Source organism: Gymnoscopelus microlampas (assembly GCF_963454915.1).
Source record: "Gymnoscopelus microlampas genome assembly, chromosome: 13".
Taxonomy (NCBI): Eukaryota; Metazoa; Chordata; class Actinopteri; order Myctophiformes; family Myctophidae; genus Gymnoscopelus; species Gymnoscopelus microlampas.
In genome coordinates, this window is record NC_139950.1 from 7755183 (window position 1) to 7899361 (window position 144179).

The 144179-nt window shown below is 40.2% G+C and overlaps 2 protein-coding genes and 1 long non-coding RNA gene across 3 annotated transcripts; all 3 read right to left on the minus strand.

Annotated features, from left to right (window-relative positions):
- Nucleotides 1-4294: 4294 nt before the first annotated feature.
- LOC311058425 (myoferlin-like) lies at nt 4295-51802 on the minus strand. Its single transcript, XM_084075861.1, has 49 exons — nt 51779-51802; nt 51573-51669; nt 50207-50373; nt 36340-36468; nt 35783-35845; nt 35555-35605; nt 35403-35433; nt 35182-35297; nt 34390-34516; nt 34183-34289; nt 34007-34075; nt 33772-33815; nt 33603-33685; nt 30711-30749; nt 27181-27302; nt 26809-26922; nt 24803-24980; nt 23666-23790; nt 22926-23035; nt 21841-22045; nt 20769-20927; nt 19603-19734; nt 19274-19440; nt 17826-17943; nt 16478-16583; nt 15833-15972; nt 15568-15723; nt 14352-14439; nt 13732-13809; nt 13405-13586; nt 12779-12961; nt 12125-12253; nt 11582-11743; nt 11143-11472; nt 10848-10946; nt 10458-10586; nt 10097-10249; nt 9552-9643; nt 9253-9423; nt 8518-8669; nt 7980-8119; nt 7735-7823; nt 7549-7644; nt 7301-7442; nt 6711-6810; nt 6224-6420; nt 5717-5826; nt 4865-5012; nt 4295-4400 (listed from the first exon to the last, which is right to left on the minus strand). The coding sequence occupies exons 2-49, from the start codon at nt 51589-51591 to the stop codon at nt 4362-4364; spliced, it is 5886 nt and encodes a 1961-aa protein (XP_083931987.1). The 5' UTR covers nt 51592-51669; nt 51779-51802; the 3' UTR covers nt 4295-4361.
- Nucleotides 51803-54364: 2562 nt separating this feature from the next.
- LOC311059011 lies at nt 54365-56660 on the minus strand. Its single transcript, XR_014602116.1, has 3 exons — nt 56578-56660; nt 55799-55854; nt 54365-54460 (listed from the first exon to the last, which is right to left on the minus strand). It is a non-coding gene; the product is annotated as an uncharacterized lncRNA (long non-coding RNA).
- Nucleotides 56661-59780: 3120 nt separating this feature from the next.
- On the minus strand, nt 59781-97587 carry LOC311058507 (myoferlin-like; the record flags this gene model as incomplete). The annotated part of the gene is made up of 48 exons (XM_084075968.1): nt 59781-60042; nt 60665-60812; nt 61960-62069; nt 62548-62741; nt 63045-63144; nt 63726-63867; nt 63974-64069; nt 64158-64246; nt 64446-64585; nt 64807-64949; nt 65147-65317; nt 65448-65539; nt 66565-66717; nt 66950-67078; nt 67265-67378; nt 67579-67803; nt 67912-68073; nt 68525-68623; nt 69095-69250; nt 69517-69698; nt 69837-69914; nt 70446-70515; nt 70737-70901; nt 71011-71150; nt 71533-71629; nt 72555-72669; nt 73267-73436; nt 73669-73800; nt 74854-75006; nt 76070-76274; nt 78393-78502; nt 79191-79315; nt 80345-80522; nt 82950-83066; nt 83251-83372; nt 85666-85704; nt 88747-88829; nt 88916-88959; nt 89142-89210; nt 89311-89414; nt 89506-89632; nt 90368-90483; nt 90596-90626; nt 90750-90800; nt 90981-91043; nt 91914-92042; nt 92317-92462; nt 97518-97587. The coding sequence occupies 48 exons, from the start codon at nt 97585-97587 to the stop codon at nt 60004-60006; spliced, it is 5733 nt and encodes a 1910-aa protein (XP_083932094.1). The 3' UTR covers nt 59781-60003.
- Between the last annotated feature and the right edge of the window lie 46592 nt (nt 97588-144179).

Consider the following 144179-nt stretch of genomic DNA (forward strand, 5'->3'; position numbering starts at 1 on the left):
CATGCTTTTAAAAATACTTAAGTACAAGTAAAAGTAAATTATTGTTTTATATATCAATGCATTGCTGTAATGTATTCACAATGCATTCATAGAACCTGTAAGCAGAGATGTAGTTTGTCTTTGGTAAACACAGTAAGCATTTGAAAATGGATGTTTTTTTTAATGTCTGTGTGTACGTTTTACATAACGTGGACTCCAGATAAGGTGTAAATTTACAACGTTACTGTCCACTACTGCCCATTGTGAGCCGATAAAGTTGTTAAACTGGTTTTGATGCTATATTAATTCATTTAGCTGGGGACTTCCTGGAACCCCCTCAAGGACCCCACTTTGAGCACCACCACTCTAGATGGCGACTGAGCAGAATTTGACCAGGATGGGCTGTGAGATGTTGAGCTTCCTCAAGCTGACGTGAAGAAGAATAACTGTCTCTGCTGGCCTTTGATGAAGGCAAAATGCCATTCTTGTCCCACTTCAGGGTGAAGGTGAGCCTCAGGACAGGTGTATTACAGGGTGTCTGAGAAACGTTTCAGTCAGAATCAGATGACGTACGCAGCCAAAAATAACAACCACGACTACTGTTACAATAGATATCTCTGCAAACTACGGCATTCTCATCGACTAAAAACACATGCACACGGTGTAAAATAATACAACGAAACCAATACAGAATTAAAATCTTTACTTAAAATGATCATGTCATGATAATTATTGACCTTGTTCAAAAGCAAGAAAGCGAGTGTAAGTAATGCAAAGAGTGCAAAAAAATACATAAGACAGCAATGATTATCTGAGAGAAAATACCAGCCAATGAACACTGGAGGCTGAGAAAACATTGTTGCATACAGTGGTTGTACCTTCAGAATGTCAGGGGTGGCACCCCTCTGGTGCCTCTCTGGTACCACCTACTTTTGCGGTACCGCTTTTTTCTCTGTGGTGCCACTAGATGGCGGTAGAGAGCAACTAATGCCCAGACACAGGCATGTTGTGTCTATTTGAGACAGGGCTGCTTCCAGTCAACAGAGGCTGCAATTGAAGCTGAACTTGTTGAGAAGTGAAACAAATAATTGTATGGGTTATATTATCAAGAAGTATTTTGGTAAATTGCACTCAGTGGGTTTTGAAAGTAGCAATTATTTCTTTAAACACAACTGTGTTTCATGGTGGAAGAAGTGCACAGACATTTTACTTAAGTAAAAGTAGCAATACCACAATATAAAAATACTCTATTTTATATTTACTTATTTTTAAATATACTTACCAAAAGCTAATGTTCTACAATGTTTGAAAGTAGCCGATCTAGCTTGTAGATCGGCTATTTTCAAATGGCTGTGGTATAACATAGGGCTAAAGTGGTTAATATGTATGTTTTATTATATAACAATTTGTATCTGCAAAGTAACTAAAGTTTTCAAATAATTGTAGTAGTGGAGTAAAAGTACACTATTTGCCTTTGCAGGTGTAGTTACACTTCCAGCTGTAACAGTGCAATGTTACTTGAGTAAAAGTACAACGGTATTGGCATCAAAATATACTTAAAGTACCAAAAGTACTAAAATGTTTTAAAGTAGCCGATCTACCTTGTAGAACGGCTATTTTCAAATGGCTGTGGTATAAAATAGGGCTAAAGTGGTTAATATGTATGTTTTATAATATAAAATTTATATCTGCAAAGTAACTAAAGCTTTCAAATAATTGTAGTGGAGTGAAAGTACAATATTTGCCTCTGCAGTTGTAGTGGAGTAGAAGTAAAAGTACAGTAATACTCCAGTAAAGTAAAAAAAACACCTCAACATTATGCAAATGTAAGTTCTAGGCGCCCTAACCTGGAATCAAACCCTACTCTGTAACTTGTAAGACCACTCTCTACTCCACTACACTACTGGTACAGTGATAAGTCTGTGGAGTCAGGACGTGTCTCGTTCTCTATGTTCTGTGCACTACTCCTTGGAAAGTCAGATAAAAAGCTGGCAGCTCCCAAAGCTGCTACTTTCTGAGAGTAATAATAATAATAATAATGGATTTTATTTATAACGCACTTTACATTTTGTTACCAAACCAGAGTAACTTTACTAGTGGATACATACATTTTTAGGCTACCCTCTCAGAGATAAATCAACAGAGATTTTATCCTCACACATGCACACATTTGTATTTTTGTTTGACTACATGTTTTCAATTGCACTTTGTTTTCATTACATTTTTAGAGTTTTTCTCTCTGTCTTCAGTACTATGGGCATCGACTGCATTTTTAAGGTCAACCCCAAATGCATCAAATTCTCTCTGATGGGATGTTTGTAAGTCTGATGAATCTTTCTGATGCTTCTCTGTCAACGTCAGTTGAGTCCCGTTCCTTCATTAGAGCTTTCATAACTTTTGATGAATGATTAAGCAAAGCTGATTCAGAATGATTAAGCAAAAAATCTGAATCAGTTTTCATTTCTGTCTCCACACAGCCGATGACAACAGCAGTTGTAGCAATGCAACGTGTTGTGAGCTTGTAGATCTGCCATTTTCACTATTCTGAGCTTGTTGAATATTGCCCCTGACTACCCTTACAATAATACAACTAAAATTAACACTGAAACTAATTTAAAAACTCAACTAAAACTAAGCCTTTTCACAAGCTAAAAACGAAACTAGCAAATCCACTTAAAATCAAATGAAAACAAACTGCAATTGAAAAAGTGTGCTTGTGTGTGTGTGTGGGGGGAGGGCAAACTCCTGGGCTCTAAGTCCATTGTGATGACAATGAAGTGTGGCTCGAGAGAAACAAAAGACCCTGGCCAAGGTGCTAAACCAGTTAATTTGCATGTCGTTGACAGACAGACTGATAGCAATGATTTTCTGTGGATCCCAGCAATTCTTCAGATGAAAACACTCATTCTCTCTCTGTTTTTCCAACCATGAAAAGTTTTTTGATTGATTGAATACTTTATTTAGAAGTTTGCAGACAAAGAGCACATGAAAGTACAGTTCAAATCCAAGGTTGACTAAATAGGAAGCCGGCTGCTAAATAGGAATAAGAAAGCCATATGGCTTGTTTAAATTGGGGTCCTTAGTTAGTTAGTACAATATACTCTCCTGTGTTCATTTAACTCTGTTTCACATTCTAAAACAATATAATTGTGCCGGACAGTAGTTTATATTATGCTTTTAGTTGACTACTATAGTTACTAGTTACTGCTCTCAGACAGTAGCAGCTTTGGGAGCTGCATGCTTTTTATCTCTGACTTTCCAAGGAGTAGTGCACAGAACATAGAGAACGAGACACGTCCTGACCCCACAGACTTATCACTGTACCAGTAGTGTAGTGGAGTAGAGGATGGCCTTACAATTTGCAGAGCAGGGTTTGATTCCAGTCTGGGGCGCCTAGAAATTATTGAATAATGTTGAGGTGTTTTTTACTTCACTGGAGTATTACTGTACTTTTACTTCTACTCCACTACATCTGCAGAGGCAAATATTGTACTTTTACTCCACTACAATTATTTGAAAACTTTAGTTACTAGTTAGGCTACTTAGGCTAAGTAACATTTTGAACACAGGCCTTTTAGTTGTAATAGAGTATTTTATTTGGGTTCCATAGAACCTTGGGGAAAATGATGAAGTGTTTTCTTTTTACTGTACTGGAGTATTAGTGTACTTTCACTTCTACTCCACAACGCCTGCAAAGGCAAATAGTGTACTTTTACTCCACTACTACAATTATTTGAAAACTTTAGTTACTCTGCAGATATAAATTGTTATATAATAAAACATACATATTAACCACTTTAGCCCTATGTTATACCACAGCCATTTGAAAATAGCCGATCTACAAGCTAGATCGGCTACTTTCAAACATTGTAGAACATTAGCTTTTGGTAAGTATATTTAAAAATAAGTAAATATAAAATAGAGTATTTTTATATTGTGGTATTGCTACTTTTACTTAAGTAAAATGTCTGTGCACTTCTTCCACCATGAAACACAGTTGTGTTTAAAGAAATAATTGCTACTTTCAATTCCTCCTAAGGACTCATTCCCTTATTTTCTATGTTTACAAAAAATAAAAATAACATTAACTTTAAATGCATTCACCCTTCCCCTGTTGCTAATACTGTACTGTAGAGTTCATGGACTCACATGTGCCACATGGTGGCCGTTCAGCCACACTACACCTTAAAAAAAAGGTGTCAAATGCGGCACCACCAAGTAGTGGTGGTACCACAGTGGCACCACAGAGGCACTCAGATGGTATTACTGCCATTCTCAAGTGCTAACCACTGTATTTCCACGGGGGACTTCATTCAGACAGTGGGAGTCTAATGAAGACTCATGATCCCACAGGAAAAAAAACACCTTCTCTGTTCTGCTCTTCATGAATATGGTTTCACAATCTTCATTGAGATGTAGTTCTGGGGATCAAAGAATTCATTTTACAAAATTATTTCACACTGTAGGGCTGTCCGTGCCCAAATAGATTCTTTAGTAGTTGACTTATAGTCATGGGAATTTGTAGACGAATCGATTTGTTGATTTGATCGTCGACTAAGACCAACACGATCGATTAATGGATTATTGGACTATGAGGGGACAGCTTTTATTTCACAGCCTTCATTTGAGTGCACAAAAAACATACATTTGTGAGAGTGATGATGTGAAAGGTCTGAACAGAAAAAACATGATTTACAGAGGCCAATTCGGATTACATCGCATAATGGCATAAATTCAAACATGTGTCACAGAATATATTATATATATACACACACACACACACACACACACACACACACACACACACACACACACACACACACACACACACACACACACACACACAATATAAATATATACTGTAATAATATATAAATGCTCTTACAGGAAGAGAGTAGAACATGATCCCAAGGAACAAGAGAACCAGCAGGAGGATAATCCCAATGATGAAGGTCCACTTGAATCTTCTCCAGATTATGAATCTCATGGTCTTGTAAGGACTCGCGAACCAGAAGAATGACGCCTCAGAGCGTCTGGTGAACAGAAACAAAGTGGAGAGAAATTGTTGACGTACTATTGTAAACAATTACTAGTATCGTCCCCTCTTAACAACAGTTTGAACACCGAACGAGTGGCCCCGCTGCCCGCAGCTGTGCAGCGAGGGGAGCCGGGGAGGGTGAAGTGACAGGCAGACGGCTAGTGTGAGAGTAGAACAAGTCGGATCATGAACTTTTCACATAAAGTAATGAGTAACTAAAATGTCAGTAACTATATTGCGTTTACTATCTGGGAAAAAATAGCTAGTTACGTTCAGTGGTGGAAAGTAACTAAGTACATTTACTTAAGTACAATTTATACATGCTTTAATGACTTAATTGCCTTAAGGGTCACCCACACCAACCACCATAACTACTGTATAACTATAATTATAACTATAAATATAATGATATTGTTAACCACTGTCGCTGTTTCACTTGTGGTGTGGACTCTGCCATCCACTTGAATTAGATCCATTTTAAAAACAATATAATTAAGCACAAACCATTATACTTAGTTGACCGGCCCATACACCGTTTTCGCTCTACACTAAATATCTTGGCCGAAAATAGCAGATTCACAAACGCAACACGTTGTGAGCTTGAGAATCGGCTATTTTCACCGAACGTTTGCCCCCAGAATAGGGACGCCAGGGTTCATGTGGTTTATTGTTACTGTTTTAATGCGTTAATAGTCTTACTTGGGAGGGTCCAGTCTGGGGTTCATGTTGGGCTCATCTCTGCCTTTTCCAGCAGGCTTTTCTTCCAACTCCTTCTCCTCCACTATTTCCAAGGTCATCTCCACTTTTCCCTGTGAAACACAAACACTGTCACATCCTGTACAGAAACTAAATGAAGACTGTAAAAGAGCTGTAAGTGATTTTTTGTTTGTTCAGTAACAGGGGTCTACCCATCTCTTTAGTCAACAGAAAATACATTTTCATGTGGCATACCAATTTCATCCAATCAAGAGAGAGAACCCCACAAAGATAATTTATCAGCTTAAAATATAGTGTCACAGTTCCAAAAGAGAAAAAGAAAAAAATGTACATGTGTATGTACATTTATGAGTGCATATGTGTGTGCAATCTTAACAAGCAAAGTGTCTGCGCCTGTGTGTATGTTATGTTTTTAAATGTTATAGAAGCTGTGGGAGGGGAGTGTTACATTTGCAATGAACGCCCGGACTATAGTGAATTTAAACGTACACCAAGCACAGGTTTCCCATCCTGCTGGATCACACACGGCCACCAGCCTCGTACAGACTTCTGGGAGAACAGAGAGTTGGACTGTGGTACTTTGCTGACAGCTGAGCTTGATGCCATTCCTGGTAACATCTTCAGGCTGCACTTCTTTGGGCTTTTGGCAGGAGGAATGAGATGGAGAAGGTCCAACTCAACTGCTCCTGTATCAGAGATATGGGCAGATGTTTCATATTTTATATTAAAAGCGGTCATAAGTTGGCTATTTCGACGGGTGCTAGATCAGAATAAATAACATTGTAGAGAGGGAGAAGGTCCGCACACCGTCTTAATGCTCCCAGAAAAATATGTATTTATGCAGCAGTATAAAAACACGTTTCGGCCTCTGTGGCCTTCGTCAGGTGTCACATTTTATATTAAACATCATGTACTCGGATACAATAGTTATGGTATCCCCCTTTGTCCACTTTATAATTTTGATGATGAACCTTACCTAAGTGGTCATCCAGGGAGAATTTGTCATTGTCCCATATCTGGATGAACAATTTAGGAGGTATCCTGGATTCAGTTTTATCCAGATTCCAAAAGTGTTCCTGTAAAAAAAAAGTTCAAATTTTCTCCAGAAAATACGTATAGTAGTTGTTAATTCACAGAGCTACAAAAAGATAGACCATTTTTCCAATAATGGGTTTAAAAGTTTAAATAGTTAAAATAATAATTTAAAAAAAAATGCTACCAAACTCTTGATAGGTCATGCATGTTTTAATTTTATTTGTGAATCACATTTTATCCAGAGACTATTTTCAATTAATCTATTTCAAATTCAATAACATAACTATGTCCAAAACAAAAAATGTGTATTTGATTAACTATCTTTCTGCAAGTTCATGTCAAACCAATGGTTTCCACAAAAAACTACCAAATGACATAAATACCTAAGTTTTTCCAAAGCATAAGGCAAGGTAGGCATTAATGTCAAGTATACCATGAGTTGTAGTCAATGGACTGAACATGCCAGACCACTGGTATTGTCCTTTAAAATCTTCACTCAGCACTGAGCTCCTGCTCTATGATCATACTTACTTTCTGTGAGAAAAGACAGAGCTGTTCAGTAGGCAGGTAGTCAAACTCAAAGACGAATCTCCAGTTGAAGTTTCCATCACCGTCCAGGGACCTGTAGTGAACATCCGTCTTCTGCTGTTCATCTTCCTTGCCATCCATCCATCTGGTAAACACAGCACAGCCATCTTTTATTCAGTGTGACTGTGTATGAAATTGAAAAAGGTGTATGAACAGAATTTGTGTAAAAAGTCACACAAGTCACCAAGTACCCTTTCACATAGATGTCACTCATTTCTTCTCCGGTTATACTTATGTCATCAAGTATGACATCAGTGGTGTTCCACACGATGGCCCGCAAGCTGTACCTGTTTCAAACATGCAATCATGTTTAAATCCTCGACACGTCACAGAACCTCATTTCTGTTTTAAATTTGATTGTGTCATTGGAATCCTACTTCTTGGCTTTGCGTGGGGTGATGACAACTGCAGGTCCTGGTGAGCCCATGCTCTTTGGGAAGACGTCCACCCACATCTGAATTCTGCCCTGTGACACAAGCCATTATCATCAATAAATCATATCTACCAACAGTACCTATATCCATATCTAACCTGCATATGTACAGCTGAACATGCATGTGTAGGGTTACTTTTCTGCCACTAAAAAATAAGTAATGCAGTTTAACCCCAGTGTGTTGTTAACCTGGGACAGTGTTGGCTGGTATGAGCTGGTCAGGGTCCTAGTTTCCACATGTTCTGGTACCAAGCGCTGAGTTCTGAGAACATGCAGGGCCAGCCTTTCTCTGGCTGGGCCTAAATGATGGTGGATCACTGTGGTAGCTTCTGTACACAGAACAGGGGGTCACACACAAAAACAACACACTGTATAAGTTAATGGTCTCTCTGCCTTTGTCAAAGACATTAGTTTCCGTTTCAAAAATGAAATTTCTTCCAATTCATGTACCTTTTATTATTTGTTACATATACTATTTGGTCGGATCTCCATTTTGAATGTGAACCACTTTTTATCAGTGCCACACACACACACACACACACACACACACACACACACACACACACACACACACACACACACACACACACACACACACACACACACACACACACACACACACACACACACACACAGTAGATAGCAACAGATCCACAGGAGGTTTATATGAATGCAATTTTGAGAAGTGGAGAAAATCTAAGATCATTGCATTAGTGAATGAAAGTACCAAAGTCCTTAAGGCTGTATTGTTTTCCTGCAAAGGACAGTGAGCTGCCGTCTGCCTCTATGCGTGGAGCTCGTCGGATGCCCTTAATTTTGGCCAAGATCTGGAGGATCTGAAAAGGCTTCAGCTGGTCTCTCCATCGGTTGATCCCTGAGCTGAAACAAATGAATACGGATTTGAAATTTTAAAACCTCTGACTTTTATTATAAGAACTGTAGTGTATTCCATATAGGAAATAGATCGGCAGTATCAGTCAGAGTACTAGGATAGAGTGGAGATCATAGAAGATCATGTTTGTGAGACTACACACATACACATGCACATAAAATTGGATTAAAATTGGCTTCTTTGATCCCCCTAGTGAGTTTTAAGAGGATTGCCATGGGCACATTCTCCAGCCATTGCTCCTGCTTTGACGAGTAGCAAATGCTGTGATCTTAGTTTTGTATTAGTTTAGTAGTTTTATGATGTATTGTTGTTATTAGCCTTTTAATAATTAGTCTGTATTTGGTGCTATTGGTAGTAGATTTTTGGTATTATGGATGACATGTTTGTCTTTGTTATGTCTTGTTATGTTGTTACTGGCAGAGCTGTGTAACATTTATTTGCCTCTTCTCTTGGCCAGTGCGCACTCGTAAAAGAGACATTGGTCTCAATGTGATTTTACTGGTTAAATAAAGGTTAAATAAAAAATAAAATAAAAAAATAAATAAAGATACACCAACAGTATCTACTCACATGCAGTAAGACTGTGGCAGGCCACAATAAGAGTTGAACCGAGAAAAAAGTCTATTCTCCAGGTCGATGACAGTCTCACCGATTTTGTCATCACGGCTCAGTAAGTCATAGTCATACACAGCGACCTTTAGATCCTTGTCTTGAGGCAGGAAGCAGGACAGCTCAAACACCCTGGACAAAAAAGGAAGACATAAAATGCAATGTGTATTCGTTTCTAAACAAAGAAAATGGCAATCGGAAAATAAAATCACTCAAAATCAATGTAGAATTTATGTAACGTTTAAACATCATTGTCTCACCTCCCAAACTCTGGATTGAGGGTCTTTGGTTTGTAGTTATCTCTGTTATCCACTGTTTTCTTTCCCAAAGTAATCTTAATGTAGGGGTCACTCTGAAATTAGCACAAAGAAAAGGGACATACTGTAGCTTTTCATAATCACATCCCGGGCACCGCCAACTCAGCATATGAGTAGCACGACTTGGGTGCGGCAAGTCATGCAGTAAGTACTGGTAGCTGATAGTAGGTGTTGCGCTCCACCTCAGCCATCTCCCAGGGGTCTAGCGCATTATGAAATGGGGATAGACTCCCACTTCTCTGGCTGATACCGACAATAATTAACGGGTACTCTGACAAAGCCCCCGACACTATGACTGGTCGGATTGGCGGTGCGACGTATGTGTTTGGGCCCAAACCGCTAGTATTTGTATATTTGCTGTCTTTGTAATTATTCCTACAGGTGCATCCCTATTTGAAAACACATCTAATGTAGTAGTATAGTTTGAATCAAGAAAAGGGGTAGATGGTTGTTTTAATTTCAGCTACTTAACTTTATATAAGTCTTACCTTTCCGTTGTCGTCTTTGGACTGCAGGTCAATGCAGCGCACCACATATATTCTGACTACACACTCCTGAGCACTGTCAGGCAGTTCTCTGAACTGACGGGGAGGAGCACGCACAGCCGGGTCATCAGACAGGGGGTAGATCTTGAATGAGCCCTGGAATAAAAAGAGAAGAGTGGTATGCAACAACAGTAAGAAAATACCACCAGATTGAAGTTCATAAGAAGCACCACCAGAGGGCAGACCATTGCCAGGAACAGCAGCTGTACACAGATGATAAGCACTTTATAATGTGCATTACAATCACCCATTCATTTACATTCACCCATTCAGTCAGTTTCCTACTAAATGCATCATTCGTCACCTTAAACTCTCCAACCACTGAGGGGTCATTCCCATCATCTTCAGTCTTTCCTCGCTGGAGTTTAAAGGTGCTGCAGAAATCAGTCAAACCCTGGAAGTCTGGGACCTCCTCTAGCTCACGGTCATACACCTGAGGCGCGCGCACACACACACACACACACACACACACACACACACACACACACACACACACACACACACACACACACACACACACACACACACACACACACACACACACACACACACACACACACACACACACACACACACACACACACACACACACACACACACACACAAAGAGATGTGGATTTCATGGGAACACAGCACAGTAGTCTGGTGTTATGGTGTTGTCTTGACTACATTTGGAGAACTATGATGTCTTCACCTTTAAGGTATCGTATCCTTTTCTGAGGTAAGGTCCACACTTCTCCTGCTCTCTAATGGAGGCGTAGAATTTACTCCACCAGTCTACATCCTCCTCCTCCTCCTATAAGATGGAAATGTACCGTATATATTTTGTTTTCTTAGTTGCTTTATCTGTATATATTTTCACATATATTTTCTGCCTGCAGATGCACAGGGGAGAGATAATATCCCCCTGTTCATCCCTTAATAAGGGATTAAGTACAATATGAACCTTTGTTTTTGATCTGCCTCTATGTGACAGGTGCATTATTTACCTCTCGTTTCAGAACGGCTCTGTCCTCAATGGCGATGACGAAATCTCCCTGGGAACGGGCTCTGTCCTCAATGTCGATGACGAAACCTCCCTGGGAACGGGCTCTGTCCTCAATGTCGATGACGAAATCTCCCTGGGGACGTGCCTTGAGAGATTCCAGTCTACGTCTAGCAGACATGCCAGCATTGCTGTTGCTCACTGTTGGGTCACAGCGGTACTTTTCCAGGGAGTCGATGGTGCACTGACCCACAATGGGTTTCCTGCCGAAGGGTCGATGGTCGATTACCTTCAGCACAATGGGAGGGGTGTACATCTCCTCTTTAGGCAGGTCCTAATTGCAGAGGAAAGACTCTGTGAGGGGATACACTGAATATCTAGATGGGTAAACCAGTAAATACAACTGTACGACAGGTTCAACACATGCTGAGGGCCAGTAGTACCACTTCGAGGAGCAGCACAGATCCAGGGAAGTTGGGGTTCTTCTTGAAGTTCCTGATGACAGCGGTTTGAACAATCTTACCGCCGCATTCCACTATCAAACTGGGGGAAGAAACCGTGGCCAGTTGGTAGGTCTTCATGTTCCTCAAACCCCAGGCCAAGATCTGGACACACACACACACACACACACACACACACACACACACACACACACACACACACACACACACACACACACACACACACACACACACACACACACACACACACACACACACAATAGGCTACAAAAGGAAACCCAGAATCTTCCATAACCTGAAACTTTCCAGAACCTGTGAGGGCTTTCTGTTTGTTTCCATTATAACCACAACCACCCCTGAAGGGTTAGTTATGCCATAAGAAATACAAAATAAAAAACCTCACCTTCAAAAAAGTTAAAATATGTACAACCTCACGCAATTGTGACGTGAAAAATACAGTGAGGTTGAGTTCAAGTTGAAGATAAGAGAGACCGGCACAAAGCAAGGGGGGGGGGGGGGCAGTACCTCTATAGCAGTACGCTGCACCACAGGTTTGATGCCCGGAGGTACCCGGTACAGATCTTCCCGCCTGGGAGGGACCAGGGGCAGGTCTTCCCGCCTGGGAGGGACCAGGGGCAGGTCTTCTTCAGTGCCCTGGAGGTCAAGCAGCCTAACGTTAGCGTTTGTTTTAGATTCAAAATGGTATAATTTTAGACTCTGATGCTTACATACCCATTCAATCCGGGAACGCGTCTTGTCATTTTAGATTTCTTTGGGCTATTCAAATATTGCAGGTATACAAAAATATCAGTGGTTCTCAAACTTTTTCATGTCAGTGGCCCCCAAAATTACATGTATTTGGTCGTGGACCAATATCTCAAAATATTTTGTTCCAGGGACCACTAGAAGCAAAGATCTGAGTTAAAATGTTTGCTTTAAAAAAATATATATATATATTCAAAGATTTGCACACATTTTCAAGATTAAAAAAAAATAGCAGATCTACAAGCTCATAGTGCAGCACTCGGTGAGCTTGTATATCTGCTTGTTTGAATAGCCAAAGTACAGTACAAAATAATGGTTAAAGTGGTTACACAGATGCGTTCCCGGTTTTAATGGGTTAAATTACATTTGGAAGAAGTATCATTCAGTCTTGGGTATAAATGTGTTCTTCTCTACCTTGTCCTTTAGTAGGAGCTCGGCGGCCACAAGAACTTCCCCGGCGCCACGGCCTTTCCTGGTGACGGGCAACCACTGCAGCTTGGTGACGGGCAACCACTGCAACTGCGGCGTGGCGGCCCCACCTGGGTTCAGCTTCACTACAGGAGGGCAGATACAGCGACCCATGGGATCATCCTTACCCTGGATAAGATAAGATAAGCATTGAGCACAAAGTCCAGACACAGGCAATAATACCCAAAGACTGATAAAAGTGGAAATCATATTGACAGTAAACTATGACTCTTACAATGCAATAGAACATATTTTATATAGTTTTCTGGAAGCATGAAAGTAATAATAATAATAATGCATCCAATGTGTATAGCGCATTTCTAGGTACTCAAAGTCGCTAAGGTAAAACTAAAAAACACCCTATTAAGAAATAACTAGTTAAAAAGGTGAAACACTAAGCAAACACAAACATTACAGTTAAAAGTCAAAGGGGGGGGGGGGGGTAGAATTAGGTGGGGAATGTAAGTCTGAAAAGGGAGGGGGCGTCTTGTAGGTGTTGATCAGTATTTTGACTGGGAGCCAGTGAAGGTCGTGGAGATCAGGTGTGATGTGGTCTGGTTGAACTCGCATACCACTTGATCTTTGTCATACAGCTCCAGGACCACGTCAGGAGGATTGTGGGCGATGGCCTGTGGCTCTCCATAGATTTGAACGTCCTCAAAGATCAGTGTCTGATCCCAGGTGGGGTTCAGATTAGCTTTTATGGTCTCAGTGGTCTTACTGACATGCAGGAATGACACATGGGCGTAGGGATCTGGGGAAGACCAACATGGTTAAATGTGTGAGCTTGGATGTGTGTGAGAAAAATACTTGAATTATGACAAATTGTTATAATGTTTTGCTTCTTTGCACTGGAAGATTGACAGACTGACAGTTGTCAGTTGTCGCTCTTCTTTTACCTGAGAAACTGTCATGGTCCATGGCACAGAGATTCTTGGCCTGATACACATAGACTCTAAGATGATACATGTATGACCCTGAAGGGAGATGATTTGTATCAGCATATTAAACCATAATAACAACTTACCCATAGAAAAAACAACAAATGTAATCTTACATCAGGCTTGATACACTGCTAATTAGCAAGGTCAGCCTATTTTAACATATTTTCCCCAAAATGTAATTACTCCGCCAGGCCTTGTCCTATAGCTCTTGAACTAGAGGTCAATACAACATTCCTCGGCTCATAACTACATTTTCCACACTTTTTGCTACTCCAGTAGGAACTCTCACAAATCGCTACACAATCTCTAAAAACACTTGCCATAGAGCAGCACTAATGTGAATGAAATGAAAAGTTCAACCATATGTCGTAGAAACTCTATTTACTCCCTGTGTCTTCTTCGGGTCCTGATGGCTACACCCTATATGGACCCCACCCTGCCTAGGCCAACAAGCCTGGCGGAGGTATGCGCTCTGCAGAGTGCCACTTTCTAGTCTTCCTGGAAAGAAGTGGAGTGAGGCCAGACATGTTTAATCAGGGCCAGTGAAATAGCATGGAACTAGTAGGAACACTTACGGTCAAAGTGACAGGAAACCGTGGGCGTGTTGGCACCAGATAGCTTGTCTGCATCTTTTTTACTGGCATTCTCATCAACATCAACCCCCTTAGAATGCAAAAATAATAGCGCTTTAATAAAACACTTTATCAAACTTTTCTTCAAAATGACTCAAGACATAGTTCTTAATTTCAGCAAAACAGAAGCGATCTTGCCAAGTTATTATGCCATTCACCACCAAAGAGTGGTCAGATAAAAGTATAATGATAGAATATCATTATTCATTATTGTTCTCTCAATAGAACATTTCAGAATGGCACTGGGGACTGAGGCAGCAGTGGTGCACCACATGCAGGGTTGCATTGCTCATGGGACGGCCTTGCATGCCGTGCAGGAACCTGTTTGACCAGGAGCACGCGCAAGCACATGTATAGATCTAAAACAACTTTAAATATTAACATAGGAATGAGCCTAGATGCATATCAATTGTTCATTGTGTGACATGTAGTGTAGGTGTTAAGTGGCGTGCGCGTCACGTCATTAAAATAGAGTGCAACCACGTTCCAATTCAGCATTGCAACACTGCTCACATGTACAGTACTGCACACCACAGATAACAGTTAAAGGAGACATCCGGTCATTTTAAGTGTTATGTTTGATGTGCGTCAAATCACTTACCGACGTAGAAATGAAAATCGCGTGACTCCACAAATCCCCCTATCGACCCCCACCGTTGGCATGATAGTAGGATGCTGGATAGCCCAAATTCGCCTATTTTAACAAATGCAAAGTCTGTTTTTTTGCTTCTAGTACTCATTGTTGAGTCCCATGATAATGTAACAGGCGCTAAAACTCCGAGAAGCTAACGGCTAATAACAGAACGAGCTAATGCTGGGGCTGCTTATCTCTCTGCATGGCAGCCCCAGGTTGCCAGGTCGGGAGAGAAACAGGCAACCAGCATTAGCTCGTTCTGTTATTAGCCGTTAGCTTCTCGGAGTTTTAGCGCCTGTTACATTATCATGGGACTCAACAATGAGTACTAGAAGCAAAAAAACAGACTTTGCATTTGTTAAAATAGGCGAATTTGGGCTATCCAGCATCCTACTATCATGCCAACGGTGGGGGTCGATAGGGGGATTTGTGGAGTCATGCGATTTTCATTTCTACGTCGGTAAGTGATTTGACGCACATCAAACATAACACTTAAAATGACCGGATGTCTCCTTTAATACCAACCAGCGCCCCCTCCAGTCTGAAGATGGCCGTGCAGTCTGAAGGCGCCATCTTTCTTCGCTTGCGCCGACGGCGGAACATGTCACACTTGCGCTCCTTCCTGTATGACTTCCAGCCAATAAAAGAGGAGTATTCCCAGCCTTCACATGGATCCAGCTTCTGTAGAAAAAAGAAAATGTTAGAATTGCAAAACACTAGTCATGAAAAATCTTCCTCAGTGTCTACGCTCTGCCTATATGTTCCTTCCACTTCTCATCTTCCTCTTCACCTCGATAAGAGCTGTAGAGTCAGATGTCTTCTTCCTTGGTCTTATGAGTCTCTTCCTGCGATGGACATGGTACGTCTTCTCAGTTGGCACCCAGGATTTGGGTTTATCATCTGGGGGAATGGTGACTCCGTACTCCCAGCCTGGTGGCGAGAAATACACATAAATGGTGCATTTATATAGCGCCTTTATCCAAGGCGCTTTACAATGATTGTGCATTACATTCACCCATTCACACACACATACTCAAACACCGATGGCGGAGGAAACCATGCAAGGCACCAACCTGCTCATCGGGAGCAATTAGGGGTTCAATGTCTTGCTCAAGGACGCTTCGACATTAACTCTGGGGGAGCCCCGGATCGAACTGGGAATCTTCTGGTTCCCAAGCGGCCGCTCTACCTCGTGAGCCACTGCCGCCCCAATGAAACCACACCAAAATCTTCCCACGCGGATCAATAAAGTTTTATATTATATTATTTGATCTTACGTTTATCTTATCTTACCTTACATGCACATACTGCACATATGCAAAACATAACAATATATGTATCTTAATGTGACACATAATAGGAAAACATACAATATCATTATAATATCAGATTCAGATAAGTTGTTGTTTCAGCTGTGTCCTGACTACTATCATACCTCCCTCATCTACAGCTCTGTTGAGGTCAAAGCTCCACTCCACATCCTTCCAACTCCATCCTGGGGGACATTCAAACTCTCCTGGGCTCTGGGCCTTTTCTCCATTCTACAAAATGCAAAAAGAAAAAAAAAGAAAAAAAAATCAAAGTATTGTCTCTGTCAGGGAGATGTGTGGGGGGATAATTATTTTCACCCCGTTGGTCTGTGTGTTTGTGTCTGTTTGTGAGCAGCTATTCTCATTAACTACTGCACACATCAGTGTCATATTTTGTGTGCACTCTGCCAACAGGCCAACGAATCAATCCCCAAATCACATCGGCCATGTAGACAACAGTATGTTACCTTTGTGAATTCATAATCCCAGACGGACGGGTTTTGATACGTGTCAGCTAGGCTATGGAGTCAGGTAAGTGTCACACTCATAGCCAAGCAGCCGTGTTCAGTTATTTACATAACAAGAATAACTAGAAAAAGTGCTCCTCGGAGCACAGGTCTCCGCCAGGTCAGGTATGTTATGGTGGCCTCTTGGTGGCGCTATAATAGGCCACTGTGAAAAGGGTGCCATTTCTTCTTAGGCCTTTCACGGCAATTGGACACTGCATTCATGATTTGAGGCATTGTGTTCCAAAAATGTGCTTTGCAAAATTAGACCTGCTGGTGGCGCTATAACAGGCCAATGTGAAAAGGGTGGCATTTCCTCCTCGGCCTAGTGGGAATGTGTGTGTGAAATGTCATGGAAATCGCAAGCTGCGTTCATGATTTGAGGCATTTTGTTCAAAACGGACCAAGCCTGCAAACTTTGGAAACCAACCTTAGCCAATGAGGATGGAATCTGGGAAATCGGACAGATCCGGGTTGATCACATGACTATAGAAATACTCCTCCTCGGCCTCAAGCTCTGCTAAGTCGGCGCGCCTCCGTCATGGACAATAACTATTATCACGTGTGCGTGTGAACGCGTGTTCAGCGTTCCCCTAGCGTAGCTTCCTGGTTGCTATGTGGGGGGAACAACAAAAGCCTTGCGGCGCCGTCTCCTCCTCATCATCATCACGTCGCCTCATATCAAAGCCCCGCTTCGCAGCACCGCGTCTTCCTTCTCCTCCTCCTCCTCGCGAGCCTCGCGAAAAAAAACCTGTCTCGAAAAGCCCCGCCTCGCCCCGAAGCCCCGCGCCGAAAAACAAGAGCTCCGTTTTCAATTTCCCTGGTTCTCCAATTTCCCTGTGACATATACAGTACTGTAATAAGGCAGGTTAATATATGAAAGGGAAATATATTGTCTATTTCTACACAGGGTGGCGCTGTGTGTGTGTGTTGTTTGTTTATGTACAGTAAATACCAAAGATCTCACCACATCAGTGTCGTAGGGCTCTGCTGCAGAATTCCACTTCTCACCAGGTAAACGTGTCTCGTTCTCGAAAATTTCATCAGTAAACTGAGTGTGGCCGGTGTCAGCCTCTGTGAGCAGGCTGGATGAATGGAGAAGCGCACGCGCGCGCACACACACACACACACACACACACACACACACACACACACACACACACACACACACACACACACACACACACACACACACACACACACACACACACACACACACACACACACACACACACACACACACACACACACACACACACACACACAATTTTGTATTCATCAATCATTTTTTGTGAATTTTGACGCATTCCAGCATCATCTTTTTATCTCTGCAAAAGTGAGTGAGCAATAATTGCTCAGTAGAAAGGGCTTATATAATATCCATTCCAAGTTCTGTTGAATTAGCCTTGTATTAACTTTTTAAATTAACTTCTTATTCTCATTACACGTGAGAGTAGTCTATTTACTTTAATAACGTTCAGCATTAGGGACTCGCTTAAGCTGATTTATAAGTTGTCAAGTGGGTGCGCACCGCCCTGTCCATTTTGAAGCGTGATGACATTTATGGTCTGACGTTAAGAGTTTCCAGTTGCCTTTTATGGTGTGGATGATCTACACACGCTTGTGACTGTCAGGCAAAAATTGTTACACTTGCAACACACACAAATCAAGGCTGTACACACCGTTTGGTGAATCACACGTGAGCTTATTGAAAATACGGCAGCACTAATTCTACAGCGCTGCCACCCAAGTGTGGAATGCCCTGACCCCATCCCTTAAAAAATGTGGTTCACTGGCTTCTTTTAAAACAGCCCTGAAAATTCACCTTTCAGGAGGCCAAAGGGGGGGGGGTAGTAATCACTTCTCCCCTAGGCAGGCGACCCCCCCTCCCCCTTTGTTTTCTTTACCCCCCATTCCCCCCCACCTCCCTTTTTTCTACTGTGTACATATAGTGTTTTATATTTGTGATGATATTGAATGTTTTGTGCCATTTTAATATGTTGATGAATACCTAAGAACCCAATAGAAACAAAACCGCAAGGACCTTTTTGGTGTTTGTCCTTTTGGACAAAGTGTTTGACTGTACTCATGCTGTTTTACATTTCTGTCTAATAAAGATATTAAATTAATCAAACACAAGACGCTAAAATACAAAAAGCCTACATAGGGTATGTCAAAAGGGAGAGAGCTCAAGGACACTTTGACACTAACCAGGGGAGCAGGGGATCGAACCGGCTGCTTTACCACCTGAGCTACCCGCTCTTAGTTAATATTGGAAAACTTCTGAATGTGAACAAGTGAACATATGACACCGCCATGTACACTGAATGACACAGACAACAGAATGCATGTACTTGAATATCTAGAAGCCCTAAAGCTCGGGCAGCAGTGTATATGTGTGTAATGTATACTTACCATCTCTCAGGGTCAACAAACCAGTCATTCTCCCATTGCCATCCGCTTGGGGGAACGAAACATTCCTCTTTGAGTTTCACCTTCCCCGTCACGTCTGAGAATGCATGCTGGTTACTCAGACATGGGGTTCCCCACTTGCCACGAGGCATACGAGCCTGGTTCTCATACTGGGGGTGGGGGGGGGGGGGAAGAGAGAGAGAGAGAGAGAGAGAGAGAGAGAGCGAGAGAGAGAGAGAGAGACAATGTTTGTGGATTGCTTTCAATAAAATAGATATACACAATCTATTACTTTGCAACTCAAAAACAACAGTGTTGTATAGATACTGTACCATTTCAGCAAAAACACTGAAGGCTCCCTCAGAGAAGCTGTTGAACTTCTTCTCATGGACAGATAGACCCAGCCACATGTTGACACGAAGCTGGACAGGGATCTTAACACCTTTGTTCTTATCCATGGGGTACTAACAAACACAAGTTTGCATTAGTATTTTATTTACATGGGACCAAAGCTTGCTTATGTCATTAGAATGCCCTATTCTTCATGAAAAATGTGCCCAACATTTGTCAACACATAAAAAAGAAAGAAAAAAAATATGTCAAACGATCTACTACTTTTATGCAAATTGTAGACCTGATGCAAATTCAACAGATTTGTTTTAATTTTCAGTTGACATTTAGAGCTGAATTATTAGTTCCCTCGGCGTGTTTGCCGTTTTTGCAAGTGTGGCTACAGTTTCGCCTGTTTTTTCACCTGGCTTTCATGCCAACTCCAATGTTGCGCTATTCATTTATAATATTGACCACATCACATGAACGCAGTAATGGATACAGTATGGATGAAATCTATCTGTGTCCATTACTCCATTTCCGATGTAGGACAGGGTTCGTCCAAAGGACAGAATCCCCTCAGTAATCAATAAACCTCTGATAAAATTGAATATTGGCGGATTCCAGCATCATCTTTTTACCTCGGCAAAGGGGAGTGAGCAATTAATTGTACAGAAAGGGCTTATATAATATCCATTCCAAGTTGTATTAGCCTTTGGTTGTGAGGTTAAACTTTGGAAACCAACTTCCTTTTCTCATTACACTTGAGAGTTGGCGATTTACTTTATTAACGTTTGCTTGCGCTGATCTACAAGTTGTAAAGTGGGTGCGTCCTGCCGCGCTGTAAGCTTGTAGATCTGTCCATTTTCACGAGTGGTGACGTTTTACTTCTGATAGACGTTTCCGGTTGCCTTTTATGGTCTTAAATGGAGCGTGGAGCAATGCAAATGATTCTCCACGTGAACCCGCCTCTGACTGTCAGACAAAAATGAGGAGGACCTGCGATAAACACATATCAAGGCTGTACACACCGTTTGGTGAATCGCATGTCAGTTTGTGCAATACAGTTTGTATCAAAAAAACGCACCCCTTTAGTCACTTTATTTAGGCACTATTTAATCAGGCCCAATAAGGTTTTAGAAAAGCTGTTTCAGGACTGGACTGGTACCTGCATGAAGATGGTCTGAGTCTTTCCACAGTACTTCCCACAGGCCTGCTCATTGAGCGACTCCGAGTATAGAATCTGGTTGGCTGGTACGCGGGTGTACGCCACCCGTGTCTCTCCTTTCAACATCCATATGATAATATCTGGCATGCTGTTCTGAGGCTGAAGGAGCGAGAGAGAGACAGACAGGGAAAGAGAGAAAGAATAATCTTGGTTTTAAGTATTTTTTTCATGGCGTTTCTCTGTAGGATAGCCATCTGTGTGTGCCTGTGCGCATAGCCACTGGAAGCAGTTTTTTTCTATGGGCTTTGGAGCATATAGAGCACAAGCACCTGGAGGACAAAATAAAACACTTGTCTCCCTTCAGCACCATGGACAGCAACGCTGTCACAAAGCACATCCAATCCTAGTTTTAAACCATGATAAATACAGTACTAGGCTGTTTTATTCAAAGAGGAACCAGTCATAGACATACAGTGCATTCACAATAATATAAAAAAGTATAGAGCTGTGGTTCCCAAACTGTTTAGCTCAAGACCCAAAAGAGAAATGATATGTTTGCCCAGGACCCAAACTAGTGAAAACAGGAGATCTACAAGCTTGTAGATCTGCTATTCTCTGCTACTTCTTTTTATGTACTACTTAGTTTATTTATTTATATAAATTATTTTATTTTATTTATGTACTTCTGAAAAATGTTGGAATGGTTGGAAACGTTTTTTTGTTTAAACTTTTGAAATAGCATGCAAGCATACATACATGCATGCATTACGCACATACATGCATGCATGCATGCATGCATGTACAGTATGTGCTGGTTCCTCATGCATGTATATGCATACATACATACATACATACATACATACATACATACATACATACATACATACATACATACATACATACATACATACATACATACATACATACATACATACATACATACATACATACATACATACATACATACATACATATATTTGTGTACATTTACAAGCGACCCATAAACATTGGTCCGCGACCCAAACATGGGTCACAACCCAATGTTATAGTCATGGATGGTTTCTCTCCTGACCTCCTCTGCCAGTTGCTTGAGTCTGTCCAACCAGTCTTCGATGTCGCCGATAGTGGCTTTAACGCCTTCTCCTTGCGTTCTTGCGTTCTTCTTGCTTTCGGCCATTTGCTTCATGTTGGCCACCGCAGAATCACGTAACTTCTTTATCTGCAGGTCCAGTTCAGTCAGGTTTGGGCGGCCCTCCAACTTCGGAAGCTCCTGGAAACTGTCAAATGGAAGTCAATTATTAATAACTTAACACGATTCCAAGAATCAATTCCATGAAAGACAGTTACACAATTTGTTTCTTTAAAGCAAAATACAAAGAAAATGCTCATATCCAAAAAGCAGTAGATAAGTAGGTCTATGTATGCATGCATTTGGTTATGTGGGTATGTAGGCAGGTTTGTAAGCAGGTGGGTAGGTGGTTCTTCTGTATGCAGTATATATGCGTGTATGCATGTTTGTATTTACGCATATCTCTTGAATGTATTACTGGTATTTTTTTTATAATATGTAGGGATTTGTATGTCTGATTCTGTAAAATAGGGGAAGTTCTCCATAAGACTCCAGGCTTCTAAACTTCTTCACAATATGGTTATATGTATCTTTTCCTTCTGTTTTTAACAGAACAGCACTTTATGTGCTAATAAATAAAAATTTAACTGAAAACTGTACTACAGTGTGTTTGTCTGGATCAGGCTGAAGCCTTGCCCATGATGTTGTAAACTGGCCAAATAAGGTCTGAGATCCACATGGAAGCCAAACTGTTATTAGAACACGTCTTGTTCTTTTCTCATATCGTCTCTGTCGGGTGGAAACCGCATAAACCAAAACCGTTACTTTTCAGGATTCAAATTCAAAAGTAGCAAAAGCATCAAAAGTAGCAGATCTGCAAGCTAAGTGCGTGTGGCTTCACGCCACGTTTCAAGCTTGTGGATCTGCTACTTTTGATGCTTTTGTGTGACGCTGTAGTACGATCAAGAAGGTTAGAATATGGAGATAGGTGGTTTCTGACCGAAAGCAACGACATCTTTATTTAGTTTCAGCTGTGACATAATGCCACACAGTCCTGATATAAGGCCATGAGCTCACGTCAGTCTCACCTGCTAAGATCTTCAATCAACTGGTTGATGAGTTTCAGCCAGACCTCTACCACATGGTTCTCAGGCATCTTAGCTAAGGCGGCTGTTTTTAAAGAGGTGAGGTGGGACTCCTGGAAGAAAATGACAGATGCACATGTATGGAACAACAGCCATAGAATATGAACACTGACTCTACCATGGTGACTAGTTTACTACTCACCAGCAGTGGTGTAAAGTAACTAAGTACATTTACTCAAGTACTGTTTTACTTAAGTCAAATTTTGAGGTATTTTTACTAGTATTTCCAATTTTCAGTACTTTTACTTCTACTCTAGCTCAGAGGCAAATATTATACTTTTACTCCAATACAATTATTTGAAAACTTTAGTTACTAGTTACTTTGTAGATTTTGATTATTATTACAAAACATACATTAACCACTTCAGCCCTATATACATTTCGGCCATTTAAAAATAGACAAGCTCAGAGGGCAGGATGAGTCACCAGAACCAAGGACGGGTGTTTTTGATGAATCTAACATGTTAAAAATGGAGTTTGAAGTTATAATGGGTTTGTATAGGAAGGGGGCGTGTCTGATAAAATGAATATCAAATATCTAAATACTGAATCAAGCAACTTATAAACGGTCTGGGGGGCTCACAAAAGCCTGAGTAGACGATAAAATGACCCAAAGTTGTTTTGAAAGTGAAATATCCCCTTAAGTAAAACATGATGTGAGTACTTTTTCCACCACTACTCACCAGTCTCTCTGCGATGAAGAGGAGGATGTTGACTGAATCCAGACGGTGGCTGATGTCTTCCCAGAACGAGGTGAGGATCACAACAGGCTTAGTGTCAGCCCAGGGAAGGTAATAATACTGATTACCTGTTGGGCATAAATACACCCAGGCATATCAAACACCAGTGGTTATAATTGTGTGTTTTCTAAAACTGTTTTAAGACCAGAGGCCGATTCTACAAATGCCTTCTAAATCAGTACTTCTCAAACTTTTTCATGCCAAGGACCCCCAAACTGATATATATTTGGCTGCGGACCCCCATCTGAAAATGTTTTGTGCCCTAAGAGAAGATTTGTGTTAAAAAAATAAAAATGATTCAAACATTTTCAAGATTTTAAAAAAATGTTCAAAATAGCAGATGTACAATTAAGCTCGCAGCGCGGCACAAAATGACCGGTCAGGAGCGGAAATAACTTTACGTCATCAGGCGCATCATCAGGCGGCCGAAACCAAGGGTGCCGGTATCACTCAAAATAATTTTAGGGCCTACCCAATAAAACCCTTGATGCGGCGTAGTTTAGCTTATAGGAATAGTTTGTTTGGTATATCCATCTTTTATTCCAACTCGTAGCGACTGGCGAGACTAAACTAGTAGTTATAATCGATTCATCATTTAAATGGGGATTGGGGATACTAACAACTTTTTTTTCAGTAGGCGTGGTCTAGACAGGATCACACGGGCCAGTTTGGAACGAATACCAGGTTTTCCCCCCGAGGTGGAAAGTCTGGTGACGCGAGGTTAGCCAAAATCTAAATGACACAGATTTACATGGGTTAACCCATTAAGACCGGGAACACATATCTATGCGTCATTTTCGATTTCTTTGGCTATTCAAAAATAGCAGATCTACGCGGCATCGAGTGCTGCGCTACGAGCTTGTAGATCTGCTATATAGATCTGCTAAAAATCGTGAAATTTTGTGCAAATCTTTGAACATATATATTTTTAAAGCTAACATTTGTAACTCAAATCTTTGCTTCTGAGGGTCCCTGGAACTAAATATTTTGAGATATCTTTAATTTTTTATATTCTTTAAAAAAACTGTTGGCCTCAGGTCTTAAACAATAGTTGTTTACTCATTGTGCTCATCTTCTTACCGTCAAACACAGCAAAGCTGTACTGGGTGGTGGATGCCAGGGGCTTGCAGGTGGTGTCCAATTTGTTACCATAGTTGCCGATGCTGACCTCAAACTGGATGGGTTCTCCTCTCTCCTGAAGCATGCAGGCACTGTGGAACACAGCACACAGGGAGAACCTCTTCCTCCGCTGGTATTTCTGCTCTCCAGGAAGAGGGTCATGGTAATGTCAGTGGTGTCAGTAGATGAATGGTGTAGTAATGTATTCATGTCAAGAACATTGATTGATTTATTGAATACATAATTAGTCAGAAATGTAAACAGCACGTGGTACAGTCAGACATTAAGGCTAAAAGGATAACACAAAAAGTCCTGGGGACATGTTTCCATTTTGGTCCTACGTATTCAATTCATCAACATAGCATAAAAATATGCTATACAATACTTATATGTACAAAGGAGAAAAAGGCGACAGCAAATGACACCTCCTTTCAATGGGAATTTGCATTACCTCCCCTTGTGGTTTTTGATTTAGATTCACATCTTTTAAGGATGGTGTCAGGGTATTCCACATTTTGGTGGCAGAGTAGTAGAATGAGAATTTGCCCATGTTTGTCCTAAATTTGGGTAGTACCAGATCATAATTGCTCCCTCTAGTGTTGTGGCTGTGGGTGTCAGGTTAGACAGGTATGAGGGTTTTGAGGGCACTGTCCCTTTGACTATTTTTTATTTATTTATTTTATTTTTATTTAGAGTAGCCAAAAAAATGTTTACCCCTTTTTCTCCCCAATTTAGTCGTTATGCCAATTAATTCCTCCCCACACACATTTCTGTGTTGTCACTGCTGTCGTATCCTACTGACTCACCTGCCAGTGAGGAGTCCCCACCAGGAGGACGTAGAGCCTTCGTCCTACTCCTCCCACCCAACACTCCCCGCTGACAGGTGCCTCCCCAGCGGTAGGAGTATGTGCAATGATCAGTATCACCCTCCCGGCTTCCCTCCCCCGAACACGGGCCAATTGTGTTTGTGTAGACGCTCGACAAAGCCGGTTGCACCACGTGGATTCCTACCCACAACCTCCGTGGTGGTGGGCAGTGACTTTACCACTGCGCCACCCGAGCGCCAGTCCCTTCGACTATCTTAAATACCAATCACATTTTTATTTGCTTAACCCTGTCTTCTACCCAGAGACATCATACAGGACAAAGGGAGGAATGCACTCCAGTATCAAAGAAGTGCCGACCGTGGTGAAGAAATCAAGTTTGAATGACAGCAGTCACAAACTCGAAGCCACGATGCAAAACTAATTTATTACAACTTAAACTGTATTACCTCTTGGGTATTGAGGGTCTAATCGTAAGACTTTTTAAAAATGCATTGATTACTTCTGTAATCAATTTGCTTTGCATCGTGGCTACGAGCGCTACCACTTTCCTTCAAACTTATCATGTAAAGCACAGCATCTTGTCTATAAGACATTGTGAGGGAGAGAGCTAGGCTTCTTAACCCATTCAATCCGGGAACGCATCTGTGTCATTTAAGATTTCTTTGGCTATTCCAAAATAACAAGCTCATAGCGAGGCACAGAGCTTGTAGATCTGCTATTTTTGAAAAATAATTGTGAAAATGTGTGCAAATCTTTGAATACATATACACATTTTTAACTCAAATCTTTGCTTCTTGGAACAAAATATTTTGAGATGGGGGTGCTCCACGGACGAATACATATAATTTTGGGGGTCCTTGGCTTGACATGAAAAAGGTTTGAGAACCACTGATATTATAGCAGCATATGTTCTTTTTCATCAATTTTTTGGCGGGGGATTTAGAAGACATTTGTAGAATCCCCAGAAGCAAAGATTTGAGTTAAAGATGTTCGCTTTAAAAAATATATTTTTTATTTTTTTCTGCTATTTAATAATAGACCAAAAGTATAAAATAATGGTTATAGCTAAAGAAAAAAAAATGTGCGTGGACTCATTTACTTTTTGATATTCATAAGGTCTAGTTGGTCTATTCTCTGTACCTGAGCCACCACGATGTCGTCACTGGAGATATCATCCACATTCTTCTCAGGCTTTCCTTCCAGCTGAGTGGATAATTCAATGAGGACCCTCCCCCTATAGGCCACCCCTTCACCCTGGAATAAACAATAGGAAAGAGAAAATCAGATGGCCTGTTTTGAGACCAATTTACATAAAACCCCAGATATGCTGTGAAAGCCTGAGTGCTCAAACTGGGGTATTTTTTGGGATAGAAGAGAGGTAGGGGAAACTAAAAACACACAAAAAAGAAGGAAAAGATCAAAATCATGGTGCAGTCCCTTTGATCATCCTACAGCATCACACAATAGCTGTAGTACTCAGTGGTCAGCGTTAACTTGAGTTTGTGGACTTACCTTGCCCATGTTGAGCTCGTCATATGGATCATATGCAGTGAATTCTCTGGTACTCCCATACAGGTTAACGTAACAAGGCCCAAAGGCTGGGAGAAAACCAACTTCAGGCTCGGCAGTGCTGTCTGGAACACAAATTAAGATGTGTATTATTACAGGACTGTAATTCATAAGTATATAGTAAATGCACATGGAGTGATTGGGAGAGCAGGAAACATGCCTGCAAATGGACCCTTACAGGTACATAAACATGAAATGAAGCCTTCAGGGTTTTTACACTGTCTAATAGTGGAGCGGCTAAATGCTTTTTTCTGGCAGAATCTTTCAGTTGATGATAAAAGCGTGAAAATTGGCATGAGCAGTCTCCATGGGTCACTTGACAAGAATATTGTCTGAGCCATTTGTAATTTCAAGATGGCGGCCATTTTTCAAGATGGCCGATACCTTAGTGGGCAGTTAAGTGATATGATGGTTTATTTGGTGATACAAGCATGAAAATAGGCATGAGCAGTCTCTGTGGGTCACTTGACAATAAGCCACCCACAGCTACTTGAAATTTCAAGATGGTGGCCATTTTTCAAGATGGCCGACACTTTAGTGGAGCATTTAAGTTATATGATGGTTCATTTGGTGATACAAGTATGAAAATTGGCATGAGCAGTCTCTGTGGGTCATTTGACAATAAGTCACCCACAGCTACTTGAAATTTCAAAATGGCGGCCATTTTTCAAGATGGCCACCACCTTAGTGGAGCAGTTAAGCTTAAGAAATTATTTAGTTGGTGATACAAGCATGAAAATTGCCATGAGCCGTCTCAAAAGGTCATTTGACAAGAAACCGCCCACAGCCACTTGAAATTTCAAGATGTCTGCCGTGCGCCATGTGGATCCTTAAATGATACCTTTTCTCATAGAAATGTATTGGTTTCCTCAAAAAGCTCTGTCAAGAGAGGTTGTTTGACTGTGTTTTGTCTGACTCCTCGCCCACAAGCTGTCCAGTTTGGTAAAACCTGTCAGGAGTTGCCTCCCACCGGCATAGCTCTCAGTGTTCACTGAGGTAGGCTTACACAAGCTCCCTTACCACGACAAGGTAACAGTCACAAGGGAGGATAATATATATCTTTTTTTTTTTTTTAACTAACAGCCATTACATGTGTCAAATAGATACTAAGGGGTGGGGAAACAAAAAATAAGATGAATAAATTAACACAGTTGTGGTGCTGATAAACACAGTTGTGGTGCTGAACGGACAGTGCTCCAAAATTATGAGCAATGGCTAACACTGAATGGCAATAGCCACGGAACCATGACAAACTATACTAAGGAACTAAACTGAAAATGTGCTTCACTGTTAGATATGGCAGTGGAAGGTAGTGGAAGCAATGTTACAAAGTAACAACTGAAAATTACACAGTAATAGACTAGATACAAAGTAAAACATGATGCGCCGATGTGGCGAGGGGAAGCCGAGCCATAGGCCTACCCTTGAAAACACAGAGGACAACGGGGAATAACTCTGACAAAATAAACATGCAAATATAGGTTCTAGCAGGGGCAATTACATAGGCATGTGAAACTGGGTCCATATCTGAAGCACTTACACCTTCCAGTACATGCCTTGGTGCACCCACAATTGGTCAACTCCCAACAACTCTCCGCAATAGGTGGAAGTGGAGTCCAGAAGACTTTCCACTTCTCGTCCTGTTCCACCCATCCCCAGTCAGATGGGCTCGGCATTTGTGGAGGTCGCTTCAATGCCTGTCCCCACACGTATCCAGCCTCATAAGAAGCACGTTTGGCATGCTCTTTGAGTGCTGCTTGAGTTGGCAGGATCAAGTCATATCGTCTTTGCTTTCTGGCAAAGAGATCAAGCCTGGCCTCGTTCACAGTTGTGACATCACTGGACCGGTCATACATTAGATCTTCTTAGTCTCTTGACATGGATATCTTTGGTATCTTCAGTGTCTTCAGCAGATGTAGATGCTCTCTTTTGGGCCCTTTCCAGCTCTGTGTTGTTGAACAGCTTGAATGATATGTTGCTCTGTTTCTTGTCAATGTGCTTTCTATGCCATCACCTTCATCTAGTCGGGTTGGACTAAGTAAGATAGGCAGAGCATTGATCTTATGAAATAATGGAACATTTCTTGCAATGGTATCATGACCAGTACGATCGTGCTCTCTGTTGAATAAACTTGGCTGAATGAGTTTTTCCTTGGTGACCTGCTGACAAATGAAACATCTGTCCCAGTTAGTTTTCACAACTGTTATGATGGCTTCTGCCATGTCTGCAGCATAGGCAGAGGCAGAGGGTTTATCCTTTTACCACCTTTTACCAAGCACTTTGATGTATGGGATACAACTAAGTTTGTGCCTTAACCCAACACTTAGTCCGATCGTTCATCCAATGCCATTTAAATCCCATGCGATCTGTACACCATCCGGTTAATTAAAACCCCATTAACCTTGGCTAGGCTGGCACAACCTGTCAATTCAGGTGCGGCTATCTAACTGTTTTGGGGTAAATTAGACAGCATTTGGGATACTAACTTTCAATTAGCTGACATTGAACCCCACTCTGAGGTTTAACAGCAGTGATATATCACCAGTGTGCCCTGGTAGTGCAGATATTCACTCTTATCTAATCTATCTATGATCAACAAATCAACACAACTGTTTTAGCATAATAATAATAATAATAATCGTCCTTAATGAAAAAAAAAACGTACATTTCTATGAGAAAATGTCTTTTGAGGATCCAGGGGGTGACCATCTTGAAAATAGAAATTTCAAGTGGCTGGGAGTGTTTTCTTGTCAAGCAACCCTTAGAGACTGCTCATGCCAAATGTAATGCTTGTATCACCTAATAAACCATTATATAACTTAATTGCTCCCCTAAAGTGTTGGCCATCTTGAAAAATGGCCGCCATCTTCAAATTTGAAGTAGCTGTGGGTGGCCTATTGTCAAGTGACCCAGAGAGACTGCTCATGCCAATGTTCATGCTTGTATCACCAAATAAACCATTATATAACTTAATTGCTCCACTAAAGTGTTTGCCATCTTGAAAAATGGCCGCCATCTTGAAATTTCAAATAGCTGTGGGTGGCCTATTGTCAAGTGACCCACAGAGACTGCTCATGCCAATTTTCATGCTTGTATCACCAAATAAACCATCATATCACTTAACTGCCCACTAAGGTGTCGGCCATCTTGAAAAATGGCCGCCATCTTGAAATTACAAATGGCTCAGACAATATTCTTGTCAAGTGACCCATGGAGACTGCTCACGCCAATTTTCACGCTTTTATCATAAATTGAAAGATCGTAGCACTTAGCTGCTCCGCTATAAGGGGTGAATTCACAAAGAACGGAATGTGCCCACAAATAACACCATGAATTGTGCACCCACCTGCGTCGGGCCATGTTAAGTGGTCAGATGGGTGGGCCGCGAACGTTTTAAAGTGGGCCCTGATCCAAAAACAGATTGGGAAACGCTGCTTCAAGACAATGGCTGTATGCAAAGTTACATCACTTACTTTCAGCGAACACTGTACTTCCACTTTCAGCAGGTGTATCTGTTAATACATTTTTTTTAAAGGAAAAAAAAAAAAAAAGTTTGAAAGGTTAATTCAGTGATATAGGATGTGATATACAGTATGCAATACTGCAAATTAAGTGATTTGATAATAATCCAGCAGAAAAGGTTGTCACTAGATGGCCGCCCTAGAAAGGACAGAAGACCCACACATAACACCCTCCTAGGATTCTTACACAGCGTAAACAACTGCACTGGCTTCCTGTTCAATTCCGCATCCATTACAAACTACTACAAATGTCAAAATGCCCTTGCTCCACAGTACCTCTCAAGCCTACTCCATAAACCGAGCCGGTCACGGACCCTGCGGTCCACAGACTTGGACCTCCTTGCTGTCCCCAGGGATTCGCCATGCTCCAACACTGGACTCTTTTAAAGCTGCCTTGAAAAGTCACCTATTCTCTCAGGCTTATGGCATATAGTTGTTTGTTGTTTGTTTGTTCATTTGTCTGTTAGTTGTTCATTGTTCTGATGTAAAGCGTCCTTGGGTTTATGAAAGGCGCTATGTACATTCAAGCTATTATTATTATTATTATTATTATTTAGCGTAACCACAACAGACCCATGCCTAAACTTTACCATACTAACAGTAGACAACTGTAACTAAATTTAAATAATGAAACCCATGGCCATCATAGGCAACTGTATGCAAAGCAAGATCCATTATACACATCTGGGTCCTTGAATACATATAAGCACATCTGATCTGAGTCTGTTCCAATATAGTCTGGATAGGGCATGGTTGAGAATGGCTCCAAATGGATTTCCATGTTTGGCTTGGTTCAGGCTGGCATGGTCTAAATGGGCCGGGCCAGCCCAGCATTTCTAACCGTGATGGGCATACAATAGAGTATGATGGGTGGCAAGTCTGCCGACCCATAAGGCACAAAAATAGAAAAATAGCGGATGAAGTCGTCAGCACTTGTATCTAAGTATGTAACACTTGTAATAATGTACAGCAGCAGAAAAAACAGTGCTTCATCAGCACTGTGAATGAGTTGGGGCTTTTACATGTGGGCAATGGTGTTGGTGTGTGTGCACGTGCGGGATTGTTTTCTTCACTTTTCAACTAGGCAAACTCAAAAGGGTCAAATTATTGATAATGCAGCATCATCAGTATCTAAAAAAACTGTGCTTCATCAGCATTTCAGAGACGTGGGAGGGAAGTCTGGTTTTAGCACATGACTAACACGTCAACTCACACACATTCATGCCCAAAAGTGTGAAGTACAGCTATAGAACAGTAGGCAGACAGAGAGACAGATACATTGATCTGCATATTATGGGCATAAAAGGGACACAGACGGGTACAATGGGTATTGTTACAGGTTGTAACGGGTGGGAAAAAGTGTCAGGTGTGATAGCAAGTATCAGCAACAATGAAAGGGAAGGTGTACAAGACGGTGGTGAGAGACCAGCTATGTTGTATGGTTTAGAGACAGTCGCACTGAGGAAAAGACAGGAAGCAGAGCTGCAGGTAGCAGAGACTAAAATGTTGAGGTTCTCTCTGAGTAACAAGGATGGATAGGATCAGGAATTAGTACATCAGAGGTACGGCGCATGTTAGATGTTTTGGAGATAAAGCCGGAGAGGCCAGACTGAGATGGTTTGGGCATGTACAGAGAGGGATAGTGAGTATATCGGTAGAAGGTTGGAACTGACTAGAGGAAGGAGGCCTAGAGGAAGACCAAAGAGGAGATGTATGGATGTAGTGAAATAGGACATGAAGTTAGTTGGTGTGAAAGAAGAGGAGGCAGAGGACACGGTGAGATGGAGGCAGATGATTCGCTGTGGCGACCCCTAAAGGGAACAGCCAAAAGGAAAAGAAGACCGTACTGGTTATCATCATCATCGTCATAATTATCATCATCATACTGATCATGTACTCATGATTAAAGTCAAAGTAATGTATATGTTATGTTAACACAGCGTGCGTTAGGGAGAGATAGAAAGAGGAAGTGCAATCTTTTGACTATTGTCCAGAGCACCTATTATTTGTCACTCAAATCCATTTCACAGAGGCTCTGCAGTGCACACTCTTCATCTTTAGCAAGTTACTGTAACACTCGCATAAGTGTTTGAGTTGCCAGACGCTCTCACTTAAAAACAGGAAACGCTTCTAACACCCGCAAACTATATACACAGTGACAACTGTTTTCAACTGCAGCAAAGAGAGTGGGTGCAACACTGTGAATGAGGTGGGGCTTTTACATGTGGGCAATGGTGTTGGTGTGTGCACGTGCGGGATTGTTTTCTTCACTTTTCAACTGAAGAAAATAACTAGAGGTTTGGTCCGCTTTGCGGCCCTCACATCTAGGCCCGATAAAAAAAAGATGCTGCGACCAAAGAGAAGGAAAGCTGCTGTGGCTAAAATGTTAAGATGACAGTAGGAAATGTAGTTTTATATTAACCGTACAATATGTAAATACATTGAAGGCGGGGAAAGAAGCCTAAATAATAGCCAGAGCTCTGATCAACAGTCTGTGGAAAGTTTCGGGGCAAGTGGAGTGTTCGTGTGTTGACCAACAGCGGACAGATTTTGGAGGTCATTTCAATTAAAGTAGTAGGATAGGATAATATAATAATAATAATAACTTGAATTTATATAACCCCAAGGACACTGTACATCAACAAAAAATAAACAAAACAAACTATTTGCCAAAAGCCAGTGTGCACAAGTGTCTCGTCAGTGCGCACTTGAAAGAGGATTAACATAACGTATAATATGGGCCTTCTGTCTTTTCTAATTTTACTACATGTAATGAATTAATCTGTCATTTCTAAGCTGGACATCTAGTGACAATAAACAGACAAACATTCTGTTACCTATTACCTTCAACCTCACCCCCAGATGATGCTATTTGGCTCAGATTCAAAAAAGTGGTACCCACGGTGTCATTCGTGGTCATACGATCCCTGAAAGGAGTGAACTGGTATGGTAAACTGGTTTGTCAATGGTTTGTTACCTGTGATGCCATCCACTGTATGTTTCTGGAGCTTACCAGTCGTAAACTGTCAGCTTGATACGCTCACACATCGAGGGGAACTGCACAACACAAAGGAGGAGAGTTAAAGTGAATTCATACTCCATCACATGCAGTGTTTCTTGCCTAAAAGAAAGAGCAGGGCTCTTAAAAGTATGAAATAAGCTCTGAAAACCTTTTTAAGGATGAAGTGTTGCTCAATACCAAATAAAATTGATCAGTACATCATAATCATAATCCTCATCTTTCATACCTTGACCTGGAGGTTGATTATTTGGTTCCACTGCGGATTTGCATTTTTCTCTATAATTTTTGTGTACAGCTAAAACAAAAAAACATTGAACATTTGTAACTGAATCTGAATTAAATAAAAACATATGAGCAGTGTTTGTTTTTGTTTGTACAGTACTTGGATATGCTGTAAAATACCTTTTTGCCAGCAAAGCTCATTTCCACAAAGGGATCCACTAAGTTTTTCTTGTCTCCTTCGACTCCAAAAACATGTTGTTTGACTGTCTGGATAAAGGCATCATCCACTGCAATACAAGATATGTATTTTAGTTGTATTTTTACAGAGAATCCTGATATTGTACTGAAAGAGTCTTTCAGGTGTGTGATCAAATCAGAGATAGTTACTTTGGGGCATATCTTCAGCGCGGTAGACTTTGAGGTTCAGAGTGACCCATCGTAATGTGACACCGGCCGGTACCAGCAGGTTGCTCTCTATGTCATCCTGTTCATCATTACTGTCCCTCCTCTCACTCTGCATGGACAAGAAGACACTCAATGACACAATGTTTAACATGAGGGGAGGGGCTTTAAGATGATGTTCTGTAAGAAATATGGGACATTAAAGAAAGACAACTTTTGCCAAGGAAAGATTTAAATGCCAATAGCTTAATGTATGTAGCCTACTATGCACACACACACACACACACACACACACACACACACACACACACACACACACACACACACACACACACACACACACACACACACACACACACACACACACACAATGAGGAGAGGGGCTTTAAGATAATGTTCTGTAAGATGGGACATTAAAAAGTGTAATTTTGTCACGGAAAGATTTAAATTTATGCCAACATGCCAATAGTTTAATGCATGAGACAGACAGACAGACAGACAGACAGACAGACAGACAGACAGACAGACAGACACACACACACAAACGTGACGGCTCCACCACATTTCACTTCTGCCCACACACACACATGCACAAAGATGCCCCGTGTACAGTATATATTGTAGAAATGCTCCGCCCACTTCCTCAGGTCCTAATGGCTGCAACGCACAACTTGCACAGCCCTGCCTAGGCTACCCAGCCTGGTGGGGTTTTCCATAGGCTACTCATCTGTACTCAACAGAGACAAGACGACAGTGAGTGTGAGGTGACATTCGTACCGGTGGTTCATCTCCAGTTCCAACAATCACCACGCTGACCTTCAGGTAACCTCTGCCTGCTGAGCTGGAGTCATCAGGATCACTGAGGAGAAGCCATCTCCTCATTACAGCATGAGCTGCAAATGACACAACACAGTCACACTCACCGTGAACACAAGGAATTCTGACTGAGAGAAACACTCATCCAATACTGAGTGAGCGTTCTATGAGAAAAGACTAACCAGGCTCATCGTAGATGTAGCCAACATCCACCTAGATAAACAAAGAGAGAACGTCAAGTTAGTGGAACAAATCTTCATTCTGTTGCACTGTAAAGAGAACACTGCACTGAGTTAGATCATAAAGAAGCATTTGAAAGCTGTTCATACTTTACCTTGAACTCCCCCATTAGTCTGTCTGGTATGAGTGAGTAGGAGTCATAGACCTGCATAAGAGAAACCAGAGACAATGCTGTCAACAATACATCACAAGACCACTGCAAACTCTAGAATCATCTTAAAAAGTAAATGCCTGAGACATCTATCTGTAAAAACTTTTACATAAACAACAACTTACACAGATTGAGATGGAGCGCAAATAATGTGCAACAATCTGTACTCACCTGAAAAGTGACGTACTCCTCAAACAGCTCTGAGGGGAGCATGTTCACATTGCAGAAGAATATCTGGGGAACCAGGGAATAAGTATAATAAATACATATTTCTACATTTCTGGGTATTTCTGTTACTTAACACATTTTATATGCGACAGAGTAAAAATACTGTAGTTGTCATTATGTCATCAAACGTCACAGGACTTGCAACATATTAAGGTGAGATGCTTATGCTTTGGTATGGACTGCGATAGAGAAGATACAGATGAGAGGATTAGATACAAGAGAACAAAGGGAGATCAATTGCAGTAGTAAAGACAGAAGGTGAAAGGAAGTAAAACTAAAAAGCTGCAACAAACTATAACAGCTATACAAGTGAAAATCTGATGTAACTCTTCCACCAGTCTAAATAATACAACATGTTTCGAAACGCTGGTAAGCGGAGGTTTTCCAGCTCTCGGCATACAGAATGCATCAGGAGGTTTTGTTTCAGTTTTTCATGAATGAGTGAGGTTCCCCAGTGCATTTGTGAGAATGGTGTTACAGTAAGATAACCGACTTGTTACCTCATCAAAGAATGGATTATTGCCTCTTCTAATTCTGGTCCTGTGCGTCTGTCCACATACGTTCACCTTAACCACCGGCTTGATGTTGTTGCCAGGCAGCTGTCGACTCTCAATAACTCGAACACGAATCTGGACGGACACACACACACACACACACACACACACACACACACACACACACACACACACACACACACACACACACACACACACACACACACACACACACACACAATGAGGGGAGGGGCTTTAAGGTGTTGTTCTGTAAGAAAGATGGGACATTAAAGAAAGAGTGTACTTTTGTGAAGGAAAGATTTTAATGTATGCCAACATGCCAATAGTTTAAAGACATACAGACAGACAGATACAAATACAGATACAAATACCTCCAAAAAGTTAGCGACACCCACAGTCACAAAACTACAGGAAGCGTTAACAACGATCTGGTACCACTCACCCATAAAACAAGCATGGCAAACTTCTACAGCACTGCCACCCAGGTTTGGAATAGTCTAACGCCCAGAGGTGGACAGAGTACTCGACCCCAGTACTTGAGTAAGAGTACAGAGTACTCCTGGTTAAATGTACTCCACTACAAGTAAAAGTAGCTAATTCACAAGTCACAAGTAAGAGTAAAAAAAGTACTTGCTTTTAAATGTACTTAAGTACAAGTAAAAGTAAAAGTAAAAGTACATTTCTTATTTTTCACATCAATGAATTGCTGTAATTTTTTATATGGCTTTTTAAGTCAAATTAGAGCAGCATTGGTTCAAAACGAGTAAACTAAATTAATATCTTTATAGCCTAGTGGTGCAGCACAAAATAACCAAATAACCACAACATATTACATTTAAATATACTGCATAATATACCGTCTTGAACAAACTAAAATATGTCTAAAACCTCAGCAATTCCAATGCAACAAAATAACTCATTTAAGCAGTAGCAGTGATGTTAGGTTTTCAATGTAGTTAGTGGGTGCCAGGACCTTCACATGATCAGGATCACATTTTGTGATTCTATGGGTCCTAATAAAATAAAAACGTTTCCCCAATCAGACAGTATACCATACTGTCTGATTGCATTGTTTTCAAGGCACTCTTTGCCTTTCAAGAATATTCAAGGCAAAAGAGTAACATATGTCACTGCTACTACTGCGCTAAATACTAGTAAATGCTAGCTCCATTAAGAACCTCTCACTCCGCTATACAGCTCCGAGATGAGCTGTATAGGGGAGTGAGAGGTTCTTAATGGAGCTAGGTAAATGCAAGCTTCAGCCATACACCATTGTGTATGTATGTATGTATGTTTTGCAGTTTGACATTGGCAGTTTTGATTGATTGATTGATTGAATTTTTTATTAGGCAAAAGAATGTAAAACAACACAGTTACATTTATAATGCTTTTGTCTAAAAGGTCCGGCCAAAAAAGTTCTTGTGGGCTTGTTTCCAGGAACAAGCCCGTTATAGTTATACAACTAAAAAAGGGACTGGTCTTCAAAATTGTAAATGCAGATATGCCCGAAATGCCCCCTATACCCGCATATCTGTATAAGTACCTCGAAAAAGTTAGTGACACCCACAGTCACAAAACTAGAGGGAGCGTAAACAACAATCTGGTAACACCCACCCATAAAACAAACATGGGCAAATTCTCCTTCTATAGCACTGCCACCAAGGAATGGAATAGTCTAACCCCATCCCTCAAAAAATGCAGTTCGCTGGGCTCATTCAAAACAGCCATAAAAACTCATCTTTCTGGAGGCCTAAAGAGGAGCTAGTACCAGTTTCCCTGTAGACAGACGACCCCCCCCCCCCTCCCCCTTTTTTTTGTACATACTTTTTATTTTATTTTATAAATGTTTTTTTTTTGTATATATTTTATTATTTTCTCATGCCTTTTTTGTACATAATGGTATATTTTTTTCCCTCTGTATTCTTATGTTGATTTTTGAACTGTTTGGTTGCTACTATATATGTCTATGAAATTAATTCAAGGACCCCAGTTGTTTGCAAAATGTGAAAAAAAAGTAAATAATAAAAGTATGCTTTGGAAAAGGGTATGAAATAAGTAGGCTGTACATGATTTGAACCACCAAAATGTACCCAATGTATTGTTTATGCCATAATGACATCCACAGGTTTTATAGCAATTGTTCAAATGAGGCCTTAAATGTTCAAATCGGATACAGGATAGGTGGGCACTAGGGACATCTGGGCACCTCGAATTGGCTATTTTGTTGGCTATAATGGCCATAATGTTAAAACATAAAATATTTGAAAATGGTCTTAGGTAATGTAAAGTATACATGATGTGAACATGCACGATACATCATTATTAGACTTACTGTTGTCTTTCAACCAACCATTTTCCCAGCGCTATTTTCCCATCAATCAGCTCACACGCGCGCGCGCGCACGCACGCACGCACGCACGCACGCACGCACGCACGCACGCACGCACGCACGCACACACACACACACACACACACACACACACACACACACACACACACACACACACACACACACACACACACACACACACACACACACACACAGCTGACAGTCCATGCTGTTGCAGCTCAGTCCGTGTCTAACTATAAGCTATATACTAACGTAACCTCACATGCAGCAACTTATTTTCGGTAGAGCAATTGATGGGTCTGATTTTGTACCATTTTCTTATGGATTTAAAGTGTACCATTTTCCATTTGTATGTGTTAATATGGTTAAAAGTGTCAGGCCTCACGAGCGGCCTGCAACATTGTTTTGGTCTGATGGGCTCCTTCTGGTATGTCAACAATATTAGATAGCAGGTTAACCTCGATACCCCAACCTTGGTTGCCCAGGAAACTGAGCCATTCAAGCCATAACTTACGGCTGACGTGATGATGAAAGGCGTAACACCACGCTATGTGTATAATTACTCTGTATCTCTGTTTGAACGTCAGAAGAATATATCTGGAACTATGCATGTCCAACGCTTGTAAGATAACTTCTCTGGAATAAACCCAAATACTATTATAACACGTTTCCTTCCTCCGTTTATTGATGTAATTAATTATTATCTGACCGATATGGATATGGACCGGTATTTACAAGGAAAAATAAAGCTATCAGCAATGTTAGATGCACCTTTATTTCATGTCGCCAACATGTTATGAAAACTCCCTCTGACATACAGTAGCTCTGGTTCAGAGCGTTGCAGGGAGTTCTAACGTGTTACAGACCGTCTGACACAAGGTGCAGATTCAGAAGACTGACACATCTCCACTCATGGGCTTAACACAATTAATCTTCCCACTGTTTGTTTTAAGAACAGTATAAGAACAGTATTTTCTTTTTAGGGCAGGGGCCTATCTCTCTCTCTTCCACCCAGGGACGTGCTGGGCCCCTAATTCAGACTGGGAATCTCAGATAGAGAGGCCCGGATTTTTTGCAGTTTAACATGTAACCTGTGTAGCATGCAGTTCAAGCTGTAACCTGTGTAGCATGCAGTTTAACATGTAACCTGTGTAGCATGCAGTTTAACATGTAACCTGTGTAGCATGCAGTTTAACATGTAACCTGTGTAGCATACAGTTTAACCTGTGACCTGTGTAGCATACAGTTTAACCTGTGACCTGTGTAGCATACAGTTTAACCTGTAACCTGTGCACACATATCCAACCAGTGCGTGAGCACCTGCCTGTTTGCTTTCACAGGAGCAATTGCCCTTCTCTTTTTTAAATATCGGTCTTGCTGAACCACAGTTGTTCTCCACCCTGCTCTCATTATCGTCGCCTTGCTAAACTAATGGCCTAAGTCATTTTTTTTTCAGTCAAGTCAAGTTTTTCAGGAAAAATAAAAAACTGATCCAAAACAAAACTATATGATATTTCTTAATCATTTCACCCAAAACGTTTATAACAAATTATGACTATTTAAATAGAAATAACACTGTCTGTCAGTTATGTAACATAAGAGATTTAAATAGGTTTAAATAGGATTAAATCTGACTTAGGCCAAACAAAAAAAGCAAAAGAAATCAAAAATGGCCTAAATCAGTAAATAATTTGGCTTAAGTCACAAAACCATGTGACTTAGGCCCAAAAAAAGGCCTATTTTGGCCTAAGTCTCTCTAGGGAGTTAGGCCATTATACTAAAAGGGGAGTGAACAGCATGATCCCTTTCAATTAGGAGATGGGCGATTTTACCAGAGGTGGCCAGTGTCATGAGGAGCTGACTTAGGCAAAAATATAATTTTCCTCAAAAAATGACTTAGGCCATTAGTTTAGCAAGGCGACGCCATACAATGTAGGTTAGGTTGCTTTGTTTGAAAACGCTGAAAACGCATGGCAGTCTCCAAGTATAAAAGGCACGAAAATAGCAAATTAAGTTGTCAGCACTCGCTATGCAACACTTTTAAAAACACGCAGCAGAAGAAGAAAATGTAAACGTTTCTCAGACATATGTGGGTGTTAAGTGTGGTTTACATTTAGACTATGCAAGTAACACTCAAAAGTGTGAACTTGCTACAGTAGGTTCTGTTGACAGGCTTTTTATTGGGGCTTATCTATGAATTGTTATCGTTCATATTTGTAATTATATGAAGTATGTACACTTTTGCTAGACTGGTTTAACTTATGTTGCCTAAATTGCTACTGTCCTTCACACCAACACGGTCTCACAGGGTTGGGGGTATAGTTGGGTAGGTTTGTGCGCTTGGATGACATATTTCCGCTTTTATGTAGATGGGTCTTCAACGTTTTTCAGGTCAAGGACCCCCCAGCTGATAGAGAGATGAAGAAGGACCCCATACTGTGTATTCTTATTTTTAGGACGGCTCAAGCGAAGCGAGCCGTCCTCTATACAGAGAGATGAAAGGCATATGAGTTTGTGGGAGTTAACCTCTCGAGGTATATAAAGAGGGGAGGTGGCTTAGGCGAAAAAGGGGCGTAACGGGGCGTGATTTGGTCAGGGACTCTCTGTTTGTGGGAAAAAGGGGGCGGCCTTGCTAAAAAAGGCTCTGGAACGCGTCGTCATTGCTTCGTTGCCACCGATTGGTTGCTGCAACTTGGCTTCATGCAGGGAGACGCCCCCTCTCAGGTCTGAACATGCCCCCTCTCAGATCTGAACATTCTTGGCATTCCTGCACCGCGGCCATTGCTCCCTGGCTTGATCCTGTGGCTTGATCCTGTGTCCATTTAACAGCATTGAAATGTCACCTTATAACTTCCCATCCATTACAGAATGTACCTAAAACATTTAAGTGTCCAATAAATATAAGGTACTTACGATAAACCCCCAAAAATTATCAAACATAAAGTCGGACCTTTATTTAGCATAGTTTTAGCTGATCTTGTGCGCACATTTTGTTCATAAAAGCAGCAGGTCCGTGAAGTGTCCACGCAGCCTAAAGCCCCGCCCACCCCTCGACACACTGAGCTCTTCATGCCGTCACACTCTGCAGAGAGGTAGACAGACTATGGAGGCATCAGCATTTTGTATTAAATTATAGAATGCACCAAAACATTAATAAGTGTCGAGTTGAATCTATTTACGCCACAATGAAGCCCCGATTTCATTTTTGGTTACAACCACATACGGAGATTTTGAAAACATGACCAATGTCAAAAAACTCCCATAATATCTGCTGGGCGAAGTACAACAATGTGCAAACACAGCAGCAAGATTCGTGAGTTGGTGTGATAAGAGAAGGATATCAAACGGAACACAACCACCCTAAAGACTAAGCATTGTGTATATTCCTGCACAGTGATCTTAGTACATAGAAATTGATCTATTGAAGATTCTGACTTTCACATGTACATATTTTTTGTTTTGGTTGTATTGTTGTATTGTGCTTTCTGCTTTGGGCAGCAGCGTGGTTCTGAAAAATGTTTTCATAGTACCCTTTTGCGTAGTAAAAGCAGACATGAGGTGATGCTCTGTAGATACATTATCTGTTCCCTTTTTATGTACATATTAACCTGTACATGTTTTCAAATAAAATACATAGTCTTTCTACATAAAATGATTACATGCAAATAGAACCGCATTGTTTCACATGGCTAAAATGCATAGGCCATTCTATCATTATGCAGTGTGCTTTCATTCAATGCAAATATAACCGAATCCTGATGATGGCTCAGGTCACCAGTTGCCTCACATGTTAATGATCACATTACAATATGGATGGGCAGCGATCATTGTACTCCTCTTTGAGCCTGATGAGTTTCCTTTTTCATACACATAGTAACCTGTAAATGTACCTTGTTTTTAAAAACACACATCTTCATGTGACGTTGACAGTGGTTACTTTGTAGATTTTCATTACAAAACATACAGTAACCACTTCAGCCCCATACATTTCGGCCATTTGAAAATAGCCGATCTACAAGCATTGTGAGCTTGTACATCTGCTATTTTCAAATGATTATACATTTTACACATTTGGAAGTTTGTTTTTGCAGTTGCCTTTTAACATTGTTGCTGTAATTCATTACTGACTCACCTTTTTCAGACACATGTACACATTACTTTTCAAATAGTGCGTCATTTATTTTAAACATTGCCACACATAATTAATCTAAATAAAACAGATACATGTTTGTTAGCTTGTTGTACTAATTTAGTCATTGGTCATGGCAGCGTTAGGAGAACTCCTAAACGCGATAGATCAGAGCTTGTAAATTGGCTTTAGGATATGGAATGTGGGCAATGAAAACAGTCATAATACGAATCAAATTTACATGGAGCAAAACATATGACAAACATAACAATGTCATCTAATAACTCAAACCAACGACGCAGTACCCCCACACAACTACTGTATAGCGTGTAGCCATGCTATAAGAGCTGAGCTAATTTGTACATTTCAGTGTGAGCCACGCACTCTTATGAAATCATGGTCAATATTGCTAAATGTATGCCCAATGTTGAACTGAAGTGAAGGTCTGGGGCGCAGGTCCTGGGTAATGTTGACAGTGGGCCACGAGATGTGGTTCCTGTAGATCACTGGGCCGATTTGCAGACTGGAGTTGAAGGCTGTATATAGCTCGAGCATGGTAAATAACAATAACCTTCGTGTGAGTGAATCACTCTGTCTCAGCACAATTACAATTACATACAAGCTGACATTCTTCAATGTAAATGCACAATATTTGAGCGCCATCATGTTCACACATTACAACAACAATAACGCATCAATGAAGTCAATAATATGCGATTCAATCTGTCGCATCATACACATATGGACATAGTTAATGCATCTGTATGCTTAAACATGTAGGCTACATTTGTTGTTTTATAGCAATAGTATATAAATTAATTTCTTGTCCTATGTATTCCTTTTTACGTTACTGTATATGTGTTGTTTAGCATAGCATAAGCATAGGACAACCACAACGTTCAGGTCAGCTGCTTGTAACATCGCATCTGGGGTACTAGAGTCAACGTCATTGTCAAGACAACATAGAGAGTGTGTGAATGGCCCCTGCTGGACTGGCTGCTTTCCCAGTTAGCAGTACAATAGTTAGCAGTACTCTATAAAACGTCACACAGGTTTATACACCTTTAGCTATGAATTGCATTGCAAACTGAGGTGATTCAAATAGAAATTAAATGGCATGGTGTGGACTGACTGCTTTCCCAGTTAGCAGTACTCTAGTTAGAAGTACTCTATAACATCACTATATCACACAGGTTTATACATCTTTAGCTATGAATTGCATTGCAAACTGACGTGATTCAAATATAAATGAAATGGCATGGTGGAAAGAAGTGATCGAATGTTTTACTTAAGTAAAAGTATCAATACTGCGATGTAGAAGTACTGTATTATGAGAAAGGATCCGGAATGAATGTGCTTCAGTAAAACTATTAGTATTAAAATGTGCTTACAGTACCCAAAGTACAAAAATGTTTGCAAATAGCAGACGTGCAGCTCACAACGCAAATCTAAACTACGACAAACGAAGCGTTATTCTCTGCCAGGCCTTGAAATACCAGTACACACATTAGCTTAGCTTTGGGTCTCCACATTAGATGTAGATGAACTGCATAATACACAGAAACACTCGAAAAGAAAATAACGTCAATCATACGACAACATACATAGATATATAAGCAACATATACGAATACAATAAAAGAGTTTATCCCATTGAGTAATAACCATTATTCATGCATATTCATCATACCAACCATCTACGCTAACTGTTGCGTTGTCTGTCGTCGACGAAAACAACTATGTACGCACGCGCAAGATCAAATGTGACGTAAAGTGTTCTGGCTTGAGGACCACAGCAATCGATCACAGACTCAACAAATGACACTAGTCAATCCAAGACCTATACATGACTATATCGTGTAAACGTATATTGTAACATTGTGTTAAACGGACTGACAATAAGGAACTGACAAAAAAATATTGAAGGCCAAATGCATGTCGCAGTTACAACTACACCGGAACTAAACCGGAAGTCGTCACACAGACGCATGCGCAGTCCACATCAAATCACACAGTCCTGCGCTCAATACGAACACCCACTGGGTGGCGCTAGAAGCCCTACATAAGCAGGTAATAGTCATACAACAATTGTAATAATGACAATAATACTTTTACTTACAGATCTAGTATTTATATGTTGTGGACTGGTGTTGATACTACTCCCTATTGTCTTGAGGTGATACTGACCACTGGCCATTAGTTTCAAAGTAATTCACACATTAACTACTTAACAATAGAGCCGTTATTTCATTCGACGCCCCTGCATAATAAGCAGAGGTGGAAAGAGTAGAGTCTTTCCCAGTACTTGAGTAAAAGTACAGATACTTCCTGCTTAAATTTACTCCACTACAAGTAAAAGTAGCTCAGTCAAAATGTTACTCAAGTAAGAGTAAAAAAGTACTTGCTTTTAAATATACTTAAGTAATCAAGAGTAAATACTTTTAAAAATACTTAAGTACACGTAAAAGTACATTACTTATTTTTCACACCAATGAATTGCTGTATTTTTTTTATATGGCTTTTTTTTTTAAGTCAAATTAGTGCAGGTTTGATTCAAAACGAGTAAACTAAATGGATATCTTTATAGCCTATAGTGGTGCAGCACAAAATAACCACTAAAACACTAAAAACATGTATATATAATATATATGAGTCCTAATACAATAAAAACGTTTCCCCTTTGAGACTGTATTCATGCCATACTGTCTGAATGGGGAAACGTGGATGAAAGACATACAATTTAGGCATACTGACGACTATAGCAACATTGGATGCCTTTCATTGTTTTCAAGGCGAAAAACAAACCATGTCACTCTGCCTTTCATGAATATTCAAGGCAAAAAGGCACCATATGTCACTGCTATGCGCTAACTAAAAGGGACCTGAAGTGTTATGTTTGCATCGACAACTAGTGTTGTCCCTATCTACAAATTACACACACACAACAAATTACACACACACACACACACACACACACACACACACACACACACACACACACACACACACACACACACACACACACACACACACACACACACACACACACACACACACACAGTAGGCTACTCAAGTAAATTTACAAATTCATCAGTTACTGTCCACATCTGATAATAAGCCATAATAACAATGATAAATGCAAACGAAATAAAACAAAACAAACTAAAATAAATAACTTTCTACCACTTACTTTTCAGATATGAATTATGACATTATATAAAATACATTAGCCACTAATGGTCCTATTTTACACATTTCAAAGCCCTATTTTATATGTAGGCTATTTGAACATAGCCGATCTAAGCTCACAACTACTTTCAAACATTTTTGTACTTTTACTTTTGGTACTTAAAGTACATTTTGATACCAATGCTTTTGTACTTTTCATGAATTTATAATACCAGACTTTTACTAGTAACAGAGTACTTCTACCATGTAGTACTGATACTTTTACACATGTGAGTACATTTTCCACCACTGAAGTATGCTAAAATACAGTGGTGGAATTGGAAAGTAACTAAATACATTTACTGTACAAGTACAATTTTCAGGTTGTTGTACTTTACTTGAGTATTTCCCACTTCCAATAATACTACTCCACTACAACTACTTGAAAGCTTTCTTACTAGTTACTTTTCAGATAGAAATTATGATATTATGAAACATGTATCTAATTTTCATTTTATACATAGGCTATTTGAAAATAACTGTGAGCTTGTTAATCTGATAATTGCAGAAATTGTAGTAGGCCTGTACTTTTGATACTTTAAAGGACTACTTTGTTTTTTTTTCACAACAAGGGTTATTTTATTAGTTTGTAATGATAATAATTAAAATATGAGTGTTAAAAAAAAATCACACCCTGTGTGAAGGAAGCGGTGCCTTTGGGGCGGGCCTTAACTCATTTCAGTTCGTCCCTATTGGTGGTCTGAGTCCACTTACCAAATTTGTACTTGGTAGCATGCTGCAAACTGGAATGATGGCTGTTTAAAGCCCAGCCAATGGGCAGACAGAGGGGGCGGGGTTTAAGTAATGACAGTTAGTCCCTATTGCTGGCTTTAGTCCATGTACAAAATTTGTACTCCATAGCATGCTGCGAACTTGAGTTATGGCTGTTTGAAGGCCAGCCAATGGGAAGACAGAGGGGGCGGGGCTTCAGCAATTCATGCTGGTCCCTATTGGTGGTCTAAGTCCACATACCAAATGTGGACTTGGTGGCATGCTGCACACTGGAGTTATAGCTGTTTAAAATCCCGTGCTCATCCCGTGCTCATACGGGCGCTGGGGGTCCCTGGACCCCTCTTTGATAGCTTCATCAATTCATGCTGGTCCCTATTGGTGGTCTAAGTCCACATACCAAATGTGGACTTGGTGGCATGCTGCAAACTGGAGTTATAGCTGTTTAAAATCCCGTGCTCATCCCGTGCTCATACGGGCGCCGGGGGTCCCTGGACCCCTCTTTGATAACGTCATCAATTCATGCTCGTCCCTATTGGTGGTCTAAGTCCACATACCAAATTTGGACGTGGTGGCATGCTGCAAACTGAAGTTATAGCTGTTTGCTTCTTTGCCGTGCTCATCCCGTGCTCATAACATACGGACGGACGCGCAAACGGACAAAGTCAAGCTTAGAGCGGTTGGCACCGCTAAAAATCATGTATTGCTTTCTATCGTTATTTAGTGATTTTTACCTGGGGGAGGGCGGGGGCATTCGGTCCATTGGTAAATAGTCATTAACGCAGCCTCCTGCTGGCCTCATGGTGGCGCTGTAACAGGCAGATTCATGTTTTGGCCAAAACGTGAACTTAAAAGTTACTTTTCACAGTAACGCATTACTTTTTGGTGTAAGTAACTACTAAAGTAACCGCAGACCTCCTTTTTTATTTTATTTTTTTTATTTCATGCTTTTGTACCCCCAAACACTTTTTTCTTTTTTTTTTGGGGGGGGGGGGGGGCGCTGCGCCGTCCACCATGACATCTATGTCATTCTTTCTTGTTTTAGAATGTTTTCCATTCTGTCATACAGCAACGTGAATGGCGTGTGCATTGTGGCCTTGCATAGAACTTTAAAATTATGTTCAGCTCACAACCCAGACATCGTCATTGAAATGGTCAGCCAGCTCTGTGCAGTTTTGGAGAAGTAAAAACTCCTGACTAGACACATAGTACTTCAACATGTGTGAGACACACTGTTCCGTGTGAACCTCAAAATGGTGAAGTAGAGCAGGGTGTTCTTCACAGCTTCTTCACAGCTTTCATGACATCTGACAATTCAGCACTAATGTCTTTGGCAGCAACGTTACGAGTGACTCCATACATGGGCAACTGGCGGCCCGGGGGCCACATGCGGCCCTCACATACACTTAATGTGGCCCGCAGGTTAATATCGGAATACTGATATATTATTGATTTCAGCTGTTACAATTCATGACCCGCTTTAATTACTTTAGTCTATTAGTAGCTTAATGACTAGTATTACAATTCTATTATCTTTTTTATGTCCAATGTATTTGTATTTAAGTTCATAAAGTTAACATAAGTATAACTACATGCATTTGAAATTAAATAAAATGTTACTTTTCAGGATTCCAATAAAGAAATAGCACAAAAAAATCTAAATTCCAATTCAAAAATAGCAGATCTACAAGCTACAAAACATGTCGCATTTCGACACGTTTTGAGCTTGTAGATCTGCTATTTTTGCTACTTTTGTGTGACATAGTAGGCCCGACAGTATATGCAATGTGGCCGTCTGGAGTGAGTGTGGAAATATAGTGGCCCTCTCCATGATCAAAGTTGTTAACCTGTAACCTGTGTAGCATGCAGTTTAACATGTAACCTGTGTAGCATGCAGTTTAACATGTAACCTGTGTAGAATGCAGTTTAACATGTAACCTGTGTAGCATGCAGTTTAACATGTAACCTGTGTAGCATGCAGTTTAACCTGTAACCTGTGTACAGGGACGTGCTGGGCCCATAATTCAGCCTGGGAATCTCAGATAGAGAGGCCCGGAATTCTTTTAAACAGCCGGCCAGCCGGTTCTTAATTTCGGCCGTTTTTTTTTAATGGCCGGCCTGGAATGGAGAGGCCTTTCTGTAATTGTCCCAAATTTCCCAGTGGCCAGCACGTCCCTGCTTCCACCCCACGGCCACACAGAGCGCATATTTCTCCTCACACGTCAAAGCTTCCTTGACGTCAATGAGGAAACCTCACACAACCATGCACACAAACATACACACACACACACCACACACACACACGTGCGAGCGGCACCCCCAGGGTCCTAGCGTCCTTTGAATACAGCACACAAACACATAGGCAGGCAGACAGATGCACTGCCTGGCGCACGCACAGAAAACTGTTTTTTTTTCTCCATCGTTCGGCCGTGTGCGCCCATTACCTAAAAGTAACGAGTACTTTTCAGCCTTTTTAGAAATGTACTTGAGTAAAAGTAAAATATTTGTCTTTGAATGTACTCAAGTAAGAGTAATAAGTATCAAAGAAATCTAATACTCAAGTAAAGTACAGATCCTCAGAATATGTACTTAAGTACAGTACTCAAGTAAATGTACTCCGTTACTGTCCACCTCTGCTAACGCCATCCCTCAAAAAGTGCAGTTCGCTGGGTTCATTTAAAAAAAAAAGTATTATTTTCCCGTTAGACAGACGACCCGCTTCCCCCCTTTCTTGTACATATAGCATTATCACCCCCCACCCCTTCTAATTGTTTGTTTGTACATCTTTTTCTGTTTTTTTGTATTGATATTTGAACTGTGGTGCCACTATATATGACTATGAATTGAATACCAAGGACCTCATTGGAAACAAGGACTTTTTTTGAACTGACCTTTTAGACAAAGTATTTTAAATGTAACTGTGCTGTTTTACTTTTCTTGCCTAATAAAGTATTGAATCAATCAAAACAGACAGACAGACAGACAGACAGACACACATAACAGCTCCACCTCATTCAGTGTTGCACTCATCTCTCTTTGCGGTCACTGTGTTTTAGTTTGTGACTGTTCACTTGCTAAAAATGACAAATATGAGATGCACTTTGTCATGACAAAGAACCTGCTTTGATATAATGTTTGCCCAAAGCAGTCAAAGTTATAATTTCCATAACACTACTACAGAGCACACCTCCAAAAGCAAACCTCACTTCTGCCCACACATATGCGCAAAGATGCACCGTCCGTACAGCATCATCGTAGAAATGGCCCCGCAACTTCCTCAGGTCCTAATGGCTGCAACACACAACTTCCACAGCCCTGCCTAGGCTACCCAGCCTGGTGGAGATAAATGCACTCTGAGGAGCTCCCCTTTCTAGTTAAGAGTGTTCTCAAAGAACAACCAAGTGTTGAATAGAATACCTGGAAATCCTGAGATTTGTTGACCAGGGCTCTGTGTCTTTTATGAATGAGACGGATGGCTTTTTGGCTGGAGTTCCCAGTCTGGCCTGGTGGCGGGGCAGTTGACAAAGCACACACCTGAGCCCCCCCTCCCATATCCTGGTCCGTGTCCCCCTCTTCAGCCCCACCTGAGATGCACACGCACGCACACACGCACACACACACGGAGCAGAAGAAGGAAATGAAAAAAAAAAACATTTCTCAGACATATGTGGATGTGAAATGTGGTTTACATTATAGGACATTATGCAAGTAACACTCAAAAGTGTGAACTTGCTACAGTAGGTTATGTTTTATTAGGGCTTATCTATTAATCATTATCATTCATATTTGTAATTGTATGAAGTATGTGCACTTTTACTAGACTGGGTCTATATTGTTTAACTTATCAGTTGCTTTCTTACTTATTTATATTTGCTAATATAGTATGTGGATTCATGCATATTTTCAGACATTTAAAACAAAACAAATGTATCAGAAAAAGAAAATGGGGGGCCCCCCCCCCGCAGTGACTCAGAGGACCGCCTAGGGGTCACGGACCCCTTGTTGAATACCCATGATGTAGATCCCACAGTGGAGAGTGTACGTACTGATGTAGATTACAGCTATTTAAACAACAAACAAATTGTGCAGTGTAATAATGTGTTACCCTTCAGGATCATGCTCTCTGTGCATTCGTTGTATTGGTGAAATTAAGAGCAGACAAGACTGTTATTAATTAAGCAGTAAGATAAAAGTAATTACAGATTGAATATAGAAATGTACTTAACAGAGAATTCTCTGGGCAAACTATTGCCTTAATGTTAATGTATTGCCTTAATGATTTCATAGGTTAGTAAAAATCTTTTTTAGTCTTAAGGACAGCAATGAAACAATAGTATTTCAAAACAATCGCATACTCTTATTATAATACCAACTAGTAATAACTAAAGCTTTAAAATTATATCAATTGCCATCAGTACTGTGACATTTTAGGGAAGAAAAAAAACAAAAAAAAACAAGAACAGCCAACCAACGTAAAAGTCACTAGTACTTCACAGCCTTCCCAGAAATGTACTTGAGTAAAAAAAATCTTGAAAATGTACTTGAGTGAAAGTAAAAAGTATCAAACAAATCTAATACTCAAGTAAAGTACAAATACTCAGTCTGTACTTGAGTACAATACTAAAGTAAATTTACTCTGTTACTGTCCACCACTGGCCAAGGCTACAAGTCATTTTCAGAATAGTTTACATCTTGAGCAAACACACAATGAAAAAAAACGTCTGGCAACATCTTCACACCATCAAAAGTCATTTATAGGTTTGGAAGCTTTTGAATGACTCACCAACATCCCCTAGTGACATCTGTCCATCAGGTTGGTCATTTAAGTTGGGAGTGCTGTTGTCAGGTGATTCAAACCAAATCCGCAAATTAATGGTTGCCTGAGAAAAATACAACATTTTGATCAGCATCATTTCACCTGGATATCAGATTGAAGAAATAAGGTGTAAATGTTTTTGGCATCCATCTGGACTAATTATAACTAATTACCCCGATGGCCTTTTGTTTGTCGTTGACCAAAGGTTCATTACGGGATGGGAGAGACTTTGTTTGATCACTGGTCAAGTCCCCCAGATAAACTTTAGCTGAGCCGATGATCCTGAAAATCAATAAGATACATATTATTAAAGTATAGGGTTTAAGAAGTGGTTAAAAAATGTATTTCTTACTGTACTTCATTTTTATACGTGTATTATTGATATATCTACAAGCTCAAAGCTTGTAGATCTGCTATTTTTTTTTAAATCATGAAAATATGTGCAAATCTTTATATGTTCTTTTAGCGCAAACATTTTTATTTTTTGCTTCTGGGAGTCCCTGGAACTAAATATTTTGAGATGGGGGTCGTCGGCCAAATACATAATTATTATTATACAGTACTTGACATGAAAAGGTTTGAGCACCACTGATATATAAACAGTTTTTCCAAAAACTGTTAGGATTTAGAAGACATTTTTAGAATCAGCCTCAGGTCTCAATGGGTTAAAATGTGTTTGCACGTGTGGGTGTTCAGTGTGGTTACTGTATTCCTGACCTCTGACAGTGTGCACGTCCCAGTTTGACATCTTCACATATTATGACAGTGGTGTAAAAGCAGTGGTTCTCAACCTGTGGGTCTGGACCCCCAGATGGGCCCCCCTAAATGACCCACTTGGGGTCATTACAGTATAAGTGTATACAGGGTATCTGCACATTTCTAAAGTGACAATGTAAGGACTTTTAAATACCACTAAAATGACAATAAGACCATTACCACGTCAAAAATCAACAAACTATACAATAAAAAATGACAAACACTGGCCAAATTGTGAAATATTACATGAGAAAGAGGCACACAATTTCAAAATAGACGATCTACATGCTCACAACGTCTCGCTGTCGTGAGCATGTAGATTGGCCATTTTCATCATTTTTAAATGTGGAATCGAGTCTAACTAAATGTAATGCCTTGTCAGGGTGGGGGGTCCCCAGTTCAAATATGGTGGTTTTGGGAGGGTCGCGGCCTGAAAAGGTTGAGAACCACTGGTGTAAAGTAACTAAATACATGCATGTGTCGGAAACGATAAGATTCAACTTTGGTATGTCCAGCACACTTACTTGTCTTTTCCAATGGTTTCATAATCTTTCACAATCACATCTATGAATGAGGAAGGATCCAATGGAAAACCTTTCAAGTCAAATGTCAGCACCTGCAGTTTAAAAAAAAAAGAAAAGAAAAAGTTGTGGAGATTTGTTTAAATAATAGCTAATTTACTGTAAGCCAATTCATTAGTTATACTAAAGTAAAGTAAACATCTATCCATATGTTTTTTTTATCTGTGTTTATTCTAAATATGACTATTTTAGATTGACATACATGAACTATTTCTCACTTACTTCATTCCAGACAGGATTTAATTCGTTGCTTATTTCTTTCGTTTTCTTCTTTTCACCTGTAAGCACAATGAAAATGGATATTGCATTCATCTTTCAGTCCTCACTGTGCCTTAATAGAGAAATTAAACATATTTCAGAATTCAGACAGTATTATTACTACAAGTTCTTAGGTGTGCATAAATATCTCCCAATGCTAGACACAAGATGGGACTACTCTAACCCTAGAATGATAGCTGTGGAAAAGAAAGTTATTCTATTATAAATTTGTGAAATCTCTGTTCGTCAGTCTGTCCGTGTGTGCATCTGTAGTTCACGGATCTCGAGAACCGTCCGTCCGACCGACATCAATGACTGCATGCCCGGAATCGAGACTATAAGATAGGTTACTGTGTGATGTTCATGAAATTAGAAGTACAATGTTTTTGTACAGGTATTTGTTAGTAAGAGGTCTTCTATTTGTGGTGATTTCCTTGAGTTAGATGGATTATGAATAACTTATAACTTATATTTTTCGTTAAAGGAGGTTTTGTTGTGGCAGATTTTATTTGTCAAGCTTGGGAGAGAAGACAGAGCACTGTACTGAGCTGTAATTGAATGTATTATGTGAATATACTGTAAACATGCTGTAAGCGTAAAATGGTGTCGTATAAATCCATGATGGTTGGGCACTTATAAAATACGGAAATAAAATAATCAATCAATCAATAAGCGGTTGTCCCGAACCACTGATCCGACCAACCGTGCCCATATCTGAATCAGAGGTTTTACTACAAAGACGTGTCATGTTATTACAATGTAGCTAAAGCATACGTGTCAGATTATCGATGCTGTCTAAAGTATGAATGCAAATGATAATTGTTTTAGCTCTTGCTCATTTGATTTCCCTACTTGTCTCATCTGTTTAAGAAAGTAGGTAGCTGATATATTGCACTTTTACCTTAGCGCTAGGTATACTCTTTTAGTTGCTTGTTTTAGAAGAGAATACACTTAAGACTTGTGATTAATAGTTTCCTTGCCTTCCTATGTTGAATGCACTTATTGTAAGTCGCTTTGGATAAAAAATGTAAATGTAATGATAATGAGACTTAAATAAAGAGCAAATCTTGTACAGAACGATAACAAAAAAAGAACCATGCTAAATAATTGAAAGATATCTCACCTTTAAACTCAACTTCCACTTGTGGATCTGGAAGACATCCGAACAGCTTTTTGGATATTCCAGTGGCCGACTCCACGAGGACATGCAGCATCTTGACAAAGTATTGTCTGATGTCTTATGAGACTCGCACCACATTCCTTGAAGAAAACAACAGCATAATGTAAGCGTCAGCAGCTAGATTACAACATATAACAGTTTTACAGATGTAGCTGACAGTTGTCACTTACAAGAAGACCAGTACGAGCTTGTATGGGCATGTTGGGCAACGTGTGAAATTGTTGGGTTTCAGAGAAATGGTCAGTGGGTGTGTCCATCGTGTGAATTGCTGAATATTGGCTCTTTTTGACAACGACAAAGGGTAACCTACGACAATGGTTCTCAAACTTTATCATGTCAAGGACCCCAAATTGATATGCATTTGGCTGCGGACCCCCAATCTGAAAAGAGGTTGTGCCAGAGACCCCCAGAAGAGAAGATTTATGTTAAGACAAATCCAAAATTATTCAACAGTTTCCAAACATTTTTTATTTGTCAAAATATTTCAAAAATAGCAGATGTACAAGCTTGCAGTGAGCTCGTAGATCAGCTGTTTTTAAATAGCCAATGTATGGATAAAGTGTTTAAAATGATTGTGGCTAAGAGTTGTGCGGCCTCATCCTTCTCTACGTTTCCATTATAACCAAAAACAAACTCATGAAACATTTGAAAATATGAGAACACAGTTAGATCAGAAGTGCTTTATCGCCTGTCGGGTGGAAACCTCATATGTCCAAAAATGATACTTTTCAGGATTCAAATTCAAAAACAGCAAAAGTAGCAGATCTACAAGCTTGTGGATCTGCTACTTTTGATGCTTTTGTGTGACGCTGTAGTATGATCAAGTAGTGGCCATGACATACAGTAACTGAACCATGTCACCCCTCTTCAATAGACATTTAGAAACTAGACAGACACTTTTCACGATCACATCTATGAAGGAGGAAGGATCCAATGAATGACCTTTCCAGTCAAATTTCAGCTTACTGTAAGCCAATGTATCACTTTAAAGTAAATATCTATCCATATGTTTTGTGTCAGTGTTTAGTCCACATGTAGTCTCGCATGGCCAGACTGTTGCCTCCCACAATGTTCAAATGATTCCGGTCATATAGTCTGGGCCTCGGAAGCTCTGATCATGATTAGAATATAAACCGGATATGAAGCCTCCTCCTTTCACTTCCGTTTCGTCTTTACGTTTTGTCGCGCAAATTTATCCTAATATAAATACAAATCAACTAAGTATATTTAGCTTTGCTGCTTAGCAGAAATTGAAATAAAATAATAAAATGTAAAGATATTTTAAAATATATTTTCGTGAACGGAAGTGCCAGCTTCTTCTCTCGGATTTCGGGAGTTGTAGTTCCAGACTCTATAAAGCATTCAGAGATTGTGAAATAGTTGTCTGGCTATGCGAGACTTTTACATTCCACACTTACTTCATTCCACCCAGGATTTAAGTTTTTGTCAATTTGCATAGTTTTCTTCTTGTTACCTGTAAGCACAATGAAAATGGAAACTGTATTAATCTTTCAGTCCTCACTGTGTCTTAAGTTAATGGAGAAATCCAACATATTTCAGAATTCCCACCGTATTGTTTATTTCTATGATACGTTCATACTGAATAAATCTCTAAATCTAAATGTGCCTACAAGAATTCATCAATAAATCAATTCTGACATAGCCTACTACTCGCCCTACAGAAAGATGGGAGTGGGGTCATTCCAAGACGTTTAAGGATACGTTCCTTTTCAAGATTCATGATTGTATTTTTTTATCTCGCATAGAGATGTATAAGAGTCAAATTATTTGGTTCCAGCTCCTCAACATTGTAGCAACAATGAAAGACATTAAAGAAAAATAAGAAAAAAGTAACAAGAGATAACTAAATTATAGTGTTGCTGTCGGGCAGAAACCTCCTATCTCTCTCCATATTCTAACTTAGTGTTTTTCGTAAATTAAAGCTCCTACTTTGATCATACTACAGCGTCACACAAAAGCATCAAAAGTAGCAGATCCACAAGCTCGAAACGCGGTTCGAAACACACCGTGAAACGACTAGTTTTGAGCTTGTAGATCTGCTACTTTTGCTATTTTTTCATTTGAATCCTGATTGGTAACAGTTTTGTGCATAATGAGGTTTCCACACGACAGAGGCGATATACAACAGTCACAGAACCTCTGAGGTGCCATATACGGTACATATATACATACACACCAGATGTCTTTTTGGGGATTCCACAGTGGTCGACTCCACAAGGACAACCCTTTTGTCCCATTATTATCATCCTGAGAATCACACCATATTCCTTAAAGAAGACAAACGGCATGATATAGAGTTAGCAGCTGCATTATGAATTCGAACCGTTTTTACAGATAGCCTAATGGCTGACAGCTGTCACTTTCAAGGAGACTGGTACAGTATGGCTGGAGCTTGTATGGGCATTGTGTGAAATTGAGGGTTATTTGTTATTATGTCTTTGTTCAGACCCTCAGTCGTCTTACACATTCTGTCTCTTTTTTTTCTCAACTCTGTCTCCATCATGCAGTTCAGATGTGTTGATGCAGCCTCATACCTAACCTATGGTAAGTGCTACAACTGTCCATCACCACTGGGTGGCACCATAATAAAGGAAAAGAAATGAGCGAAGTGGTCTGTCTGAAAGGTTGAAGGAGGAGTTCACCCAAAACATTACTTATTTTCGATCAATTACACACCCCATGAAGCCTTGATTTCATGGATTTATTTTTGTTTTCGTGGCATTCCTAAGACAATAATTTGATGACCGTGTGTATTTCCGGTAGGAGACACAAATAATCTACTTTGTGTCTCCTACCGGATACATTAGCCGGTAGAAGACGGGAATCAAATTATTAGCTTAGGAATGCGACAAAAACAAAAAAGAATCCATGGATTCAAGGCTTCATAGGGTGTGCAATTGATAGAAAATAAGTCATTTTTTGGGTGAACTCCTCCTATAATACCAGTGGTGGAAAGTAACTAAGTACATGTACTCAAGTACTGTACTTAAGTACAATTTTGAGGTATTTGTACTTTACTTATTATTATTATTATTAGTATTTCCAATTTCCAATACTTTTACTTCTACTCCATTACATCTCAGAGGCAAATATTGTACTTTTACTCCACTACAATTATTTGAAAACTTTAGTTACTAGTCACTTTGCAGATAAAAGTATTACAAAACATACATTAACCACTTTAGCCCTATTTTATGCCTGTTCTATTTGATAATAGCCGATCTACAAGCTCACAACGCGTCGCTGAGCTTGTAGATCTGCTATTTTCAAACATTTCAGTACTTTTACTTTTGGTACCTTTAAGTACATTTTGTTAACAATACTTTTGTACTTTTACTCAAGTAATTTTTGAACACCAGACTTTTACTTCTACATTGCAGTACTGATACTTTTACTTAAGTAAAACATTTGAGTACTTTTTCCACCACTGGCTAATACATTATCTACATTTTGTCACTAGTAAAACTTGAAAACACCCTAGTGATGTTCATAAAAGTAAACAGTGGGTGGGACCGTATGTTATGCATGCCGATTTCTTTGATTCTCCTTGGGCCAGCCTTTCGGGGATTTTTTGGGGACCTTTACAATGTTATAGTTTCAACTTCACACCATACCATTACATTATGTCCGGAATTATTACAGTTTACCCAGACATTTGATCAAAATAACGCTCATAATTTAACATTAATGACAAGCAGACAGACCTGTGTGAAAATGTAGCAGTCACAGCATTGTATTTTGACTGGAAAACTCAACACGAGTAATAATATTTGAATATAGCTAGCCAAAATATTAATTATCATTTGTTGTCAATTTATGAGAATACATTTTCTTCAGAACAGTCAAAGGTACTGACCTGTTCAGGCAATGATTCTAAATATCTTATACTCACAGGTTATGGCAGCATGTTGCTGTCTGTCCATGCATCTGAAACAAAACAAAAATATGAATGGGTTCCTCGTTCCATATCATAATTTATATCTGAAAAGTAACTAGTAACTAAAGTTTTAAATTGTTTTTCAAATGTACTAGTAACAGAGTATTCCCATAGGTATTTCCACATTGTGGTATTGCTATACTTTTACTTACAGTAAAATATCTGAGTAGGCTACTTCTTCCACGAGCCTCTCTCTCTCTCTCTCTCTCTCTCTCTCTCTCTCTCTCTCTCTCTCTCGGAAACGAAAACTCCTGTTATCTGACGGTCTGAAGTTGGCAGGTACATATGGAACTAAATGGACCCTTACGGGTTAATTTTGTTCCATTGTAATTTGTAGAGTTATACACGTCCGTAAGGGGGCCATTTGGAACCCCCACCCACAACCATGAGGGTACCTAGTGGACCCTCATTATTTGAGACCCACTCACTTCCATTTAATAGCCATGAACATGCACAATATTAGAACCCTGACTCTGTTTGATCAGAATATGGAACACAAGTTACCTTAATTAGTATAATTGAAGACCTGTAGCTGTGAAGGAAGTAAGGAAGAGACCCAATTTCTTTCCAATGTGGCTGCTGCTGTGCAAAGAGCCTATCTGTGGTTGGGCAACTTTGACTCCTGAGCGAATCTCTTCATCTTCTGTTGTCAGCGTGTGTGTTTTTTGGCGTGCGCCCGGGCCCATAGATGCGCAGGCCATGGGGGTCCCCAAGGGAGGTTTCCTACTATGTCATTCTGTTCCTGTCCTGTCGCTGCGCGTCTGCATGTTATTGCTGATTTTCGATCATCTTGTGAGATTAGCCTTAGCCTAACTTGGTCCCAGCTGTGAACTCTCTGTGACCCACGGTTAGGTCGGGCTTGTCGTGTTATTGAATAACGTACGCGTGAGTCCAACTGTACTTATTGTTATTACCGTGGTTAACTTTTATTAACTAGTTCACACACATGTCCCTCACTCTCTGATCACTACAGCTGTGCTGCTCTCGCCGTCTCACTCTCCGTGGCGTGACGTCATGCCCTAGGCCTACTCTGTGTGTGTGTGTGTGTGTGTGTGTGTGTGTGTGTGTGTGTGTGTGTGTGTGTGTGTGTGTGTGTGTATATATATATATATATATATATATATATATATATATATATATATATATATATATATATATATATATATATATATATATTTGGATGACCTGATTTACTGATAGCTGGTGAAATTCTAGTGAAATGAACCAGGTGTGTTACTTACAGGATATCAAGTGTCTGAGAAACGTTTCAGTCAGAATCAGATGACGTATGCAGCCAAAAATAACAACCCACGACTACTGTTACAATAGATATCTCTGCAAACTACGGCATTCTTATCGACTACAAACACATGCACGCCTGGTGTAAAATAATACAACAAAAGAAACCAATACAGAATTAAAATCTTTATTAAAATGATCATGTCATGATAATTATTGACCTTGTTCAAAAGCAAAAAAGCGAGTGTAAGTAATGCAAAGAGTGCAAAAAAATACATAAGACAGCAATGATTATCTGAGAGAAAATACCAGCCAATGAACACTGGAGGCTGAGAAAACATTGTTGCATATTTCCACAGGGGACAGTGGGAGTCTAATGAAGACTCATGATCCCACAGGAAAAAAACACCTTCTCTGTTCAGCTCTTCATGAATATGGTTTCACAATCTTCATTGAGATGTAGTTCTGGGGATCAAAGAATTAATTTTACAAAATTATTTCACACTGTAGGGCTGTCCGTGCCCAAATAGATTCTTTAGTAGTTGACTTATAGTCATGGGAATTTGTAGACGAATCGATTTGTTGATTTGATCGTCGACTAAGACCAACACGACCGATTAATGGATTATTGGACTATGAGGGGACAGCCTTTATTTCACAGCCTTCATTTGAGTGCACAAAAAACACACATTTGTGAGAGTGACGATGTGAAATGTCTGAACAGAAAAAGCATGATTTACAGAGGCCAATTCTGATTACATTGCATAATGGCGAAAAATCAATGCATGCCAAGATTTTGTGTGTGTGTGTGTGCATGCACACACGTGTGCTGCTGTGCATGTGACTACTGTAACTACCGTATATGCAGTAAACCGTGCCCATTAAAACTCATATGCCTTTACTGCAATGCACACAATCAATCCCTAACATCCCAAAGAGAGGACAAAAATACAAAAAACACACAGGCGCACACACACACACACACACACACACACACACACACACACACACACACACACACACACACACACACACACACACACATATAATATAAATATATACTGTAATAATATATAAATGCTCTTACAGGAAGAGAGTAGAACATGATCCCGAGGAACAAGAGAACCAGCAGGAGGATAATCCCAATGATGAAGGTCCACTTGAATCTTCTCCAGAGTATGAATCTCATGGTCTTGTAAGGACTCGCGAACCAGAAGAATGACGCTTCAGAGCGTCTGGTGAACAAAAACAAAGTGGAGAGAAATTGTTGACGTACTATTGTAAACAATTACTAATATCGTCCCCTCTTAACAACAGTTTGAACACCGAACGAGTGGCCCCGCTGCCCGCAGCTGTGCAGCGAGCGGAGCCTGGGAGGGTGAAGTGACAGACGGCTAGTGTGAGAGTAGAACAAGTCGGATCATGAACCTCTGAAGTTGTTGGCTCTTTTCACATGAAGTAATGAGTAACTAAAATGTCAGTAACTATATTGCGTTACCTATCTGCGAAAAAATAACTAGTTACGTTCAGTGGTGAAAAGTAACTAAGTACATTTACTTAAGTACTGTACTTAAGTACAATTTATACATGCTTTAATGATTCAGTGCCTTAAGGGTCGCCCACACCAACCACCATATCTACTGTATATATAACTATAATTATAACTATAAATATAATGATATTGTTGTCTCCGCCAGTATGGTGGAGTGTATGTTTTCGTCCCCGTCCTTCCGTGTGTGTGTCCGTCTCAGCCAAGCTAACATTGGTCAAGCTTCACGTGACACGTGACAATATGTTGTCACCAATGCTTTGATTGGCTAGCGAGACGCACAATGAAATAAAAACCTATAAATAGTTATTTCAAATCATTTATAATGTTTGAAGTGAGCTTCCATCACTGTGATGACCACTGTTGTTTCTAAATATGAATGGGGTGTGATTTTTTGTCTCCGCCAGGAGAGTTTTACCCTCCGTGTGTGTGTCCGTCTCAGCCAAGCTAACATTGGTCAAGTGACACGTGACAATATGTAATATAAATAGGTAAGACAGGATTAATCAGGAACAGTACTGGCGGAGACCTGTGCTCTGAGGAGCACATTTTCTAGTTAACCACTGTCGCTGTCTTACTTGTGGTGTGGACTCTGCCATCCACTTGAATTTAAAAACAATATAATTAAGCACTTAAACAATTATACTTAGTTGACCGGCCCCTACACTGTTTCGCTCTACTCTAAATATCTTGGCCGAAAATAGCAGATTCACAAACGCAACACGTTGTGAGCTTGAGAATCGGCTATTTTCACCGGACGTTCGCCCCCCAGAATAGGGACGCCAGGGTTCATGTGGTTAATTGTAAGTAGTTTAATGCGTTAATAGTCTTACTTGGGAGGGTCCAGTCTGGGGTTCATGTTGGGCTCATCTCTGCCTTTTCCAGCAGGCCTTTCTTCCGACTCCTTCTCCTCCACTATTTCCAAGGTCATCTCCACTTTTCCCTGTGAAACACAAAAACACTGTCACATGACAGAAACTAAATGAAGACAGTAAAAGTGCTGTAAGTGACGTTTTGTTTGTTCAGTAACAGGGGTCTACCCATCTCTTTAGTCAACAGAAAATACATTTTCATGTGGCATACCAATTTCATCCAATCAAGAGAGAACCCCACAAAGATAATTTATCAGCTTAAAATATAGTGTCACAGTTCCAAAAGAGAAAAAGAAAAAAAATCCCTTGAATTTCAGTTGTTTATCCCGTGTCCTGTATGAGTTAATTAAAATGTGTATGCCGACCTAATATCAGCAATAGTAAGTGAAAGTAAAGCATAGTACATTAATCATTGAAGGTGCATATGTGTATTCTTAACAAGCAAAGTGTCTGCGCCTGTGTGTATGTTATGTTTTTAAATGTTATAGCTGTGGGAGGAGAGTGTTACATTTGCAATGCACGCCCGGACTATAGTGAATTTAAACGTACACCAAGCACAGGTTTCCCATCCTGCTGGATAACGCACGGCCACCAGCCTCGTACAGACTTCTGGCAGAACAGAGAGTTGGACTGTGGTACTTTGCTGCCAGCTGAACTTGATGCCATTTCTGGTAACTTCAGGCTGCACTTATTTGGGCTTTTGACAGGAGGAATGAGATGGAGAAGGTACAGCTCAACTTCTCCTGTATCAGATATATGGGCAGATGTTTCATATTTTACATTAAAAGCGGTCAAGACATCCATAAGTTGGCTATTTCGACGGGTGCTAGATCAGAATAAATAACATTGTAGAGAGGGAGAAGGTCCGCACAACGTCTTAATGCTCCCAAAAAAATATGTATTTATGCAGCGGTATAAACACATAACACATTTCGGCCTCTGTGGCCTTCGTCAGATGTCACATTTTATATGAAACATCATGTACTCAGATACAATAGTTATGGTATCCCCTTTGTCCACTCTATAGTTTTGATGATGAACCTTACCTAAGTAGTCATCCCGGGAGAATTTATCATTGTCCCATATCTGGATGATCAACTTAGGAGGTTTCCTGGTTTCAGTTTTATCCAGATTCCAAAAGTGTTCCTGTATAAAGAAAGTTCACATTTTCTCCAGATAATACATGTACAGTAGTTAAATTCACAGAGCTACTAAACGATAGACCATTTTTTCCAATAATGGGTCTAAAAGGTTAAATAATTAATATGCAAAATATATATAATACATTAAAAAAATCCTACCAAACTCTCTTGAATACTGTTGGCTAAACAACAGTGTGCCGTTGATAGTTCATGCATGTTTTAATTGTATTTGTGAATCAACTTTTATCCAGAGACTATTTTCGGCTAGACTTTTCAATGAATCTGTTTCAAATTTGATAACATAACCATGTCCAAAAACAAAAATGTGTATTGGATTAACTAACTATCTCTCTGCAAGTTGATGTCATACCGAACTGAAATGAATGGAAACCAATACTTTCCACAAAAAAACTACCAAATGACATAAATACCTACGTTTTTCCAAAGCATAAGGCTTTGGAAAGAGGTAGCCATTAATGTCAAGTATACCATGAGTTGGTCAATGGACTGAACATGCCAGACCACTGGTATTGTCCTTTAAAATCTTCACTCAGCACTGAGCTCCTGTTATATGATCATACTTACTTTCTGTGAGAAAAGACAGAGCTGTTCAGCAGGCAGGTAGTCAAACTCAAAGACGAATCTCCAGTTGAAATTTCCATCACCGTCCAGGGACCTGTAGTGAACATCCGTCTTCTGCTTATCATCTTCCTTGCCATCCATCCATCTGGTAAACACAGCACAGCCATCTTTTACTCAGTGTGACTGTGTAAGAGATTGAACAAGGTGTATGAACAGAATTTGTGTAAAAAGTCACACAAGTCACCAAGTACCCTTTCACATAGATGTCACTCATTTCTTCTCCGGTTATGCTTATGTCATCAAGTATGACATCAGTGGTGTTCCACACGATGGCCCGCAAGCTGTACCTGTTTCAAACATGCAATCATGTTTAAATCCTCGACACGTCACAGAACCATTTATGTTTTAACTTTCATTGTGTCATTGGAATCCTACTTCTTGGCTTTTCGTGGGGTGATGACAACCGCAGGTCTTAGTGAGCCCCTGCTCTTTGGGAAGACGTCCACCCACATCTGGATTCTGCCCTACTTACATACGTATGTGACACAAGCCATTATCATCAATAAAGTATATGTCTGTCTGTCTGTCTGTCTGTCTATCTATCTACCAACAGTACCTATATCCATATCTAACCTGCATATATACAGCTGAACATGCATGTGTAGGGTTACTTTTCTGCCACTAAAAATAGGTAATGCAGTTTAACTCCAGTGTGTTGTTAACCTGGGACAGTTTTGGCTGGTATGAGCTGGTCAGGGTCCTTGTTTCCAAATGTTCTGGTACCATGCCCTGATCTCTGAGAACATGCAGGGCCAGCCTTTCTTTGGCTGGGCCTAAATGCTGTTGGATCTCTGTGGTAGCTTCTGTACACAGAACAGGGAGTCATACACAACAGAAACAACACACTGTATAAGTCAAGGGTCTCTCTGCCTTTGTCAAAGACATTAGTTTCCGTTTAAAAACAAAAAATAATCTTCCAATGATCCATGTACATTTTAGCAAACAGATCCACAGGAGGTTTATATGAATGCAATTTTGAAAAGTGGAGAAAATCTAAGATCATTGCATTAGTGAATGAAAGTACCAGGCAGGCTGTATTGTTTTTCTGCAAAGGACAGTGAGCTGTCATCTGCCTTTGTGTGTGGAGCTGGGATGCCCCTAATTCTGGCCAAGGTCTGGAGGATCTGAAAAGGCTTCAGCTGGTCTCTCCATCGGTTGATCCCTGAGCTGAAACAAATAAATACTGATTTGAAATTTGAAAACCTCTGACTTTTATTATAGGAACTGTAGTGATTCCATATAGGAAATAGATCGGCAGTATCAGTCAGAGTATTAGGATAGAGAGGAGATATGGGAAGATCACGTTTGTGAGACTACACACGTACACACATGCACATAAAGATACACCAACAGTATCTACTCACATGCAGTAAGACTGTGGCAGGCCACAATAAGAGTTGAAACGAGAAAGCAGTCTATTCTCCAGGTCGATGACGGTCTCCCCGATTTTGTCATCACGGCTCAGTAAGTCATAGTCATACACGGCGACCTTTAGATCCTTGTCTTGAGGCAGGAAGCAGGACAGCTCAAACACCCTGGACAAAAAAGGAAGACATAAAATGCAATGTGTTTTAGTTTCTAAACACAGAAAATATGGCAATCGTAAAATAAAATCACTCAAAATCAATGTAGTATTAATGTGACATTTAAACATCATTGTCTCACCTCCCAAACTCTGGATTGAGGGTCTTTGGTTTGTAGTTATCTCTGTTATCCACTGTTTTCCTTCCCAAAGTAATCTTAATGTAGGGGTCACTCTGAAATTAGTACAAAGAAAAGGGACATACAGTAGGTAACATCTTAGCTTTTCATAATCACATCCCGGGCACCGCCAACTCAGCATATGAGTAGCACGACTTGGGTGCGGCAAGTCATGCGGTGAATACTGGTAGCTGATAGTAGGTTAACATTCTTTTAGCTTTGACAACTTCAAAATTTTCAAACAGGTTGGGGTCATATACAAGACCCTACATGGTCTGTGCCCCCTAAGTGAATTCATTAAAAGGAAGCCTGAAAGGGGAATCAGTACCAGAGCAACCACTCGAGGAGATTGCGAAGTGCCGCACCGGCAAACAACTTTTGGTCAAAATGTCCTCTCAGTACAGGGTTGTGTAGCATGGAATGGCCTTCCTCTGCATATAAGGGATTGTCCTACATTTTCATCTTTTAAATTCAATCTGAAAAGATGGTTGCTTGAAAACCAAAGCTGCAACCATTTGTGGTCATGTTTTAGGTTTATTTTTATGCTGTGTTCCCTATGTAACGTTACGTTTTTTTTTTTTAATGTTTTGTGTGAGGACTGCGGATGAAAATTAGCATCTTTGCCAAATCCGGTGTATTTACGTCCATGTGACGTCCATTAATATGCTCTGTCCTGCCCAAATAAACAAATAAAGTAAAGTCGAGTAGTTCGGATATCCAGAACTGCCGATCCAACCAATATGCCCATATATCGGCATTCCAATATATGAGCATATACTGATGACATCAGGGATCTCCATATATGGGCACAAAAGGGACACAGACAGACGGGTACAACGGGTACTCTGACAAAGCCCCCGACGCTCTGACAGGTCGGATTGGCGGTGCGACGTATGTGTTTGGGACACATAGCGGCCCAAACCTCTAGTATTTGTATATTTGTTATAGTACTGTAATTATTCCTACAGGTGCATCCCTACTGAATCCCTACAGAACATCTAATGTAGTAGTATAGTTTTAATCAAGGAAAGGGGTAGATGGTTGTTTTCATTTCAGCTACATAACTTTAGATAAGTCTTACCAATCCGTTGTTGTCTTTGGGCTGCAAGTCAATGCAGCGCACCACATAGATTCTGACCACACACTCCTGATCACTCTCAGGCAGTTCTCTGAACTGACGGTGAGGAGCAGGCACACCCGGGTCATCAGACAGGGGGTAGATCTTGAATGAGCCCTGGAATAAAAAGAGAAGAGTGGTATGCAACAACAGTAAGAAAACACCACCAGATTGAAGTTCATAAGAAGCACCACCAGAGGGCAGACCATTGCCAGGAACAGCAGCTGTACACAGGCGATACGCACTTTATAATGTGCATTACAATCACCCATTCACATACAGGTGGTGTACTTCCAGTCCATGTCTTTATCTGAGATAAAACATGCAGAGGCTCTGTCAGTTTCATCACCTTAAACTCTCCAACCACTGAGGGGTCATCCTCATCTTCTTCAGTCTTTCCTCGTCGGAGTTTAAAGGTGCTGCAGAAATCAGTCAAACCCTGGAAGTCTGGGACCTTCTCTAGCTCACAGTCATACACCTGACACACACACACACACACACACACACACACACACACACACACACACACACACACACACACACACACACACACACACACACACACACACACACACACGTGATTTCATGGGAACACAGCACAGTAGTCTGGTGTTATGAGTGTTATGATGTCTTGACAACATTTGGAGCACTATGATGTCTTCACCTTTAAGGTATCGTATCCTTTTCTGAGGTAAGGTCCACACTTCTCCTGCTTTAATTCTAGGTCTGCTTCAATGGAGGCGTAGAATTTACTCCACCAGTCTACATCCTCCTCCTCCTATAAGATGGAAATGTATAATATACCGTATACTGTACATTTTGTTTTCTTAGTTGCTTTATCTGTATATATTTTCACCTTTTCTGCCTGCAGATGCCCGGGGGAGAGATAATATCCCCCTGTGCATCCCTTAATAAGGGATTAAGTACAATATGAACCTTTGGCTTGATCTGCCTCTATGTGACAGGTGCATTATTTACCTCTTGTTTCAGAACGTTTCCGTCCTCAATGTCGATAACGACCTTGAAAGATTGCAGTCTACGTCTAGACATGTCAGCATTGCTGTTGCTCACTGTTGGGTCACAGCGGTACTTCTCCAGGGAGTCGATGGTGCACTGACCCACAGTGGGTTTCCTGCCAAAGGGTCGATGGTCTATTACCTTCAGCACAATGGGAAGGGTGTACATCTCCTCTGTAGGCAGGTCCTAATTACAGAGGAAAGACTCTGTGAGGGGATACACTGAATATCTAGATGTGTAAAACAGTTATACAACTGTACGACTGGTTCAACACATACTGAGGGCCAGTAGTACCACTTTGAGGAGCAGCACAGATCCAGGGAAGTTGGGGTTCTTCTTGAAGTTCCTGATGACAGCGGTTTGAACAATCTCACCACCACATTGCACTATCAAACTGGGAGAAGAAACCGTGGCCAGTTGGTAGGTCTCCATGTTCCTCAAACCCCAGGCCAAGATCTGGACACACACACACACACACACACACACACACACACACACACACACACACACACACACACACACACACACACACACACACACACACACACACACACACACACACACACACACACACACACACACACACACACACACACACACACACACAGATCATGTATTGAATTCTAATGGCTCTTTTTGGCTACAAAGGGAAACCCAGAATCTTCCGTAACCTGAAACTTTCCAGAACCTGTGAGGGCTTTCTGTTCGTTTGCATTATAACCACAACCACCCAATAAGAAATAAAAATAAAAAAACCTCACCTTCAAAAAAGTTAAAATATGTACAAGCTCACAACGTTTTGCAACGTCACGCAATTGTGACGTGAAAAATACAGTGAAAAATACAGTGAAGTATACAAGTTGAAGATAAGAGAGACCGGCACAAAGCAAGGGGCGGGGGGCAGTACCTCTATAGCAGTACGCTGCACCACAGGTCTGATGCCCGGAGGTACCTGGTACAGATGTCCCCGCATGGGAGGGACCAGGGGCAGGTCTTCTTCAGTGCCCTGGAGGTCAAGCAGCCTAACGTTAGCGTTTGTTTTAGATTCAAAATGGTATAATTTTAGACTCTGATGCTTACATACCCATTCAATCCGGGAACGCGTCTCTGTCATTTTAGATTTCTTTGGGCTATTCAAAAATAGCAGATGCACAAGCTCATAGGAGCTTGTAGATCTGCCATTTAAAAAAAATCTTGAAACTTTGTACAAATCTTTGAATATATATATATATATATATATATATATATATTTTTTTTTTTAAAGAAAACATTTTTAACTCAAATCTTTGCCTCTGGGAATTCTACAAATGTCTTCACTCGGTGCCGCACTATGAGCTTGTATATCTGCTTGTTTGAATAGCCAAAGTATAAAATAATGGTGAAAGTGGTTACACAGATGCGTTCCCGGTTTAAATGGGTTAAATTAAATTTGGAAGAAGTATCATTCAGTCTTGGGTATACATGTGTTCTTCTCTACCTTGTCCTTTAGTAGGAGCTCGGCGGCCACAAGAACTTCCCCGGCGCCACGGCATTTCCTGGTGACGGGGAACCACTGCAGCTTGGTCGTGGCCACACTGGGGTTCAGCTTCACTACAGGAGGGCAGATACAGCGACCCATGGGTTCATCCTTACCCTGGATAAGATAAGATAAGATAAGATAAGATAAGCATGGAGCATAAAGTCCAGACAGGCACTAATACCCAAAGAACGATAAAAGTGGAAATCATATTGACAGTAAATTATGACTCTTACAATACAATAGAAAATACTTTATATAATTTTCTGGAAGCATGGAAGTGATAATAATAATAAGGCATCCAATTTGTATAGCGCATTTCTAGGTACTCAAAGTCGCTAAGGGGGGTGGGGGGGGGGGGTGGTCTGGTTGAACTCGCATACCACTTGATCTTTGTCATACAGCTCCAGGACCACATCAGGAGGATTGTGGGCGATGGCCTGTGGGTCTCCATAGATTCGAACATCCTCAAAGATCAGTGTCTGATCCCAGGTGGGGTTCAGAGTAGCTTTTATGGTCTCAGTGGTCTTACTGACATGCAGGAATGACACATGGGCATAGGGATCTGGGGAAGACCAGCATGATTAAATGTGTGAGCTTGGATGTGTGTGAGAAAAATACTTGAATTATGACAAATTGTTATGTTTTGCTTCTTTGCACTGTAAGATTGACAGGCTGACAGTTGTCTTCGCTCTTCTTTTACCTGAGAAACTGTCCTGGTCCATGGCACACAGATTCTTTGCCTGATACACATAGACTCTAAGATGATACATGTATGACCCTGAAGGGAGATGACTTGTATCAGCATATTAAACCATAATAACAACTTATTCATAGAAAAAACAACAAATGTAATCTTATAGCAGGCTTGATACACTGCTAATTAGCAAGGTCAGCCTATTTTAACAGATTTCCCCCAAAATGTAATTACTCCGCCAGGCCTTGTCCTATAGCTCTTGAACTAGAGGTCATACAACATTCCTCGGATCATAACTACATTTTCCACACTTTTTGCTACTCCAGTACATCTACAAATTTTGTCCAAAACTCTCACAAATCGCTACACAAACTCTAAAAACACTGTGTGAAATGTGAATGAAATGAAAAGTTCAACCATATGTCGTAGAAACACTATACTCCCTGCATCTTCTTCGGGTGCTGATGGCTACACCCTATGGACCCCACCCTGCCTAGGCCAACAGGCCTGGCGGAGGTATGCGCTCTGCAAAGTCTTCCTGGAAGGAAGTGGAGTGACTCCAGACATGTTTAATCAGTGGCAGTGAAATAGCATGGAACTAGTTGGAACACTTACGGTCAAAGCGACAGGAAACCGTGGGCGTGTTGGCACCTTTTTTACTGGCCTTCTCATCAACATCAACCCCCTTTGAATACAAAAATAATAGTGCTTAACTAAAACACGTTATCAAACTTTTTTTTTAAATGACTCAATACATAGTTCTTAATTTCAGCATAACAGAAGCGATCTTGCCAAGTTATTATGCCATTCACCACCACAGAGTGGTCAGATGTAAAAGGGGACTGAGGCAGCAGTGGTGCACCACATGTACAGTACTGAACACAACAGATAACAGTTAATACCAACCAGCGCCCCCTCCAGTCTGAAGATGGCAGAAGCTCCCGTGCAGTTTGAAGGCGCCATCTTTCTTCGCTTGCACCGACGGCGGAACATGTCACACGTGCGCTCCTCCCTGTATGACTTCCAGCCAATGAAAGAGGAGTATTCCCAGCGTTCACCTGGATCCAGACTCTGTAGAAAAAAGAAAATAGGAGAATTGCAAAACACTAGTCATGAAAAATCTTCCTCAATGTCTACGCTCTGCCTATATGTCCCTTCCACTTCTCATCTTCCTCTTCACCTCGATAAGAGCTGTAGAGTCAGATGTCTTCTTCCTTGATCTCATGAGTCTCTTCCTGCGATGGACGTGGTACATCTTCTCAGTTGGCACCCAGGATTTGGGTTTATCATCTGGGGGAATGGTGACTCCGTACTCCCAGCCTGGTGGCGAGAAATACACATAAAAAACAACCTCTCATCGGGAGCAATTAGGGGTTCAATGTCTTGCTCAAGGACGCTTCAACACTAACTCTGGATCGAACTGGGAATCTTCCGGTTCCCAAGTGGCTGCTCTACCTCCTGAGCCACTGCCGCCCCAATACACATGAAACCACACCAGAATTTTCACACGCGGATCAATAAAGTTTTATATTATTTGATCTTACGTTTATCTTATCTTACCTTCCATGCACATACTGCACATATGCAAAACATAAGAATATATGTATCTTAATGTGACACATAATAGGAAAACATACAATATGATTATAATATCAGATTCAGATAAGTTGTTGTTTCAGCTGTGTCCTGATTCCTATCATACCTCCCTCATCTACAGCTCTGTTGATGTCAATGCTCCACTTATCCTTCCAACTCCATCCTCGGGGACACTCTCCTGGGCTCTGGGCCTTTTCTCCATTCTACAAAATGCAAAAAGAAAAAAAAAGAAAAGAAATCAAAGCATTGTCTCTGTCAGGGAGATGTGTGGGGGGATAATTATTTTCACCCCGTTGGTCTGTGTGTTTATGTCTGTTTGTGAGCAGCTATTGTCATTAACTACTGCACACATCAGTGTCATAGTTTGTGTGCACTCTGCCAGCAGCCCAAGGGATCAATCCCCAAATCACATCGGCCACGTAGACAACAGTATGTTACCTTTGTGAATTCATAATCCCAGACGGACGGCTATGGGATACGTGTCAGCTAGGCTATGGAGTCAGGGAAGTGTCACACTCATAGCCAAGCAGCCGTGTTCAGTTATTTACATAACAAGAATAACTAGAAAAAGTGCCACTCGGAGCACAGGTCTCCGCCAGGTCAGGTACGTTATTGTGGCCTCTTGGTGGCGCTATAATAGGCCAATGTGAAAAGGGTGCCATTTCTTCTTAGGCCTTTCACGGCAATCGGACACTGCATTCATGATTTGAGGCATTTTGTTCCAAAAATATGCTTTGCTAAATTAAACCTGCTGGTGGCGCTATAACAGGCCAATGTGAAAAGTGTGGCATTTCTTACTCGGCCTAATGGGAATGTGCGTGTGAAATGTCATGGAAATCGCAAGCTCGCACACGGACACGTGGACACACGGACAGACACACGGACAGACACACTGACGGACGGACGGACGGACGGACGGTGCAAAACATCATCTCTCTTCATGCCTTTCGGCCTGGCGGAGACAATGAAAGAAAAACAATCTGCTGTGAGTATATACAGTACTGTAATAAGGCAGGGGTGTCAAATAACGTGTTAGTATATGAAAGGGAAATCTATTGTCTAATTCTACACAGGATGGCGCTGTGTGTGTGTTGCTTGTTTATGTACAGTAAATATCAAAGATCTCACCACATCAGTGTAGGGCTCTGCTGCAGGTTTCCACTCCCCACCAGGGGAACGTGCCTCGTTCTCGAAAACTTCATCAGTAAACTGAGTGTGGCCGGCGTCAGCCTCTGTGAGCAGGCTGAATGAATGAAGAAACACACACACACACACACACACACACACACACACACACACACACACACACACACACACACACACACACACACACACACACACACACACACACACACACACACACACACACACACACACACGTTGTTTGGAAGTGTTGTGTGCAGCCATGGACTACTAGCATAAGCTCCTAAGTGGAGCCAACAGCTCAGGAAGACAATGGGCCTGATTCACCAATGTTTGGTACGTACCGGCATTTACGAAAATGGTTATCTGATTCATCAATCTTTTTTTGTCCGTGAATTTTTACACATTCCAGCATCATCTTTTTATCTCTGCAAAGGTGAGTGAGCAATAATTGCTCAGTAGAAAGGGCTTATATAATATCCATTCCAAGTTGTATTAGTCTTTGGCTGAGGTTAAACTTTGTAAATTAACTTCTTATTCTCATTACACGTGAGAGTAGGCTATTTACTTTAATAACGTTCAGCATTAGGGACTCTGAATGTACGCTGAATGACACAGACAACAGAATGCATGTACTTGAATATCTAGAAGCCCTAAAGCTCGGGCAGCAGTGTATATGTGTGTAATGTATACTTACCATCTCTCAGGGTCAACAAACCAGTCTTTCTCCCATTGCCATCCGCTTGGGGGATGGAAACACTCCTTTTTGAGTTTCACCTTCCCCGTCACGTCTGAGAATGCATGCTGGTTACTCAGACGAGATGGGGTTCCCCACTTGCCACCAGGCATACGAGCCTGGTTCTCATACTGGGGGGGAGCGGGGGGAAGAGAGAGAGAGAGAGAGAGAGAGAGAGAGAGAGAGAGAGAGAGAGAGAGAGAGAGAGAGAGAGAGAGAGAGAGAGAGAGAGAGAGAGAGAGAGAGAGAGAGAGAGAGAGAGAGAGAGAGAGAGAGAGAGAATGTTTGTGGATTGCTTTCAATAAAATGGATATACACAATCTATTACTTTGCAACTCAAAAACAACAGTGTTATATAGATACCATTTCAGCAAAAACACTGAAGGCTCCCTCAGAGAAGCTGTTGAACTTCTTCTCATGGACAGATAGACCCAGCCACATGTTGACACGAAGCTGAACAGGGATCTTAACACCTTTGTTCTTATCCATGGGGTACTAACAAACAACACAAGTTTGCATTAGTATTTTATTTACATGGGACCAAAGCTTGCTTATGTCATTAGAATGCCTTATTCTTCATGCAAAATGTGCCCAACATTTGTCAACACATAAAAAAGAAAGAAAAAACATGTCAAACGATCTATTACTTTTATGCATATTATAGACCTGATGCAAATTCAACAGATTTGTAATTTTCAGTTGGCATTTAGAGCTGAGTTATTAGTTCCCTCGGCGTGTTTGCCGTTTTTGCAAGTGTGGCTACAGTTTCGCCTGTTTTTTCACCTGGCTTTCATGCCAACTCCAATGTTGCGCTATTAATTTATAATATTGACCACATCACATGAACGCAGTACTGGATACAGTATGGATGAAATCTAGCTGTGTCCATTACTCCATTTCCGATGTAGGACAGGGTTCGTCCAAAGGACAGAATCCCCTCAGTAATCAATAAACCTCTGATAAAATTGGATATTGGCGGATTCCTGCATCATCTTTTTACCTCGGCAAAGGGGAGTGAGCAATTGTACAGAAAGGGCTTATATAATATCCATTCCAAGTTTTATTAGCCTTTGGTTGTGAGGTTAAACTTTGTAAACCAACTTCTTTTTCTCATTACGCTTGAGAGTTGGTGATTTACTTTATTAACGTTTGCTTGCGCTGATCTACAAGTTGTCAAGTGGGTGCATCCTGCCGCGCTGTAAGCTTGTAGATCTGTCCATTTTCAGGAGTGGTGACGTTTTACTTCTGGCAGACGTTTCCGGTTGCCTTCTATGGTATTAAATGCGGCATGGAGCAATGCAAATGATTCTCCACGTGAACCCGCCTCTGACTGTCAGACAAAAATGAGGAGGACCTGCGATAAACACATATCAAGGCTGTACACGCCGTTTGGTGAATCGCATGTCAGTTTGTGCAATACAGTTTGTATCAAAAACACGCACCCCTTTAGTCACTTTATTTAGGCACTATTTACGAACAGCTTAGTGAATCAGGCCCAATAAGGTTTTAGAAAAGCTGTTGTTTCAGGAGTCAGGACTGGACTGGTACCTGCATGAAGATGGTCTGGGTCTTTCCACAGTACTTCCCACAGGCCTGCTCATTGGGCGAGTAGAGAATCTGGTTGGCCGGTACGCGGGCGTACGCCTCCCGTATCGCTCCTTTCAACATCCATATGATAATATCTGGCATGCTGTTCTGAGGCTGAAGGAGCGAGAGAGAGACAGAGAAAGAGAGAAAGATTAATCTTGGTTTTAAGTAGTTTTTTATGGCGTTTCTCTGTAGGATAGCCATCTAAAAATGGGTCCGCTGTGTGTGTCTGTGCACATAGCCACTGGAAGCAGTTTTTTTATATGGGCTTTGGAGCATATAGAGCACAAGCACCTGGAGGACAAAATAAAACACTTGCCACGTGCCTTCAGCACCATGGACAGCAACGCTGTCACAAAGCACATCCAATCGTAGTTTTAAACCATGATAAATACAGTACTAGGCTGTTTTATTCAAAGAGGATGGACGTACACTGCATTCACAATAATATAAAAAATAATATTATTAATAAGAATATATATTTATTTTCTAAAATAGGCCCATTTTCTTGTATTAACCTACAAAAAGGGGGGGGGGGGGATTAGCTCCATACAGTATAGAGCTGTTTAGCTCAAGACCCAAAAGAGAAATTAGATGTTTGCCCAGGACCCAAACTAGTGAAAACAGCAGATCTACAAGCTTGAAGATCTGCTATTCTCTGCTACTTCTTTTTTTATTTACTACTTAGTTTATTTATTTATAGAAATTATTTTATTTTATTTATGAATACTTCTGAACAATGTTGGAATGGTTGGAAACGTTTTTTTGTTTAAACTTTTGAAATTATATATATATATATATATATATATATATATATATATATATATATATATATATATATATATATATATATATATATATATATACATATATAATATATATATATATATATATACATATATACATATATATATATACATATATATATATATATATACATATATATATATATATATATATATATATTTGTGTATATATATATATATATATATATACATATATACATATATACATATATACATATATATATATATATACATATATATATATATATATATATATATATATATATATATATATATTTGTGTACATTTACAAGCGACCCATAAACATTGGTCCGCGACCCAAACATGGGTAACGACCCAATGTTATAGTCATGGATGGTTTCTCTCCTGACCTCCTCTGCCAGTTGCTTAAGTCTGTCCAACCAGTGTTCGATGTCGCCGATAGTGGCTTTAAAGTCTTCTCCTTGCGTTCTTGCGTTCTTCTTGCATTCGGCCATGTGCTTCATGTTGGCCACAGCAGAATCACGTAACTTCTTTATCTGCAGGTCCAGTTCAGTCAGGTTTTGGCAGCCCTCCAACTTCGGAAGCTGCTGGAAACTGTCAAATGGAAGTCAATTATTAATAACTTAAAGGTAGGGTAAGTGATTTTCTTTGGTTAAAATAAGTGTTAAATAGCTCTATATTCTGATAGTACTCATTTCTATAGAGTGTTTGTTCAGTAAAGGAGTTTCCTTGTCTCTCTACCTCTTTACAAAACAGAAAATGCATTTTTGTTTCAGTTTCATTTCCAATTTTATCCAATCAGGACAGAGAACTCAATCAGGATACAGATTAAACAAGTGAAATTGGAAGTGATGACACTAAGAAATGAGCAGGCAAAATTGGAACTGGAACACTATAAAAATGAAGCTTAAAAATGGGTACTTTCTCCTGATTGGCTGAGATTTTGACACCTACCGGAAAATGTATTTTCTGTTTAATAAAGAGCTGGAGAGACGGGGAGACTCCTGTTACTGAACAAACACTCCATAGCAATGATTACTATCAGAATATAGTGCTTTAACCTTTTAACAAAATACTTTTTGTTTTAACCAAAAAATATCACTTACCCTACCTTTAACACAATTCCAAGAATCAATTCCATGAAAGACAGTTACACAATTTGTTTCTTTAAAACAAAATACAAAGAAAATGCTCATATCCAAAAAGCAGTAGATAAGTAGGTCTATGTATGCATGCATTTGGTTATGTGGGTATGTAGGCAGGTTTGTAGGCAGGTGGGTAGGTGGTTCTTCTGTATGCAGTATATATGCGTGTATGCATGTTTGTATTTACGCATATCTCTTGAATGTATTACTGGTATTTTTTTAATTTAATTATTTATTTTTTTATAAGGGATTTGTATGTCTGATTCTGTAAAATAGGGGAAGTTCTCCATAAGACTCCAGGCTTCTAAACTTCTTCACAATATGGTTATATGTATCTTTTCCTTCTGTTTTTATTTTTATTTTTTACATACAAGATACAAGCATATTATTGTATATATGACAACTTGTTCCCCCAATCCCCAACCCTCCCCCCAAGGTCATAGCAGGACAAATGACAAGACACAAAAAAAATAAAAATAGACAAATAAATAAATAAATAAATAAATAATACTAATCACTTACCAAAAAGAAAAAGAGAAAAGACAAGACAGACAAACAAACGGACAGACAGACCAAACAGTTTAACTTTTCTTCAAAATATGTTGTACTTTTTAAAGTCGAGGTAGACAGTTCTATTATTAAAAACAATGAATGAAAAATAAAATGAAAAAAATATTCCGTATCCAGCCGTCTCTATTTCGTGGGCCTCCGGCCAGGGGCCGATATAGTCAGATTTTGTTGGGCGTTATCGATTGTATAAGGGAGTATGTATTCAAGTGAAGGGTATGTTTTCAATAAATTCTATAAAAGGGGTCCAGGTTTTAATGTATCTATCTTTGGAGCCGCCACGGTTCTCAATTTCTCCAAGGGTAACATAGAGAGTACCTCTTTGACCCATTGTTGGAATGCGGGAGGTTTCTTTGATTTCCATTGTCTAAGTATCAATCTGCGAGCCATCAGCGTAGTGAATGTTACAGCATTTGCTTGGAGACCCGTGAGCCGTTCCCCAACTGGCGACACCCCAAAGACGGCAATCACCGGGCAGGGATCTTTCCTTCTGTTTTTAACAGAACAGCACTTTCTGTGCTAATAAATAAAAATTAAACTGAAAACTGTAGTACAGTGTGTTCGTCCGGATCAGGCTGACCGCTGAAGCCTTGCCCATGATGTTGTAAACTGGCCAAATAAGGTCAAATGAGATCCACATGGAAGCCACACTGTTATTAGAACACGTCTTGTTCTTTTCTCATAATCGTCTCTGTCGGTGGAAACCACATAAACCAAAACGGTTACTTTTCAGGATTCAAATTCAAAAGTAGCAAAAGCATCAAAAGTAGCAGATCTACAAGCTTGAAACGTGGCGCGAAGCGACGCGTTTTGAGCTTGCAGATCTGCTACTTTTGATGCTTTTGTGTGACGCTGTAGTATGATCATTGATCAAGAAGGTTAGAATATGGAGATAGGTGGCACTGGTTTCTGCCCGAAAGCGACGACATCTTTATTTAGTTTCAGCTGTGACATAATGCCACACAGGCCTGATAAGGCCATGAGCTCACGTCAGTCTCACCCTCTAAGATCTTCAATCAAGTGGTCGATGAGTTTCAGCCAGTACTCTGCCACACGGCTCTCAGGCATCTTAGCTAAGATGGCTGTTTTTAAAGAGGTGAGGTGGGACTCCTGGAAGAAAATGACAGATGCACATGTATGGAACAACAGCCACCATGGTGACTAGTTCTCACCAGCAGTGGTGTAAAGTAACTAAGTACATTTACTCAAGTACTGTACTTAATTTTTACTTTACTGGAGTATTTTCAGTATTTTTACTTCTACTCTAGCTCAGAAGCAAATATTATACTTTTACTCTAATACAATTATTTGAAAACTTTAGTTACTAGTTACTTTGTAGATTTTGATTATTATTACAAAATTAAATTAACCACTCAGCCCTATATACATTTCGGCCATTTGAAAATAGCTGCTCCACAAGCTCACAATGCGACGCATTGTGAGCTTGTAGATCTGCTATTCTAAAAGATTTTTTATACATTTGAAAAGTTGTGAAAATGGACATTCTGCTTAATGTGTACTTTCTACCTTTTGTACTTTAAAGGGCAAGACCACTTTGGTAGAGGTTTCGGTTGTGTAGTTACCTTGCCATGATGTAACTCCAAAGGTGGACAAGAAATAAAAAATAATTGCTCCATTGATTAGAAATTGATCAATATAAACCTTTGGAGTTACATCATGGCAAGGTAGCTACACAACCCAAACCTCTTCCAATGTGGTCTTGCCCTTTAAGTACATTTTGATACCAACACTTTTACTTAAAGTAAAACATGTGAGTACTTTTCCCACCACTGCTCACCAGTCTCTCTGCGATGAAGAGGAGGATGTTGACTGAATCCAGACGGTGACTGATGTCTTCCCAGAACGAGGTGAGGATCACAACAGGCTTAGTGTCAGCCCAGGGAAGGTAATAGTAGTGATTACCTGTTGGCCATAAATACACCCAGGCATATCAAACACCAGCGGTTATAATTGTGTGTTTTCTAGAACTGTTTTAAGACCAGAGGCCGATTCTACAAATGCCTTCTAAATCAGTAGTTCTCAAACTTTTTCATGCCAAGGACCCCCAAATTGATATATATTTGGCTGCGGACCCCCATCTGAAAATATTTTGTGCCAGGGAGGGACTCCATAAGAAATTTGTGTTAAAAAATGCAAAAGTATTCATACATTTTCAAGCACTTTCAAGATTTTAAAAAAATGTTCAAAAATAGCAGATGTACAAGCTCGCAGCGGGGCACAAAGTGACACGCTGATCCGGTCGGGAGCGGAAATAACTTTACGCCATCAGGCGGCCGGAACCAAGGGTGCCGGTATCACTCAAAATAATTTTAGGGCCTACCCAATAAAACCCTTGATGTGGCGTAGTTTAGCTTATAGGAATAGTTTGTTTGGTATATCCATCTTTTATTCCAACTCGTAGCGACTGGCGAGACTAAACTAGTAGTTATAATCGATTCATCATTTAAATGGGGATTGGGGATACTAACAACTTTTTTTTCAGTAGGCGTGGTCTAGACAGGATCACACGAATACCAGGTTTTCCGCCCTGAGGTGGAAAGTCTGGTGACGTGAGGTTAGCTAAAATCTAAATGACAGACGTATTCCCGGTTTTAATGGGTTAACCCATTAAGACCGGGAACGCATATCTATGCGTTATTTTCGATTTCTTTGGCTATTAAAAAATAGCAGATCAACAAGCTCATAGCGCGGTACCGAGTGCTGCGATACGAGCTTGTAGATCTGCTATATAGATCTGCTAAGAATCGTGACATTGTGAAAATCTTTGAATATATATATTCTAAAGCGAACATTTGTAACTCAAATCTTTGCTTCTGAGGGTCCCTGGAACTAAATATGTTGAGATATCTTTAATTTTTTATATTCTTTAAAAAAACTGTTGGCCTCAGGTCTTAAACAATAGTTGTTTACTCATTGTGCTCATCTTCTTACCGTCAAACACAGCAAAGCTGTACTGGGTGGTGGATGCCAGGGGCTTGCAGGTGGTGTCCAATTTGTTACCATAGTTGCCGATGCTGACCTCAAACTGGATGGGTTCTCCTCTCTCCTGAAGCATGCAGGCACTGTGGAACACGGCACACAGGGAGAACCTCTTCCTCCGCTGGTATTTCTGCTCTCCAGGAAGAGGGTCATGGTAATGTCAGTGGTGTCAGTAGATGAATGGATGCATGGTGTAGTAATGTATTCATGTCAAGAACATTGATTGATTTATTGAATACTTTATTAGTCAGAAATGTCATACATTAAGGCTAAAAGGATAACACAAAAAGTCCTGGGTACGTGTTTCCATTTTGGTCCTATGTATTAAATTCATCAATATAGCATAACAATATGCTATACAATACTTATATGTACAAAGGAGAAAAAGGTGACAGTGAATGACACCTCCTTTCAATGGGAATTTACATTTACCTCCCCTTGTGGTTTTTGGTTTTAGATTCACATCTTTTAAGGATGGTGTCAGGGTATTCCACATTTTGGTGGCAGAGTAGTAGAATGAGAATTTCCCCATGTTTGTCCTAAATTTGGGCACTGTCCCTTTGACCATCTTTTTTTATTTAGAGTAGCCAATACATTTTTACCCGTTTTCTCCCCAATTTAGTCGTTATGCCAATTGATTCCTCCCCACACTCATTTCTGTGTTGTCACTGCTGTCGTATCCTACTGACTCACCTGCCAGTGAGGAGCCTCCACCAGGAGGACGTAGAGCCTTCGTCCTACTCCTCCCGCCCAACACTCCCCGCTGACAGGTGCCGCCCCAGCCCGTAGGAGTACGTGCAATGACCAATATCACCCTCCCCGCCCCCATCCCCCCCTCGACCACGGGCCAATTGTGTTTGTGTAGACGCTCGACAAAGCCGGTTGCACCACGGTGGATTCAAACACACAACCTCCGTGGTGGTGGGCTTTACCACTGCGCCACCCGAGCGCCAGTCCCTTCGACTATCTTAAATACCAGTCCCATTTTTATTTGCTTAACCCTGTCTTCTACCAGAGACATCATACAGGACAAAGGGGGGAATGCACTCCAGTATCAAAGAAGTGCCGACCGTGGTGAAGAAATCAAGTTTGAATGACAGCAGTCACAAACTCGAAGCCACGATGCAAAACTAATTTATTACAACTTTATTACCTCTTGGGTATTGAGGGTCTAGCCATAAGAATTCTTAAAATTATTGATTACTTCTGTAATCAATTTGCTTTGCATCGTGGCTACGAGTGTGCTACCACTTTCCTTCAAACCTATCATGTAAAGCACAGCATCTTGTCTATAAGACATTGTGAGGGAGAGAGCTAGGTTTCTTAACCCATTCAATCCGGGAACGCATCTGTGTCACTTAAGATTTCTTTGGCTATTCCAAAATAGCAGATATACATAGCGAGGCACAGAGCTTGTAGATCTGCTATTTTTGAAAAAGAATTGTGAAAATGTGTGCAAATCTTTGAATGTATATACACATGTTTTACTCAAATCTTTGCTTCTTGGGGTCCCTGGTACAAAATATTTTGAGGTGGGGGGCTCCACGGACGAATACATATCATTTTGGGGGTCCTTGGCTTGACATGAAAAAAGTTTGAGATCCACTGATTTTATAGCAACATACGTTTTCTTTCTTTAAAAAAAACTGTTAGGATTTAGAAGACATTTGTAGAATCCCCAGAAGCAAAGATTTGAGTTAAAGATGTTCGCTTTAAAAAACATATACAGTCAAAGATTTAAACATTTTATTTGTATTTTTTCTGCAAAACTTTTGCAGATCTATAAGCTCATATATACAGGGTCCCCACACATTTTTAGCAATGAATTTCCAAAACTTTTCCAAAACTTTTCCAGAATATTTAGCCCAATTTCCAGGCCTATATAACAATCATTCAGCGCAATAATGTGTCTCTTACTCCTATGTACAATGCCCAAAGATAGGCAGTGTAGCAAAATAAATAAATAAAAAACAATAAAAAGTGTTTGGGGGTGGGGCACAGCCGCGAAACCTCGCTCAAATAGAGCCTGCGAGCGAAAATAGGAGGGGTGGACGACGTCGTTGCACGGTTCGTTGTCGCTTGCGGTAGGTCAGGACGGTCTCAGTCAAAAACATGTATTTTAATGAGATTTCATCGCCCGCTCGCGTCGCGTCACGTCGCATCGCTGGCAGTGCGGATGGGGTGTTAGACAGCCTGTTCGGCGAAAAACTACTTATGTTACATATTTCGTGTAATGTTATACATGTTTATGAAAAGGTTTTGTATTAAAAATAATCAATAGCCAAAAACAATGCATAGCCAAATATTTTTCCAGGACCCTTGATAAATTCCAGGACCTTTGGTGAAGTTTGATCAATTCCAAACCTTTTCCAGTACTGGATTTTTTTTTATTTTTATTTCAAAATATTTCCAGGAATTTCATGACCGTGGGGACCCTGTATATAAGCTTGTAGATCTGCTATTTCTTAATAGCCCAAAGTATAAAATAATGGTTATAGCTGCGTGGACTCATTTACGTTTTGATATTCGTAAGGTCTAGTTGGTCTAGTCTCTGTACCTGAGCCACCATGTCGATGTCGTCACTGGAGATATCATCCACATCCTTCTCAGGCTTTCCTTCCAGCTGGGTGGATAATTCAATGAGGACCCTCCCCCTATAGGCCACCCCTTCACCCTGGAATAAACAATAGGAAAGAGAAAAGAGAAGACATATCGTTGTTGTCGGGCAGAGACACATCTTATCTCCATATTTTAACTTTTTGTGTTTTTCGTAAATCCAAGGCCCTACTTGATCCTACAGCATCACACAAAAGCTGTAGTACTCAGTGGTCAGCGTTAACTTGAGTGTGTGGACTTACCTTGCCCATGTTGAGCTCGTCATATGGATCATATGCAGTGTATTCTCTGGTACTCCCATAAAGGTTAACATAACAAGGCCCAAAGGCTGGGAGAAAACCAACTTCAGACCCGGCAGTGCTGTCTGGAACACAAATGAACCCATTCAATCCGGGAAAGCATCTATGTGATTTTAGCTTTCTTTGGCTATTCAAAAATAGCAGATCTACAAGCTCATAGCGCGGCACCGAGTGCCGTGCTATGAGCTTGTAGATCTGCAATTTTTTTTTAAATTGTGCAAATCTTTGAATATATACTTTTTAAAGTGAACATTTGTAACGCAAATCTTTGCTTCTGGGGGCCCCTGGAACAAAATATTTTACAAATGTTCGCTTTAAAAAATATATATTCAAAGATTTGCATTTGTTTTTCTAAAATAGCAGATCTACAAGGCAAGCTCATAGCGAGGCAATCGGTATGAGCTTGTATATCTGCTATTTTTGAATAGGCAAATAAATCTAAGATGACAGAACGAGTGCAGTGCTTTTCTCCTCAAAAACTTTTGCATCCGAGTTGGCTCCTGTGTGGCAACCAATATTTCAAACCTCTGTAGACACACATATAATTCCTCTGTGTTGGAAAACCTCACACATAAAACCATTACCCAAAATCCAATGTCCAAAAGAACATAAGGATTATAGACCCATAGCTCTTACTTCAGTGACCATGAAATCACTGGAAAGAATACTGTTGCAACATCTTGTGAGTATAACTAAAGACAAATTTGACCCCTGTCAGTTTGCTTATAAGAAAGGTTGCGGTACAGAGGATGCGGTTGTCACACTGGTCCACTTCATTACAAAACACCTAGATAAGTCTAATAAGAATCATGCAAGGGTGCTGTTCTTAGACTTCTCTTCAGCCTTCAATACAATACAGTCTGATATTCTGGTGTCAAAGATGGTACAGTTGGAACTGAATCCATACTTAATTCACTGGTATGCTTCCTTCCTTACTAACAGAGTACAGAGGGTGAAAGTGAACAAAACCCTCTCCTCAGCATTAACCACTAATGTTGGTGCTCCCCAGGGTTGTGTAAGCTCAGCTGTATTGTTCACCCTTTATACTGACAGCTGTAGTACTGAGAAATGTCTGTCGGAATGTCGCACTGACAAGCCAGACCAATACATTCTAAAGTACTCTGATGATACAGTTTTGATTTCTCTTTTGGATAGTTCCAGTGATCCTGGACTGCACCAACACAGAGTAAATAAGGTGGTGGAATGGAGTGATAACAACGCTCTTATCATTAACACAAAAAAGACAGAAGAGATTGTTTTTGGTGCCCCACTAGAGATACACAGATCCCCTATTACTATTCATAGTGAACAGATCAACCAGGTATGTTCGTATACATACCTAGGAGTAGTAATAGACCACCTTTTGTCATGGAAAGACCAGATTGAATCAGTGGGTAAGAAGACAAAACAAAGAGTCTATTTCCTTCGCCGTCTGAGATCTTTTGGTGCTAGTAGACAGATTCTTCTTTTGTTTTTCACTTCTGTTATTATGAGTGTCCTGCAGTACTGTAGTACCACCTGGTATGGATGTCTGTCTGTAGCTTTAAAGTCACAACTGCTGCAACAAGTGAACATTTGTTCAAAGATTGTTGGACAACCACTTCAGAGGCTCTATACATCTACGTATGATAACAGTATGATAAGGTTGGCAAGGAATATCACTTCAAACACTAGCCATGCTTTGTATGGAGAATATAGGTTGCTGCCTTCAGGAAGAAGATACAGTGTTCCTACATACAATAAGGTCAAACTGAAGAGGTCCTTTGTCCATCAGACGACATTGAGGCTTAATCAGGAGTTATAAGCCAGGGGTAGGCTGAGTGGTGGACATTGCTCTTGTCTTTGCATGTCTTTATGTATGTATTTGTATTTTGTTGTTTTCTTGTGTCATGTCAAATGTGTGTACTGTTATATGTTGCATACATGGCTGTTTCTGGGTCGCAAGACAAATTTCAGTGCAAACTGACAATAAAGTATTATCGTGTGTTCCCGGATTGAATGAGTTAAGTTACACCTATAAGATGTGTATTACTACAGGACTGTAATTCATAAGTAATACAGTAAATGCACATGGAGTGAGTGGGAGAGCAGGAAACATGCCTGCAAATGGACCCTTTCAGGTAAATAAACATGAAATGAGCCCTTCAGGGTTTTTACACTATCTAAGGGGTGAACTCACAAAGAACGGAATGTGCCCACAAATAACACCATGAATTGTGCACCCACCTGCGTCGGGCCATGTTAAGTGGTCAGATGGGTGGGCCGCGAACATTTCAAAGTGGGCCCTGATCCAAAAGCAGATTGGGAACCACTGCTTCAAAACAATGGCTGTATGCAAAGTTACTGTACATCACTTACTTTCAGAGAACACTGCAATTCCACTTTCAGCAGGTGTGTCTGTTAATAAAAGAAATTAAAAGGAAAATGTAAAAAACGTTTTAAAAAAATGTTTGAAAGGTTAATTAAATGATATAGGATGTGATATACAGTACAGTATGCAATACTGCAAAGTAAGTGATTTGATAATGATCCAGCAGAAAAGGTTGTCACTAGATGGCCGCCCTAGAAAGGACAGAAGACCCACCCATAACACCCTCCTAGGATTCTTACACTAAGCGTAACCACACCAGACCCATTGCCAAAACTGTGTGGTGTAATGGCATCTGGAAAAGTGGGTATACTCTAACTTTGTACACAGTACACACATTAGAGACACTTCTTTGGTTAGTAAGACAAATAAGTAGGATTGGGGGGGTAAGTAGGCTACTTATCAAGTAAGTGATGTACAGTAACTTTGCATACAGCCTTGTTTTTGTTTTTTTAAGGTGAGGACATGTACCATGGCTGTTTCTTTGCCATGATAGGCAACTGTATGCAAAGCATGATCCATTATACACATCTGAGTCCTTGAATACATATAAGCACATCTGATCTGAGTCTGTTCCAATATAGTGTGGATAGGGCGTGTTTGAGAATGGTTCCAAATGGATAAAGAAAGAAACAAAGAAAGATTTCCATGTTTGGCTTGGTTCGGGCTGGCATGGTCTAAATGGGGCGGGCCAGCCCAGCATTTCTAACCGTGATGGGCATACAATAGAGTATGATGGGTGGCAAGTCTGCCGACCCATAAGGCAGAAAAATAGGGGATGAAGTCGCCAGCACTTGTATCTGTATCTAACACTTGTAATAATGTACAGCAGCATAAAAAAACAGTGCTTCATCAGCATTTCAGAGACGTGCGAGTTAAGTCTGGTTTTAGCACGTGACTAACACGCCAACTCACACACATTCATGCCCAAAAGTGTGAAGTACAGCTATAGTACAGTAGGCAGACAGAGAGACAGATACATTGATCTCCATATGGCATAAAAAGGACACAGAAGGGTACAATGGGTATTGTTACAGGTTGTAACGGGTGGAGAAAAGTGTCAGGTATGATGTGTGATAGGAAAGTATCAGCAAGAATGAAAGGGAAGGGAAGGGAAGGTGTACAAGAGAGACCAGCTATGTTGTGTGGTTTAGAGACAGTCGCACTGAGGAAAAGACAGGAAGCAGGGCTGGAGGTAGCAGAGACAAAAATGCTGAGATTCTCTCTGGGAGTAACAAGGATGGATAGGATCAGGAATTAGTACATCAGAGGGACAGCGCATGTTTGATGTTTTGGAGATAAAGCCAGAGAGGCCAGACTGAGATGGTTTGGACATGTACAGAGGAGGGATAGTGAGTATATCGGTAGAAGGATGCTGAGGTTGGAACTGCCAGGCAGGAGGCCTAGAGGAAGACCAAAGAGGAGATTTATGGATGTAATGAAATAGGACATGAAGTTAGTTGGTGTGAAAGAAGAGGAGGCAGAGGACAGGGTGAAATGGAGGCAGATGATTCGCTGTGGCGGCCCCTGAAGGGAACAGCCGAAAGGAAAAGAAGACTGTACTGGTTATCATCATCATACTGATCCACATACTCATGGTTAAAGTCAATGTAATCTCTCAAGAACAGATTCTGCACTGCGTGAGAGAATCTGTCCTGAAGCTTCGCCCTAACGTGTACACATTGTGTGGGAGTGGGCGTGCCTTCAGATCAGGAAGCAGGCTGCGCTTTACCCAATCAAATGTAGTGGGCGGGATTCACGTGTCCGTCGAGCTTTCCCTACTGGAAACTACCGGAAACTAATTTAACAATAGCGTCCGCGGAGCAGACAAAACCACGGAAAGATATTCACATTTTAACTTACTCTTTCATCATAGAAACAAGTGGGCTTATAACCAAAACGATCCATGTTCTCTGGGAGAAGTGGTGTTAGTGTTCCGTGTAGAAATATTGTTAGTGGGAATGAAATCATAGTCGCACCACCCGGAAGTGGAGCGCTGAAGGCAGACTTAAACCCCGTTTCCGTGCGCACGGGTCCCACATTAGCGTTGGCCCAGAGTCAACTGAGGAGGGACGAACAGAGGTCGCTGTTTTTCCTTTTTCAGTTGCATCTGGGTTCCGAGATTGAAGTCAATGTAATGCAACAAATGTGCTGAATATGTTATGTTAACACAATGTGCGTTAGGGAGAGATAGAAAGAGGAAGCGCAATCTTTTCATCCACACTCTTCATCTTTAGCAAGTTACTGTAACACTCGCATAAGTCTGAGTTGCCAGGCGCTTTCACTTAAAAACAGGAAAAGCTTCTAACACCCGCAAACTATAAACTCAGTGACAGCTGTTTTCAAGTGCAGCAAAGAGAGTGGGTGCAGCACTGTGAATGAGGTGGGGCTTTTACATGTGGGCAATGGTGTTGGTGTGTGTGCGCGTGCGGGATTGTTTTCTTCACTTTTCAACTAGGCAAACTCAAAAGGGTCAAATTATTGATAATGCAGCATCAGTATCTAAACAGTTAGAACTATAGAATCAATATGTACTGATACACGTACATGTATATTTTGTTTGCCGAACATTGCTCACAAAGTTTTCAAATGATTCCACCCAACAAGTCTGTGCATCGGAAGTGTTGAAAATATACAGCAAATAAAGAAGACACTTCTCATATTTAAAAGATATTTTTACAGAGACTGACAATCAGATGACAGCTTCCTATGTAGAACATTTAGGAGGTGTAGTTACAGACTCTCTAGACTAGAGCAGTCAAAGATTGTGGAAGAGTTGTCTGGCTGGAGAGACAGTAAGGCATATACCCTCTACTGCACCACTAGATAATAATAACTTGAATGTATATAACCCCAAGTACACTGTACATCAACAAAAAAAATAAACAAAACAAACTATTTGCCAAAAGCCAGTGTGCACAAGTGTCTCTTCAGTGTGGACTTGAAAGAGGATGAACATAACGTATAATATGGGACTTCTGTCTTTTATCATTTTACTACATCATCAATTAATCTGTCCTTTCTAGGCTGGACAGCTAGCGACGATAAACAGACAAACCTTCTGTTATTACCTTCAACCTCACCCCCAGATGATGCTATTTGGCTCAGATTCAAAAAGGTGGTTCCCACAGTGTCATTCGTGGTCATACGATCCCTGAAAGGAGTGAACTGGTATGGTAAACTGGTTTGTCAATGGTTTGTTACCTGTGATGCCATCCACTGTATGTTTCTGGAGCTTACCAGTCATAAACTGTCAGCTTGATACGCTCACACATGGAGGGGAACTGCACAACACAAAGGAGGAGAGTTAAAGTTAATTTATACTCCATCACATGACGTGTTTCTTGCCTATAAGAAAGTGCAGGGCTCTACAAAGTAGGATATAAACTCTAATAACTTTAAGGATGAAGTGTTGCTCAATACCAAATGAAATTGAACAGTCCATCATAATATTCATCTTTCATACCTTGACCTGGAGGTTGATTATTTGGTTCCACTGTGGATTTGCATTTTTCTCTATAATTTTGGTGAACAGCTAAAACAAAAAACGTTGCACATTTGTAACTGAATTTGAATTAAATAAAAACTTATGAGCAGTGTTTGTTTGTACAGTACTTGGACATGCTGTAAAACACCTTTTTGCCAGCAAAGCTCATTTCCACAAAGGGATCCACTACGTTTTTCTTGTCTCCTTCGCCTCCCAAAGCACGTTTGAATGTCTGGAAACAGGCATCATCCACTGCAATACAAGATATTGTTATTTTCACTGAGAAGCTTGATATTTTACTGAAAGAGACATTCAGGTGTGTGATCAAATCAGAGATAGTTACTTTGGGGCATATCTTCAGCTCGGTAGACTTTGAGGTTCAGAGTGACCCATCGTAATGTGACACCGGCCGGTACCAGCAGGTTACTCTCTATGTCATCCTGTTCATCATTACTGTCCCTCCTCTCACTCTGCATGGACAAGAAGACACTCAATGACACAATGTTTAACATAAGATGATGTTCTGTAAGAAAGGACATTAAAGAAAGAGTATACTTTTGTCAAGAAAAGATTTAAATGCCAATAGCTTAATGCATGAGACAGACAGACAGACAGACAGACAGACAGACAGACAGACAGACAGACAGACAGACAGACAGACACACACACACACACACGTGACGGTTCCACCTCATTCACAGTGCTGCATCAGCCCCTCTTTGCTGTCAGTGTTATAGTTTGTGGTTTGTATATTAAGTTTGTATATTAACTTGCTAAAGATGACTAGTGTGCAGAGCCTCTGTTCAACAATTTGAAATGACAAATATGAGATGCATTTTGTCTTGTTGTCAAAGAAACTGCTTTAGACATATTATAATGTATGATGTTTGCCCATAGCAGTCAAATTATAATCTCCATAATACTGCTATAGAGCAAACCTCCAAAAGCACTTTCACTTCTGCCCACACACACACACACACACACACACACACACACACACACACACACACACACACACACATGCATAAAGATGCCCCGTGTACAGTATATATTGTAGAAATGCTCCGCCCACTTCCTCAGGTCCTAACGGCTGCAACGCACAACTTGCACAGCCCTGCCTAGGCTACCCAGCCTGGTGGGGTTTTCTATACTCATCTGTACTCAACAGAGATAAAGGGACCGTGAGTGTGCGGTGACATTCGTACCGGTGGTTCATCTCCAGTTCCAACAATCATCACGCTGACCTTCAGGTAACCTCTGCCTGCTGAGCTGGAGTCATCAGGAACACTCAGGAGAAGCCATCTCCTCATTACAGCATGAGCTGCAAATGACACAGCACAGTCACACTCACCGTGAACACAAGGAATTCTGATAAGACTGAGAGAAACAACAACATCCAATACTGAGTGAGCTTTCTATGAGCAAATACTAACCAGGCTCATCGTAGATGAAGCCAACATCCACCTAGATAAACAAAGAGAGAATGTCAAGTTAGTGGAACAAATCTTCATTCTGTTGGACTGAAAAGAGAACACTGCACTGAGTTAGATCATACATAAGCATTTGAAAGCCGTTCTCATACTTGACCTTGAATTCCCCAATTAGTCGGTCTGCTCTGAATGAGTAGGAGCCATACACCTGCATGAGAGAAACCAACAATGCTGTCAACAATACATCACAAGACCACTGCAAACTCTAGAATCATCTTAAAAAGTAACTGCCAGAGACATGTATCTGTAAAAACTTTCACATAAACAACAACAACAACTTACACAGATTGAGATGGAGTGCAAAAAAATTGCAACAATCTGTACTCACCTGAAAATGTATGTACTCCTCAAACAGCTCTGAGGGGAGCATGTTCACATTGCAGAAGAATATCTGGGGAACCAGGGAATAAGTATAATAAATACATATTTCAATATTTCTGGGTATTTCTGTTACTTAACACATTTTATGTGAGACAGAGCAAAAATACTGTAGTTGTCATTATGTCATCAAACATCACAAGACTTGCAATATATTAAGGTGAGAAGCTTAAGCTTTGGTATGGACTGCGATAAGAGAAGAGATACAGATGAGAGGAACAGAGCACCTAAGTCTGACGTAATTTACGCATCCTACCTGGGTCGCCGAATTAGTTACATTTTCGGCAGAAACAAACTGTATCAAATATGAGTGACTGACTATCATAAACGGTACAGAGCCACCACCCTGACAATATCGCCGGGACAGTTTGTTTATTTTTGGACCACAATTCTTATATGAGACGATTCTAAGATGACCCAATGTTATTCTCCATAGAGAAATTACTTTACGCCCCAGGGGATGAACGAGTGACGTCAGGACTTCTGTACTCTATTAGATACAAGAGAACAAACGGAGATCAACTGCAGTAGTAAAAACAGAAGGTCAAAGGAAGTAAAACAACAAACTATAACAACTATACAAGTGAAAATCTGATGCAACACTTCCACCAGTCTAAATAATACAACATGTTTCAAAACGCTGAACATGGTAAGCGGAGGTTTTCCAGCTCTCGGCATACAGAATGCATCAGGAGGTTTTGTTTCAGTTTTTCATGATTTCCTCACAATAGAATGATAGGATTCATGTGAAAAATGAGTTCCCCTTGGACACAAGTCACTCTTCTTTGAGAGAAGTGCATTTGTGAGCATTGTGTTACAGTAAGATAACGGGCTCGTTAGTTCATCAAAGAATGGTGATACAGTAAGATAACCGACTTGTTACCTCATTAAAGAATGGATTATTGCCTCTTCCAACTCTGGTCCCGTGTGTCTGTCCACATACGTTCACCTTAACCACCGGCTTGATGTTGTTGCCAGGCAGCTGTCGACTCTCAATAACTCGAACACGAATCTGCACACACACACACACACACACACACACACACACACACACACACACACACACACACACACACACACACACACACACACACACACACACACACACACACACACACACACACACACACACACACACACACACACACACACACACAAATAGTTTAATGCATGAGAGAGACAGACAGACACACGTAATGGCTGCACTCTGAGGAGCTCCCCTCCGCTTTAAGTGTCTAGTTAAAAAAGGTGAAACTCAAAGAACAACCAAGTGTTGAATAGAATACCTGGAAATCCTGAGGTTTGTTGACCAGGGCTTTGTGTCTTTTACGACTGAGACAGATGGCTTTTTGGCTGGATTTCCCAGTCTGGCCTGTGCCCACCTGAGCCCCCCCTCTCATATACTGGTCTGTGTCCCCCTCCTCACCCCCACCTGAGATGCAAAACCACACAAACACACATAATGTATATGAAGACCTTACTACTACACAACCAGGAACACACAACCAGAAACATCACTCGTCGATCACACCAGCACCTTTCTGACATGTGCAGAAGAATGGCTAAGTATGGCTACAAGATATCGTCGCTGTTGGGCAGAAACCTCTGATCTCCATATCTTTTTGTGTTGTTTCGTAAATTAACTCCCTACTTGATCATACTACAGCGTCACACAAGATATTGTCGCTGTCGGGCCCAAACCTCTGATCTCCATATCTTTTTGTGTTGTTTCGTAAATTAACTCCCTATTTGATCATACTACAGCGTCACACAAGCATCAAAAATAGCAGATCTACAGGCTTAAAATGTGTCGCTTCGGGATTGAAATTGGCGTTCTGTTGGCACACTCTCTCCTCTTCTATAAACATTTAGACACTAGACATGGACACTTTAGTTTGAAAAGTATTATCTGTTTTAGTAACTAAATAGGTCGGAGATGCTTATTGTCGGTATCAGCCGAGAACGACTATCCCCGCTACGATGCGCTAGGCTAGACCCTAGGCGGGAGATGTGGATTTCTAGAGGTAGCGCGCCACACCTACCATCAGCTCCCAGTACTTACCGCAAGAGGATTTAAATGCATGCTACCGCTTGTTATAATGTAATTCAAATTCAAATAATTCAATTTACCTTTTCCACCATTTTGTGCCAGTTTTGCTCCTACAGATTTTGTCCAAAACTCACACAAATTGGTACACATTATTTCTGCGTGCATGTGATCAAGTCGGCCAGGCCCTGGGTTGCAAACCCGGCCTGGCGAAGGAGATCTGCACTCAAGGATTGCACTCTTTTAGTTTTTGAATGGTGGCATACGCTCATGCGATCAACTCTCACCAAAAGGTTTTCTGAAAAATTGGCAGCCTTCATAACATTGTGACTCAGGTCTCTCTAAGTTCATGCCGGTAACATCAACACTTGCAAGAATTTATAGTTAACTTGGAAAGTTAGCCGTTTGCTGTAAACATGTTGACATGATACTGTATATGTGTGAAAGGCGGGTGCTTTACTTGAACAGGGTGGTTTTAACACCTTTGTGTACTTGCGAAAGAGACCAAAGTGACTCTGTACCCTGACATTGTGGTCACTGGTCAGCTTAGGTTCCCGAAAATGATCGCTTCACTTAGAAAAGTTGCGAAAGTTTGACCCAAAAGAAATTGCAATAGTAATCATTCATATACTCTTAGTTGCTTGTTTTAGAAGAGAATGCACCTAAGACATATGGTGATTAGTAGTTTCCTTCCGTACCTATGTTGAATGCACTTATTGTAATTTTTCTTTTTTTGTAATTTCTTACATACTTTAACCATGTCTATAAGGAACAATTTATACCATGTTTAAATCATTTTACTCCCATATGAGCAACGTGACACAAACTGTAAGTGCCAAATGCGGCAAACAAATGGGTGTACCCCAAATACAGGCATCAGACATCAAAATATACTCTCATAAAGTGTTCCACTAAATCCACAAAGGAAAACTTTTAATATATGATGTAGGAGGGTATTAGGACCAATACAAACTACATCACATTACTATTGCAATTTTGGGTTGGGCCTTTTTTTGGCTTAGATTGACTGGCCTAAAAGAGAAACAGTGAATGTAGGTTTTCATAGACCTGGTCGCTTGTTTCTCTCACAGAATCTGGCAACACCAAAACCAGCCCGGACCAAACCTTTACCCCTCTCTCTCCCCCCTCTTCTCTACTCCACGGCTCTACAAGTCGGCCCAAAGACTGAACATGTTCATTTTGTTGGAGTCAGCCGACAAGGTCCGCTTTCATGCACGGATTCATGCATATTTTCAGACATTTAAAACAAAACAAAAAAAAAGATCAGAAAAATAAAATGGATGGACCCCCTGCAGTGACTCTGAGGACCGCCTAGGGGTCACATCTTGAGCAAACACACAATGAAACTGACCATCTGGCAACAACTTCACACCATCAAAAGTCATTTATATGTTTAGAAGCTTTTGATTGACTCACCAACATCCCCTCGTGACATCTGTCCATCAGGTTGGTCATTTAAGTTGGGAGTGCTGTTCTCAGGTGATTCAAACCAAATCAGCAAATTAACGGTTGCCTGAAAACAAATACAACTTTTTGATCAGCATCATTTCATCCGGATATCAGATTGAACATGTAATGTGTAAATGTTTTTGGCATCCATCTGGACTAATTATAACGAATTACCCCAATGGCCTGTTTGTCTTTGACCAAGGGTACAGTGAGAGATTTTTTTTGATCACTGGTGAAGTCCCTCAGAGGAACTTTAGCTGAGCCGATGAACCTGAAAATCAATAAGAACATTATTATTATTATATATTTTATTGATTTACTGAGCTTGCATATAGTTTATTTTTATATAGACCACCTCAACTAAGTGTATATAGGGTTTAAGAAGTGGTTAACATGTTTTATTTCTTAATGTACTTCATTTTTATACATGTATTATTGCCCACTATGCTAGTACTTTATGACAGGGGTCTTCAACGATTTTCAGGCCAAGGACCCCCTAGCTGAGAGAGAAATGAAGCAGGGACCCTACTACATATTGACTTGTTTGACAGCAATGTCATTGTGTAGCGTCGTCGTGTGGGATTCATGTTAATGAATTTTCAGACAACCACTCAAACCCTCAATACTTAGAAAACTTGTACTTGGTCTGCTCTATTTTTCCCTCTAGAGTCTAGACCAAATCTATATTGCCTACATAGGTTTGGAAAAATTGCCTATATAGCCGGAAAAGTTCCTATCACACAAAGATTTGGCGGCGCCCCCTGTAGTAACTCTGAAGACCCCCTATTGAAGACCCTTGCTTTAAGAGTTTCATTATTTGTTTGTTTTGCATTTCAGTAGGGCCCCCTTTAATAGAGTCTGCATGCCTGTCCGCCATGGAAGGAGGGCCCCTCTTTTATGAGCCTTCCCACACATTTTCCCCCTCTACAGTCAGTTGGTCCCAAAAAAAATGTGTTTGCGTGTGTGGGTGTTCAGAGTGGTTACTGTATTCCTGACCTCTGACAGTGTGCACATCCTAGTTTGACATCTTCACATACAGTGGTGTAAAAGCAGTGGTTCTCAACCTTTGGGTCCCCCTAAATGACCCACCTGGGGTCATCACAGTATAAGTGTATACAGAGTATCTGCACATTTCTAAAGTGACAATTTAAGGACTTTTAAATACCACTAACATTTAAATAAGACCATTACTGCGTCAAAACTTGCCCACAATGTCTCGCTGTGGTGAGCATGTAGATTGGCTATTTTCTAAATGTAATGCCTTAATTCCTACGATTCCAAGTGCTTGTCGGGGTGGGGGTTCAAATATGATTTTTTTGTCAGGGTCGTGGCGTGGAAAGGTTGAGAACCACTGGTGTAAAGTAACTAAGTACATGCATGTGACGGAAACGACAATATTCAACTTTGGTATGTCCAGCACACTTACTTGTCATAAATGGTTTCTTTATCTTTTACAATCACATCTATGAATGAGTCAGGATGCAATGGACGACCTTTCAAGTCAAATGTCAGCACCTACCGTTTCAAGAAAAGAAAAGAAAAGGTTGTGGAGATTTGTTTAAATAATAGCTAATTTACTGTAAGCCAATTTATTAGTTATACTAAAGCAAAGTAAACATCTATCCATATGTTTTTCTGTCTGTGTTTATTCTAAATATGACCCTTTTACATTGACATAAACTATTTCCCACTTACTTCATTCCAGACAGGATTTAATTCGTTGCTGATTCGTTTCGTTAACTTCTTTTCACCTGTAAGCACAATGAAAATGGAAATTGCATTCATCTTTCAGTCCTCACTGTGCCTTAATGGAGAAATTAAACATATTTCAGAATTCAGACAGTATTATTTATATATTATAAGTTCATAGGTGTGAATAAATATCTCCCAATGCTAGACACAAGATGGGAGAAGACTCTACATTCTGACATAGCCTACTCTAACCCTAGAATGATAGCTGTGGAAAAGAAAGTCTATTATAAATGCGTGAAATCTCTATTTGTCCGTCTGTCCGAGTGGCTGTTGAGTGTGTGCATCTGTAGTTCACGGATATCGAGAACCGTCCGACTTCAATGACTGCGCAAGTGTCGCCGATGACACGAGGTAGTGAGTCGAGTCTATCAGATAGGTTACTATGTGATGTTCATTAAATTAGAAGTACAATGTTTTCCAGATATATAGAAAAATGGTGTAGTGATATATGGTATAAACCTAAGTTGAGAACTTATTTATCTTATTATATCTCTTAAAGGACAGGTACACTATAGAACCTTATGTGAAGTATAATTTAAGCAAAAGACAACAATCTCTCTGTGCACAAATACGGTCAGGAACATTACCATTAGCTCTGGAGACTGGCAGGTTTAATGCCACTCCAGAGGAAGAGAGATACTGTTTGTTTTGTGAACTTTGAAAATGAGGTTCACTTTTTCTTTTATTGCCCTAAAAATTATGATATAAGAGAGGTATTTGTTAGTAAGATGTCTTCTATTGGTGGTTATTTCCTTGAGTTAGATGGATTATGAAGAACTTGAGATAAGTTTCGTTTAAGGAGCTTTTGTTGCGGCAGTTTTTATTTGTCAAGCTTGGGAGAGAAGACAGAGCACTCTGTATAATTCTGAGCTTTGAATGTATTATGTGAATATACTGTAAACGTGCTGTAAGCGTAAAATGGTGTCTTATAAAGCCATGAGGGTTGGGCACTTTACTTTGTGTGCAGGACACGGAAATACAATAATCAATCAATCAATCAATCAATCGGCAGTTGTCCAGAACCACTGATCCGACCAACCATGCCCATATCTGAATCAGAGGTTTGGCTACAAAGACGTGTCATGTTATTACAATGTAACTAAAGCATACGTTTCACATTCTCGATGCGGTCTAAAGTATGAATGCAAATAATAATGAGACATCTTGTACAGAACGATAAAACAAATAACCAAACTGAATAATTCAAAGATATCTCACCTTCCAAACGAAACAGTAGAAACGCCTTTTTGGATATTCCACTGGCTGACTCCACGCGGACATGCAGCATCTTGACAAAGTATTGTCTGCTTTCTTATGAGACTCGCACCACATTCCTTGAAGAAAACAACGGCATAATGTAAGAGTCAGCAGCTAGATTACAACATCTAACAGTTTTACAGATGTAGCTGACAGCTGTCACTTACAAGAAGACCAGTATGAGCTTGTATGGGCAACGTGTGAAATTGTTGGCCAGTTGTTTTAGAGAAATGGTCAGTGGGTGTGTCTATCATGTGAATTGCTGAATATTGGCTCTTTTTGACAACGACAAAGGGTAACCTATAGTGGTTCTCAAACCTTTTCATGTCAAGGACCCAAAATTGATATGCATTTGGCTGCGGACCCCCAATCTGAAAGGAATCTGTGCCAGGGACTCCCAGAAGAGAAGATTTCTTTTAAAACAAATCCAAAATTATTCAAAAGTTTCCAAACATTTTTTATTTGTCAAAATATTTCAAAAATAGCAGATGTAGGTTTGCAGTGAGCTTGTAGATCAGCTGTTTTTAAATAGCCAATGTATGGATAAAGTGGTTAAAATGATTGTGATGCGACATTAACTACTCTGAGGACCCCCCCCCCCCCCCCCGGGGACCCCCCCTACAACATTCCAGAAACCGGAAAGTTTATAGAAACCGTGATGTTCTGTGATGGTTTTACATTTCCATTAACCCTGAGGAAGACTATATTGTCGAACGTTAGTTTCCTGTAACTTTTAATACATTTTTGCATCGTGGCTAAGAGTTGTGCGGCCTCATCCTTCTCTACGTTTCCATTATAACCAAAAACAAACACATGAAACATTTGAAAATATGAGAACACAGTTAGATCAGAAGTGCTTTATCGCCTGTCGGGTGGAAACCTCATATGTCCAAAACTGATACTTTTCAGGATTCAAAAATAGCAAAAATAGCAGAACTATAAGCTTGTGGATCTGCTATCTATAAGAGTCAAATGATTTGGTTCCAGCTCTTTTATTGTTGCTAAAATTGTAGCAACAATAAAAGACATTAAAGAAAAATAAGAAAAAAGTAACAAGAGATAACTAAATATATTGTTGCTGTCGGGCAGAAACCTCCCATCTCTCTCCATATTCTAACTTAGTGTTTTTTTCATAAATTAAAGCCCCTACTTTGATCATACTACAGCGTCACACAAAAGCATCAAAAGTAGTAGATCCACAAGCTCGAAACGCGCCGTGAAACAACTCGTTTTGAGCTTGTAGATCTGCTACTTTTGCTATTTTTTTCATTTGAATCCTGTAACAGTTTTGTACATAATGAGGTTTCCACACGACAGAGACGATATACAACAGTCATAGCACCCTCTGAGGTGCCATACTGTATACGGTACATATACACACCAGATGTCTTTTTGGGGATTCCACAGTGGTCGAAGGACATGGGGCATCGTGACAACTCCTTTGTCCCATTATTATCATCATGAGAATCACACCATATTCCTTAAAGAAGACAAATGGCATGATATAGAGTTAGCAGCTGGATTATGAATTCGAACAGTTTTTTACAGATAGCCTAATGGCTGACCGCTGTCACTTACAAGGAGACTGGTACAGTATGGCTGGAGCTTGTATGGGCATTGTGAGAAATTGAGGGTTATTTGTTATGTCTTTAGATTAGATTATATGTTTTTATTATCCACAAGGGAAAATTGTTTTGCTCAGGTCAATGCAAACATTCAAGACAAGACAATACATAAATAAATATACACCACAATTAAAACACCATACTTAGCAAAGTAGCCTACTTCAATTCTATAAAAGATCAAATTCTAAACTTAAAAGAGACTTTAAAAGAAAGCAATGTCCTCTTTTTGTTCAGACCCTCAGTCGTCATATATATATTCTGTCTCTTTTTTCAACTCCATCATGTATCCTAGTTGAGATGTGTTGATGCAGCCTCATACCTATGGTAAGTGATATAACTGTCCATCACCACTGGGTAGCACCATAGTAAAGGAGAATAAATGAGCGAAGTGGTCTGCCTGAAAGATTAATAAATATCTACATTTTATCACTAGTAAAACTCAAAAACACCCTAGTGATGTTCATAAAAGTAAACAGTGGGTATGTAATAAAACATTTTACATGTTATGCAGCATGCCGATTTCTTTGATTCTTTTTGGGCCAACCTTTCGGGGATTTTTTGGGGACAGTTATGTTATAGTTTCAAGTCAACTTCACACCATACCATTACATTATGTCCGGACTGGAGTTATTACAGTTTACCCAGACATGATTTGATCAAAATAACGCTCATAATTATGCATTAATGACAAGCAGACCTGTGTGAAAATGTGGCAGTCACAGCATTGTATTTTGACTTGAAAACTTTTTAAAACAACGAGTAATATAATATTTGAATATAGCTGGCCAAATTATCCACTCTAGGACAGAATCTATGGAACCAAATGGACCCTTACGGGTTCATTATGTTCCATTGTAACACTTTGAAGAGTTACACGCCCGTAAGGGGGCCATTTGGAACCCCCTCAAGGAACCATGAGAGCTGGGCCCTCGTTATTTGAGACGGCTCACTGATGTAGAAGCTGTGTTTCCATTTAATAGACAACATGCACAATATCAGCAGCCTGACTCTGTTTGACCAGAATATATGGAACACAAGTTACCTTAATTAGTATAATTGAAGACCTGTGGCTGTGAAGGAAGTAAGGAAGCGACCCAATTTCTTTCCAATAGACCAATTATTTGTTTACTAACATTGAGCCTGGACGCACAGGTGATTGTTTCACGCAATCAATTCCCAACCTGTTTCGGGGTGCACTGGTTTCAGCACACCCCAACCCCCTCTTGTGTGTGTTGGCTAGTGAGACGCGTCCTAACGAGACCTGATATAATGGGTTTCGTTGCGCGCATACTGGCTGCACGCAGCCAGTATGACGTCGTCTGTTAAGGGGTCTATATGGCTGTGCATAGAGCCTATCTGTGGTAGTAGGGCAACTTTGACTCCTGAGCGAATCTCTTCATCTTCTGTTGTCAGCGTGTGTTTGTTGGTGGATACGCAGGCTATGGGGGTCGTAAAGGGAGGTTTCCTACTACTATGTCATTGTGTTCCTGTCCTGTCGCTGCGCGTCTTAATGTTATTGCTGATTTTCTGTGTATATTTGGTTGGCCTTCCAGGGGCCCCTAGGCTAGGCCCTAATCTGGGAATCCTAGATTAGCCTAACCTCGGTCCCAGCCTCACTCATCTGAGATTTGCCTAATTTGGCCCCAGCTGTGAACTCTCTGTGACCCACGTGTGTGTGTGTGTGTGTGTGTGTGTGTGTGTGTGTGTGTGTGTGTGTGTGTGTGTGTGTGTGTGTGTGTGTGTGTGTGTGTGTGTGTGTGTGTGTGTGTGTGTGTGTGTGTGTGTGTGTGTCTCTCTCTCTCTCTCTCTCTCTCTCTCTCTCTCCCTCTCCCTCTCCCTCTCCCTCTCCCTCTCTCCCTCTCCCTCTCCCTCTCCCTCTCTCTCTCTCTCTCGTCATTATTTTGTTCTGATTTTAGGCTACATACATGGTGTCATGCGGGCCGTGGTACAAACCCTCATCCAATTGCTGCAGTGGTCTAACTCTAAAGGTAAATTCACCGTGGCGCAGGGCAGACAAAAACTACTGGGACAGGGAAATCAAACATGTATTTCATTTAGAAAATATCGTATCGTAGTAATGGCCCTGGCTTTAGTTTACGGTTCAGTGGTTCAGTCTCTGTTTGTTTGTGCTCAATTTGCTGTGTCTTGAGAAGACTAATGTGGGGGGGCTGTTGGCGAGGCCTCTGATGTCAGCTGAGTGTTTGTTTTGGATGGTAAAAAGAGTAGCCAAGCCCGCCATGACACGTGCTTTGTTTATTATAGGCCTACTGAGACGAAGAACAACATAGTTCAACATACAGTGGTGGAAAGTCAGTAAGTGCATGTACTTAAGTACAATTTTGAGGTATTTGTACTTGAGTATTTCCAATTTCCAATACTTTTGCTTCTACTCCACTACATCTCAGAGGCAAATATTGTACTTTTACTCCACTTTAGTTACTAGTTACTTTCCAGATATTAATTACGATATTATGAAACATACATTAACCACTTTAGCCCTATTTTCAAACATTTTAGTAGCCTACTTTTACTTTTGGTACTTTAAGTACATTTTAATGCCAATACCTTTGTACTTTTACTCAAGTGAATTTTGAATTCTGGAGAATTTTAAGTAAATAATTTGAGTAGTACTTTTCCCACCACTGTAACATATGATAAATGTGTCGTAACAGTACGCGTCCCCCTCGATTCATGAGCTAAATGGCTACTTTGTATACAGCCCTGAAACATGACGAACGTCATGTAGAACCATGGCTACTTTGTATACAGGTTTACACACGTGAGTGTGCAAATGCTTCCTCACTCAGTTAATAAGCTGAAGCAATACAGCATTTTAGCCTCAGAGAGACTAAAACTAAGCTAAAAGTTTCCTACAGTGATCTTCTAGTTTTTTTTTTTAGGGTACACAATATTATTACCCCCCTCACGCACGACATGCGTGCGTATGTAAGCTCATATGCGCACGACAATTGATTACATATAGCCTCTCAGACCCAAAACTTAGAATATTTAGTTGTTGTTGGACAATATTATCTCCACAATTCCATCAATGCTGTTTTGATGTGGTAGAGAGATAACAGGCAAACGTTGATCAAAGTTACGATTCTTAATTATATATTCTCTATTGTAGGCTATTTAGTACTATTAGTAGGCTAATGCAGATGTTTAACAATAATTTAACTCTTGAGAGTATAAAATGAAAACCATAAGGCTCCATTTGGTTTAATTTTACAATCTCATCAGTTATAGGTCTATAAGGGTCCATTTGGTTCCAAAACTATCCATCTTTTAGCTGGGGACCACCTGGAACCCCCTCAATGACCAAGTGGTCCCCGGACCACTGGTTGAGGTGGTGGCTATACCGTATTACGCACGCACGACCCTCTCCATATGATCTGCCCATTTCAGAATGACAACTTTACAGTTCTGTGCTATCTATGGGCACTCAGGTTAGCTGTGCAATATGTATGCATTATTTGATTTTCCAACAGTGAGTAGGCCTACTCTTGTGTTGATGTTGTTTTAGTATGACTGGCTGTCAGTGCGTAAACGGCTTAATTAACAACGTCCTGTGTGGAAGCTTGCATTGTTTTTAAAGTGTAATGGTAGCTGACATTAATATGAGGTATTAATATGTCGTGAAGTCCGCATGCACGCACAAGTTCTGTGCGTAAAAACCGGCCTTTGCTTAGCCCATTCTGATGTTAACAAATTCCTGATTGCTTTAGTTCTTTATGCTTTTTATTTCTGTGAAATCATTTGCTGTGTTTAACACGCATGCTTTACTTTTTGTGACATTGTAAGTAACATTACATGACTTTGTATAGACAAACCTCAGCTTTAGCTTACTTCATACACTAAAGAATGCATCCTTATATTGATTGAATACTTTATTAGATGTTTGCAGAAAAAAAGGACATGAAAGGACAGTTGGCTTTGAATGACCATCTTCCTTTTCTCAGCCAGAGACTGAGACCATTTAATATCTTTCCTTTCCACTGCTATCTGTCTGGCTACAGTAGTAGGCTGTCAGAATGTATGTATTTATTAATTATTATAAATGCGTAATTTACAAAATAGTCTGATCCCATCTTGTGTCTTGAGATAAATGTGTTTATTTCACACATTCAAACTGAACTGGTTATAGAAATAATAGACACTGACTGTCTGTATGAATTCTAAAATATGAAGGATTCCTCCATTCATTAAGAAGAGTGAGGACTGATTTAATGCAAATTATATTTACTTTATTATTCGTTAAAGTGATGTAAGTGTTAAAAATTGCATTGTAAAAAAAAACCTTATGTGTTATTAATGCTATACAAGTCTTGATAATAATTGTTAATATTTTTGTTAGATTATAAGACATTTTAAAGCAGTTATAAGACACTTGTTAACAGTTTCTAGACTGCTTAAAGGGATATTTCACTTTTAAACACTGTTGGGGTGATTGTAATGGCTACTCTGGCTTTTGTGTGCACCCCAGGCAGTTAAGTTTCTTGGTTCAGTGTTTTGATATTCATTTTATCCTACGCCCACTTCCTTTATAAACCCATTGTGACTTCAAACTCCTCCATTTTAACCATGTTAGATTCATTGAAAACACACATCCTTGGTTCTGGTGACTGATATTGTCCTGTGTGTTTTTTTTGTTTGTTTTTTTCAAAACAAATATATAAAAATTAAAAAAGTATCCCCTATATCAGTCACCAGAACCAGGGATATGTATTAAAATGGAGTTACAATGGGTTTATAGGCATGGCTGAGACTATGTTTTGCACCTTGTCCGTCCGTCCGTCTGTCCTTCCATGAAAAGCTAATTTTCGGCACCGTTGGCTTGATAGCAGCGAAACCATGCACACACACTCCCTGGATGCCAGAGCAGAACCTTCGCCCCAAATCTTTCACATGGGCCTGTTGTGTGTGTGTGTATGTGTGTATATATATATATATATATATATATATATATATATATATATATATATATATATAGCGCAACTAGGAGGCCAATTTTTGCTAAACATATTTTTGACAGTACTGTTTTGCAGGAGTGCTCTGTTTTGAACAAAATGCCTCAAATCATGAACACAGTGTGCAATATTTGTGAAATCTTGCACGCACATTCCAACTAGGGAATCAGCCTCATGGTGGCACTATACTGTAACAGGCCGAATCGTGTTTTTACCTATAGCTGTACCGACTTATCTATTTTTTTATAGGATAGGCTACCAAGCTCTGAGACAAATGACTGTGTTGAATTAGGGGGGGCAAAGATGATAATTTCTGATTTTGCTTCGTTTAATTGTAGGAAGTTATTTGACATCCAGCACTTGATATCGGAGAGACATGACAAGAGACTGGACAGATTTACTGTAATACCGTGTGTGTGTGTGTGTGTGTCTGTGTGTGTGTGTGTGTGTGTGTGTGTCAGCATTCCTTCCATCTACAGCAAACTCTATAGACTTAGTTGACTGGGGTCCCCCAGGGCTTTATACTTGATTCACTCCTTTTTTCCTTCTACACCAAATCTCTTCACCAAAAGTAGACAATTGCTCACGTACACACACACACACACACACACACACACACACACACACACACACACACACACACACGTGCGCACTCACACACGTGCGCACTCACACACGCAGACAGGTTTTGTGAATGTATAGATGCATACATTTATAATGTAGAAAGTGCTAGCAGCACTGACTTAATAAACTCTGATGCAGTGTGTTGTTTTGTCCACAGGGTGGAGTCTCATCCTTTTTGGTTTCTCGGTATGGTTTCCATGAAGACTGTCAGGCTGTGGCCTTCACTGGAGACAACCCAGGTAATTAACAACAGACCAAAAACAACCGTGGTCAAATATATATTAATTTGGGGGTCCTTGACGTGAAAAGGTTTAGACCTCTGTCCTCAGTCTGAGCCTTGCCATGCAATGCTAGACCCTACCAACTTGAGTTAAAGTAGTTGCAAGTACACAACATCTGTCGAGTATAGACTCCTGTCAGACACATACAACAGATAGAAAGAGACTTTGTGTGTGTGCACGTGTATCATGGAGGTTCATTCAAAAAAAGGTACGGAAATTATTTTCTGTATTCTCTTTTCTTTTAATGTCTAATTATGTAAAATGTCTGTGTGACAGCATCTCTACCAGGTATGAGACTACAGGAAGGAGACATGAAAACCCTCAACATGTCTTTATGTGAACCATTTACAATTTATTTACAATATTTAGTATTTGCTATGTATAATGTATTTATAATTAAAAACATTTCCATTTGTCATTTACAATTTTCAGCAGACACTCTTATCCAGAGAGACTCAGAGAGGAAACGGAGTAAAGGTCCGTTTTAGGGAAGGTAGAAGAGTCTAGGACGTGTGGAGCGTTGTCAGGGTGTTTTAGGGAAGTGAGAAGAGTCTAGGACGTGTGGAGCGCTGTCCAGGGTGTTTTAGGGAAGGGAGAAGAGTCTAGGACGTGTATAGATTTAATAGACTCCAACCTACTTCCGGTCTCCTAAAGAGGTGGCCATCTACATCACGCAGAAATGGGAAAGTAAAAGCCAGTTTGGCTGTCTTTATTTATTTTATTTGTCTTTGACTTGACACAAGCAGCAAAATGGACATTGGCCCCAATCGTCACAATCCAATAGAAAGTACTCATTATGCAGACTGTCCCATTTCACAGGTTTTCAAATGTATAAAAATCTTTTGAAAATAGCAAATCTACAAGCAAAAATTGTGAGCTTATAAATCTGCTGTTTTCAGATGGTCGAAATATGTACAGGGCTGAAGTGGTTAATATATATTTTATTGTAATAATAAAAAAATCTACAAAGTAACTAGTAACTAAAGTTTTCAAATAATTGTAGTGGAGTAAAAGTATAATATTTCTCAAACTTTTCAGGCTGTGACCTCCCAATAGAATAATATTTTGAACTGCCGAACCCCCACCCTGACAAGCACTTGCAATTGTAGGAGTTGAGGCATTACATTTAGTTTTTCTGTTCCACAGATAAATATTGTGAAAACACCTGGCCTTTGAAATGTGTGTGTGACCTGTGTGTAGGGGCATTCTTCTAGCTTTCTTTTAATTTGTGCCCATCAGATGCTTCCTCCAGATGTTATGAACCGGGTCACTGAGTACGTGCCAGAGATCGTGGACTTTGTCAAGTAGATCGTCTCAAATGGATACTGGTAAGAAGGTTACTGCTCATAGGTTCAACAAGACTGCATCTCTAGCATCCAGAGGTTCTCAAACGTTTTAATTACAAGGACACCCCCATAACTCTGAGAGTGTACAAATAGACCATCATCATCATCTTTATTTAAACTCAAACAGTTGAGGGGCAAGCCCTCATTTACAATATAGCAGAGGTTACAATACAATAGAACACAATCCAAACCTACCACAGATTAGACTAGGAATGTGAATCAGGACTAAATTACACAGATTAAAAGTACTTAAACGGTACCTAAAACGGCTCAACTAAAGGGATATTTCACTTTCAAAACAATTTTGGGTCATGTTATCGTCTACTCAGGCTTTTGTGAGCCCCCCAGGCAGTTTTTAAGTTTCTTGATTCAGTATTTAGATATTTGATATTCATTTTATCAGACACGCCCCCTTCCTAAACAAAACCATTGTAACTTCAAACTCCATTTTAACCATGTCAGATTCATCAAAAACACCCGTTCTTTGTTCTGGTGACTCATACTGCCCTCTTAATACGCGTTCAGAGCTACAGACCTCCACTTGGAACCCCCTCAAGGAACCCTGAGGGTCCCTGGACCCCACTTTGAGAACCACTGATTTACAGTGATTGTTTCATGTCCTCTTTCTTGTAGGAATGAATCAAGCGGCTCGGTTTACTTTTGACACCATGAAACTTCATGCCGATGAGCAGCACTCGTATGCCAAGATAGTGCCGGAAGCAGTTGGTGACCAGAAGGCTCTACAAGGGAGAAGGTGAGATTCTAATATTGTTGTCAGGCAGAAACCTCTTATCTCCATATTTTAAACTTTTTTGTGTTTTTTTTCGTAAATTAATGCCCTACTTGATCATACTACAGTGTCACTAAAAGCATCAAAAGTAGCAGATCCACAAGCTTGTCGATCTGCTACTTTTTCTAATTTTACATACAAGGTTTCCTCCCGACAGAAACATGTTTATGTTTGACCAACAACTCCAGCATTGCTGATCAAATTATGTCAGTTGTAATGGCTATTTTCTGGTTCCTTGTTAATCACTTTCAACCTGGTGCCCCTATGTTGAGCATGTCATCATTTGTGATAATTACATACATTTAAACTGGATGGTCAAGATGAAATGTATCCCCCGAGCAAGCAGACAGGCTCCTATTAGCTCAATGGAAAAAGTATCAGCACTTGCGAAGAGTTCAAATCTGGGCTAGAGGAGGAAAGTTACTGTGTGTGTGTGTGTGTATATATATATATATATATATATATATATATATATATATATATATATATATATATATATATATATATATATATATATATATATATATATATATATATATATATATATCACTCACTCTCACACACAAAATGGGACAAATCATGTCCCACCAAAACATTCACGGATGTGCACTCTTGCATAATTGAAGAGTGTATAAGAAGTTAAGGTTTTGTCCCAATTCTCAGTAATATATATTATTAGTTTTAAAGTAACTAGTTACTTTTATCATTTAGTAACAGTAAAGTAACTAGTTACATTTTGAGAGCAGTAACTAGTTACTTTTTTAAAGTAACTTGTTTAGATTTTTTTTGACTAATAAAGTATTAAATCAATGAATCAATCAACGTGTCTGCTTTTAGCATACAAACGCAAAAAGTGGATTCTGCTGATGTGTAACATTACAGAACCTGATACAGCATTTTGTCATGTGTTTATATATTTTTTATTAGCGGACTTGTAACAGAGTGTTTCTGCATTGCAGTATTGATACTTTTACTTGAGTAAAAATGTTTTAGTACTTTTTCCACCTCTGCCCTCAAGGAACCTGGACCTCATTTGAGACCCATGGTGTAGCAGTAGAGTAGAGTGTTTCCAGTGAGCCAACATGGACAATATCAGCACTGGCTCTGTTTGACCAGAATATGTAACACAACCTTAATTAGTATAATTGGTAAGACCTGTGAAGGAAGTAGGCCTGACCTCGATTATTCGAATAGTCGACTAATCAGTCGAGGGGTGTCTCAGTCGACTGCCAATCTCTTAGTCGAATTATGAAAAAAAAAAGTTTTCCAATCAAAAAAATAAAATATATTCAACTGAGAGATTGGTCTCTCAGTTGGTTGGTAATATAATAATTTATATCTGCAAAGTACTTAGTAACTAAAGTTTTCAAATAATTGTTGAGGAGTAAAAGTATAACATTTGCCTCTGAGATGTAGTGGAGTAGAAGTAAAAGTATTGAAAATAAGAAATACTCCAGTAAAGTAAAACATACCTCAAAATTGTACTTAAGTACAGTGAGAGTACATGTAGGCTACTTAGTTACTTCCACCACTGCCGCTATTTATTTATTGCTTCTTCGGGAATTGTCCTGAAAACGGGATACATGTCATGTATCCTAATGAAAATGTAAAATTCCTGATGAACATCTGACTGATCAAAACATTGACAGCAATAAATAAATAGCGGAGCTTTTTCTAAGGGTGTGCAGACTTAATTTTTCTATTTGATGAACTGTTGTTTGTCCTGCACCTCTGGGTGCGGGAATTTAGTGGATCATGTGCTGCACTATGTATCAATACAATGAGTGAGACCCTCTCTTCATTTAGCCCACATTTATTTAACAGTCAAACATAGTGATGCCATAGAGGTTGTTTAAGAAGACTCATATTTAAGTGTTGTGTTTGTGCATGATGCGTAGACTACAGTGGTGTAAAGTATTGTAACTAACTGCATTTACTCAAGTACACTTTTGAGGATTTTTTACTTTACTGGAGTAATTCGGTTTCCAATACTTTTACTTCTACTCCACAACATCTCAGAGGCAAATATTGTACTTTTACTCCAGTACAATTATTTGACAACTTCAGTTACTAGTTACTTTGCTGATTTAGATTATCACAAAACATACATGAACCACTTCAGCCCTATATACATTTTGTCCATTTGAAAATAGCCGATCTACAAGCTCACAATGTCAGATTGTAGATCTGCTATTTTCAAAATATTTTTTATACATTTTGAACTTGTGAAATGGGACATTCTGCACAATGAATAGGCCTAGTTTTACTTTTGGTACTTTTAAGTATATTTTGATGCCAATACTTTTACTCAAGTAAATTCTCATTACCGGACTTTTACTTAACAGAGTATTTCTACACTGCAGTATTGATACTTTTACTTAAGTAAAAAATGTGAGTACTATGTATGTACTTTTTCTACCACTAGTAGACTATCATGTGCAGCATACAGTAAATGGAGAAAAGTGTGTGTGTGTGTGTGTGTGTGTGTGTGTGTGTGTGTGTGTGTGTGTGTGTGTGTGTGTGTGTGTGTGTGTGTGTGTGTGTGTGTGTGTGTGTGTGTGTGTGTGTGTGTGTGTGTGTGTGTGTGTGTGTGTGTGTGTGTCGCACTGTAGCTTCTTCCTTTGCACAATTCCGTTCCTATTATTTATTCATTTAATAGTTAATCTGATTGGTTCAGGCTACGTCGCAACGCCATGGGCGATGCTCCATATCGCGAAAAAATATCGTTTTTCGCGCGCCGTCGCTGGCAGAACACTCGCTCGTTGGCAGTGCGGATGGGGTGTAAGCTGCTGTGAATAACACATTGTGTCTCTTCAGTTATGTATAGTTTTAAATTTTTTATCTTATTTTGATATTTATGTATAGTTTTAAATTTGTATCTTATTTTGATATTTTTTATTGCTGTTTGTTGCACTGTTGTTAGTCCAGTTTGTTTATAACCCGTTTTAAAAGTCAATGATGTTCAATAAATGCATGTAATACTTTTTACTTTTTCCATGGACCCCCATAAATCAAAGCCGGGCCGGTAGGCACGGCACAGTGATCTGCCGTGATTTTCTGATTTGTTACTTTTTAAAATTTATTTCGGGGTTAGGGTTAGGGTCACGGCCCACCCAGGCCCACCCATGGCTGCACCCCTGTGCAAGGCTACATAATAAATAAAGCTTGAAGTTACAATTCAATTCAGTTTTATTGAATCGCTTTACAACAAACATTCCCGCAACTGTGGCGCTTACAAGCATTATTACTACATTGTTCTCACATAAATAAAATTCACAGCATTTTGTAAGAGTTCAGCACCACAACTGTCATGGACAGTGACCGTGACATTTTTGGAACCCACTTCAAAAAAGGACTAATGAATGAACAACACTCACTGTAGTTAAAATAATATAAATATTAAATAAAACAAATATTAGAATGGTGAACTGCTTAGGAAAAATTGCCACATGAGCTTAAGTAGCCTGCAACAAGTATGCAATTTAACGTAGCCTTCTCTACTACTACCACTATTTGAAGGCGCCTCGACGAGCCTTGCGCTCTGCAAACTCATCCACTATCTTTTGTATGTCCAGTTTCTTTGACCGTTCACTCTCTATGGACAACATGGCCAGTCCAGTGAGTCTCTCCTGTCCCATTGTGCTTCTCACGTAGTTTTTAATCAGTTTCAATTTGGAGAATGATCGCTCGGTGGTTGCTACAGTGACAGGAAGAGTCAGAAATAATATGAAGGCTGTGCAAACCTCACTGAATGTAGAGGGCACCGCTGGGTGGTTTACAATGAGCATTTTAGCTAGATCGACAACAGGCTTTTGTTTTGGTATCTGGTCTCTGAAACACGTTCTAAAAGAAAGCAGCTGGCCATGTCGAGACTGTAGTGCTCACTAAGCCGTCGGGCAGCTTGGTGCAACTCCTCATCCTGAGCTTCCAACAGTGTGTTCGGGTGAATAGCCTCGAATATATTTGCAGTTCCATGTAAGCTGGTGAATCTCTGGGAAAGTTGCTGTGTGATTATATCAAGACGGGCCCTGAAAATGTTGACCCGAAAGTTGCTTTCTGCGTCAGTAAGGCGACTGTCTTCAGAAAGTTCATGCAAGTGACGCTTAACTTTTCTCGCCCTGGTTGTTTCGAACTATGTTTTACTGCCCCATTTAGTTGCTAGAGCAAGAGTTGTGGATTTGGCCTCATCAGATTGCTCCCTGTACTCCTTCAAAACACTGGTGTTCTGCAGCAGAGTAGATGCTTTGAGGATATCAGTGTGTTTCGCTTGCATTAACTGTGAGACAGCGTTTATACATTCCAAAATCTTGCTCTGCATGTTGACCAAAAATATAAACGAAAATATACTGATTGCATTCTTTAGTGCACTTGCTTCATCGCGCTCATCTTTTTTGTCACTGGTAAGGTTTATTTTCAAAAGGGCTTTTACATTGTCTCCATATCTGTGCCTTGACGCAACAAGTGCATCATGGCGAGAGGACCAGCGAGTTGGACATAAATGTTTTGCTGTTTTTCTTCTGCTCTCTGGCGTCATCAACTCACAGAGCAAAGCCCATCTCTTGATATTGTGACCGAAAAAGTTATATAGCGCCTCTACAGTGTCATAGAACTGTTTTACTCTAGGGACGTTTTTGCCAGTCATTTAGTGCTAGATTGAGATTATGAGCAGTGCAATGAACATACCGGGCAAGTGGTTCTTTCTCTGCTATTCTTGCTTGTATGCCTGAATACACACCACTCATAGTAGCAGCCCCATCTTATCCCTGTCCACAACATTTAGACAGACTTAATCTGTTTTTTTCTATAGAGCCAAGAATTTTGCTTTCACGCTCTGCAGCTGATGAGCCTACAGTCACTTCAAACCCCAAAAACACTTAATTGATCTGTTATCCGTAGCTATATCCATGTCATTTCTAACAACGGTCACGTAACGGTATCTTGGACACATCTTGCGTTGAGTGAGTGAGAATGAGTGTTAGGTTTACAATGCGCTCCAAGACCTGTCTCCAAAACGGGGCTCAATTACGCACAGACCTCTCCATTTCAGCATCTATTGTACTGTTGCATTTCCATTGCTCATATACTATGCATGCATCAATATGTATTTGAGAAGGTTCATGCTTCTCAATTTTTTTGGGGAGATTCTTCCAGGCGTTTATTCCGTTTACCCATGCGTTGTTATAGAAGGGTGCATTTCGCTTGGCAAAAAAACAGCAAGGCTCACAGTAACAGCAGTCCAATTTTGGTGAATAGCACAACCAGCTGCGTGGCAATTTTATCCCAACTTTATTGGTGGAAGTGTTAGCGCAGGCAGACAGAGACAGACGCGTGTGTGTGTGTGTGTGTGTGTGTGTGTAATACTCTCTCTCATATAAAAACGCGCTGCCCCAAAATACGGAACATAGTGCGTCCCGTAACAGTTCGATACGGAACACGTCTTTTAGTTTCCAAATAAGAAACGATTCTGTATTTTACGGGACAGTTGGTAACCCTATGTGTAATAGATGGAAAATAAGTAATTTTGGGGTGAACTACTCCTTAAGTACAGTTTTTTGTGGAGTGGAGGAATGGGTTTGTACAGGAAGGGGGCGTGTCTGATAAAATTAATATCAAATGTCTAAATACTGAATCAAGCAACTTAAAAACTGTCTGGGGGGCTCACAAAAGCCTGAGTGGACGATAAAATGACCCACTTTTTTTAACACATTGCCCGCCAGAGGTTAATCTCATAATGTACTCACCAGTGCCTACGTTTTATTGTTGTTTTTTGTTTTTTTCACGTCGCCATAGCCCTTGTTAAAATCCTTAGAATTGAGCTGTGCACTGTTTGTAAACATCGCGCAGATCTGCCTCGTTCGACCAGTGAAGACCACGTGTCAAACGGTGCCTCCATGTTGTAGTTAGAACGGTTTATGTTAAACAGTGATCACCGAGGAGAAAAAACTAAAGGGAGAAAATGGAGTTTCAGTTTCGTCATTAGAACAGGGGCCGACGGGATCGGCAAAACCTACTGTTCTACTGTTTTTTCAGTAACAGATGTCTCCCGTCTCTCCAGCTCTTTAATAAACAGAAAATACATGTTTCGGTAGGTGTCAAAATCTCAGCCAATCAGGAGAAAGTACCCATTTTTAAGCTTAATTTGTATAGTGTTCCAGTTCCAATTTTGCCTGCTCATTTCTTAGTGTCATCACTTCCAATTTCACTTGTTTAATCTGTATCCTGATTGAGTTTTCTGTCCTGGTTGGATAAAATTTGAAATGAAACTGAAACGAAATGCATTTTCTGTTTAATAAAGAGGTGGAGAGACAAGGAGACTCCTAATACTGAACAAACACTCTATAGCAATGAGTACTATCAGAATATAGAGCTATTTAACACTCACTTTAACCAAAGCAAATCACTTACCCTACCTTTTTAAATAAAAAAAGGAAAATAAATCTGAGAACTTCTTCCACTACTGGCAACAAATATGGAATATGTGAGCTATGAAATGCTCATGGTAGCGTGTGATGTTGGTGACAATCCTTTGACATGTTGGCTAGCTATTAGTATCTCATTAGTACACCAGATTTAATCAGAGGTATGTGCTTCAACCAAAGTATGAGAGAAAGGCCTACAGTTCCAACAGGCACCCAGTGATGGAAGAAGTACTCCCATGTTTTACTTAAGTAAAAGTATCAATACTGCAATGTAGAAAAACATTGTTACAAATAAAAGTCTGGTAGTCAAAATTTACTTGAGTAAAAGTATCGGCATCAAAATATACTTAAAGTACCAAAAGTAAAAGTACTCATTGGTCAAAATGTACAAAAAAACTATTTTGAAAATAGCCGATCTACCAGCTCACAATGTGTAGCATCACGACGCATTGTGAGCTTGTAGATCTGCTATTTTCAATTGGCCGAAATACATATACAAAAAATACCTCAAAATGTTACTTAAGTACAGTACTTGAGTACATGTACTTAGTTACTTTACACCACTGCAGGCACCCTTATAAAGCTCCAAGGCGATTTTGGCACCATTTAAAATAATTTTCATTTTGGCGTGCCATGACAGCCCACTGGCTCTTTCTCAGAAACCTCGATCATAATTTGTTCATAAAGCCATTCTAACATGCTCTGTGGGACTTTGAATAAGGCTTGATGAGTCAGCATCAGCGAGATTGAAAAGTTATGAAATAGGTTGTGAAAAAAAGCATCTTAATTAACAACCATTAAGCCATTAAGACCGGGAACGCATCTGTGTCATTAAGATTTCTTTGACGATTAAAAAACAGCAGACATACAAAATACACCAGGTAGGCTACCTATACCTATACGCCGAGTGACGGTTCACTCTGCGGTGCCTCTCGTGGCTCAAGTCCACTTCAGCCTGCGCTTCAGCCGAGTTTCAACCGTTTTTTGCCTAACTACTTAACTTTATATTAGGAGCTGTAGTCTGTTCTAACCAAGGTTTCACGTTAATACAGTATGGAGCTCTCTGTTTATGTCTGTCGACCTGTGTCCCTTTTATGCCCATATAGAGATCTCTTTATCTGTCAGTCCTTGTCCCTTTTATACCCATATATGGAGATCCATGATGTCATCAGTATATTGGCATGCCCATATATGGGCATATTGCTTGGATCTGCGGTTCTGGACAACCAAATATCCGAACGACTCGGCGAGGGGCACTGCGTTCCTTTGAGTCCTTGCCGATGCGCACGTTGGGTTTGAAGTAGGTCGGTCCCATATATGCACATGACCATAATATATGGGCATAGCGGTCGGATCTGGCTCTGGACTACGGAATCTCTATATATGCCTCGATATGGGCGTATATGCTATAATCAGACCTACAGTAGCTTTCGGGGCAGATGGGGAGGAAGTGACGTCGGACGCCGGTTTGACGTCAATCCTTTCATGGAGTGTGTCTTGGCGGTTTATTTAACAAGAGAAAGTAGAAAGTAGTTGGAGAAGGAGGGCAAGTGTGAAAGCTGTCCAGTCACTGTCCATGGCTACGGGGAGGGGAGGGGGGAGTTGGAAGTAAACAAGGTGCTTCAGAAGATCTAACAGGAGGGAAAATTAGGAAAACTCATAGCACCAAGTTAAAACTGAAGGACCCAAATGGAACAGGGAGTTTACATTACGTTCTGTCTATTTCTCTCTCTATGTGTCTGTCTCTGCCTGCTTTCTGTATTTCTACAACAGCCACTGCCACATTGCAATCTCACCTCGGAGAATGAAACTCCATATTAGCATCCGTGCTGCTCTGGCCTCCAGGGAGTGTGCATTAGTGGCATATTCACTGTAGAGGCAAGGGTGGCCGCCACCACCCCAAGTGCGATCTCGCCTCCTCTAGAAAAACACTGACTGAAAAAAAGAACAGAAAGGAAAAAAACCCAACCCGACAATAATAGAGGGCAGCGGGCTGCTGGTCCTTTGGCTCCTCGTCCATTCACGGGCAGGCAGCCCTCCACCGTATCCATTCAGTAGAGCGACCAGTATTGTAGTGTTGATGTTTTTTTTGCGGCTCACTTTACGTTTTGGTTTATAAGTCTTGAACCGTTGGTAATAGAATCAAACTTTAATTTTCCCTGGATTTCTTTGATCATGACGCAACTCTCCATATAGGCCACGCCCATTTGCATCCAACTACATTATCTTTTTTTGTTTGTTTTTTTCAACATATTTTTTGCTCCTGCTCCTACAGATTTTGTCCAAATATCACAATGATTTCCGTGATTTCTGAACCCATGGGATAAAAACGCTCAATCAATCCCAAATTTCTTTGAGGGTTGTGAACTCAACGCAGCGCCAAAAGTAATTCCACTTTGACACATAGGGGGCGCCATAAATGTGAAAAAAATATAATTTTTGGTCCAATTCCTTGGCTTGAAAATGTTGTGGGAGGAAAGAATGAAAAAAATAAAAGAAAAATAATCCATAAATTGATTGATTGAATACTTTATTTAGAGGTTTGCAGAAAAAAAGCTTATGAAAGTACAGTACAAATACAATTACGAACATCCAATCAACACCAAATTTGAATCACATGTTGCATGACCTCGGCACTATTTCTCCCATGCAGCCTTTTTAGTTTTTATTTATTTATTATTTGACATTTTTCATTCTATTTTTTTTTCTTTCTTTTTTTTTTCTCCATTGCTGCCATTGCTGCCAGATTACACTTGATGATGTGTGGAAGTGTCGACTGGTCCAAGTCGTATTGAATAACTGCTAGCTCGCATAATGTTTCCAGACTTGAACTTAAGTGTAACATCTGTGGGACGAGTGTTTCTCCAAAGTCGATGATGATACCACCGCTCATCATGCAACAGTACCGCTTACCCAAACAATAAGGGCCTTCCCCTTTGGGCTCAACCTTCTTCCAGGAGAAATCTTTGGAATTTAATTTCCACAGATCTCTGAAGTGCCGTCTCAGAATAACACTGTTCCCGCCATCAATGTACAGCTCTCCATTGTAGACAAAGGTTCCATGTTGTTCACGTTGTACTGGAAGAAGCTCTGCAGAAGGTGTGCTCAGCCAATAGTTGGTTTCTGTGTCAAACACTCTGATGTTGTTGTCCTGGTGCCCTACGCCACCAAATACAAACATCTTTGTCCCGATGATGGTGGCAGAATGAAATTCTGAAACGGGTGCTGGAGGCCCTCTGGCGTTAATTAAAGACCAGACCATTGTGGTGGTATCCAACTTATAGATGTCATTAGTGCATCTAGTCTTGTCAGTGCATCCTCCATGGATATACATGACCTTCCCCAAGACACAGGCTGAGTGCCCACTTCTCGCCTCTGGAACAGTTCCAGAAACCTTGGGCTTGAACCATCTGTGGTTACGAACATTAAATGCATGAAGAACGTTGTCCTCGTCTCCCATTATATCATAAATTTTGTCATGTACTGTCATTTCGCAATTCACTTTCCCACCCCACATGTAGATGACATCTTCCATCAGCACAGCTGTGTGGTGGTAGCGCATGGAGGGAACATCAAAGGAAGGTTTTAACGTCATCCAGCACAAAGATACTGTATTGAAGATGTACACATCAATTGGACCTGTTTTGAATGTGTTCACTGTTTGGAAGTACCCTCCAAAGAAGTACATCTTGTCATCTACAGGTCCAGCAGCATCTCCAATGAAGTTGTATCTCTCCCCATCTTTCTTTCGTGCTCCTACTTTTGTCAGGGGTAACGACCAGCGCAGCATCTCTATACCAATCTCTCTGTATATATCTCTCTTTGTCTTTCTCTGTGTCTATCTCTGTGAGTCTCTGGAGATGTCTTCTTGAAGAGCTCGAGTCCTGGAGATTCTGGAGTTTGTGGTTTAAATCCAACTTGCTAGGAGAATGCAGCCCTTTTTATACCGTTCCACTGATGTGTTCGGGTCATCTTGGTGATGTCAGAATGAGTCAGCTATGACCATATATGGAGATCCATGATGTCAGACATAGATGTGTTGATCGGCTCCAGACATGGAGATCCTGGTGATGTCTACATGTGTCCCTTTTATGCCCATATATGGAGATCTCTGTATTTGTCAGTCCTTGTCCCCTTTACGCCCATATATAGAGATCTCTGTATCTGTCAGTCCATGTCCCATTTATGCCCATATATATGGAGATCCCTGATGTCATCAGTAGCCTAAATTCCCATTTGGGCATGAATGCCCATATATGGAGATCTCTGTATCTGTCAGTCCTTGTCCCCTTTACGCTTTTTTATTTATTTTTATTTTTCATTTTCAAAAGTTAATTTTGATAGTTTATTTATCTTTCATCTCATTATAAATAAATCATAAAAGAGAAGGACCCCCTTAGTCCAGTTCTATATGTAATTTCGTTAAAATTTTCGGGGGATTAGGAAAACTATACATTTTTGCAAACTTCAGAGTATAACAAATCAGAAAATCCATGATTCCATTTGCGCAGAAGCCAATATGGTGGCCATCTTGGATTTTGCAAAATGGCGACCTTTGAATATTCGTTTTTCAATATCTCGACTTCTAGATTACGTAGGATCTGGATTCTAGTGGCTAAATCTACATTTTTAGGGTCAGGAAATCCAATGGTGCTAATTAAAAATATTAAAAATTAAAAATATGTGCAAATGATCAATGATCAATGGTCATAATCCTGGATTTTGGGGGGAAAAAAATAATATTCGTTTTTCCACTATTTTGACTTCTAGATTACATAGGATCATGATTCAAGTGGTTAAATCTACATTTTTCAGGAAATCCAATGGTGCTAATTAAAATCAGTGATCAATAGCACATATTTACATAACAATCTAGAATTGTAATATATGATTATCTGAAGAGACAGAGACAGATGATTTCTCTCATTGACACAAGGTTGCGTCATTTATTTACACAAACACAAACTAGACCAGTCTATACATCATCCTCACTATCATCATTGCTGTCACTAGCCAATGTATCTTGACAGTCTTCATCATTTTGGCAGTCAGCAGTACACTGACATAGCTCCGTACAGGGTAGCTCCACTGATCTGCGCGAACATGTAAGTGAAGAACAGTCTGCTTTACAGTGACATCTCACCATCTCAATGATTGCCTCTGGTGCTGGGAGGGACTCAGTTGTAACTGGTTTCAGCTGGCCGTCCTTGTCCTTGTAGTAGCCATTGTTGAGTGGGTCAAGGAACTCCTGCTGAGCAATGTGGACTCTGAGGACATGCTGCTTGAGAGCACCATTGGTGGTTGGAAGCTTGTCCCCTTCTACCTTGTGTTTGCAGAATATCACTCACTATCATCATTGCTGTCGCTATAGCCAATGTACCTTGACAGTCTTCATCATTTTGGCAGTCAGCAGTACACTGACATCTGACATCTGGGATTTTGGAAGTGGCACCAATATGGAAAATTCTGGGTGTAGACCGAGCCAAAGCTTTGCCTGCATTTCATGCCTTTACAGGAGCAGACACCACTGGGAGATTTTCTAGGATAGGCAAACCTACCTGGTGGAACAGCTACAGTACCTCAAAGCTGGTGATGATGTCCTCGAGGCTCTGAAGATGCTTTCTCAAACCAGTGATGTGACAGAGGATCTACTAACTATAGTAGCTAAGTTTGTATGCACTGCATACTTACCAAAGGGGATCAAAATCGAAAACATCCCTGAGCTGAGATGGCATCTATTCTGTAAACACATGGCAGAAGGGGACAAGCTTCCACCCACCCTTGGTGCTCTCAAGCAGCATGTCCTAAGAGTCCATATCCAGGCCAGAGTGTGGAGTCAGGCACACATTGCTCAGCAGGAGTTCCTTGACCCACTCAACAATGGCTACTACAAGGACAAGGACGGCCAGCTGAAACCAGTTACAACTGAGTCCCTCCCAGCACCAGAGGCAATCATTGAGATGGTCAGATGTCACTGTAAAGCAGACTGTTCTATACTTAGATGTTCATGCAGATCAGTGGGGCTACCCTGTACGGAGCTATGTCAGTGTACTGCTGACTGCCAAAATGATGAAGACTGTCAAGATACATTGGCTAGTGACAGCAATGATGATAGTGAGGATGATGTATAGACTGGTCTAGTTTGTGCTTGTGTAAATAAGAGAAATGAGAGAAATCATCTGTCTCTGTCTCTTCAGATAATCATATATTACAATTCTAAATTGGTATGTAAATATGTGCTATTGATCACTGATTTTAATTAGCACCATTGGATTTCCTGAAAAATTTAGATTTAACCACTTCAATCATGATCCTATGTAATCTAGAAGTCAAAATAGTGGAAAAACGAATATTACATTTTTTCCCCCCCAAAATCAAGGATTATGACCAAATCTGTGCCATTGATCATTTGTACTTATTTTTAATTAGCACCATTGGATTTCCTGACGCTAAAAATGTAGATTTAGCCACTAGAATCCATATCCTATGTAATCTAGAAGTCGAGATATTGAAAAAAGAATATTCAAAGGTCGCCATTTTGCAAAATCCAAGATGGCCACCATATTGGCTTCTGCGCAAATGGAATCATAGATTTTCTGATTTGTTATACTCTGAAGTTTCCAAAAATGTATAGTTTTCCTAATCCCCCGAAAATTTGAACGAACCTTCTTTTTTGGACATATAGAACTGGACTACCTAGTTGAGAGAGAGATGAAGCAGGGACCCCCTCTATATTGTATAAAATCGTGTTTCAGCTAAACTTTTGCTGCTCTTTTTTCTCTCTACACCCATAACTCTTTGCCAAAAATAGCCGAACTACAAGCTCTTGCAGCGTCTTGCAGCGTCAGGCGTTGTGAGCTTGTAGATCTGCTATTTTTGGCTAAAGTTCTCCTCAGAAAAGGGATGCTAGGGTTCAAGTGGTTAATGTAAAAAAAAACATAACGACACAAATATTTGGCGGACCCCCTGTAGTAACTCTGAGGACCCTCTAGGGGTCCCGGACCCCCTGTTGAAGACCCCTGTTCTAGGGTTTTTTTTTTTAGGGTACACATTATTACCGCACCCCCACGCACGACATGCGCGCGTACGTGAGCTCAAATGCACACGATGTGCGCGTGCCGTGCGCGCCCACAATTGATTACATCTAGCCTCTCAGACCCAAAACTTAGAATATTTAGTTGTTGTTGGACAATATTATCTCCACAATTCCATCAATGCTGTTTTGATGTGGTAGAGAGATAACAGGCAAACGTTGATCAAAGTTACAATTCTTAATTATATATTCTCTATTGTAGGCTATTTAGTAGGCTAATGCAGATGTTTAACAATAATTTAACTCTTGCGAGTATGAAATGAAAACCATAAAGCTCCATTTGGTTTAATTTTACAATCTCATTAGTTATAGATCTATAAGGGTCCATTTGGTTCCAAAACTATCCATCTTTTAGCTGGGGACCACCTGGAACCCCTTGAAGGACCAAGTGGTCCCCGGACCACTGGTTGAGGTGGTGGCTATACCGTATTACGCACGCACGACCCTCTCCATATGATCTGCCCATTTCAGAATAACAACTTTACAGTTCTGTGCTATCTATGGGCACTCAGGTTAGCTGTGCAATATGTATGCATTATTTGATTTTCCAACAGTGAGTAGGCCTACTCTTGTGTTGATGTTGTTTTAGTATGACTGGCTGTCAGTGCGTAAACGGCTTAATTAACAACGCGTTGTGTGGAAGCTTGCATTGTTTTTAAAGTGTACTGGTAGCTGACATTAATATGAGGTATTAATATGTTGTGAAGTCCGAATGCACGCACAAGTTCTGTGCGTAAAAAACGGCCTTTGCTTAGCCCATTCTGGCGTTAACAAATTCCTGATTGCTTTAGTTCTTTATGCTTTTTATTTCTGTGAAATCATTTGCTGTGTTTAACACGCATGCTTTACTTTTTGTGACATTGTAAGTAACATTACATGACTTTGTATAGACAAACCTCAGCTTTAGCTTACTTCATACACTAAAGAATGCATCCTTATATTGATTGAATACTTTATTAGATGTTTGCAGAAAAAAGCACATGAAAGTACAGTTCAATACAAGGTCAGCATGTGTGTGCGTGTGTGTGTGTGTATATATATATATATATATATATATATATATATATATATATATATATATATATATATATATATATATATATATATATATATATATATATATATATATATATATATATATATATATATATATATATATATATATATATATATATATATATATATATATATATATGGCTTTGAATGACCATCTTCCTTTTCTCAGCCAGAGACTGAGACCATTTAATATCTTTCCTTTCCTATCCACTGCTATCTGTCTGGCTACAGTAGTAGGCTGTCAGAATGTATGTATTTATGAATTATTATAAATGCGTAATTTACAAAATAGTCTGATCCCATCTTGTGTCTTGAGATAAATGTGTTTATTTCACACATTGAAACTGAACTGGTTTATAGAAATAATAGACACCGACTGTCTGTATGAATTCTAAAATATGAAGGATTCCTCCATTCATTAAGAAGAGTGAGGACTGATTTAATGCAAATTATATTTACTTTATTATTCGTTAAAGTGATGTAAGTGTTAATAATGGCATTGTAAAAAAAACTTTTTTGTGATATTATAAAGCCATAATAAGCATTTAATTGGTAGTTAATAAGGCACTTATGAAGTTCTTATAAGCTTCTTATTAACCTTATATGTTATTAATGCTATAAAAGTCTTGATAATAATTGTTAATATTTTTGTTAGATTATAAGACATTTTAAAGCAGTTATAAGACACTTGTTAACAGTTTCTAGACTGCTTAAAGGGATATTTCACTTTTAAACACTGTTGGGGTGATTGTAATGGCTACTCTGGCTTTTGTGTGCACCCCAGGCAGTTGTTAAGTTTCTTGGTTCAGTGTTTTGATATTTGATATTTATTTTATCTTACGCCCACTTCCTTTATAAACCCATTGTGACTTCAAACTCCTCCATTTTAACCATGTTAGATTCATTGAAAACACACATCCTTGGTTCTGGTGACTGATATTGTCCTGTGTGTTTTTAGCGGTGCCAACCGCTCTACGTTTGACTCTGTCCGTATGTCCGTCCGTCCGTCCGTCGTCCGTCCGTCGTCCGTATGAGCCCGGGATGAGCACGGCAAAGAAGAAACACATACACTGCTCAAAAAAATAAAGGGAACACTTTGATCCCTTAATTCTTTTGAGCAGTTTTCGTTAGCATTATGTACACAGTTCATGAAAAAACTCAAAAGAATTAAGGGATCAAAGTGTTCCCTTTATTTTTTTGAGCAGTATACAAACACGCGCACACACACACACACACACACACACACACACACACACACACACACACACACACACACACACACACACACACGGACGTGGACACACACACACGGACGTGGACACTGCCTATGCCATCTCTCCTCTCATTGCCCACACGTACCACTGGTTATCAAAGAGGGGTCCAGGGACCCCCAGCGTATGTTATGTCTGAGCACGGGATGAGCACGGGATTTTAAACAGCTATAACTCCAGTGTGCAGCATGCCACCAAGTCCAATTTGGTATGTGGACTTAGACCACCAATAGGGACGAGCATGAATTGCTGAAGTTATCAAAGAGGGGTCCAGGGACCCCCAGCGTATGTTATGTCCGTCCGCCCGTATGAGCACGGGATGAGCACGGGATTTTAAACAGCTATAACTCCAGTTTGCAGCATGCCACCAAGTCCACATTTGGTATGTGGACTTAGACCACCAATAGGGACGAGCATGAATTGCTGAAGCCCCGCCCCAGGGTTCCAGGGACCCCCAGCGTATGTTATGTCCGTCCGCCCGTATGAGCACGGGATGAGCACGGGATTTTAAACAGCTATAACTCCAGTTTGCAGCATGCCACCAAGTCCAAATTTGGTATGTGGACTTAGACCACCAATAGGGACGAGAATGAATTGCTGAAGCCCCGCCCCCTCTGTCTTCCCATTGGCTGGCCTTTAAACAGCCATAACTCAAGTTCGCAGCATGCCACGGAGTACAAATTTTGTACATGGACTAAAAGCACCAATAGGGACGAACTGTAATTACTTAAGCCCCGCCCCCTCTGTCTGCCCATTGGCTGGGCTTTAAACAGCCATTATTCCAGTTTGCAGCATGCTACCAAGTACAAATTTGGTAAGTGGACTCAGATGACCAATAGGGACGAACTGAAATGAGTTAAGCCCCGCCCCAAAGGCACCGCTTCCTTCACACAGTGTGATTTTTTTCAAAACAAATATATGAAAATTAAAAAAGTATCCCCTATATCAGTCACCAGAACCAGGGATATGTATTAAAATGGAGTTACAATGGGTTTATAGGCATGGCTGAGACTATGTTTTGCACCCTGTCTGTTTTGCCGCAAATCATGAACACAGTGTGCAATATTTGTGAAATCTTGCACGCACATTCCAACTAGGGAATCAGCCTCATGGTGGTACTATACTGTAACAGGCCGAATCGTGTTTTTACCTATAACTGTACCGACTTTTTTATATATTACTCCTTCAGATTTTATCCAAATTTCACATACTGTAGTCATGTGATCAGCATAATGATAATGCATTTATTTACATAGCACATTTCCAGACATCGTCACAAAGTGCTTTACAAAGCAGGATAAAAAGAACAACATGATAAATTATTGGAGATAAACTTACAACAGACGATTAGAAAATAAAACGCATAGTAGGCACAAAATGTAAATTAAAACCATACAGATATATTCAAATGTAACAAAAGGTGTCAGGAAAAATGTAGGAAAATGCCTTAGCATAGAGATAGGTTTTCAGAAGAGTTTTAAAAGATGACACTGATTTTGCACGTCTTAGGTCAAGAGGTAGGGCGTTCCAAAGCTTGGGGGCCCGAACTGAAAAAGTCTTCCACCCTTTGTGATGAGCTGGGGTGTGGGAGTCTCCAGGAGGGCCTTATCTGAGGACCTGAGGCTGCGTACAGGCCTGTAGGGTTCCAGCATGGCAGAAATATAACGGGGGGCCAGTCCATTCATTCACAGCTTTAAAAGTCATAAGTAAAATCTTAAAATCAATTCTAAAATTAACGGGTAACCAATGAAGAGCAGCTAAAATGGGGGTGAAATGGTCACGTTTCTTGGAGTTTGTTAAAAGTCTAGCAGCTGAGTTCTGTACTAATTGGAGACGGTTTATTGCTTTTTTTGCAGTGGCCGGAATAAATAGAGTTTCAGTAATCTAAACGAGAGGAAATAAAAGCGTGAATTACCTTTTCTAGATCTGCAGGTGATAGGAAACTTCTGACTCTGACTATATTCCTTATTCACCTGTTTCCTAGGCTGTGTGTTTTCCACTTCCTGTCGATTTGATCCAATGAAATCCAATGAAACTGGTCAGATGACCAATGATATCCAATGAAATAGACAGGAAGTGGAAAACACACAGCCTAGGAAACAGGTGGATAGCATGTTTGAATAGAGCACACCCAGGTTACGGGCCACCTCCTTCACGTTGGGGGATAGGCTACCAAGCTCTGAAACAAAGGACTGTGTTGAATTAGGGGGGCCAAAGATGATAATTTCTGATTTTGCTTCGTTTAATTGTAGGAAGTTATTTGACATCCAGCACTTGATATCGGAGAGACATGACAAGAGACTGGACAGATTTACTGTATACCGTGTGTGTGTGTGTGTGTGTGTGTGTGTGTGTGTGTGTGTGTGTGTGTGTGTGTGTGTGTGTGTGTGTGTGTGTGTGTGTGTGTGTGTGTGTGTGTGTGTGTGTGTCAGCATTCCTTCCATCTACAGAAAACTCTATAGACTTAGTTGACTGGGGGGGTCTCCCAGGGCTTTATACTTGATTCACTCCTTTTTTCCTTCTACACCAAATCTCTTCACCAAAAGTAGACAATTGCACACACACACACACACACACACACACACACACACACACACACACACACGTGCGCACTCACACACGCAGACAGGTTTTGTGAATGTATAGATGCATACATTTATAATGTAGAAAGTGCTACCAGCACTGACTTAATAAACTCTGATGCAGTGTGTTGTTTTGTCCACAGGGTGGAGTCTCATCCTTTTTGGTTTCTCGGTATGGTTTCCATGAAGACTGTCAGGCTGTGGCCTTCACTGGAGACAACCCAGGTAATTAACAACAGACCAACAACAACCGTGGTCAAATATATATTAATTTGGGGGTCCTTGACGTGAAAAGGTTTAGACCTCTGTCCTCAGTCTGAGCCTTGCCATGCAATACTAGACCCTACCAACTTGAGTTAAAGTAGTTGCAAGTACACAACATCTGTTGAGTATAGACTCCTGTCAGCCACATACAACAGATAGAAACAGACTTTGTGTGTGTGCACGTGTATCATGGAGGTTCATTCAAAAAAAGGTACGGAAATTATTTTCTGTATTCTCTTTTCTTTTAATGTCTAATTATGTAAAATGTCTGTGTGACAGCATCTCTACCAGGTATGAGACTACAGGAAGGAAATGGTTAACATAAAGGAGGCTTTATGTTAACCATTTACAATTTATTTACAATATTTAGTATTTGCTATTTATAATGTATAATGTATTTATAATTAAAAACATTTCCATTTGTCATTTACAATTTTCAGCAGACACTCTTATCCAGAGAGACTCAGAGAGGAAACAGGAGTACAGGTCCGTTTCAGGGAAGGTAGAAGAGTCTAGGACGTGTGGAGCGTTGTCAGGGTGTTTTAGGGAAGTGAGAAGAGTCTAGGACGTGTGGAGTGTTGTCCATGGGTGTTTTAGGGAAGTGAGAAGAGTCTAGGACGTGTGGAGTGTTGTCCATGGGTGTTTTAGGGAAGGGAGAAGAGTCTAGGACGTGTGGAGCGTTGTCCATGGGTGTTTTAAGGAAGGGAGAATAGTCTAGGACGTGTATTAGATTTAATAGACTCCAACCTACTTCCGGTCTCCTAAAGAGGTGGCCATCTACATCACGCAGAAATGGGAAAGTAAAAGCCAGTTTGGCTGTCTTTGACTTGACACAAGCAGCAAAATTGACATTGGCCCCAATCGTAACAATCCAATAGAAAGTACTCATTATGCAGACTGTCCCATTTCACAGGTTTTCAAATGTATAAACATCTTTTGAAAATAGCAAATCTACAAGCAAAAATTGTGAGCTTATAGATATGCTGTTTTCAGATGGTCGAAATATGTACAGGGCTGAAGTGGTTAATATATATTTTATTGTAATAATAATCTAAAAATCTACAAAGTAACTAGTAACTAAAGTTTTCAAATAATTTTAGTGGAGTAAAAGTATAATATTTCTCAAACTTTTCAGGCTGTGACCTCCCAATAGAATCATATTTGAACTGCCGAACCCCCACCCTGACAAGCACTTGCAATTGTAGGAGTCGAGGCATTACATTTAGTTTTTCTGTTCCACAGATAAATATTGTGAAAACACCTGGCCTTTGAAATATGTGTGTGAACTGTGTGTAGGGGGCATTCTTCTAGCTTTTTTTTAATTTGTGCCCATCAGATGCTTCCTCCAGATGTTATGACCCAGGTCACTGAGTACGATCGTCTCAAATGGATACTGGTAAGAAGTTTACTGCTCATAGGTTCAACAAGACTGCATCTCTAGCATGCAGAGGTTCTCAAACGTTTTAATTACAAGGACCCCCCATAACTCTGAGAGTGTACAAATAGACCATCATCATCATCTTTATTTAAACTCAAACAGTTGAGGGGCAATGTAGCAGAGGTTACAATACAATAGAACACAATCCAAACCTACCACAGATTAGACTAGGAATGTGAATCAGGACTAAATTACACAGATTAAAAGTACTTAAACAGTACCTAAAACAGCTCAACTAAAGGGATATTTCACTTTCAAAACAATTTTGGGTCATGCTATCGTCTACTCAGGCTTTTGTGAGCCCCCCGACAGTTTTTAAGTTTCTTGATTCAGTATTTAGATATTTGATATTCATTTTATCAGACACGCCCCCTTCCTAAACAAAACCATTGTAACTTCAAACTCCATTTTAACCATGTCAGATTCATCAAAAACACCCGTTCTTTGTTCTGGTGACTCATACTGCCCTCTTAATACGTGAGGAGGGTCCATTCAGAGCTACAGACCTCCATTTGGAACCCCCTCAAGGAACCCTGAGGGTCCCTGGACCCCACTTTGAGAACCACTGATTTACAGTGATTGTTTCATGTCCTCTTTCTTGTAGGAATGAATCAAGCGGCTCGGTTTACTTTTGACACCATGAAACTTCATGCCGATGAGCAGCACTCGTATGCCAAGATAGTGCCGGAAGCAGTTGGTGACCAGAAGGCTCTACACGGGAGAAGGTGAGATTCTAATATCGTTGTCAGGCAGAAACCTCTTATCTCCATATTTTAAACTTTTTTGTGTTTTTTTTCGTAAATGAATGCCCTACTTGATCATACTACAGTGTCACTAAAAGCATCAAAAGTAGCAGATCCACAAGCTTGTCGATCTGCTACGTTTTCTATGTTTTACATACAAGGTTTCCTCCCGACAGAAACATGTTTATGTTTGACCAACAACTCCAGCATTGCTGATCAAATTATGTCAGTTGTAATGGCTATTTTCTGGTTCCTTGTTAATCACTTTCAACCTGGTGCCCCTATGTTGAGCATGTCATCATTTGTGATAATTACATACATTTAAACTGGATGGTCAAGATGAAATGTATCCCCCGAGCAAGCAGACAGGCTCCTATTAGCTCAATGGAAAAAGTATCAGCACTTGCGAAGAGTTCAAATCTGGGCTAGAGGAGGAAAGTTACTGTGTGTGTGTGTGTGTGTGTGTGTGTGTGTGTGTGTGTGTGTGTGTGTGTGTGTGTGTGTGTGTGTGTGTGTGTGTGTGTGTGTGTGTGTGTGTGTGTGTGTGTGTGTGTGTGTGTGTGTGTGTGTGTGTGTGTGTGTGTGTGTGTGTGTGTGTATATATATATATATATATATATATATATATATATATATATATATATATATATATATATATATATATATATATATATATATATATATATATATATATATATATATATATACCTCACTCACTCTCACACACAAAATGGGACAAATCATGTCCCACCAAAACATTCACGGATGTGCACTCTTGCATAATTGAAGAGTGTATAAGAAGTTAAGGTTTTGTCCCAATTCTCAGTAATATATATTATTAGTTTTAAAGTAACTAGTTACTTTTATCATTTAGTAACAGTAAAGTAACTAGTTACATTTTGAGAGCAGTAACTAGTTACTTTTTTAAAGTAACTTGTTTAGATTTTTTTTGACTAATAAAGTATTAAATCAATGAATCAATCAACGTGTCTGCTTTTAGCATACAAACGCAAAAAGTGGATTCTGCTGATGTGTAACATTACAGAACCTGATACAGCATTTTGTCATGTGTTTATATATTTTTTATTAGCGGACTTGTAACAGAGTGTTTCTGCATTGCAGTATTGATACTTTTACTTGAGTAAAAATGTTTTAGTACTTTTTCCACCTCTGCCCTCAAGGAACCTGGACCTCATTTGAGACCCATGGTGTAGCAGTAGAGTAGAGTGTTTCCAGTGAGCCAACATGGACAATATCAGCACTGGCTCTGTTTGACCAGAATATGTAACACAACCTTAATTAGTATAATTGGTAAGACCTGTGAAGGAAGTAGGCCTGACCTCGATTATTCGAATAGTCGACTAATCAGTCGAGGGGTGTCTCAGTCGACTGCCAATCTCTTAGTCGAATTATGAAAAAAAAAAGTTTTCCAATCAAAAAAATAAAATATATTCAACTGAGAGATATAATTTATATCTGCAAAGTACTTAGTAACTAAAGTTTTCAAATAATTGTTGAGGAGTAAAAGTATAACATTTCCCTCTGAGATGTAGTGGAGTAGAAGTAAAAGTATTGAAAATAAGAAATACTCCAGTAAAGTAAAACATACCTCAAAATTGTACTTAAGTACAGTGAGAGTACATGTAGGCTACTTAGTTACTTCCACCACTGCCGCTATTTATTTATTGCTTCTTCGGGAATTGTCCTGAAAACGGGATACATGTCATGTATCCTAATGAAAATGTAAAATTCCTGATGAACATCTGACTGATCAAAACATTGACAGCAATAAATAAATAGCGGAGCTTTTTCTAAGGGTGTGCAGACTTAATTTTTCTATTTGATGAACTGTTGTTTGTCCTGCACCTCTGGGTGCGGGAATTTAGTGGATCATGTGCTGCACTATGTATCAATACAATGAGTGAGACCCTCTCTTCATTTAGGCCACATTTATTTAACAGTCAAACATAGTGATGCCATAGAGGTTGTTTAAGAAGACTCATATTTAAGTGTTGTGTTTGTGCATGATGCGTAGACTACAGTGGTGTAAAGTATTGTAACTAACTGCATTTACTCAAGTACACTTTTGAGGATTTTTTACTTTACTGGAGTAATTCGGTTTCCAATACTTTTACTTCTACTCCACAACATCTCAGAGGCAAATATTGTACTTTTACTCCAGTACAATTATTTGACAACTTCAGTTACTAGTTACTTTGCTGATTTAGATTATCACAAAACATACATGAACCACTTCAGCCCTATATACATTTTGTCCATTTGAAAATAGCCGATCTACAAGCTCACAATGTCAGATTGTAGATCTGCTATTTTCAAAATATTTTTTATACATTTTGAACTTGTGAAATGGGACATTCTGCACAATGAATAGGCCTAGTTTTACTTTTTGTACTTTAAGTATATTTTGATGCCAATACTTTTACTCAAGTAAATTCTCATTACCGGACTTTTACTTAACAGAGTATTTCTACACTGCAGTATTGATACTTTTACTTAAGTAAAAAATGTGAGTACTATGTATGTACTTTTTCTACCACTAGTAGACTATCATGTGCAGCATACAGTAAATGGAGAAAAGAATGTGTGTGTGTGTGTGTGTGTGTGTGTGTGTGTGTGTGTGTGTGTGTGTGTGTGTGTCGCACTGTAGCTTCTTCCTTTGCACAATTCCGTTCCTATTATTTATTCATTTAATAGTTAATCTGATTGGTTCAGGCTACGTCGCAACGCCATGGGCGATGCTCCATATCGCGAAAAAATATCGTTTTTCGCGCGCCGTCGCTGGCAGAACACTCGCTCGTTGGCAGTGCGGATGGGGTGTAAGCTGCTTTGAATAACACATTGTGTCTCTTCAGTTATGTATAGTTTTAAATTTTTTATCTTATTTTGATATTTATGTATAGTTTTAAATTTGTATCTTATTTTGATATTTTTTATTGCTGTTTGTTGCACTGTTGTTAGTCCAGTTTGTTTATAACCCGTTTTAAAAGTCAATGATGTTCAATAAATGCATGTAATACTTTTTACTTTTTCCATGGACCCCCATAAATCAAAGCCGGGCCGGTAGGCACGGCACAGTGATCTGCCGTGATTTTCTGATTTGTTACTTTTTAAAATTTATTTCGGGGTTAGGGTTAGGGTCACGGCCCACCCAGGCCCACCCATGGCTGCACCCCTGTGCAAGGCTACATAATAAATAAAGCTTGAAGTTACAATTCAATTCAGTTTTATTGAATCGCTTTACAACAAACATTCCCGCAACTGCGGCGCTTACAAGCATTATTACTACATTGTTCTCACATAAATAAAATTCACAGCATTTTGTAAGAGTTCAGCACCACAACTGTCATGGACAGTGACCGTGACATTTTTGGAACCCACTTCAAAAAAGGACTAATGAATGAACAACACTCACTGTAGTTAAAATAATATAAATATTAAATAAAACAAATATTAGAATGGTGAACTGCCTAGGAAAAATTGCCACATGAGCTTAAGTAGCCTGCAACAAGTATGCAATTTAACGTAGCCTTCTCTACTACTACCACTATTTGAAGGCGCCTCGACGAGCCTTGCGCTCTGCAAACTCATCCACTATCTTTTGTATGTCCAGTTTCTTTGACCGTTCACTCTCTATGGACAACATGGCCAGTCCAGTGAGTCTCTCCTGTCCCATTGTGCTTCTCACGTAGTTTTTAATCAGTTTCAATTTGGAGAATGATCGCTCGGTGGTTGCTACAGTGACAGGAAGAGTCAGAAATAATATGAAGGCTGTGCAAACCTCACTGAATGTAGAGGGCACCGCTGGGTGGTTTACAATGAGCATTTTAGCTAGATCGACAACAGGCTTTTGTTTTGGTATCTGGTCTCTGAAACACGTTCTAAAAGAAAGCAGCTGGCCATGTCGAGACTGTAGTGCTCACTAAGCCGTCGGGCAGCTTGGTGCAACTCCTCATCCTGAGCTTCCAACAGTGTGTTCGGGTGAATAGCCTCGAATATATTTGCAGTTCCATGTAAGCTGGTGAATCTCTGGGAAAGTTGCTGTGTGATTATATCAAGACGGGCACTGAAAATGTTGACCCGAAAGTTGCTTTCTGCGTCAGTAAGGCGACTGTCTTCAGAAAGTTCATGCAAGTGACGCTTAACTTTTCTTGCCGTGGTTGTTTCGAACTATGTTTTACTGCCCCATTTAGTTGCTAGAGCAAGAGTTGTGGATTTGGCCTCATCAGATTGCTCCCTGTACTCCTTCAAAACACTGGTGTTCTGCAGCAGAGTAGATGCTTTGAGGATATCAGTGTGTTTCGCTTGCATTAACTGTGAGGCAGCGTTTATACATTCCAAAATCTTGCTCTGCATGTTGACCAAAAATATAAACGAAAATATACTGATTGCACTCTTTAGTGCACTTGCTTCATCGCGCTCATCTTTTTTGTCACTGGTAAGGTTTATTTTCAAAAGGGCTTTTACATTGTCTCCATATCTGTGCCTTGACGCAACAAGTGCATCATGGCGAGAGGACCAGCGAGTTGGACATAAATGTTTTGCTGTTTTTCTTCTGCTCTCTGGCGTCATCACCTCACTGAGCAAAGCCCATCTCTTGATATTGTGACCGAAAAAGTTATATAGCGCCTCTACAGTGTCATAGAACTGTTTTACTCTAGGGACGTTTTTGCCAGTCATTTAGTGCTAGATTGAGATTATGAGCAGTGCAATGAACATACCGGGCAAGTGGTTCTTTCTCTGCTATTCTTGCTTGTATGCCTGAATACACACCACTCATAGTAGCAGCCCCATCTTATCCCTGTCCACAACATTTAGACAGACTTAATCTGTTTTTTCTATAGAGCCAAGAATTTTGCTTTCACGCTCTGCAGCTGATGAGCCTACAGTCACTTCAAACCCCAAAAACACTTAATTGATCTGTTATCCGTAGCTATATCCATGTCATTTCTAACAACGGTCACGTAACGGTATCTTGGACACATCTTGCGTTGAGTGAGTGAGAATGCGCTCCAAGACCTGTCTCCAAAACGGGGCTCAATTACGCACAGACCTCTCCATTTCAGCATCTATTGTACTGTTGCATTTCCATTGCTCATATACTATGCATGCATCAATATGTATTTGAGAAGGTTCATGCTTCTCAATTTTGTTGGGGAGATTCTTCCAGGCGTTTATTCCGTTTACCCATGCGTTGTTATAGTAGGGTGCATTTCGCTTGGCAAAAAAACAGCAAGGCTCACAGTAACAGCAGTCCAATTTTGGTGAATAGCACAACCAGCTGCGTGGCAATTTTATCCCAACTTTATTGGTGGAAGTGTTAGCGCAGGCAGACAGAGACAGACGCGTGTGTGTGTGTGTGTGTGTAATACTCTCTCTCATATAAAAAACGCGCTGCCCCAAAATACGGAACATAGTGCGTCCCGTAACAGTTCGATACGGAACACGTCTTTTAGTTTCCAAATAAGAAACAAATCTGTATTTTACGGGACAGTTGGTAACCCTATGTGTAATAGATGGAAAATAAGTAATTTTTGGGGTGAACTACTCCTTAAGTACAGTTTTTTGTGGAGTGGAGGAATGGGTTTGTACAGGAAGGGGGCGTGTCTGATAAAATTAATATCAAATGTCTAAATACTGAATCAAGCAACTTAAAAACTGTCTGGGGGGCTCACAAAAGCCTGAGTGGACGATAGAATGACCCACTTTTTTTTAACACATTGCCCGCCAGAGGTTAATCTCATAATGTACTCACCAGTGCCTACGTTTTATTGTTGTTTTTCGTTTTTTTCACGTCGCCATAGCCCTTGTTAAAATCCTTAGAATTGAGCTGTGCACTGTTTGTAAACATCGCGCAGATCTGCCTTGTTCGACCAGTGAAGACCACGTGTCAAACGGTGCCTCCATGTTGTAGTTAGAACGGTTTATGTTAAACAGTGATCACTGAGGAGAAAAAACTAAAGGGAGAAAATGGAGTTTCAGTTTCGTCATTAGAACAGGGGCCGACGGGATCGGCAAAACCTACTGTTCTACTGTTTTTTCAGTAACAGATGTCTCCCGTCTCTCCAGCTCTTTAATAAACAGAAAATACATGTTTCGGTAGGTGTCAAAATCTCAGCCAATCAGGAGAAAGTACCCATTTTTAAGCTGAATTTGTATAGTGTTCCAGTTCCAATTTTGCCTGCTCATTTCTTAGTGTCATCACTTCCAATTTCACTTGTTTAATCTGTATCCTGATTGAGTTTTCTGTCCTGGTTGGATAAAATTTGAAATGAAACTGAAACTAAATGCATTTTCTGTTTAATAAAGAGGTGGAGAGACAAGGAGACTCCTAATACTGAACAAACACTCTATAGCAATGAGTACTATCAGAATATAGAGCTATTTAACACTCACTTTAACCAAAGCAAAACACTTACCCTACCTTTTCAATAAAAAAAGGAAAATAAATCTGAGAACTTCTTCCACTACTGGCAACAAATATGGAATATGTGAGCTATGAAATGCTCATGGTAGCATGTGATGTTGGTGACAATCCTTTGACATGTTGGCTAGCTATTAGTATCTCATTAGTACACCAGATTTAATCAGAGGTATGTGCTTCAACCAAAGTATGAGAGAAAGGCCTACAGTTCCAACAGGCACCCAGTGATGGAAGAAGTACTCCCATGTTTTACTTAAGTAAAAGTATCAATACTGCAATGTAGAAAAACACTGTTACAAATAAAAGTCTGGTAGTCAAAATTTACTTGAGTAAAAGTATCGGCATCAAAATATACTTAAAGTACCAAAAGTAAAAGTACTCATTGGTCAAAATGTACAAAAAAACTATTTTGAAAATAGCCGATCTACCAGCTCACAATGTGTAGCATCACGACGCATTGTGAGCTTGTAGATCTGCTATTTTCAATTGGCCGAAATACATATACAAAAAATACCTCAAAATGTTACTTAAGTACAGTACTTGAGTACATGTACTTAGTTACTTTACACCACTGCAGGCACCCTTATAAAGCTCCAAGGCGATTTTGGCACCATTTAAAATAATTTTCATTTTGGCGTGCCATGACAGCCCACTGGCTCTTTCTCAGAAACCTCGATCATAATTTGTACATAAAGCCATTCTAACATGCTCTGTGGGACTTTGAATAAGGCTTGATGAGTCAGCATCAGCGAGATTGAAAAGTTATGAAATAGGTTGTGAAAAAAAGCATCTTAATTAACAACCATTAAGCCATTAAGACCGGGAACGCATCTGTGTCATTAAGATTTCTTTCACGATTAAAAAACAGCAGACATACAAAATACACCAGGTAGGCTACCTATACCTATACGCCGAGTGACGGTTCACTCTGCGGCAAGGGCGCCGATACCGTGGGTGCTTCGGGGCTGAAGCACCCACCTGAAATGAGGAGCACCCACTGGGTGCTGGTCCCAAAAAAATAAAAAATAAAAATAAAAATATTTTTTTATTTTTTATTTTCTCAAAATCAGTAGTGGTGGGTGCCCGGATTTACAGTACCATAACCATTACAGTAGCTACTAGCTGTCTAACTCGGAGATCCACTCATTGGTGGGGGGGGCGCCGCGCGCGAGTATGAGGGGGGGGGGGGGGTGCACGCGCTCATACTCGCAGTCAACGCGCAGCCGCTCGTACTTGCAGCGCGCTCCCATTTGTTTACGTTTTGCCGGCTCTAGACAGTCTTCACCTAGCAGGTAAATTAACACAAAGTTCACAAACTAAGAGAGAGAGGCTTGCCTTTACTGCACTAATAGCAAGATGAAGCCACCAGCACCTTCAGCAAAGAAGAGATTCACCCAGCAGAAACTAAATTTCTTCAAACCCGCCGAGGCGAACAGCACAGTCAGAGTGAGGAGGAGGAGGAGGAGGAAGCGGAGGATAGCACAGCCAGCTCCGCTGCTGGTGGTGGTCGTGGTCGGTAAAGTCATGAGTGAGTCTGAGTTGACATTCATTGTTGTAAAATCATACCAGTACCACTGTACTATTGGCAAACTGTTAATAAAGTACCCAAAGAAAAATAATGCCTTTTCTTTCGGCCGCGGGTGGGGGGGCGGGGGAGTTTAAACATACTCAAATTTAGCGCGTGCGCGAACGGGCCCCACATGCACGCGCGCGCAGCGCGCGTGCATGTACAGTATGGCATGTTGGGCACCCGCAGGTGTTTATAAATATCGGCGCCCTTGCTCTGCGGTGCCTCTCGTGGCTCAAGTCCACTTCAGCCTGCGCTTCAGCCGACTTTCAACCGTTTTTTGCCTAACTACTTAACTTTATATTAGGAGCTGCAGTCTGTTCTAACCAAGGTTTCACGTTAATACAGTATGGAGCTCTCTGTTTATGTCTGTCGACCTGTGTCCCTTTTATGCCCATATAGAGATCTCTTTATCTGTCAGTCCTTGTCCCTTTTATACCCATATATGGAGATCCATGATGTCATCAGTATATTGGCATGCCCATATATGGGCATATTGCTTGGATCTGCGGTTCTGGACAACCAAATATCCGAACGACTCGGCGAGGGGCACTGCGTTCCTTTGAGTCCTTGCCGATGCGCACGTTGAGTTTGAAGTAGGTCGGTCCCATATATGCACATGACCATAATATATGGGCATAGCGGTCGGATCTGGCTCTGGACTACGGAATCTCTATATATGCCTCGATATGGGCGTATATGCTATAATCAGACCTACAGTAGCTTTCGGGGCAGATGGGGAGGAAGTGACGTCGGACGCCGGTTTGACGTCAATCCTTTCATGGAGTGTGTCTTGGCGGTTTATTTAACAAGAGAAAGTAGAAAGTAGTGGAGAAGGAGGGCAAGTTTGAAAGCTGTCCAGTCACTGTCCATGGCTACGGGGAGGGGAGGGGGGAGTTGGAAGTAAACAAGGTGCTTCAGAAGATCTAACAGGAGGGAAAATTAGGAAAACTCATAGCACCAAGTTAAAACTGAAGGACCCAAATGGAACAGGGAGTTTACTTTACGTTCTGTCTATTTCTCTCTCTATGTGTCTGAAACTCCATATTAGCATCCGTGCTGCTCTGGCCTCCAGGGAGTGTGCATTAGTGGCATATTCACTGTAGAGGCAAGGGTGGCCGCCACCACCCCAAGTGCGATCTCGCCTCCTCTAGAAAAACACTGACTGAAAAAAAGAACAGAAAGGAAAAAAACCCAACCCGACAATAATAGAGGGCAGCGGGCTGCTGGTCCTTTGGCTCCTCGTCCATTCACGGGCAGGCAGCCCTCCACCGTATCCATTCAGTAGAGCGACCAGTATTGTAGTGTTGATGTTTTTTTTGCGGCTCACTTTACGTTTTGGTTTATAAGTCTTGAACCGTAGGTAATAGAATCAAACTTTAATTTTCCCTGGATTTCTTTGATCATGACGCAACTCTCCATATAGGCCACACCCATTTGCATCCAACTACATTATCTTTTTTTGTTTGTTTTTTTCAACATATTTTTTGCTCCTGCTCCTACAGATTTTGTCCAAATATCACAATGATTTCCGTGATTTCTGAACCCATGGGATAAAAACGCTCAATCAATCCCAAATTTCTTTGAGGGTTGTGAACTCAACGCAGCGCCAAAAGTAATTCCACTTTGACACATAGGGGGCGCCATAAATGTGAAAAAAATATAATTTTTGGTCCAATTCCTTGGCTTGAAAATGTTGTGGGAGGAAAGAATGAAAAAAATAAAAGAAAAATAATCCATAAATTGATTGATTGAATACTTTTTAGTATTTAGAGGTTTGCAGAAAAAAAGCTTATGAAAGTACAGTACAAATACAATTACGAACATCCAATCAACACCAAATTTGAATCACATGTTGCATGACCTCGGCACTATTTCTCCCATGCAGCGGCCTTTTTAGTTTTTATTTATTTATTATTTGACATTTTTCATTCTATTTTTTTTTCTTTTTTTTTTTTTCTCCATTGCTGCCATTGCTGCCAGATTACACTTGATGATGTGTGGAAGTGTCGACTGGTCCAAGTCGTATTGAATAACTGCTAGCTCGCATAATGTTTCCAGACTTGAACTTAAGTGTAACATCTGTGGGACGAGTGTTTCTCCAAAGTCGATGATGATACCACCGCTCATCATGCAACAGTACCGCTTACCCAAACAATAAGGGCCTTCCCCTTTGGGCTCAACCTTCTTCCAGGAGAAATCTTTGGAATTTAATTTCCACAGATCTCTGAAGTGCCGTCTCAGAATAACACTGTTCCCGCCATCAATGTACAGCTCTCCATTGTAGACAAAGGTTCCATGTTGTTCACGTTGTACTGGAAGAAGCTCTGCAGAAGGTGTGCTCAGCCAATAGTTGGTTTCTGTGTCAAACACTCTGATGTTGTTGTCCTGGTGCCCTACGCCACCAAATACAAACATCTTTGTCCCGATGATGGTGGCAGAATGAAATTCTGAAACGGGTGCTGGAGGCCCTCTGGCGTTAATTAAAGACCAGACCATTGTGGTGGTATCCAACTTATAGATGTCATTAGTGCATCTAGTCTTGTCAGTGCATCCTCCATGGATATACATGACCTTCCCCAAGACACAGGCTGAGTGCCCACTTCTCGCCTCTGGAACAGTTCCAGAAACCTTGGGCTTGAACCATCTGTGGTTACGAACATTAAATGCATGAAGAACGTTGTCCTCGTCTCCCATTATATCATAAATTTTGTCATGTACTGTCATTTCGCAATTCACTTTCCCACCCCAGATGTAGATGACATCTTCCATCAGCACAGCTGTGTGGTGGTAGCGCATGGAGGGAACATCAAAGGAAGGTTTTAACGTCATCCAGCACAAAGATACTGTATTGAAGATGTACACATCAATTGGACCTGTTTTGAATGTGTTCACTGTTTGGAAGTACCCTCCAAAGAAGTACATCTTGTCATCTACAGGTCCAGCAGCATCTCCAATGAAGTTGTATCTCTCCCCATCTTTCTTTCGTGCTCCTACTTTTGTCAGGGGTAACGACCAGCGCAGCATCTCTATACCAATCTCTCTGTATATATCTCTCTTTGTCTTTCTCTGTGTCTATCTCTGTGAGTCTCTGGAGATGTCTTCTTGAAGAGCTCGAGTCCTGGAGATTCTGGAGTTTGTGGTTTAAATCCAACTTGCTAGGAGAATGCAGCCCTTTTTATACCGTTCCACTGATGTGTTCGGGTCATCTTGGTGATGTCAGAATGAGTCAGCTATGACCATATATGGAGATCCATGATGTCAGACATAGATGTGTTGATCGGCTCCAGACATGGAGATCCTGGTGATGTCTACATGTGTCCCTTTTATGCCCATATATGGAGATCTCTGGATTTGTCAGTCCTTGTCCCCTTTACGCCCATATATAGAGATCTCTGTATCTGTCAGTCCATGTCCCATTTATGCCCATATATATGGAGATCCCTGATGTCATCAGTAGCCTAAATTCCCATTTGGGCATGAATGCCCATATATGGAGATCTCTGTATCTGTCAGTCCTTGTCCCCTTTACGCTTTTTTATTTATTTTTATTTTTCATTTTCAAAAGTTAATTTTGATAGTTTATTTATCTTTCATCTCATTATAAATAAATCATAAAAGAGAAGGACCCCCTTAGTCCAGTTCTATATGTAATTTCGTAAAAAAATTCGGGGGATTAGGAAAACTATACATTTTTGGAAACTTCAGAGTATAACAAATCAGAAAATCCATGATTCCATTTGCGCAGAAGCCAATATGGTGGCCATCTTGGATTTTGCAAAATGGCGACCTTTGAATATTCGTTTTTCAATATCTCGACTTCTAGATTACGTAGGATCTGGATTCTAGTGGCTAAATCTACATTTTTAGGGTCAGGAAATCCAATGGTGCTAATTAAAAATATTAAAAATTAAAAATATGTGCAAATGATCAATGATCAATGGTCATAATCCTGGATTTTGGGGGGGGGGAAATAATATTCGTTTTTCCACTATTTTGACTTCTAGATTACATAGGATCATGATTCAAGTGGTTAAATCTACATTTTTCAGGAAATCCAATGGTGCTAATTAAAATCAGTGATCAATAGCACATATTTACATAACAATCTAGAATTGTAATATATGATTATCTGAAGAGACAGAGACAGATGATTTCTCTCATTGACACAAGGTTGCGTCATTTATTTACACAAACACAAACTAGACCAGTCTATACATCATCCTCACTATCATCATTGCTGTCACTAGCCAATGTATCTTGACAGTCTTTTCATTTTGGCAGTCAGCAGTACACTGACATAGCTCCGTACAGGGTAGCTCCACTGATCTGCGCGAACATGTAAGTGAAGAACAGTCTGCTTTACAGTGACATCTCACCATCTCAATGATTGCCTCTGGTGCTGGGAGGGACTCAGTTGTAACTGGTTTCAGCTGGCCGTCCTTGTCCTTGTAGTAGCCATTGTTGAGTGGGTCAAGGAACTCCTGCTGAGCAATGTGGACTCTGAGGACATGCTGCTTGAGAGCACCATTGGTGGTTGGAAGCTTGTCCCCTTCTACCTTGTGTTTGCAGAATATCACTCACTATCATCATTGCTGTCGCTATAGCCAATGTACCTTGACAGTCTTCATCATTTTGGCAGTCAGCAGTACACTGACATCTGACATCTGGGATTTTGGAAGTGGCACCAATATGGAAAATTCTGGGTGTAGACCGAGCCAAAGCTTTGCCTGCATTTCATGCCTTTACAGGAGCAGACACCACTGGGAGATTTTCTAGGATAGGCAAACCTACCTGGTGGAACAGCTACAGTACCTCAAAGCTGGTGATGATGTCCTCGAGGCTCTGAAGATGCTTTCTCAAACCAGTGATGTGACAGAGGATCTACTAACTATAGTAGCTAAGTTTGTATGCACTGCATACTTACCAAAGGGGATCAAAATCGAAAACATCCCTGAGCTGAGATGGCATCTATTCTGTAAACACATGGCAGAAGGGGACAAGCTTCCACCCACCCTTGGTGCTCTCAAGCAGCATGTCCTAAGAGTCCATATCCAGGCCAGAGTGTGGAGTCAGGCACACATTGCTCAGCAGGAGTTCCTTGACCCACTCAACAACGGCTACTACAAGGACAAGGACGGCCAGCTGAAACCAGTTACAACTGAGTCCCTCCCAGCACCAGAGGCAATCATTGAGATGGTCAGATGTCACTGTAAAGCAGACTGTTCTATACTTAGATGTTCATGCAGATCAGTGGGGCTACCCTGTACGGAGCTATGTCAGTGTACTGCTGACTGCCAAAATGATGAAGACTGTCAAGATACATTGGCTAGTGACAGCAATGATGATAGTGAGGATGATGTATAGACTGGTCTAGTTTGTGCTTGTGTAAATAAGAGAAATGAGAGAAATCATCTGTCTCTGTCTCTTCAGATAATCATATATTACAATTCTAAATTGGTATGTAAATATGTGCTATTGATCACTGATTTTAATTAGCACCATTGGATTTCCTGAAAAATTTAGATTTAACCACTTCAATCATGATCCTATGTAATCTAGAAGTCAAAATAGTGGAAAAACGAATATTACATTTTTTCCCCCCCAAAATCAAGGATTATGACCAAATCTGTGCCATTGATCATTTGTACTTATTTTTAATTAGCACCATTGGATATCCTGACGCTAAAAATGTAGATTTAGCCACTAGAATCCATATCCTATGTAATCTAGAAGTCGAGATATTGAAAAACGAATATTCAAAGGTCGCCATTTTGCAAAATCCAAGATGGCCACCATATTGGCTTCTGCGCAAATGGAATCATGGATTTTCTGATTTGTTATACTCTGAAGTTTCCAAAAATGTATAGTTTTCCTAATCCCCCGAAAATTTGAACGAACCTTCTTTTTTGGACATATAGAACTGGACTACCTAGTTGAGAGAGAGATGAAGCAGGGACCCCCTCTATATTGTATAAAATCGTGTTTCAGCTAAACTTTTGCTGCTCTTTTTTCTCTCTACACCCATAACTCTTTGCCAAAAATAGCCGAACTACAAGCTCTTGCAGCGTCTTGCAGCGTCAGGCGTTGTGAGCTTGTAGATCTGCTATTTTTGGCTAAAGTTCTCCTCAGAAAAGGGATGCTAGGGTTCAAGTGGTTAATGTAAAAAAAAACATAACGACACAAATATTTGGCGGACCCCCTGTAGTAACTCTGAGGACCCTCTAGGGGTCTCGGACCCCCTGTTGAAGACCCCTGTTCTAGGGGTTTTTTTTTTAGGGTACACATTATTACCGCACCCCCACGCACGACATGCGCGCGTACGTGAGCTCAAATGCACACGATGTGCGCGTGCCGTGCGCGCCCACAATTGATTACATCTAGCCTCTCAGACCCAAAACTTAGAATATTTAGTTGTTGTTGGACAATATTATCTCCACAATTCCATCAATGCTGTTTTGATGTGGTAGAGAGATAACAGGCAAACGTTGATCAAAGTTACAATTCTTAATTATATATTCTCTATTGTAGGCTATTTAGTAGGCTAATGCAGATGTTTAACAATAATTTAACTCTTGCGAGTATGAAATGAAAACCATAAAGCTCCATTTGGTTTAATTTTACAATCTCATTAGTTATAGATCTATAAGGGTCCATTTGGTTCCAAAACTATCCATCTTTTAGCTGGGGACCACCTGGAACCCCTTGAAGGACCAAGTGGTCCCCGGACCACTGGTTGAGGTGGTGGCTATACCGTATTACGCACGCACGACCCTCTCCATATGATCTGCCCATTTCAGAATAACAACTTTACAGTTCTGTGCTATCTATGGGCACTCAGGTTAGCTGTGCAATATGTATGCATTATTTGATTTTCCAACAGTGAGTAGGCCTACTCTTGTGTTGATGTTGTTTTAGTATGACTGGCTGTCAGTGCGTAAACGGCTTAATTAACAACGCGTTGTGTGGAAGCTTGCATTGTTTTTAAAGTGTACTGGTAGCTGACATTAATATGAGGTATTAATATGTTGTGAAGTCCGAATGCACGCACAAGTTCTGTGCGTAAAAAACGGCCTTTGCTTAGCCCATTCTGGCGTTAACAAATTCCTGATTGCTTTAGTTCTTTATGCTTTTTATTTCTGTGAAATCATTTGCTGTGTTTAACACGCATGCTTTACTTTTTGTGACATTGTAAGTAACATTACATGACTTTGTATAGACAAACCTCAGCTTTAGCTTACTTCATACACTAAAGAATGCATCCTTATATTGATTGAATACTTTATTAGATGTTTGCAGAAAAAAGCACATGAAAGTACAGTTCAATACAAGGTCAGCATGTGTGTGTGTGTGTGTGTGTGTATATATATATATATATATGTATGTATGTGTGTATGTGTGTATGTGTGTATGTGTGTATGTATATATGTATGGCTTTGAATGACCATCTTCCTTTTCTCAGCCAGAGACTGAGACCATTTAATATCTTTCCTTTCCTATCCACTGCTATCTGTCTGGCTACAGTAGTAGGCTGTCAGAATGTATGTATTTATGAATTATTATAAATGCGTAATTTACAAAATAGTCTGATCCCATCTTGTGTCTTGAGATAAATGTGTTTATTTCACACATTGAAACTGAACTGGTTTATAGAAATAATAGACACCGACTGTCTGTATGAATTCTAAAATATGAAGGATTCCTCCATTCATTAAGAAGAGTGAGGACTGATTTAATGCAAATTATATTTACTTTATTATTCGTTAAAGTGATGTAAGTGTTAATAATGGCATTGTAAAAAAAACTTTTTTGTGATATTATAAAGCCATAATAAGCATTTAATTGGTAGTTAATAAGGCACTTATGAAGTTCTTATAAGCTTCTTATTAACCTTATATGTTATTAATGCTATAAAAGTCTTGATAATAATTGTTAATATTTTTGTTAGATTATAAGACATTTTAAAGCAGTTATAAGACACTTGTTAACAGTTTCTAGACTGCTTAAAGGGATATTTCACTTTTAAACACTGTTGGGGTGATTGTAATGGCTATTCTGGCTTTTGTGTGCACCCCAGGCAGTTGTTAAGTTTCTTGGTTCAGTGTTTTGATA

Bases quoted from the DNA above. Each gene is read 5' to 3' on its own strand.
- LOC311058425 (XM_084075861.1), bottom strand. The intron at 17,944-19,273 runs GTAAGTATACAT...CCATTCATCCAG, and splicing joins TTTGTTGACCCTGAGAGATG to CCTGCTCACAGAGGCTGACA. The intron at 9,644-10,096 runs GTAAGACTTATA...TGCTAATTTCAG, and splicing joins CCAAAGACGACAACGGAAAG to AGTGACCCCTACATTAAGAT.